This window comes from Diadema antillarum, unplaced genomic scaffold (genome assembly GCF_040938485.1).
Source record: "Diadema antillarum isolate AM-2024a unplaced genomic scaffold, OU_Dant_1.0 scf00000070, whole genome shotgun sequence".
Taxonomy (NCBI): domain Eukaryota; kingdom Metazoa; phylum Echinodermata; class Echinoidea; order Diadematoida; family Diadematidae; genus Diadema; species Diadema antillarum.
Window position 1 is genome coordinate 163,110 of NW_027270959.1, and position 144,179 is coordinate 307,288.

A 144,179-nucleotide genomic window follows, 5' to 3' on the forward strand; every position below is an offset into this window, starting at 1 on the left:
TCTTCATTTCTTTCTTTCTCGCTTCACTGCTTTCTTCTTCTCATTAATCGTTGTCTTTCGTCTTTCCTTTAACCATTTACTTCTTCCTCTACTACTTGTACTTTTGTTCTTGTTTTTCATTCTTTCTTCAGCTACTGCTTCAGTCTTCTTTGTCGTTCTTTTCGTTCTAGCAAACAACATATTTCGTCATCCTCTCTGCCTTTTTCACTTCTTCTTCTTTTTCTTTTTCTTCTTCCTCTTCTTCTTCTTCTTTTTCTTTTTCAGTTTCATCATCTTCTTCCTTTTCTTTTGCATCTTCTTCTTCTTCCCCTTGTCACGGGGCCCAAGGAAAAGATGGTGGTAATCGACGGTAAAGGACATCACACGCATCATCATCATTAGTGACATCAAACAGAAAACTGTATCGCCACCAGACTTTGATAAACAGCAATTGACAACATCATTTCTAGCCCTCGAGTGCCATGTCTGTCTAAAAAAAAAAAAAAATCCCCAATTTTTTTTTTTTTTTAACCCTACGTGGGCTTAAGCATGCTACATTCATTTGCATAAGTTCATAACACCCTTCTCGTTATTCTGCTCTTGTTCTTTTTGGCTTCAGCGTCTTTCCCCGTCTAAGTCGTCGTTTTCTTCGTATTCGTCATGGTCTCCTTCGTTGCCGTCGTTGATGTCCCAGACTCGGTCTTCTGTGTCTTCTCTTTCTCCTCCTTGTGCTTCAATTGTGTTTTTTCTTTGCTTTACTTCTTCTTCTTTATTACCATTGATGTCCTTGTCTCAGTCGTTCGCATCTTCTTTTGCTTCATCTTCGTCGACTTCTCTGCTCCTACTACTTCTTATCTAACTTCATCTTCTTCTTTTCCCCCCTCTTCCTTTCTTTCTTACATTTATACTTTTTTTCTCCCTCCTTTTGTCCATGACTACTGGTTCTCGGTAAATGTCATTTTCTATAAGAAAAAGAAAAGGAGAAAGAAAAAGAGCTCACCCATTCTTGGAGCTTGTGGAAAATCGTGTCTAGAAAGTGATTGTGGAAAGCGCCTTGGGAAGGTATTTCATAATGGGTTAGCAAGTTCAAGTGGAAAGTCAACACCGCCCATACACATTGACACCTGTTTGATACGTTGCTCCGCCACGGCTTTTTGTATGGGTGTGCCTTAGATTTAACCCTTTGCATACTATCGTCGTAGTGTGATATGCATGAAGACTCCACTGGAATAGCAAAATCTCCTCTGGGGATCGAGCAATGGGTTAAATGCTCACTTAAGGCGCTTTTATCCATGCCAATCAAACGTGCAGGCTATCCTCAGGGCGTCATCATTTCTATTTTGGAAAACAAATCGAACCAGGAGAAGTCTTAGCGCTAGGGTGCAGACACACCCCCTCCCCCTCCCCATCCCACCCCACCCCTCCCTTCCCTGGGGTGGCCTGGTGCTTTGTAAGTCAATATTGCCGTACTCTGTCTTAGCGCAACATCATCATCTGACAAGTATTCAGGGGGTTGAATGATTAGCAAACTTGACTTGAGTGTGTTGACCTTTTGTGCAATGAGGAAGAAGAAGAGAAAGGGGGAAACCGTTCTGGACCACAGGAGCCACGCCCTTGCCACCTACCAACTGTTTCTTTACCATGCAGACAGGTTTAGTGAGGAGCCTTACAAATTGCTCGCTGTTCTTTTGAGAAAGCGTCTCAAAGAGACGTCCATGTGTTAAAAATATTGCTTTGCAGAACAAACACATTTCAGTGATCACAAAGTGATATCACTTGATAGCATTAGAAAACAAAAGTGTGTTTATCTGTTGTGGGTAACAATTTTGTCTTCAAAAGTTTCGAACGCAGCCTCTAGTTCTCTATTCTTACTCTGGGTATGCCACCGGTGGACGTTAATGTGCACCGTCATACATTCCCTACTCTTGTGGATCAGAATAAGATAGCGTCTTACGCTAATTCTGAACATTTTTAGCGACTACATTTGGGCTTTTATTTTCTGGAATCTGTAGTTTCATCCTCTCCTACTGTAAATGTCGACTCGAATTTTGTGTGTGATACTTGATGTGAAAATAAAGTGAAATCATTTTGAAGTGAATATCCAATGCATAATAACAATATTGAATGCGGAAGTATATCTTGTTTTACATATAAGTATCTACAAAACAACAACAACAACAACAACAACAACAACAACAACAACAACAACAACAACAACAACAACAATAGCACCTAAATAATATCATAACCTTTACAACAAATCGTGTGTTAGAAAGCTTCCAAGTCCAAGAAGAAACAGAACATCATTCCTTCCGAGAATATTATACAAATGGACGAACGACCTTATTTGTTGTTTATCATTTTTACAAGGGTCCCCATACAACCTATGTATAGTCCATCATTTTAGTTGGTGTTGTGGTCTCCCTCTATTTCTCTCTTTCTTTCTTTCTCCCTCCCCCCCCCCTCTCTCTCTCTCTCTCTCTCTTTTGGTTTACAAACATATACTCTCTCCCATAGCCTTCGTCACTCCTCTCTTTCCGTGGTTGTCTTCCCTGTGTCTGGTCGTAATTCCGTAATTGGATTAAAAAACAAAGGGGTATATCGCTGCAAAACAATATCCATTTCACCGTGAATGCCTGGACACAAAACGCAGGTTTTTATGTCAAGTCCACTGCGGTCAAATAACCGGTATTCATGTGATTATTAAATTATGATTGTGGTTTAAAAGCAAACCAGGGAAAAGGAGTAAAGGGTGGGGTTGAGGGGGGGGGGGGTAGGAAGAAGTTAAAAGGTTGGAAGCGCGCATAGTGGTGAGCAGCAACAGGGCGTTGTTAACTGCAGCGGTCCAAGGAGGTATACTACAATGTACTAGACTCGCCCACAGTACCTCCTTGAGTGAATTGATGCAGTCTCTGCTGCCGGCGTGCATGCTTGAAACGACTTCTTTTTCTTCTTTTTTTCTTCTCTATGTTTAGGTCATTTGTTGTATCCGTGCTCCTTATCTTAATCTTTACGCTCGATTTTAAGTGGGACCTACGCTCGACACTTGCTTCTAAGTAGGTTCCATCATATTTCTTTAGCATTCATTCTCAGATTCCAACTTTCATAGATAGACCACTCTGCTCCATAATGTTTGCAATACTCTTTTATGCCTCCCAGCTGGATATCATGTATTATTTCATTCTGGAATATTATGTCTCCTAGCTGGATATCATGTATTATTTAGTTTTGTTATATTTGATGTATTTTTTCATATGATATGAAAATAAATTGAAATTGAATTGAATTAAATTTATTTGATAACAGCCAAGCCACTCTCGACCCGCTGAGCGTATAGTATATAAAAAATCGTTCATAATGTGGCGTCACCATCATCATCATTATCATCACGAGCATATCATTTAACAGAAAAAACCTCAAATCTGTCACACACACAAAAAAAAGCAAAACAAAATTAATGATGATACCTAATAATCGTTCTTATGATATAATGACAAATAGCAAAAGCAGCAAAAACATGAATGTCGAAACCGATACGTTGTATAAGTTCGTACAATTCAACAATGATGTTTATCATAATTGAAATACGGTTCTCTTTGTTCAGGATGGTTTTCACCGTGTAAGCACAACCCTTAACAGAGGGACCTGCCCCGATTTACTTCCCATCATTGCCAGGCAACCAGTTTCGCATTTGGATCACGAGAGGAACGTTGTTATTTAAGGTAAAACACTCTGTTCAAGGAAGAGTGCACCCACCAGGATTCGAACCCTGACCTTCTCTTGACACATTCAGCGTCTTGACTGTTTTACCGCTGTGTTCCCGAAAAAAAAAAAAGATCGATTTTGTTTTATGAATAAAAACGGTTCAATCGGAGAAAATAAGGAAGAAGAAGATGAAGTAAAAAAGAAAATGCGTGATTGCGCAGAGGATACATCAAAAGAATTGAATTTGTCATATTCAGAATGGCGAACTTTAAAGGCTATCATTCCCCTAATGCACACGAATTGTGTGAGGCAGGACAAACACGCAGTGATAGCTCAGCAGCCTAAAAAACCTCATCACTTTAATGCCATCCCAAGACGTTGAGGATAAGAAAATGTGCGTGATCACGGTTTGACAATCACATTCGCAAACGCTGCAGAGGTCTGCGAATGCTTGATTTGATGGCTGTTGGTTTAAAGATAAATGAAAGACTCTCGTATATCCGAAAATCATTTCATGACACTGAATCCATAGTTTTGATGATGGGAGGGGGCGGATGACGCAAAGGAAAGGAGACTTGGGAATACATATCTAGATCATTTCATTCAATAGGACGAGCTTGGGAGGAAAAAAAAATACCATAATCCCCAACACAGAGCAGTCTCTCATTCGGTAAAAAGCCGAAGTTCCACTGAAGTGGAAGAACAATTATTTCTCGAGTGCAATGATACGGAAATATCGGGATCTTTAGCCGAAATTACACCCGAAGAGAATGGGGGTACAAACTCGTCCATGATGGACAACTCTGAAAGCTTCTCGCAAAGAGAGGACGGATGACATTTACCCCCGTCTTCTCCAATCCGTAGGGGAAATAAGAAAACCCCCTTCTTGATTATCATGCGATCGGTTTACATCATTTACAAGTTGATGCATTCTCCTGCCTTTATCATGTGAGGATAAATAACGTTCTATAGCTCTATTGTCAATATTACGGTGAGGCGCTCTCGCACTGTACTAATAAAGAGAAAACACGATTCCTAGATGCCATGTCGATGCACCATTTAATTGTGTGGTCCTTATAGCTGGTGGTAGAAGCGGTGGGCAGAAATGATTGTTAATTTCCGATAGGAAATACGCCTCATCTTACCCTGTTAACTATGTCGTCTTCATTATAAGCGTTTTACTACCATTTCTTTTTAAATCATTGTATCATAATGACATTGATGTTCAAATTCTTCTACTCTTCTTTGCCTATATATTTCATACACACAGTTTCGTGTCGACTGATGTTATCTAACAGGGATTATAATCCATGGTTCTTTTTAGATCTTAAGCACTGATGGCCATCGTCATTTTTTACATTTTCGCATAGCGAGACTCATGCAACATCCAACGCACCCGTAGCTGAGAGACAATGTGATAAATTAGGATTTTATAGTACCCGGATTCAGTCAGAACTTGTCTACTACGGTGCGTCACTCTTAGAACATTAACATGGTTTAGGGTTACTTCCAGTGATTTTTTTTGGGGCTATGATATTCAAGTGACACACCGTAAGGGTACAACAGCAACAACAACAATGATATAATGATAATGATAATATGAAACAATTAGCATAATTATAATGTTATCATTGTGATTGTAATAATACAACATACATCTATTCCTAAGAAATACATACCCATATCTATGCATTTGCGGGAAAATGTATAATGCTCAAAGTCGTTTGACGATCCTATTCCACGTGATTGGACATGAATGCACATGACTTGCCCTCAAGTCGCTAAGTCTACTAAAAGACCGATGGAACAGCATCCATATGGGGGGGGGGGGGAGAGAAAAAAAAATAAGTGAAAACTGTGAGAGAAAAAAAGTCATTTGATGTAAGATTTCTGAAACGATAGCTGAAAGGAAAAGTGAATCTGAGCAGCCATTATCGGCATACATCTTCTGTTACATTGCCGCTTTTATCTTCGCCAACAAAGGCTGAAGAAAAATGTTAGCGCGCTTTTGACCTCAAAGAAATCCCACCGCACTGCCACCAGTCGTTCTTTTTTTCTCTGTCTCTCTCAATCTCTATCTCTTTCTTCTTTCTTTCTCTCTTTTTTTTTTCTACCGGGATGGTGGCTCACAAATCCCTGGTCCTCCCTCTTATCTTTTTTTCAACTGTTAATGTTCGGAACTCCAGGTATTTCTTTGTGTCTTTTGGATGAATACAGAAACTCACGCAGCGCACCAGCAGAGGATCGCGATGATGATTCTTTTCTGGCGAAATATACGCCACTTGCAAGAGACACAATGTCCAAAGAATATAATGGAAAAGGAGAGGGAAAAGGGTCTCGATACCGCTCCGCTTTCTTTCTTCCCTTTCACTGGGCTCGCCCAGTGTTTTTAGGATTGATGCGGATCTGCGGGGAGAAGGCTAGGCATCTCGGAAGGGCTGCCACGGCAACGCTGGCATGGGCGCCAGCCGTGTGGAGTCCATTCATTCTTGCGAGCAACAAAGACGCGCTCCTGAGTTTATACAGCGTAACACGCTGCGATTTGAGCTCTATCAAGGCTGGATTACGCAAAAGAAAGAAATCATTCGCTTCTTCCTTTCTCTTTGGGCAAAATAGGATGGGGAAGAAGGGGGCCTAGCTACACCGGCTGAATGTAAATAGAGGTGAACATTAGATTTGCGCCGAAACGTATATTTTTCATCTTTCTTTCTTTCTTTCTTTTTTCCTCCCTTCTCGCCATTAATACGAAGGTCGCCTGGAATCGTCCAAATTGCGTTACTCGGCGTTATGGATACCGTAATTCAATAGGCGATTCAAAAAGCGGAATGAATTATGTTTTCTTATACTGGTTCCCAGCATTCAATGTCAGATTTAATGTACGAATCGAAATTCAGCTGGAGCATGTACTAATTTCATCAACACACTACTGAGAAACGAATCAGATTCCACCATGCTACGCCCGAGTTGATTCCGTATTTTGTTTTCCACTCGAAGTTCCTAATGGAACTCTCGTTTGATAATATATCGCCAAACTTTATTTCAAGAAAGGTCACTATGGTCTTTTCTCTTGACATCTAAATTCAATGGCACAGTTCGTAGATGATTGTTGGCCATAGTGCTCTCATCATCTTTCCACTGCATTAATTTGTGTTGAGCAGACGACGCGTTTCCAGTCTTGGTTACAATGAGTAAAGATAAGGAGTTTCAGCATCGCTGTATCATGTCGCTGATTGGTATACATGCCTGAAAAACAATCATTTTCTCTTAAAAAACTGAGAACAAGTTGAAGTTCAAGTTTGTTTTTCTTCATCTCCAGATAATCCGTCAATGAGACATTGTACTAAATGCTCATGGAGCATGATTTTGATTTTTAGTAGGTTCCTCATATTGATGTCCTTATACCATGTATAGGCCTATATTTTGTTTAATTTTATCTCAAATTGACTGTTATGTCCAACTTATTTTTCGAAATCAAATGGCATGTACAATTTTTATGAATATGGAACAAGAATTTTAAAAAAATCCATTGCACTCACAATGTAAATGAAAAGAAAGAGATGTCAACATAAGTAACTGAAAAAGTAGGATATACATTACACATTTGATAAGAGTTGAAGAAAACATTTGACTGACAAATGATTTGGGGGATGGAGACGGGAGACACAATGAAAAGCGAAGCTTGTAGATTGTTGGTCCCACCACATACAAGATAAAAATAGGTGGCTATCAAGTCCAGTACATGATTATATTATTATTATCTTAATCAATAAAGTCTTATTCACCAAATCAAACATTTTCATAAAAATATCATATTGTTTATATTGGTTTAGGGGTTGATAAAACTAAACAAAGTGTATAGATCCAGCAGAGACCAGAAAATCGAAGAGGGATCTATAACATCTAAATGTTAACACGAAATAAACAAAAATCATGATGAGAAAGAATTAAAGAAAAAGAAAAAAACGATTAGAGCCACAGGTTTGGTCCAATAAGGTATGAAAGCAATCATTTCGGTACAGCTTTGGTCTGTTTTCATGTGTCAAAATGTATGACGAAGTTCTTATGTGCATAAGTGCTCATTTCTCACTTCACTCACATCAATACCATACATCCATACTTCCGCCTCAATTCATAACTTCCACCTTTTCTATGCCAACATTACCAGTTTGGTCTTTTATAGACCACTCAGCACTCAGTGCATTGGTATTTCTACTGCTACTACTACTACTACTACTACTACTACTACTACTACTAGTAGTAGTAGTAGTAGTAGTAGTAGTAGTAGTAGTAGTAGTACCACTGCTACTATTACTACTGCTACTACTACTACTTCTCCACTACCACCGCTACAAATGAATATAATAATGGTAATAGTAATGATAATCACGGTGATTAATATGTCATATTAATATATAGAATAACAATGATAACAATGATATCGTTGGAAGACAATGAAGAATAATGATGAATTTGAATGATTTGACATCAAATGCTTATGAGACTTGATAAACCTCATCTCTTTATAGTTTCTGTAATAACTGTCAATGCCATTCTTTTTTTTATTTCTCTCAATATCAGCCTAATCATGGCAGGAGGCATTTCTAGGTTACAGATAGTTCATTTCACAGTTGTAATCATATTCTCCTTCGGGCTGCAAGATCTGACAGACATCCATTGTGGTGTATAATATCTTGAAAAATTCAAAACTCCATCATTTTCTGGTGATTTATAATTTTTCCAGTGATGTTTTATTCCGTCAAATAGATGTGAAAGGCATTATTATTTCAAGCCATTTGAAGCGATCTAGCAAATCGTTCTGACGCCATAACACTATTGATCTCCGTTATCGAGGTTACATAAATCATACTGCAGCTGAGCAGACACTCGATCTGCAACCAAATATAGGTCCTCGAATCAAGTGAACAAACAAACAAACAACAACAAAAAACATCAAATTAGATGTGTATATATGTGTGTGTGTGTTTGTGTGTGACATACGTCCTTCATATGCCATCTTCCACAATGGTGCGAAATTAAAATCAGCATATATCGCCCATCATTGGGGGAGAGCAGCTTTTTCCTATATGCATTACGAAGGGGAAAGCTACTGACGAGTCTTGCGTCCCTGCGTCGGCCACGCGGAGCCCGTGAGCCTGAGTGGTTCATTCAGCAGTAGTGCAGCAGCAACAGCCCGGCTAGCCCCCACTTTTATTTCGCTCTGTCTTCCTTTCTTTCTTTTATTTTGCGTAAACCCAACGTTTTGATGAATGACTTGACTGCCGCAGTTATCTCGGATTATTTTTTGACTCTTTCAACCACTGCCTTCTATATGCGAACGAGCTGTTTTCTGGCTGCATCAGACAGGTAGCTTTGTCTGGTTACAATGCTGGTTTCTCAGTGGTCATTCATTGAAGTGACCCAAGTTGTAAACGATATATCAAACGCCAGGAAATGCCACGCAAGTCACCATCAATGAATAGAGTTCGAGAGAGAAAGAAAGAGGGTTTTTTTTAATGATAAAAATAAACGTGCATTCCTGGAACTGCTTTATTACGTCTTCATTCATTTTGTTTTTCTTTCTCATTATGTCGTATATTGACCTGATATGACGTATCTATGCTTCTGTGTCATCGTAACAATGGCAGCGAAAACATGGGTGTCGTTATTAGTTTATGAACAAAAGAAAAATAGGCCAGAAAACGTGTGACGGAAAGAGAGAAAAGGAAACCCCAGATAAACCAGAAAGTAATTATTTAAATCATGCTCGTCTATCAACCCAAAACAGGACAATAGTTTGGCCGTCTAGGGGTGAGGGTGATGTGTACAAAATAAGAATATTTTCACTCGGATACAACCCTACAAAAACATTGCATTTTCGCGAGTGAAGCACGTTTGGCGGCTTTTCTTTACCTCAGATGTTTACGTAGGCATAGATATAGGCGTTTATCCTTTTGTGCGCATTCGTATGTGTGGTCTGTGTGTGTCCGTGTGCCTGTTTGTCTGTGAGTGTAATTGTGTATGTGTGTGTGTGTGTGTGCAAGTTTTTCTAAAGGCACAATGACCGTTCATATTTGCAGAATCTTTTCTATTTATGAGATTCCTCTCCATAGTTTGCTATGGACACCAACATTAAGACCAATTCAGTTTTCAGCTCAAGCACTTTAACGTACAATGTTTGCGTATATACGTGTATGTGAATTGAAATAATGTGTGTTTGATATCAAAAATTATTAAAAGAAAATAAAAAGATAAAAAATGGAAACAAATCCCTAAATCATACTGGAGCAGGGATCTCTTCGCTCCTTGGACAAGATAGCCAATACAATTGTCATAACATTCAAATATTGTATCATGGTTTTGTTTGCAACGTGTCTAAAAGACCTGTTGTTTTTCGTTTCCATCATCAATTCACTTTCCTACTATAGATAGACATTAATTTGCTATTTTGTTTACAATGGCATATGCATCACAGACATCATAAAAAGAAAGTATCTTTGTCATTTAAGCAGAACATAATTAGTTTTAAACTAATCTCCGATATATAATTGGATGGGGGAGGGGTCAATCAAGCTATTCTAGTTATGCTTGTATTATAACAACACACTTTTACAGTAGTTTTTTTTTATGTAAAGATTGCGTGTGTCTTTTTTTTCTTGCCTTTTTAAATCGGATTAGAGTGTGGCTATATTCACCTGCTGTCCCTGTATAACTTTGTGTCGGCAATAGAAAATCAATGTGTTTGATGATTGTATTGCATTTTCTTTCACAGTTGATAGCATATTATCCAGTCATGTTATTTAGTTCCCCGGAAAACCACCCCAAAACATCATGAACAACAATAACAGAACAACAAACAAACAAGCAAGCAAGCAAACAAACAAACAGATACAAATACAAACTGGTCTGCTTTAATAGTACAAGTGAGTGAAGTGCTCTTATGTCGCCAATTTTACGGTTTTCTTTAAAAAAAATGCTGTGTACAGTTATTAATTAAACCTTTGAATGGGGAACGAACATGTTCTTGTGCTCTGCCGATTGCTACATGTAATTGAAGAAACAAAATTTCTACAAAATACAATGCAGAGGAGAAGGTGGAGACAACGTGAGGAAAACACAACATAAAAGAGACCGTGCAAAAACAGCAGAAAAAATATGTTATATAATATTATATATTCATGATATATATAATATATATTCGTATATTCCTATTATATGATGTAAGTGGCGTATTTCATAAAGACACACACATAAACACACGCGGAACTATGCTTACATAGAGAAAGATAAAGAGAGAAGAAGAGTGAAGAGAGGAATAGAAGGGGAAGGAGATAAAGCACGTTTTGTGTGAGAGGAAACCAGACAGAGAGAGTGTAAACCAAACTGCAAACTGCAGAAAGTGGTCTATTAGGCAGCCCGTTTTTTTTTTCTCTCTCTATTTCTGTGTTGTTTTGTTTTGTTTTGTCTTTAATCGTTTGCTTATATTTCAGTGTGTGTGTGTGTGTGTGTGTGTGTGTGTGTGTGTGTGTGTGTGTGTGTTTGCATCTAACCCCGTTCAGGACATACAGGATCTCCCAGCCTATATGACAAACGAATGCACCTCTGCCTCAGCATCCCTCCCCGCCCCCCCCCCCATTTTTTTCTTCTGTTCTTTAAAAGTGAACATTGGGGTCAAGTTGGTTTTGGTTGGGCATCCATCAACCGAATTATTGGGCTTCCAGACAATTACTGGTCTGAAATGGCACAATTATGAAGTCATGGCCCTTCATACAAGCGGCGTGACCGTATGCCAGCTATTATGCTTTAGAGAAAAGTGCAACGCGCATTCAGAGCGCTCAACGTGCGTGAGGTGGAATCTAACAACGCCCTGGTATACGAGCAGCCTACAATGATTACGCATGCATGACTAAGCTGAACGACATTATCTGTATTAAAATGTCATGAATTGATTATAACCATACTATGTAGTCCATGCGTGATTCCGAATAATAACCGTTGCATTATACATACCATGCCTCTAACACCTTCTGTGAAATGAAATAAATACTAAGACTCTTTACAAGCAGAAGAGGAGATAGGTTTAAATAAATATACTAAGTAAGTTATTATGAATTATATATAGTAAGTGATCCACGTTTTACAAGCCCTGCTTTTCAGTGTACCACTATATTCCTTACTTATTTCTCTGTTAACCTTTCAAAGCATGCATTGCTGTTCTTGGTTGTTCTACTTAATTGTATTTTATCATTTACGATCCACACTGCACCATGTATTGCTTATAAAATGATAAAACAATACAATTTGTGTAATGCATGCTTTGAACAACTTTGTTTTACTCTTTTGTTGGATGGAAAAAATTTGATTGAATCTAATTTAATTTAGTTGAATTGAGTAAATGTATATGTTTGTCTACATAGTAATATATCTAGCTCCTTACCCTCTCTCTCTCTCTATTTCTCTCTCTCTTTCTGATTCATAATATATGTTTATATATTACTTATTATATATTATATATCATTTTATATCATTCATATATTTTACACATGATTTTATAACATAATATACATCATATAATATTGTGTTATATGATATACCATATGACAGTTTATAAACACCAATACTACAATAAATTAAAAAAAGACACCGACCTTATAATGTGAATGACATAGCACAGATATTTCAGATTTCAGATATCAGAGAATACACTCTATACAATTTTTGTTGTTTTTTATTTTGTTCTTTTGTTTACGTGGTGAAGCTATGGGCTACAATGTAAAGCATGATCTGATCTTGAACTAGATCTTTGGTATTACATTTTTGTCTTTGTTTCTTTCTTTGTTTTTCTTCACTTTTAACTGATGTTCCGTTTTATCTATTCGTCTGATTTACACGAAGGCCTCACAGAGAGCGTTTTTACTTCGCTTGTGCTGCCCAGATCGAACGTCGGCTTGATGAATGTAAAAATTGTCCCAAATATTATACTTCAACTGATCGCAGTCATGGGAATAGATGGCCTTGCAGTCCCTTCCCCCCTGCCCCTTCCCCCACAGATGGTAACTGGTAGCTCTGGTAAAAAAAGGGGGGCTTTCCTAGTCCATGTCCATTTGAGTCTGCGCAGTCCCCGCCAATAATTCCCCTCTACTTAGCGCGTCAATATTTTCTCTCCGTGACAGCCGATGCCGTAACCCAGATAATAACTCGTGAACTAGAACAGAGCGCGAAAATCGGCACATTTCTCTACGCAAGCAGGGCCCAGACAGCAAAGAAAATGACAGTGACGACGGGCAAAGGGAGGGAGAGAGAGCGCACTGTCGCTGACCCTTCAGAATTGAAAAACAATGCATTTCATAATATTCGGCGGCGGCGATATTTGCAGGAATGTAAACTGCGTCGCGACAACTCTCTAAACCAAAAAAGTATGTCTCTTTCTCTATCATGAACAAAGTATCAGTATCCTTAAAAAGAATGTTTTCTCTCTTTCTGTGAGGAGATGTTTTGTCAGGGGGATAACCATGAATCATTATAACTCCAGTTTTATTCATTTTCCTTGGAGTTATATGATTTAGTGGTGAGGCATAGATGTCATAATTTTGTTGTTGTTTGTGCTGAGGACGCGCATGAATAAACTCGTATCCTCTACGCATATTACTGGATTCCTTTACTATGCTCTTAATGTCAGGTTATTCAGAAGCTAGCGATTTAGAGACATTATCTGGTCAAAGAGAGAAGAACTTAGACTTATGACAGATTAATCAGATAAAAGAGTACGACCCCCCCCCCCAGAAAAAAAAGATAAATAAACAATAAAAACGCACACAAACACATAAAAGATGTTACACGACAGACGTTATATGCCGGACAGAAAGGCATCCTTTTTGGAGAATGCGGATCATAATACACAATGCTCCCGAGCTGGTCTGTGAATAAAAAATATTTCCATTCAATATTTCTATTTACTTCAAGAGACATTGTCTCCGCCGTCTGATTTATGATGTCCGGAACAGTCAGAGCATCATAATACCACGTTCGGGATGAACAATTGATAAATCGTCCAGAAAGGCAGGAGTAAAGCTTATCAATTCAATGCATTTTGTTGGTAAAGGATATTTCCTCCTTGTTTAAAGAAGCCCTGTTCTGTGATTGGTCTACGAAACGTCATGTGACCAAAAATTGCGTCGCAATGTTGAAGACGGAATGGCGATTGAGAAACATGCACCACCCCGTGACGTACTATTCATGGTATAGTCCACTATGGCATTGATATGACGTCATATTTGGGGTATATTCATGTATCGATTTTTTCTTTATCGATAGCGTTTATTAAGGTATCATTATCGGTATCGGCCTCATAGACCAGTGTGTATAATCACGTCCACTGACAGCAATACTCTCATCGTCTGGCCCGTTATGTGAAAGAGACAACCAAACTAGACTGACATTTATTGCAAGTGAAAAACATTTTGTTTTGTTTTGTAAGTTTTGTTCAAGGATGTAACACAGATGATACATACATGCCTCGGTTACAGGAATTACACTATTTTCTGTCACCTCAGACTCCATGATTTTAACTAGAGGCTATCAGTGCATGGTACATGTATATCTGTTTACTATGTGGGACCAACATCTGTATCTTCTGAGGTGTCATTCACCTTATGTAACACCGATGAGGTTGTGGTAATTTTACCATAGTACGATTTCTTCTCTATCTTCGAACGAATCGTGATAATGTATACATTTAGTTCTGTCAAGTTGTAGGATGAGGTTGCATCTTCTAGGCATGCTGTACATGTATTTGATTGTCTGTGTGTCTGTCTGTTTGTCTGTGCGTTCAAAATATCCATAATCACTCAATTCTTTGCACGTGGATCAAGCTTGACAAGGTTCATGTCACGTCGCCTCTACCTCTGACTATTTCGATTTTTAGTGGAACAATGAGCAAAGAAAATGGGATGCCATCGGGATTCGAACCCGAGACCAACAGATGCTAGCCCGGTGCTCTACCGACTGAGCTATAGAAGGCCCTTGTTCAGTGTCCGTCCGAGAAACCCTAATTCTCAATACTCGGATAATCAGAAGATATAGCAGTGTGTTTGTGTGTGACACACACGCACACACTTAAACCTGACATAAACCCGAAGCATAATTCAACTTGGGGATAAATGGGAGGGATCACCGAAGTGATGCAGCTTTTTGAGTATGTAACAAACAAACGAAAACAGAAGAAAACGGATCAAAAATGAATATAATTTATTAGTGGAAAAATGAGCAAAGAAAATGCGATTCCATCGGGGTTCGAATCTCGACGGAATCCCATTTTCTTTGCTCTTTTTTCCATTAATAAATTACATCCATTTCTGATCAGTTTTCTTCTGTTTTCGCTCATTTCGATTTTTGTTATATGCACGAGAGATACAGCAATAATAATGTATCCATAGAAAAAATGCTCGTATTTTGGGGCCAGTCATCAAAAGTCTGGTGTCCTACAGTGAAACCTTGACGGATCGGATATTAAGAAACTACATCTAAACAAACGGTGCCGTCTCGTCGCTCAAAGAACATCAATTCCAGCGACAGGCGAACAATGAAATACCGGTCTCTAATTGCCTGTCACTCTTTCTGATGTCAATGTTCATAGCACAGCATAACCATAATGAAGCAATAGAGAGAATTGTAATGATTGCTTTTCCCTCTTGTTTCTCGTTCTCCTTATAAAAATCTCCCTACAGGGGATCGTCTTTGTGTATTCACCGAATGAAAACGTTTATTGTAAAGGTTACATCAAAAAAGGGGAAAAGCGTCGGTACTTAGCCTCCATTGTTTCAATGCCCATTATCCTTTCACCGTTTGCATATTTTCAATTCTTTTTTTTTCATATCCCCGTATGGGAGTCGATGGTTGAAAGGGACTCTAATGAAAAGTATTCAATCCACAAAATGTCATCTTTTTTGTTCTTTTTTCATTTCTGTATTTTAATTTTCCGTTTAGTTTTAACACGCGGAGATGATGCCTTATACAAGATAACACAAAAATGCTTTAAAAACTTAAAGGGGGATGTAAGCGAAACAAAAAAAAAGAGAGGCATAGAAAAAAGGGTCAGAGTGAAGAGAGAAAGAAAGAAAGAAAGTGAATAAAAGAGAGATTGGTAGAGAAGTCAAGACCGAGGAGAGATAGAGAGAATGGAGGGGGGGGGGTGACGAGAGAGATCAACACAACGTGACACGAATTCAGTTGATGAAGACATTAGTAGGCCAACGATGAATGGAGCTGAGGCGACCAGTTGCACTAGTCTCCGAGAGCAATGAATGAGTACAAGGCCGCCGCGGCGACTACATTTTTCCTCCCTCAATAACGCGTCGATATACATTTTTCTTACCCCTCTTTTATCGCACAATCTGATGGATGTCATTACGTCAACTTGGCATCATTGTTCCATATTTCTCGACTTCCTCGTTCAATCACATTTTTGTCTGTCTGTCTTTCTCTCTCACTCTCTCTCATTCTCCCTTTCTCTTTTTCTTCTCGTTGTTCGGCGACGGTGCGAAATGCAGGATTACAAACTGCTCGAGAGAGAGAGGCTATGAAAAAGCGCCGGTTGTCTCTTGGTGTTTAATAGATTAAGTTTTTGAATTTAGGCTGGTGTGCCCCGCGTAGCGATCGACACGAAATCATTTCATTGCCTTATGTCTTCCTTTAATCGTCACCGCTATAAAGCGACCACCAGTTCGGTTTGACAGATACGCAAAAGAAAAATAATAATGATAATCACAACCTTCGTAGCAGGGTTTTACATTTGGCGTCTTTTGTCGGTGCCCAGCCCGACAGAATCACGCCGAGCACATCACGAGCGCCGAAACTCGTCTCATTGAACAATAGGAGGCGAGGCGCGGTATAAGACTTCAATTGAATGTAGGTTTAAGGAACCCCTCGGTTTGATATATCCTCTTTTTTTTTCGTTTTGGTGAAATTTCGGATGCTTGGGAGGGGTGGAAAAGAAGAAGCGTGGAGTCATTATTGATAATCAGAATGGTAAATAGACCCATATGTCGAGATTCTGCTCTTGTTCTCCCAAGACTTTTGCCTTAAACAACGTTCTCACCACCATGCACGCTACATTGCATACGTTCAATGCTGGATTCTGACTGATACATACTGTAAACGCACCCTGTCTTGTTCAAGAGCTTCCTGTTTCGATATCCAAAAAAGCAGGGTTCTGGACTGTGAAACCGTTGTCATATAAAACCCAGTATGTGTGTTTTCTGCGTTTTTTTTTTTTTTTTTTTTTGGTTTTGTTTCTGTTGGTGAAGAAATGGATGATAGAGTGCTCTGTTGTCGATTGTCTTAGCATGCCATTGTGGAAAATCATGGTATGACAGGTATGGAACGTTCCATAGTAAATCGAATGAGTGATTTCCTACACATCTCAATTATGTGCATATTATTCATGCATGCACACACACTAACACACTGACACACCCTCACGCACACACACACAGACACACTCTCAACTAAACACTAACAAAAGTAAAAACGCGGAAAAAATCTAATTTTGAATTTGATAGTCAGTTGAAGGGAAGACTGCTCCTGAAAAATTGTCATACTGAAAAAAAAAGAAATAGTTCACACGTTATGACGCAGAGGGGAAAATTAATCAGGTGTTTTTCACGAGATATATTAACCAAAGTACTGATAAACTGCGTTGCGAGTTGTGACGATGTAAGATTGGTGTAAGGAGAAACTAGTTTATTAAGGAGTCAAAGAAAAATGATATATGAAAAAAGAACAAAGACGGAGAAAGGTGAGTGCGAAGATAGGAAGGTTGAAGAAACCATCAAACAGCGCCTGTTAGAATTTGAGCACGTTCACAGGCATCCCGGAGGTAGTATAGGACGTACACCTTGGGATTCTAAAGTACGTCACTCTTCTCTCCCGCCCTCCCAGAAAACTCCTAAGCCACCCCAAATAAAGTGACACAAAGACGAATCTAGCAATATCTTTACTTGCGTGAGAAACACGGCAAACACTTCGTGTATGTGTGTTGTCAGGAGGGGAATTGAGAACGAAAGAGAAACAGACAAAGGAGGAGAGAGTTGGGAAAAATTCTGAGCGAGAGAGAAAAGAGGAACGACATGAAAGTGGGTATGAAGGACTAAGGGAAAAAGAAAGATAAAAAAGAAACTAAGACAGCAAAAAGACGCATAAGTGATCGCAGCCTCTTAAGCCGGATTTCCGAAACCATCTGCCAATTGTGCTCATTTGTCCTTTTTTTTTCTTGTTTTTCTTGTTTATTTTTTTTCCATGGTACAGACTTTGTTTTCTCTCTACTTTCTACCTTATTTTCGACACCTGCCAATTACAATGGGTCTAGCCCAGGGGCTGATCACGCCAGCGCATGTCGGTACGCCATGAGCCGGGGAACCGTTTGGTTGGGCTCTTATCGTCAGAGCGCGCGTTCTTCTGAGTATGGATATGGCAGTAGGAGTGACGAGCTCGTGTGCGCTCTGCGTGTGTGCGTGCGCGTGAAATCGCGAGTATGCGGAATCTGAAGAGAAGATTGGGAGAAGAAGGCGGTGTATATGAGCTTCATAGACGGACGGGGAGATGAAGAGAAGGAGGGGAGGGGGTTGAACCGAGAGACAGAGAGAAAGTCACTTTATTTTTGTTCCTCCGATGTCAAATTTCCTCTCCAACCTCTAAACGCAAACGCCTAAACGCGAAACCATCGTAGAGGTTTCCGCCCTCTTTTAGCAGCGACCATTAACCGGGTAGACTTTCTTATTTGCCTGACACTCTGTGGAGATTGTTGGTATAGAGCGAGGCGAATGAGTGATACAATGAAGAGAGAAACGAAAGGGAAGGTGGAAGTCTTGCTTAAAAAGAAAAAGAAAAAAATAGGGAAAATCGACTGGAAATGAGGTTAAGTCAAGACAATGTCACTTGTTTCTTTTGCGCTTTGTTTCCTCTTGACCCTATTCTACGGAGAGGAAAAGTACAGTGATCTGTCAAAGAACGTAACGTAATTGGGGTTATGAGGCTGCCTTGCTCTCCTTTTCCCGTCTTTGATAGGCCTCGACGTGTGGAATGATGGATTACGCAGGAGCAGTCGTATGATGGCGATCACTTTAAACCTTTCTTTGGATGAGCGCTGAGGAGGAATGCATTTCGTCATCACGTGGTTCCTCCATCACTTTTGTACCTTGCAGCCCAACAGCCACTTCCCATGACGTGGAGGAAATAAAATTGAGTAGACCAGACAAGGGATGCATGTCGTGAGACATAAACAACTAACACATCTTACTTCATTTCAATCTCATCTTTGTTTCATTTGAAAACAGGTCCATTTTGATCAAGTTAACAAGTTATGAACCCATGGAATTTTAACCCATCAAATGATCATATTCCTGTCTGTACAAGTAGGCCGATGTATATTTCCTCCTACCTATGTATCTATGTATACATGTCTATATAAAGCTATCTGTACATATACACATGTATGTATATATACATGTATATATATATATGTATATATATATATATGTATATATATATATATATATATATATATATATATATATATAAATATATATGTATATATATATATATATATATATATGTATATATACACATAAATACATATCAAATGGTCATATCTCTGTCTGTATAAGAATTTATATTTCCTCCTACATATCCATACATAAAGAAATGATTATTACAACATCTATTTCAGTTTCACATGTTTAGAAGTTGTAGTTATAATAACTGTCACTCCACGGGCTTGTTTTCTAGCTTGCGATCCAGAGAGAAGTGCTCGGTTAGAGACGGGGGGAATCGCTCTCTCTTCGGCGCTTAGGTCACTGTTCTTTTCCACCCTCCATTTTTTCCTCTCTTTCCACCACCCATCAATGAAAGCAAATTTACTCAACAAAGTCAACTATTGGCTGAGCAAACTATCGCTTGGGAAATAGGTTCAGTGGTGGCGTGTGAAACCTTCATAAATGTTTTTCTTGTCCCTTTGCAAGATAATCAAAACAGAATGAAAATTTCTGCATCAGTCATGTAGCTGTACCACCGTACGGTACAGTCCGCCCCCTTTTTTTCCGGTGCGAGCGATCAGGGCATATTGTATAAATTTTGAGTCGATACCAATTTATGAAACTGTGTTTACACTGCGGCAGGTTTAACGTAAACGGAGACACAATGAGCGCAATTATGACCATAAGGAGTCAAATATGGCACTCCAAACAATTAGCTGTTCGATTGGCTTTTCCCCGACAACTATGAGGTTGTTGGATAAACTTACCCACTTTATTAGTGAGAGAGGGGGAAAAGACACGAGTCTTAAGACGGGTTTTCAATTTATGGGTTTGCATACCAAATATGAGGAGAAAAAAAGGGGGGGGGGGCTTGTAATAGAGGGATGCCTCTTTCGTTCTCTTCCAAACACCGTCCGAGTGTATTCAACTTGGCAAATTCAATTTTCGCAGAGACATGGCATAGCATGCATATCCGTGACAAATACGCGATTGTACATCACAATATCAAGTTACCTTATGCCATACAGTAGTACAAATAGTTTGATTGAGTATTGATCTGATCCTGGAGCAAAAACATAATAATGAAACGTAATTGCTCATTGTTTAGTTGCTTAACCAACTGCAAGCATATCATCCAGCGAGGAAAAGGTCCGCACGCCCGGCTTCCCAAACTGTCAAACTCCAGAACGTTGACTCTCACAGCTCTTTCATTGATTCCTCCTAGATCCAGTACAGTGTGTGACACCTTGGAAGAAGGTGATCACCATAAGCGTTGTTACCAACATTCTATGGGGAGGAAATTCTATTAAGAGACATTAAACTGTCAATTTACAGTTGATTATTTAATATTACTTGTTGATTTGCTCGGCTATTAAGCAATTGAACAATGATAAGCAAAGAAAGCGACACTCTGATAGTACATTTCAAAAACAAGTAACGGAATGCATGTACGGGCAATACAGTTATACCATGTTTACAGTGCGCACGCGCGTGTGTGTGTGCATGTGTTTGCGTGCGTTGTGTGTGTGCGTGAATGTGTTGTGTGATGTGCTCTATTCTTCTGCTTTTCATTTGTGTGTGTGTGTGTGTGTGTGTGTTTGAAATGATTCACTTGAAAGTAACGCATTTTCCTCCAAAAGTCTGTAGAGATTAGCGCAGCACTAACAATATGTTACTCTTCACACAGTCTAAAGTTTACAGGAAAGCAAACAATCGCAATATTATGCTTACAGGCAGTATGATTTGACGCATTATGCAAACATTCATGATTAATTTATATAAAGTGTCCTCATTAATATAACCTGAAATATAATAGACACCATGTATAGGCCTACCCACCACCCTGTGACACATATAAATTCTCCAGACTTGCAACTAGAAAGATCACACACAATCTGTGTCTGCGGCATCACTGTATCAGTCGGACCGATCTATGGTAGATGCAGACATACTCTTATACCAAAGATAGACTAGACCCATAGACCCAGTTACAGAATTGCGTCATTGTACATGCTCACACCAAATGTTTGTTTTTTTTTTTTTTTTTTTTTGCACAGAGAGAGCGAGAGCCTGTTAGGTCTTTACATATTTGACTCGTAAAAGACAAGATAATGATATCAATACACAATACACGCATTCACACATAAACAGGTATTAGAATATGATTATGTACATGCATACAGATACACATAAAATTGTGTTATTGTGAGTGCATTATTCTACGTATATATACGAATACATGCATAAATAACACAAACGCAATCATGTACACGTATATATGTATGTAAAGTCAGGAGGCGCCACGAAAATTTGCTCCAGCGCTTGTTAGTTGGCGCGAGCCGCTGCCCAATATTAGATTCTTGGACGCCTGCTTTGTTTTATCTCAACTTTAGATCTGTTCCAGGGGTTAGTTTCTGCCCCCAGGCTACCGATTCCAGGGAGCGTGACAGCCATCCCCGTCCAGACATATCCAGTCTTGAAACATGATGTCTTTCTGTGGTGTGTGTGTGTGTGTGTGTGTGTGTGTGTGTGTGTGTGTGTGTGTGTGTGTGTGTGTGTGAGGATGTGTGAGGGTGTGTTTGTGCTCGTACAGCACTGCTTTATTGCTCCTTGCTATCTACTTCCTTTGACAAGCTTGCATTTTGGAAAAAAAAAGTAATAACTTGTGAGACACAGAGAATTGGAGACATAACCTGCAGATGTAAGAATTGTGTGTGTGTGTGTGTGTGTGTGTGTGTGTGTGTGTGTGTGTGTGTGTGTGTGTGTGTATGTGTGTGTGTTTGTGCGCTCCCTCTCTTCAGTTATGATAGGGGGTCAACAACTACGAAAATCTTTTTGTCGTCATAACGTTACTGGAAATGCTTTTTTTTTTTTGGTCTTTGATGAGCTAACAGCATCCCACATAAAACTTCCATGACTAGGTTGCTGTGAAGTGTTTCGGTCCTTGATGAGCTAACAGCATCCTACATGAAACTTCCATGACTAGTTTGATGTGAAGTTCTATTCTACATGTACGTGTAACTTCACAGCCATGATAATCTGTTGCATACGCGGCAAAAGCCTTAAATCATAAGAATTTGTTAAGTTTAAACAGTAGTAAATGGTGTGATATCCCACATGTTGACATTGGTGTTGGGCTATTGCCATCACCACCATCAGACCAATGTGCATGATGGGTGGATTTGTGTGATTTCGTTTACTAAATCAAGGGCCTAATAAATCCCAACTTTGTTGGCCAGGACTTTGAGAAATAGGCAGCATCAACCACTTCTCTATCTCTGAGTAGAGCTAGGATGACTTCGGTCTTAGGATCTACTTAAGTTTTGTTCTCCAGTTTTTGTTTTCGTCATTCTTTTTTTAATGCAACAAAAGGTTGAGAAAAAGCAATTAAAGTAAGTCAGTTGGTCTTGAGGCTTACCAATGTGCACCGGTGTTCCAGCTAGAGATGTTCCAACTGATAAACGATTTGATTCCCTTTGGACAAACGTGGTCCACTCTGAAGGATCTGGTCCCGTCACAAAACAGTGCAATGACTGGATCTGTCTTCTGATTCTTCCCATCACAGGCCCCGCTCCCAGCGGCAATACGATTTCTTCCAGAGGAACTGTTGCTACGTTCTGTCATAACCTTGTCTAATCATGAAATATAATATTCATAAGTTTCTTTCTTCTCTCTCTCCCTCTCTCTCCCTCTTTCCCTCTCTCTCTCTCTCTTTCTGTTTAGATCTTAATGTATTTATGCCAAGACCTCCCACTCTTTTAATACTTTATCCTCATTATAAGGGAAAAAAGTAACACCATGTACCACCAACAGAAGGATTTGTACACGGACCCCACCCCATTAGACCTCATCACACCCGACCCCCTAACATCCCACTCCGACGGTCTCGCGCTGTATGTTCTCCAGCTAACTTCAACAGAGTGTCCAAGCAATTCCAACAATTAAGGTTCAACACCGTTATCACTTAGAGACTATTTTGTATGTCTGTGTGTTTGTTTGTGTACTCACAAACACACAGAAACACCGACACACAAACACACACACAGACGTTCTGTATTATTTGTTCAATCAAGAGGAAAGATACTGGTTGGTATTCTATTATTGCTTCCAAGATGACCATTATTATTAAGCATGATCATTACAACACCATTGCTTTCAATCTGTTCACCCTCGATGAACTAATGATAGACATTCATAATTTCATTGGCTTGAAACCCTCCAAACAGAGCAATATACCCTGGACATTTGCTCATACACTTTGAATCTGTTTCCTGGGAGAGTTTCTTTTTGTTTATTTGTGTTTATTTTTGTCCATCTGACAAGATGGCTGAATATAGCCGATATTCAGCTGCACCAGCTGGTCTTCTATGGAATCAATTGGTTTTCGAAAAAAACAAACAAACAGATCCGTTGTATGTTAAACGGCTAGTTTTTGTGCAGGGGTATGTATATATGTGTGTGTGTGTGTGTGTGTGTGTGTGTGTGTGTGTGTGTGTGTGTGTGTGTGTGTGTGTGTGTGCGTGTGTGTGTATATGTGCGTGTGTGTGCATTTAGTGTGAAGCTTTCAAAGTTGTTGCTGTTGTTGTTGTTGTTGTTTGTGCTTTTTTAAGGTTAAAAACTGCTTTAAACTGACACGAAAATGCAAATCCACCACAACAAGAATACCACGTGTCATTCGTCTCTACCGAACGAACATGCAGACAGCCAATCTGTACGTAATGTTTATTATGTAACGTGAAAATGTCGACAGTTTTGCCCATACTCTTTTAGAGAAAATTATATCTGTCGATTTCTTTTTTCTAACCACCTTGTGCAGGGGGGCTTGCACTCTACGGGCGGCTCGCGGGAGAGGTTGGTGTACGGCCGCAATGGCCGAAGACAGTAATCCAAAATGCGAGGGGACCCGCTGCAAATTTGACTTTTAATTCCTTTAAGTTGTTTCAAGATCACGCTCGCACACGACTGAACAAGATGGTAGGTCCTTTTTTGTGTGTTTTCATTCATCTCCCCTCCCTCCTCTCTCTCTCTCTCTCTCTCTCTCCCTCCCTTTCTTACTTCGACTCTATCTGGGAACCCATTGCCCGTCATTGGAGGAAATGGTATGGAGGGCTAGGTTTTTAATTTTGCCCCTAGGGACCCAGAAAACAAACTTAAATCCATTTTGAAAATCGGGCTAGACAAAAGACGACCTCCAATGTGAGAGAAAAGAAGGGACAGAGAGGAAGAGAGAGAGAGAGAGAGAGAGAAGGTGATAATAGTAAAAAGGAAAAGATTGTAGGGGAGGGGGGAATAATGACAGAAAGGAAGGATAATAGCGAAGGGAGGATGAAATGGAGGGGAGGGGGCGATTTTTAGCCCGTCATGTGGAGGAGAATCAGATCTACCCTCTCTGTCCAGCACAACTATCCGACTGCCTCCCTCCCCACTAATCCAAATTCTTCTTTGGCAGACATACAACCTTGTATACCATCTTACAATTTCTTCTCCACCCAGTCGATTCGCTGAGGGGACCACCCCCCCCCCCAAAAAAAAATGATGGAAATGAACATTATGAAGAAAAGAAAGGGTTGCGTTTGCTCTTTTGATCTTCCATTCCGTTCTCCTATTTCAGATATTTTGCCCTTCTCCTTCAATACGTCTCCGTACTTAACTTCCTTTTGACGTTAAAAAAAAAAAAATCTTGCACACCCCTTCCCTCCTTCCCCTCCCCCACCCCCACCTCCGTCCTTTCCATATCGCTTTTTGCTTTAGTAAGTTTGTCTTTAGGATGAAGTCAAAATTACTGTGCGCCCTGACGGCTTACAACAAGAGAAGAAAAGAGATAGCAAAAAAAGAAAGTGACAGAAATTGAGGAGGCAAGAGAAATACCTGTCTCTTACTTGGTAGCACAGAAAAGGCCCCCAATGTTCTTGTCGCCAATCATTTCTTGGTGATTATTCGAAACAAGGAGGTGTGGATATTTCATTCCCGAGTGTCAGAAAACACAGAGCGGTAAGTTTGGATATCTTTTGCAAGTTGTCAAGAAGATTTCAAATTATATGTTTTCTTCTACTTTGAGTACTTTGATTCATGGACAAGACATCTTGGTTCGATTTGATTCAAGTCAATTTCAATAAGTGCAAAGCAATCTTAAGCAGTTTTAACAATATTTTTCTTGTCATACGTCTAGCTTAAAACATATGACCACACCCACTGCCCCCCGGTCGACACAACTTTTTTGGAAGGTAATCATCAAAAGTTCGGCAGAAGTGTAGAGTCTCCCCTACCTACAGATACATGAAGTCAGAATAGGCAATATTACCTGCTGAAGCAAACAAAATTGTCAAAGAGGGATGCTATCCTAACTTTCTCTAGATGATTAGTTCTCTGGATGCACCCCACTCCGCTTTCTCGTGTCCCCATTCCTCGGCCGGTTCTTTTGTCAACTATTCGGTGGCGACGCACTTCAATAAATATGTACACGTTTCGAGTTAAGAGGCATCCAGCAACGGACTATGAGGCATTATTTAGCGAGCGCAAATAATTAATGTAAGGTGTATTGGACGCACGGGGTTGTGTGCAAATAATCGCCCTCACTGCTTTTTTTCCCCTTAGACGAGGAAAAGGCAAATGTTGTACCGTATTTGCGCACGTTAGATTGTTTCGTACTGCTCCGTGTGCGCTCAAATATGTTTTAACTTTTCGGCTTCGCTGAAATAACTGCTATTGCTGGAAACTCAAATAGAAAGTAGCGCGAACTGTAAATATGGCTGAGCAAGAGTCGGGGGTATTCTATTATTTGGTATACTGCTAATATAATTGATTGACTTTTTTCGACTAAGCTATGACGTAGTTGCCGAAGAATGCAGTCAATTTCCCCCTCTCTCTCTTTCTCTCTCTCTCTCTGGCTCTCTTTATGTGTATTTTGTTTTCCTTCATGCTGTCTCCTACCTCGTCTAATCTATTGCTTCATACTATCAGATACATTTTAAAAGGAGCTTGTAACAGTTTCATATTGTTCGAAACCAAACACATTAAGAAATGAAGTAACACACTAACTTGACACGACCAGTTCACCTAAAGTTGTTGTCTTTTTCTTTTCTTCATGTCACCGTGTCGAGATACGATGAAAAAAAAAGTACAATCAGCGATATGTTTGACTGACGTGGTCATTATGTATGAGTGATGCCTGATATAGAGACTCGATAAACAACACTACACAATGATTTTTGGGAGCAGAAGGGAAAAGCTTTGTTGTGTGGTGAACAGAAATTTTCTGGAGTTTTACGTTTAAACTTACCTTGGAAAAAATGTATCCTGAAACTCCAATTTTCGAAAATGCAAATATTTTTCGGAAGCCTAATAGTGCAATGTTTTCCTATTGACCTATTATTTTTAAATGTCTACCCTGCCTCAAGTTAGACTGCACCAGCTATTTATAAACTGTATTGTGGTGACCAGTTTTCTTACTGCTTCTGTGAAAGAAAATTTAAAAGATAAAGGTTAATAAAAATTTTGAAAACCCGGAGCATGGAAAATAACAACATCGGAAATTGATGTCCTGCGACTTTATCATTGACAATGACATTAACATTATTTCCACTTTCACTTATAAATGTCACACAAAATTAACACATTGAAGTTTGGAAGGTATAACTGGTAATGATTTGCACCACACAATACTTTTCCTTTTTAAAACAAGACACTTAGAAGTAGAGATTACTAATAAGTGCAATCTTAAGGTATTATGGCTTTGAGTAGTTATACATGACATTGAATCTAGTATGGCATGATAATTCAAGGGAATGAATGTATATGTAATTGACTAAATCTTACTAAACTTAGTGGGAGGACGCTTTCTGGAAAGCTATAGTAAGCTTGTGTAAAATAGGTCCTTCGGAAGACTATTTTGAAGAGAGAGAAAGTAAATGTAAACTATGGAAATATCTTTCTGTTTTCAGGCATTCGTGGTGACCTTTCACTCGTTCAAAATGAAATCTAATCATTAAATGTTTTATTAATTCTTCAAATGTTACATATATATATATATATATATATATATATATGCAGATTTTTAAGTTTGAAACAGTTGCTCATTTTATGGAGAGTAAGATGTAGTTTTTCAGGATCGTATCTACTTTGGTTACATCTCGATGTGGTGGTTTTCTAACTTTTTCTCCATATAGCTTTCTTTCGTTCGTTCTTTCTACACGAATTCGTATCGATGTATTTCCGTTGGGGAAGAAAAAAAAAATGGAGAGGGATACCCAATATATGATTCTGGCCTGCATGCCTCAATGAGCAAATTAATGCGATTACACATTGCCCCTACGAACCCGTCTTTTGTTGCCCGCTAACCGTACTGAAGACGCGAAAAGAGGGAATTTGTTACTTTTTCGAGGGCCCTCCGTGTCTCTCGCTGGCGCGGACAAGCGTGAAGGATGGGGGGCGAGCTGCACTGGGCCCGTTCAAGCCCCCAAGTCTCGGCGGGCGTTCTCGGGCCTCGCGTTCCATCGAAAGACTAGTCAACCGTCACCCTCTCTTGCTTTACCGCTTTAGCTTGACTTCCTCCAGTATTTCTTTCATATTCTCTCTCTTGTTGCCTACTCCTCTTATATTTTTCCCCATCTCCCTATCTCTATCTCTCTTTCTTTTATCCCTAAAGAGTGAAAATGCATATGTTTGTGTGACTCTGACAGCTTCCAGCCGAGGTATTAACTCTCTATTCGAGAGAAGAAATTTATTCATGAGGTATATGCAAAAGTCCACTCTTTTGGACTTTCTTTGCTTTTTTTCTACTTTTTCTTTTCTTGATGGACAGATCTGTACATGCACCTGACCACTCTAGACTGTATTACTAGTGACCGCATAATAGTACGGGCCATACACGCTCCACTTTGCGGTTACCCTATTTACATTAGCATCTGAACGCTCTCAAACAGACTTTTCAACGTTAACTCCAGTTTTGTTTTGTTTTCTTTTTGTTTTGTTTTGCTGATAACAGTCTTGTGAATGCTTTTCTGAAAAGAAAAATGTATTAAACCCTACATGGGACCCTTACCCTTCTCCTGTTTAGTATTCACCGGGCAATGCGACATGGCGATCGATCTCAACTAACTGCGATCAATCGCAACCCCTTCGCGATCTTCAGTTCAGATTAGTCAACGTGGAATGGCGACCGATTGCTGTGGGTTTGCGATCGATCGCTTGGTTTTATGTTACGGGAACCTTGGCAATGATGTAGGTGCATGTAGGCAGCTGATGATTAGGAGGCCGCGTTTAACATTTTTAGGTTCAGTTCTTAATTTCATGTCTTCTCATCAAGAATAGACACCATTCCTAAGTTAGAGTTCGACAGCTTGGACTTTACTTCAGATGTAGTTCTTTCTCGTCTCTTGTATGGGAGCAATCAAATAGGTCCTCGTGAAGAATGACGCATCGATTCACCCTATCCTTTTCCAGGAACTGCTGATATAAATAATTATGTAAGCTACCAAAATATTCTCTTTGACAAAACAGAATTATGACTATTGGCACTTCCGCTGTGGGAAGCTTGTCCGTGCAAGTAGGGACAAAATGAGTTATTTTAATTCTGAAGTTGGCGATAATAAACAGCGTCTACTTTTGTCAACAGTCTGACTTGCTGTCGCAGAAGATCTTTAAAAAAAGGACCCTCTGACAATGGTAGGGACATGACAAGATTATACATGTCATGATTGTAGCATATTTATAACAAAAAATGACAGGATTACAGATCTATATAAGATCACTGTTGTGAAGGAAATCAGTATAAACGACGCGGATTCTTTTGTTGTTCTTCTCTTTCCATTTGTTCCTGTTGCTGTGTGTTATGCGCGTGCATATTCCGACTATACAAGCAGTATCTTATTTTCTTATATACGCACGAGGACGCCAGTATGAGGGTAGTTCTTTAGAAAAACAAAACAAAACAAAAACATCGTATGCTGTTGACTCAAATGGTCATCTGCTCCGATCACGCTCTGAAAATTTTGTTAGAAAGGACATCAATTACGATTACAATCGCTGACCGTCTTCCTGGTCAGAGCGCTTGACCGTTCAACGAAAAAACCAAAAATAAGAAAAAAAAAACGAAACGGGGAAACAAAACAAAGACAACAGCAACAGCTAGAAAGACGGATCGGCGAAAACAATGCATATGCGGCATCGTGTGCGAGGATGCGTACGAAGAGATATGATAGAGTTGAGTTCATTGCTCGAGCTAATTGCGGGCAATTAATCACCGTCAAATTCATCTGGCTTGCAGTCAGCGATGAATGGCACCTATTTGTTTGTTAACCGTCGCATAGGGAAAAGTAAAAAGAGACAATTGATAAACCAAGCTTTGCCACTTTGGAAAGTAATTATCGTTAGAATACACATCAGACATTTTGTGAAAACAGTAGTTGTGAATGAATAATCGTTCCCGGCAGTTTATGAAATCTGACGCCACAAGAAGACCTACTAAACATTTTTTTTTTTTTTTTTTTTTTTGGGGGGGGGAGGGGGAGGCAGCGGGGGAATATATGAGACAAGTAAGTCTTGCTATAAAGGTGGTGGCCAACTTATAAAGCTAGATATTGTGTACGTGTACATTTACATTATTTATGGCAGGTCACATTTTTGTCGTCATTCAGTTAGAACTAGACGACACGTTCTTGTAGAATACCGGAACACGTGTAAAAGAAACATTGATAACTTGAATTTCCATACATAAAATATTAACTGTTGTATCAAAAAAAGGACGAAAAACATAACAAACAAACAAACAAACCCTTAATGGGGCATTCCAGTGCTAGTTAAAGGTTAGTCTGAAAATAAGGAACAATTCTTTTCTTAGCACAACTATGTAACTTTAATCCGAAAGGGATGGAAAGTGATAAAGTTGTGAAATGTTAATGTTTTGATTATCAGTCCCGTACAGTTCTTAAACAGTCACATTATGAATAATTATGCAAAAAGTGAAATGGTGATATCATCCCCTCATAATTTGCTATATAGTTTGGACATTAAATGTTGAAATCTACCAGTTGTTTTGTTTTTATATTTTTATTCAGAAGGCAAGTATGCCCTTGTCTTAATTCCTGACCTCTGGCTGATCATTATTTGAAGTTATTAAACCAGAGATAACATGACGTTTTACACTTTATTAGCAGAAAATTTGAATTATCTTTTTTTTTTTTTGCACACGATCAATGGAAAATTTGAGGTGATGACATCATCTGTTCCCTCATTTGCATATTCATATCGACTGTACGAGACCTTGCAACTGATTGACACATTGCCCTACATCGATGTAAATAAGCACTGAATTGATCAGTGTTTTAGTAGTAGCCATGATTAAAACAAAAATCATGGGCGTACTCGAGTAGGATTCGAACCTACGACCTCATGATCTCCGGACGGGCGTCATCTCCACTAGACCATCGAGCTTTCGCCCGACAGCAAGAGTTGGTTCAAATCCAACGAGACCTGTTCTGCAGAAATCGGTGAATCCTTATAAATTCATAACTTCCCTAGTTTTCACTCGATTTTGATCAAATTTTCACTGTTGTACTTATAAGATTCTACTCTCTCTTGTCGGACTATTATTATTGACATGGAACTCCACTTTAGTATATAGCTTAGTGTCGATATGATAACGAACTAGTATGAGAAATTGACACAGCGTTGAGGCTCTTGCCGTTGTTCTTGTTGTTGTCTATCATACCGCGGCGAAAATCAAGAATTTAGAGACACGTCACCAACGTGCGAGCACTTTTGTTGGTGTTGATGTTGACGAGGTGGGAGGGTGGGGGGAGGTGGAAGGGGGAGGGAAGGGTGTTGAGAGTATTGAAAAAACGCAAACAAAAGATGCTGGATGCAAATTCTCAATATTTCGCCGTCAGAGTTTTCCCATGTATTGAGTATGCGCAACGTCACGATACGATCGACATTGGGGCGAAACTAAATCGTTGTTTTATCTCCGCGGCACTTCACTCGGACGAATTTAAGCGCTGAGATAATTGAGTGGAGAACATGTAAATAACGGGAAGAGAGAGGAAAAAAGAAAGAATTCAAGCATAGGCCTCCCCCCCCCCCCATAAAAAAATGGAAAAAGGGGGAAATATAAATCAAATTGGCTATGGGGCTTACGTAGCAATAGGACGCCAAGAACGCGTGTCAACACGATGTACTGACTGAGGGAAGTAACGCAATATCTACTCAAACATTATTGGGGGGATAGCCGAACCTGTGGGCGCTACGGCGACCAGCAACTTGACTTGCCGTGTAGATACAGGTGTTATCGTGGCGGTCGACATGAAAGAATCGGCCTTGCTTGAGAGGGAGACAGAGAGAAAAGGGAGAGATAGAGAGAAAGAATAAAAGATAGAGGGGAGAGAGAATGGGGAAGGGGGAAAGGCAAGTTGTAAAGTCCAGTAAGGAAACAGAAAATTAGAAAGTAAGAGTGGAAGAGATGATGTGAGAGTAGAGATGCGAAGAAGGGCGAGATGGGGGGGGGGGGGTTCTGCGAATCCAAGAAGAAAAACTAATTCAAAAACAGGAGGTGAAGATGAGAAGAAAGCAAAGGCTGAAGAGTGCATCGACTCCGACAGGAATAGTTCCCTATTTTTCCTCCATCCACATTTATTTCCCTCTACCCTTTCCTGTCATTTTTTCGTCATTCCCTCCTCACTCCAGTCTCATCCTTTTTTTCCTCTCTCTTTTTCTCAAGAAGTGCCAGTCAATTCACGGACGATAGGTTAGGTGGAGAGACACAGATTCGAGGTGATATGGACTTTTCTCTCCTGATTTTTGTTGTGAAGAGAAATATTGATGTTCGGAGACGTTTCCTTACGGTTGTCATGGTAATAATACCTTGCACTTCTTGATGATTTCTGTGTCTTTTTTTTTAGTATTTGAAGCCTGTAAATGACGAGCTGTTTATAACTTTTCAAATCAGCCCAGCCTACCATCCAATGCCTAGATCCGATACCCACTCGCCCACCCCCCGCTCCTCGCCCCTAAATTCACAATACATTATTACCCCTCTGCAGTGTTGTTTACTCTGAGTGAAATATTACAGTGGCTACATCCACAGCTGTTGCGAACAAACAGCAATTGCAAAACACGCAACCGCAAAAAGGCATATTCCAGGCTAAATTTACAAAACAAACCAACATGAATGCTTTACCCGAAACGATTCGGTAAACATATGTTGAATTAGAGCTTCTTCAACAGTATTCATGTCATTCATTTTGGTATGCCTTTTTCTTTGTATACAAGAACAAACATTGTGGGCCTGACTAATTTTGTTTTCACTTTGATGGCAATTTACAACATTAATTGAACTTAATCTGTCAGTCAGAGGCCAACATAAAATGGCTTCCAAGCGTAACTATTGGCACTGCTGAATCGAAGGGATATTAGTCATGTCTGAAAGATACGTTATCTTAGAAATAACCATTGTTTTTGTCCCGTTGTCGTTGGAGGTCCAACGTTTGAATGTGGACTCTATAACTGCTCCAAATATACCTTACAACCCTTTGTCCATTCAGGGAGGTGCACCTCCCTGGTCCATTTGAAGGCGCCATGTTATTATTAAGAAAAGCAAACACACCTAGAATCATAGAAACAAAATGAAATGAATTAAACGACTTAATATCCAATAATGGCAACGACTGCAATACTAACAACACTTCAGTGCGGAAGGTTCAAACTTGCCCGTGTCTTCGACGATTTCACGAAACAGAGGAAAAGGCATCTTCCAGTAAGCGCTGTGCAACGCTTTTAACTTAAAAATAGCAATATATATGCCTGTTGTGGTAGCGGCATGGCAACAATCAATAAACTGTAATCCAATTAAGTGGTTGCCACGGTAACTTCAATCACTGTAACGTACCATGAACATGAACATTTTTGTTTCTTCTGAAAAACTATAATCCTTTCCTGTATGAAAAATTAATTATCTTTGACTACCCTATTGGTCTGGTAGAAGTTAGTACTACAGACTAATACATAATACCCTATGTACAAGTTATGATAATGTTACACGATGTATTTTAAATCTTACAGACACAGATGCACATGAGGCAAAACAAATGCATTTATTTTGCCTCACAAGTTATTATAGCTGTTTCATGTTCTCTTTAGAGATGCTTAAAGATGTCCTAGAAACAAGCAAACCGACAAACATTGGTAATGTATCCCTCGTCCTTATCAACTGTAACCATCACTGTCAATCATCTTAGTATCTATCTATCTATCTATCTATCTATCTATCTATCTATCTATCTATCCATCTATCTATCTATCTATCTATCTATCTATCTATCTATCCATCTATCTATCTATCCATCTATCTATCTATCTATCTATCTATCTATCTATCAATCTATCTATCTGTCCATGTACCTATTTACCTGCCTAGTATTGTTTAAATCTTGCGTCAGGGCTGCAATCATATTTTAGGTACCGAGTTTAAGACTTGTTAGCTCATTCCTGTCAGTCGTGCGAACTGAAATTACCGAATAAACTGGTTACAAAATTATGTTGCAATCCTCTCCCTCCTCCTAGCTTCTGATAATTTTGTGTAATCATTTTAAACAAGTGATTATGAATAAGTTATTGATAAATTAATGTTACAACACTGAAACACATAGTCTTGTATTTTCCATACTATAGTATGTGGCTTTCTTTTGCATGAATGTTGAAAATTATGAAAACCATGTAGAATTATGACGAAACACATTTTCACGTGCAGTACAGGAAATGATTTATCAACTATTACCTATAACATACCTCCCTTTTCAGCAAGCTATATCACATTATTGTATATCTAAAAGGGTATATTCATGCCCAAAACAGAAAGAGGAAAATAATGATAAGCATGCGTACATTAGAATATGAAACATTATTTCTTCCACTCTTCACTAGGCTTGTAACATTGCGGGCAATATGCACGAAGCTTTTCTTGGAAAAGATTATAAGAATATTAAGAAACTTATAATATTGCCATCAGCAAGCAATGGAATACCTGAAAATAAAAACGACCCAAGTCCAAATGCGGCTGTCATCTTTGGAGACCCTTTACGAAGTCATGGAAAGATACAAGATAGATAATCAGTCAAATGAATGTTTTACATTCAAATTTAGATAAATAACATTCCACTAACTGAAAAAAACCCTAAAAACATTAAGAGTTCTTTTTAATGATTTCTTTTTTTTTCAAAATTTTCTGTAATGGATTTGGGTTGTTTTTGTATTCAGGTATTCAATGGTTACGTTCATTTAATTATAACTCAAGTTAGAATGATATTTTAGTACAAAAGCCTATACATGTATACCAGTCGGAAAATGGTCGACACCCCGTGCACAGCCAGGTGGTACCCAGACAATGCAGCTATGAAGGCCAAGTAAAAAAGGAATGAATAGATGAATAAAAAGTGAGGTCATCTCTTTGCAATGAGTCAATATCAATACACAGGAATGACGAATTGATATCCTTGATTATAGACAAATAAAAATAAGCACAATGGATTATCATACATATCGAATGAGACAAACACTTATGATTGTCTAAGTCTTTTTGTCACAGATTGTTGATGTAACAGCATCAGTTGTAGATTTAGAATTGGAGGCAGCAGAAATACCATGACAAACATGAGGAAAGGAAGGACAGAAAAAATCACAATAATAATGCTGTATCACGGTCATAGGTCTACTAAGAAACTCCACGGTGGTGAGGTATTATTATTATTATTATTATTATAATTATTATTATTATTATTATTAGTAGTAGTAGTAGTAGTAGTAGTAGTAGTAGTAGCAGCAGCAGTAGTAGTAGTAGTAGTAGTGATAGTAGTAGTAGTAGTAGTGGTAGTAGTAGTAATAGTAGTAGAAGTAGTAGTAGTAGTAGTAGTAGTAGTAGTAGTAGTAATAGTAGTAGTAGTAATAGTAGTAGTAGTAGTAGTAGTAGTAGTAGTAGTAGTAGTAGTAGTAGTAGTAGTAGTAATAGTAGTAGTAGTAGTAGTAGTAGTAGTAGTAGTAGTAGTAGTAGTAATAGTAGTAGTAGTAGTAGTAGTAGTACTCTCTAAATTCCTTAGATTTAGATGAGGGACAAATCCAAAATTAGAATGAAAATCTCAATCTGATAGATTTAGAAGTCAATCTAATTTTTTAGTCTAACTTTGGATTTGTTCCTAACCACAATTTCATAGATTGATTTCCAATCTAAGAAATTTAGAGAGTAGTAGTACTATTACTACTAGTAGCTGCAGCAACAGCAGTAGTAGTAGCAGTAGAAGTAGTTGTTGTAGTAGCAGTAGAAGTAGTTGTTGTAGTCATGGTATTAGTAGGAGTAATTATTTTTGTTTTAACAGCTATTGTTGTGAAGTAGTGAAATAATTATTGTATGATAGTAGAGGTAGTTGATGTTTTTAAGATTAAATTTCTTTGTAACAGGTGGCATATCACCAGAAACACCGCCTTGAATATACGAAAATATGAGATGATGACAGAAGGTATGTAAACAATGTGAATGTTCATTTTGCTTCAATATATATTTTTTACGAAGTGATAAAAAGAAAAGAAGCCCTCGTAATTAGCGTTAAGATTAAAAAAAACAGCTGGCGATCACCACGTGATTGTTTTCCACGATTATCAGCTGTTCTCCTCGGGTTTTCGTCGACGAACTCTGTTTGACTCCGTTTTCGGTTTCATCGACGTTGATGAGTTTTTCTTCTGTTTGTTGTTTCTTTCATTTTTCATGTTTTACCAACACACGGATGTATATTATACTTACGTGAGACGGATGGAACATTTATTTAGCGATCATAACCGCGGAGATTGTTTTACACCAAACTATTGCTTGAATTTGTGATGGCTTTGCAATTCGAGCCGAATTCCGTCGAGCGCGCCCGGTCGCAGTTCTAATATTTGTTGAACAGGGCAGCCTAGCTTCTTCCATTGCACCATTGGCTTCTGCAGGAGTTACAATTACGTTTACACAACAAAGCTAACAGATCATTCTAGACGAACGAGGTGTGGTGCCGTATTATTGTCCTTTAAAAAAGTGCGTGCAGCCGTTCCCTACAAATACAAAACAAAACAAAGAGTTTAAGGACATGACCGCGTTAGGTACATAATGACGTTTCGTTAATATCCACTATCGCACCCCTCTTGTTTTAACAGTACACTAAAATCACAAGCTCTTCACGTTCTGGTATGATATTTCAATATGCCTTCATTTCAACAACCAAATTTGAATGAAGGTCCCATAAGCACGACATGATCGATTAAGGGATAATGTTGAAATCTAGTGCGTGCACGCACTGACTGAAACATTTTTGTCATTATCGGGCATTTGAAATTAAATTTTGTGTCTGCATAATCAACGGTAAGGACTTACTACGGAATCATTCGAGGAAAAATCCACGAATCTGTCATTCAGCTGCAGAGCTTATTACCGTTTTTGTTTCCCAAACGCACCCTATAGCACAGCCAGCCAGCAGTGTACTGTATGGCGATATGTACTCATAAAACAAAAATCGCTTTTGATAAATTGTGATACACTTTACGAACGGCCTGTTTTGTTTATTTGTTAGTTTTTTTGTTGTTTGTAAAAGAAAAATAACCATTAAAAAGAAAGATGACGATGAAAATGAAACAAAACGAGCACTAAACATTGATGGCAGTTTACGGCACAGACTCGATGGTTATTGCACTCTTTTTATTTGATTTGACTTCACTCCTGATATCATCAACTTCATGTATCTAATCAGATGATACACGGACTCCGTGCGTGACTGACCTTCTTTTTAGGGTGCATTCTCCAAGTCCGTTCCTAGATGTATTCATAATACAAACATTATTTGCATATTATCCAGCGTCTATTGCACCTACTTGTCTAAATACGCCAGAGTACGAAACAGTCAGTTTGGACACTTTATCAAAGCCAGCATGTGATCGTTAGAAGATGATTCAACATCTCCATATATTTTTGTTAAGCTTTCAGTATACCCTGCATGAATAATATGAAAGCGTCCTCGTGTGAATTCCATCGAATGATATTAAGTGTAATATCACGCCATGCTCACGTTGGTGTTGATAAGTTTGAATATAACATCAGACAGAATGATGCAAGTTTCGTCAAAATCAGATCAATGATATTTTGGATATTACATTTTTATAAAGTGCCATATTAGTAGAAACCACATTGCTCAAGTTGGAAATAGTGAAGAGGTTCCCGCTTGACATGACAGAGCTCCTATTTTCCTATTTTCCTGCACATGAATTCTGACAAATTTCTCCTCTTTAGAATCTGAAGTCAGTGGGAAATCATGCGATGTGTCATTCGCATCAAAATGATTGCAGGCTTGAAATAACCGAGCAAAGATGACTTTTGAGGGGTAAAGCTGTTGCGGTTGCTAAACCATCAACCAGAAGCATGCATTCAATGACATTCATGCGTACAAACCAATAACAGAGTTACGAAGTGATGACATCATCGTCTTTGCCAATTTGAGTGTGCGGTTTTGACCATAATGATACCTATTTCGTGGACACGTGTTAAACTTTAGAATTCCGTAACATAATTGTTCCTCTTTCTTTTTATTTAATCCTATGTGGGATGTTAATGAAACCTCTACCACTGTGTTCACGTATTTCTACTTTATCGATAACATCAACATAGTGTGAATTTGTATTTTAGATAATTAGGTAGATCTTCATGCTTCGTGTGTTTGTTTTGTGCATAGTATCTGAAAATGCAGCCCATTTTACAGAGCTTTGCACGCCACCAGTTTTTGCTATATGTACGTCGTTATTACGCCCTCGATTGTATTTCCGTTACTACTGGTCACATTCAGTAGCTTCATCCACATGGCCTGCATGGTCAATGAAAACCAAAAGAACCAAAGAGAAATTATATGAGAGTTATTGTTGACAGGATGCTGGTATTATTGCACGATCGTTGGTTGACATGAATAGTAAAATCCAATGTGTTAAAACACAAGCAAAAAAAAAAAGAGATATTGATTGAATATACGCATTCTTAACCATCAATGTTTATCGTAATCATGCTTGATAAATCAAATGCGTTCTGTGGGTTATTCGATTCTTTTGTGAATATGAATATAACAAGCAAACTACATTCTAATTTTACCTTATACTAACTACCTGCTAATTGAAAAGCAATTTAGAAACAAATAATGCCAGAGTGTTTTACAATTCCACAGGAATATGTTCTTCGTCAGCTGCTATTAGACATTACCTCGCCTCATGATTAAATTTTCGTTATTCTCTTCTCAGTTAAAAAGAAAAAATACAAAATAGGTTGATTTGCATTACTGGAGCAAGTGCTCAAATTCATATTTTACACGCTTTAATTTTTAGTCTCAGAGACACGTACATAATGATAGTAATAATAATGATGATGATAATAATAATAATAATAATAATAATAGTAATGATAATGATAATGATAATAATAATAATAATAATAACAATAATAATAATAATAATAGCAATAAAAATAATAATAATGATAATGTTTATATTTTTAATATATATATTTTTTTATTATATATATATATACATATATTCTGAAGTCGTATGAAATCACTTATCAAATTGGCATTGAAAGTTGTTGTAGCTGTTGTTTGCACCTCATGACACATCGTCATGTTTTGTCACTGATCACGTATAGAAACAACAAAAAAAAAGCTTACAATGCAGACCGCCATGCGCCAGATGTGAACTGATCATAATAATATGTTCCTATCTTGATGGCTTTGTCTGGGTGTGTGTTTGTTTGTTTTTCTCTCCGTTTCATTCATTCTCTCTCTCTTCATCCCCCTCTCTCTCTCTCTCTCTCTCTCTCTCTCTCTCTGTGCATTGTCTTATTCTTACATACAGTTATCTACAAACTAATCGATGTCTTTATAAACATACAGTATTACTGTTGGGTACTGTGTTTAATTCATCGCATAATGTTCACTTCTACAATGTCAATATTAGTTCATCTGACGATCATCACATTCGGCTATATTTGTTTATCATTAATCAAAGTATGACTTTGTTGTTTTTGTTTGATTTTCGTATCGACTTCTGTGTCACCATTTACAGTGTCCTGAAATTGATTACTGCGTCCATGTGTTGGCAATGTGATAATATTCCATGAGCAATTCGGACTATGTGAGAATAGTTCTAAAGTATTACGATTATCTGATATCTTTCGCATGTGGTTGTGATGAAGTTCAATTGTCAAATTTACTAAGTCCATATGCCTTTAAACTCACAGCTGACATTGTGTATTTTTCGTTTGTTCGTATAGTGTCGCTCTCCACAACCTACAAAAAAGGGAAAATAAAAAGAATATTCAAGAATGCCTAATGCGCATACATTTACAAGCCCTGATCCCACTAAGTGAAGTTGTTGTTGTGCTTCCGCTTTGCTTTACTTTAGCTTTCGTTTCTTAACTTTCGCTCTTGTGTTTGTCATTCCTAATAGAGTACATTTAAACTATTGGCATGAAGAGTGAAGCCATTTTTTTTCTTTCTTTTTTTTTTTTTGAGCCCATAGGCAGTAGAGCGGGTTGGATGAGTGGACGGAGGTCTCAGTGTCTAAAACGCTAAAAGCCACCTTACACTTGGCTGTCGTGTGCCACTTGACTTCCAATGAAGTCGGCCAGAAGCCGGCATAAAATGGTCCATAGACGCTGGGAGAGTTATAACGAGAAGACTTCTATGTCATTTGCAAGTTTCATCGTGTGCTTATGGCCCGTACTGTATCCCTGAATACTATCAAAAGACCTGAATTAAGGGGGAAAAATGATTCAAGCAACTGTGGAAGGGGGGTTGGGGGTGTAAAAGAACTTAATCCAGTGTCTCTATTTTATGGAAATAGTTTTCCCCACACTTTTCTTCGCTGAGGTGTTGTATTACTCATCGCGTCGACACATCAAAATCGGCGCTATTGAGCGCCGGTGCCGCGTTGAGACGGCCCCCGTGTGCGCGGCGACGGCTCGGGTGGGCCGCACGGCGACTCTTCGGCCGAACTCGCGCCGCGCCCCACAAAGATTCTCGCGAGTCCCATTCCAAATCCCTACCCAACTCGAATTGCTCGTTTTCTCTCGCCGCTAATATTTGACTCCTTCACTCTTATTCTATTCCTCTCCCTCTTTTTCCCCCTCTCGTTTTCCTGTCTTTTGACATTTTATTCATATATGATAGCATCTTGTTGGATGGGAAATGGAGCCGAATATCTGGTCATGCGCCGGAGTATTTTCATTTCGATGAGAAATACGGGGAACGGGGAATATCGTATGCAAATTCGCCACTTGACAAAACGTGATTCATTTATCGCATTTCCCTGGGAAAAAAGAAAGAAAGAAAGAGACGAAAAACATCTATGAAAAATTTTCGAATCCATCCATGTAGCGGCTGCACCTGTCAAGGCGTTTGATCGGTTAAGCAAGCAAGTCGCGATGGAAACCAAAGTGTCTCCCGCGTTGATACCCTTTCGTAGAAAACGAATAAAGGATAACCGAGCTTTATTCATGGAGAAATAAGACGCCTGCGAGAATCTATCAAGACTCCAGTCACAAAATTTTGAGCCTGAAGTAGATTTCAGTGGAGACATTTTGATCGCATATGTTGAAACTATAACCTTAATACAAAAGTTGGCAACATCATGCACACTTATTTAGCGGTGAATGTAACTGCATTGCATTTTTGCTGTTGCTTAAAAACAGGAAAAAACAAGACTATTATGTGATTTGACAACACACACTGAAACCCCACACATTCACACAACGACAACATTTAAGATGACTTTGTAAATGGCTTTAAAAGTGTCCATACAGTAGTGGTGTCATGTGCAAGTGTTTGATTCTCGGGACGAAACTGCGCCAATGGCCACGGGGAAGGAGAATTGAGAACCCGCACCGCGCAGGCTCCAATCCGACGGAATGTATTCGCGGAGGCGAGCCCGGGGAGTCGGCTTCGCTGTCCGAGCCGGATCCGAGCATCGGGGGAAGATGCGGAGGTGCTGGGATGCATATAGGAGCATTATACATAGTACGATGTAGGGCTTGATAACGCCGCTCGTAGCCCGCTAGACTGCCGGGACGTCTTCGGCTCAACACAGACTTCCACGAAGCCTCTTACTCTCAAAACATTTCTTGCTCTATTCGCCCTCTTAAAGATATATAAAAGAACTCAGAAAAGTGAAAAAGAACGAAAGCGGGAAAAAGTCTTTATTATTGTGCTTGTCTTTCTTTCTTCTCTCGTCTTTTGACCGTATACAAGGAGAGTGACTGCACTTTTCTGAGAGCAGACTATTGTATATGTATTTAGGTCAACCTACTTGGGGAAAAAAGCGAGAGGGAGAGAGTAAGAGCAGGGAAAAAAAAAGGAGCGATATACGGTGTGGAATTGACGTACACATGGGAGCAGATTCCGTGGACGACTATTGGGACCCATATCTATATACTTGAACGTCGATCGTAGCAAATGACGGGTTTACTTCAACCATGTCACTATAAGATAGATATTAGAACACTGTACAGAGTGTTCCTATCCAGCCCCTTTCCGCAACTCTATCGCGATATCTATGACCTCTGTGCGCCCTGCTTGCTGATCGAATTGTAAGAAGGATTTCGGATGGTGTGAAGAAAGGTAGTCAGCAGGGATTCGCCCATTGACAGACAGCTAACCCATTCGCCCCCTCTCCCTTCATCCCCCCCCCCCCCGCCTCCTTGTAGAGACATACACACTCAACATGCCTATTTTGCAGGCCATATCATTTTTATTTTTTAACAAATTCTCATTTTCTATTTGTCCATTTTTTTCTTTGTGATGGTATATCCTCCTACGAGTGGGCCCCAAATTCTCGACTGTCTTGAAGACGAGAGGGGGGAAAAAAGTGTTCGGACATTTCGGACGAAGCAGGGACCTCGCGATTTTAGTTGAGTTTGAATGAACTTCAAACACTTTCCACAAACGAAAATAACATTGTTAAGTGTTCAAATGTAAGGTTATTTGATAAATTCATGCAACTATGGATACAGGCGTGTATGATACATATAGATTATGTATTTGACGTTTATCATCATCTCATTTTAAATATCCTTTCACAACCTGAAAAAGTCAACAGGATCCGTTCAAATGAATACTTTCAATTCAGATGACTGTAATACTTAAAATCTCAAGATTTTTCAGGTTTTCTTTCCTTCGTTCTTCTCTCCCTGTTTGTCTTCCTTTCAGTCCTTCTTTCATTCATTCAATCATTCACTCTTTCCATTTTTTTCTTATATCATAATTTCTTTTTTCTCTTCCTTCACATAAGAAAAGTATTTTTGTTTTCGTTAGGAGGAAAACTCATCAGTAAGAATTCTTGGACTTGCTAGCATAGTTTCTGTTACTACGAGGTGTTTACCAGATTATTGTGTGAGGTGATAATGTCTATTTCGCATAAAGACCTCGGATGAAAAAAAAAGAAATGATGAAAATGATGCATGAAGGAAAAAAAAAGAGAAGAAGAAAACATATTTCGGACAGCTCTTTAAATGTTCATCACATTTGTTGCAGTGCTGTTTTGCATGACATACGATATCAGCACACATGCTTTCATCGCAAACAGTGGTAAAACGTTAGGTCCATTGATTGATGTTCGCTGGTATCTAAAGCACGACGGGGCTCTGCTAAAACAATCACGATATTATTGTACATCATGAAAGTACAAAAAGAAAAAAAAAACAGACTCTATTGTAAAAGACTTGACCCCATTTTTTCAAAGTAATACTGCTACAACATGCAGTTACCACGTAACTTGGTTGTTTAAGGGTAATTCAGATATTTGCATCCATTGGTTCAAGTCATTATGGTCTCTACCGAAGGCAAAATGGCAGCAATGGGATAATTGTGTCTTTCCTAAGATAAGGGTCAACTATATGTTTGCTCATTGTGTAACTTTCTCCACATTTTATCGCTTTTACGTACAAATCGTTTTTGAAAGACGCAAAAAAAGATCAATTTATTATGTAAATCACGTAATTCACTTCCGCCCGGTTTATACTGCGCATTTCAGAAACAATATGTACTTGTTTTGCAGAAAAACAATGTCATTCAACGTGGCGTTTTGTTTCCCATAGCACGATTGTATTACTTTGAAGCATTCAATTGGAAAGGTTCGATTTTCATTTATCAATTGCGACAGAAAAAACACTTCCGAGATCAATCAGAAATAGTACTCTTTCGCAAAGGATTATCGGACTCATAACTTATGCAGTCCCATAAGGATTTCAAGTGGCAATGTTTGGTATGTTGTTCTGGCAGGTAGTCAAGTAGAAGAAGAAGAAGAAGTTTACTATAGTAGTAGTAGTAGTAGTAGTAGTAGTAGTAGTAGTAGTAGTAGTAGTAGAAGTAGTAGTAGAAGTAGTAGTAGTAGTATTTATAGTGGTAGTTGTGGTGGTGATGGTGATGTTGGTTATGTCTGTGGTACACAATGAACAAAAATGTTGACTTTTAGGCTTGGAAATTTCGTGTATTCCGACAGGACAAGAAACTGCGACAACCTTTGTTTTTTTTCACTCTCTCTCTCTCGAAGTTGTTCTGAAAGTTTCCACAACAATGGGGCATGTATGCTTTCTGAAGTTGGGGGAGAGTGAAAAGGTTTTGCGGGAAAATTTGATTTTTGATTCTTAGCAAAATAGAGGGTCCAAAAGGGAGGGTTAAAATTTGAAATTCTAGCACATACAAACACTGGCACGAACAAAAACCTCAGTGCTCGCCGATTCAAAACGTTTCCTTCATGTCAATACTGGCGTTCACAAAGACTCTGAATGGGGGAGGAAGTGTCTGCCTTCGATGTCATAATGGGGCACACTGAACAGGTTGTATGAAGAGAAAGAATTCTCGAATGCTCCCTCTCTCTCATCTTTTCTTTTTCTTTCTGCCTTCCTTTCATGAAAAGAATATTATTGTGTGGGAGAGTGAGTGTGAGTGTGAGTGTGTGTTAAGTCCAGGCGGATGGCGGACATCCAGAGTTTGACGAGCTGCCATTGATCGGACATGGCGGAACATTTCTGACATTTTGCGCTCGAGACGGCCTCGACGATTCTTGGGGCTCACGACGCTACTGGCACTGGGTCGTGTTTCAGATGTGAGGAGTTAACACGCAGTGCTCGGCAGTAACGTGAGGAGCGGCTCGCACGGTGTCCATAAAACGCTATCCTTTTCTTATTCTTTTTTTTTTCCATCTTTTCTCCATTATTCCCACTCTCTCTCTCTCTCCTTCTCCGATATTTTCTACCTGACATGGCGGGTTAACACAGCCTGGGCGAGAGCGGCCGGGTGCACAGTGTCATCGAGACCGCCCCTGTTTTATACCTGATACAAAAGTGTTTCCGTTTCTTTATTGAAGGAAAACTTCGCACCCCCCGAAAGTGTTCTCGAATTCGCCCAGCTACCAGACGGCAGTCTGCGGTCTTGGATGATAGCTAGCATCAGTAACAATTGTTAACTCGTTCACTTATGGACGCATCCACTTGTCGCATTGGTCTCAATAACGGAGATCGAAGATACAGTGCAAGGTTTTCTTGTTTAGTTCGTTTTACTGTTTTACCATCATTTTTTTTTCTTCCTGTCTCTATGGCTAGCATTTTGTTGAGATTGCTTAAGAGGAGAGGAGATGTTAAGTTAGGAAGATCATCTTATGTTGAGAGTTAGCGTTACTCGTTTAAGAGGGGCCCCCGAACAGATGATGGGGGGAAAGGGAAGGCGTGGTATTTGGTTCGCATGGTAGGCGAGGGGCCGTCGGGTGTACACAGCGGTGCGCGTTGGACCCGGTCGATCGCAGGACAGGCACCCGAGAGGGATGGCGAAAACCGATCCCTGTCGTTTCGATTCGAAGCCCGCGCACTCCTTGAGTTTCGCGCGTGCACAAGAAGGAGAAAAAAAAAAGACACAAAATAAGGGAAATAGAAAGGAGTAAAACCAATCTTACAGAAAAAGGGAAGGGATGTTACGCTTCGGTTGGACCTTCTCTCGACGTCGGGCTACGGCTCACACCTGCCTTCTTCGGGTTACCTTAGACTCCTCGCTTCGGTTCTTGGGGAGGAGAAAGGAGCCCCTGATATAGGCTCGCGAGCATGTATAATGGCCGCATGACATACACGGGATAGAAGAAAAAAAGAATATCGAGTTTTATTTGGCAATTGACACATTGATATGAGGCTAGAAATGTGCATGGAACAGAGGAGGTTTGAACTCCCCTTTAATTGAGTCACGTTCAACCGATGAATTTGCCGGTGTGTATTTGAAAGTTCCCAGATTAGTATTCGCAATAGCAACAGTGTAGAGTGATGATCGCAGCAATCATTCCAGAATACACAAAATTATTCATGTACAAATGAACGTTTCGCTGATTTGAGGAAGAAGAAGATGAGCAAGAAGAAATATATAAAACAAGGAATACATTTATTGTCACATACGCATATTCATATTCGCATCTTACTGAATCTCTTACCTAGAAATGTATCAACTAAATAAACATGACAATCCAATATGTGAGCATGTAAAATGCATGAATATAATAGATTAATCTATATAACCTTTAACTTATCAACGCATCTGTTCATCCGTTTATAATTTCATTTATCTATTTCCTTATAGCTAACGCTTTATCAACCTATCTCTGCATTCAATCATCCAATTAAACATACATGTTGGTGATAGAATTATATAAAGCAAAACAGTGATATGAAAGGAAAAAGTGACCTAAGTAGTATTACACATACTGATCAAGACTACAGAGAGCCTATGAGATATTGTGTCATGACGGGGTGTGATCGTAACGTGCGATTATGGCGACAGTAACAGAACAGAATGAGACTGGGAATATAAACAGGGGGAAATGGATGTGGTTGGATTCTTTTAAAGCAATCCAGTCCAAGAAAACAAACGAGGAAAAAAAATGCAATGATTCATAGGAAGACGTGTGAAAAAAAACACACATACACACACCATGAAATATGTGTGTTCCTCATCGCGCTTTCTGATTGGCCAGAAGGTTTCACCTGTTTTGTCGTGGCAACATGATTCTATGCAGTCGCAGGTGTAACGTTCAATCTCGATCAGCCGAGTAGACGGTGGCCTTTCGTTACCAATTTTGGTTGTTGGTCTGTTTGTCGTTTTTTTCTTTTTTCGTTTTTTTTTTGTCTTATTTGTTTTCTTGCTTTCGGTGTGTTCCATTTCCGACATCACGAAACAGACAGCATGTACATTATCATATTACACATTTTCATCTTCGCACCGATATTGAATAAGTGTTTAGTAAAGTTTTGGTTAAGATTGCTGTCATCATAATTACTATACGCATCACTATCATCATCATTATCACTAGAATAATCCTAATTTTGAAGTATCATTATTAACGTTATTGTTATTCAAATTACAATGAATATCATCAACATTACAAGTAATATTATTTCTGATAAAGTATTATTGCTCCCCTGTGGTGTCATATTTTCTGTAATTTGTTTGGTTTCTCAGAGGGAGTTCAATTACATTAAAAATGGTATACAAAGTAAAAGAAAATGAAAATGAAAATGAAAACTGTCCCTGTTCCTAACCTGAGGTAAGGCTTGGGGAAATGTTCTACCTTCATCTTTTCACATCATGTATGTACTCATCAGTACAAGGCAAGAGTCATTTAAGTACCTGATGAAAACTTATTTGTTTCATGTTGTTGCGTCATCGATCATGTTCCTATTAAAGCTACACTTATGAATGATGGCCCCCTGTATTCCATTTTCATCTGTACTTTTTTTCCTTCTGTAAACGCTGAAGGGTTCAAATTTCTTGGCGTACATTTAACATGAAATTGCTTTATATCTTTACTTTCAACGCCTTCTTCATATGCGTTCAACAAAACGAAAGTGTATGTTAATTTCATGTACAATTGTGTTACAAGTTCTTTACAAGATGCTATTGACAATGGAATGCAGAAATAAAACTGAAGTTAACCTAACAAAGCGCAAAACGAGCATCACGTTTTATACCTTTAATGATCTGAGAATGTTTTTTTTACGATATTTTCATACATATACAGGTTTTTTATGTTTTATATTTTTAATCGGATTAAAGACTTAAATGCCCTCAACTAACGCCACTTACTCATCGTTCAAAAACTACGTGCTGTATGATTTCGGTCTTCGCGTCTATCTGTTTTCACCATTATTTTTCTCAGTGAGAGCAAAAACCTGCAGACGTAATACCTCTACCTCTGCATAAAAATAGAAAAAAGAAATATGTGTCGGAATTGATACCATTAGACACCAGCACTTAGATGTGTGAAAAAAAATACCTCAAGACCGAGTTATTTAAAAATGCATGTATCTTTTAGAGCGTTTAACTGGAGCCTGCACTTTCAGTTGGGGGTATTAAGAACGTAACGTGCACGCGTAAGAGGTTAAGATAAAAAGAATAAGAAAAAATAGGTGGGGGTGGGGGGGGGGGTAAAGTTTTAGCTGAAGGAATCTCCGCATCGCCGTGGGACCCGGATGTGTCATGGAATTCTAGGCTGATGGATGGCCGAATCAAATGGATACTCAATTTCGTGCGATTCGGATCTAAATCAATTTGTTTAACACCGGTTTCATCAGGGTCCCCACTACGACTGTCAGAACGGGTTTATGGGGGGAACGTTCGCGAAATCTGAGCTAATATGTCGTCCGCTTCGCGATAACCACGCAGACTCGCTTTGCGCAGCTCTTGATGAATTTATTCAACACAACTACGGCCAAAGGTGACCCCCCCCCCTTTCTCCCATCCACCCTTTCCCTACGTTCCCTCCCGATTTCGACCAGTCAGATGTATTTTGCGTGTCACGGGCCCGAAAAATGGTGTCAATTGCTTGTACCGTCCGAGATATCTAGATCAAGAAGGGCCTACATATATTTCCGAAGCCTCAATAAACGAGGAGAATATTGGGATTTAATAGCACCGGTTTTACAGCGCTCCGGATTCCCGAAGTACGCATGCGCAGATATCTCTCCATTTATTGTTGATGTTGTTGTCGACTACTGTCTTGTAGGGCACTGCTCGACAACACTTTATTATGTATTTCGAATAATGATATTAGCATTTGCACGATCTTTATCATCTTCTCCGTTTTTAAACATTGTGCATTGGTCTGCACGACTGCCTTACTTCACTAGTGCAATGTCTTGTAATAGCCATTCATTAATCCACTGTAACATGTATCTATTTGTGTAAATCCATTAATTCACTCCTCTCTTTGTTTCGTCAGTTCTTGCAGTGTGTTTGAATACCTTTTAAAAGGACATAACTCTCACGATAAGTGTAGAACTTTTCCCATCATTAAAACTCATCAAGAGCACCAACCTTTGACCTTTCACCTTATACTTTACCCGTTTCCTCTGAGGGAGAAATAGGAGGACAGGTAGATGGATGGATGGATAGATTGATAGATAGATAGATAGATAGATAGATAGATAGATAGATAGATAGATGGATGGATAGATACATACATACATACATACATACATACATACATACATACATACATACATACATACATGTATACATACATACATACATACATACATATATACATAGGTAGATAGATAAATAGATAAAAATGCATACGTACATACATAATACACGCACACATACATATTCACATAGGATTAAATCTGCAAACACACATACAAACATGCGGTATATGTTATGTTAAGGGAGAGAGTCAGTTTGGTATATGTGTGCGTTTGTTTGTGTGTATGTGTGTATGTGTGTGAGCAAGAAGGAGGGGGAGTCTCTTATTTTATTTCTTCATGATCAATCAAAATTCCATTTCTGCTTCGCTACCATGATGTCACTGCGGGTTTTTTTTCTCTCCAAATACAATCCATATCCCACTCTTTCTTATCCCTCCTTCTTCTCCTTCCTCCTCTCTCACTCTCTGCCTCTCACTATTTCCTTCTCTCTCACCCTGTGTCTATTTCTCCCTCGCCTACCTCATCTCAGAGTGCTCGATTCCTCCTCAAATCTGATTCATAAAGGACGGGGAAGCGCCTTGATTACACCTCCAAAAAAATGGAAACAATTGCAAACACTCAGATTTTCATGCCTCTCCGGTTTCTACACACAATTTGCCAACCTTTTTCAAATAGTTTTATTTGTCTTTCAGTCCCTCTCTCAACTTTTCTCATTCCGCCACACACTTTTCACCCCCTCTCCTCGTTTATCGAATTTCGCATTAGACTTCATTTGCCTTAATAGAAACGTCCGCACTGGAATTGGTTAGTGTGAATACCAAGAGAACCCGATACGCTGGACCGGTCCTCTTGGAGCGGACTTGCCGCGAAAAATAATTCTATCGTGGATTTGAGCAAGAAGTTATTCTTAATGGATTTCCAGATGACCTCACGTTTTTTCTTCCTTTTCTATTTTTTCTTTTTCCTGGAGAGAGCTGGGACTGAATGAGAATGAAGATGAGAATGAGGATGTTGAGCCCTGTTTGGTGATAATTTGATTTTTTGAAACTATATTATATGTGCTCTGCCTGTCTCTACACTTTCACTCTACTAACTCTTTCTGCCAAAACGCTGCCCCCCCCCCCCCACCCCACCCCGTCATCATCTGCCGATATGTCATCTTCTGCATCCATTCTTCCTGGTTTATGTTTTCAGCAAACACCTTGAACGTATAAAAGAGAAGGAAGAGACCGGGAATAGAGAATATAAATTGCAATCGAGAAAGCTGCACTTATTTCTTATTGACCGCAAAAGCAACGGGAATCGGAGCTGCTTGCCAGTCGCGGCCGTAGCCTTACACACCCTCGCAGGACGCATTTACGTGACAAGCGAACTAACTGGAAGAATTTTTGCCCTATTTAAATTTCAGCGTCATCGTCTTCTTCTTCAGTTGCACTAAAAAAGTGAAACATTTTCTAAAGATTTCCCCCCTTTTCTCCGATGCATTTCAATTCAAAGTGGAGTTTCGCCCCTTGTCTAAGATTTTATATACGGGGTCATAAACATTTCCCTGAGAAGGTGTAGTTGATATTTTCTCTCTTGCCTCTTCGCCAGCCCTTTATCTTGTTTTCCTCTCTCTTTTTTTTTCACTCAAACGCACCAGCTCAGTGAGAGGGATGGATGTCGTTTTGCAGGCAGGTACACGAGTGCAGCCATCAATATAGGACTGTGTCTCTTGGAGGGTCCTTGTTGCTCGTCTAACATGGCGATGGATTCTCGGCTGCCTAGTTCCTCGTGCCCTCTCGAAAAGGACCTCCGCCCAGGGCCCATTTGGGGAGGGTGAAACGAAGGCTCCGTTTCCACCTGTGAAGGAACGAGGTGTGTGACGGAGTCTTTAAAAAATAAAGCGGCCATCTTCCTTGTTTAGGACTCGGAGAGATGTCGTGACGACGTCCTGTAACCCAATTCTCACAGTCTAGAAGTTTTTAAACTCGATTTTTTTTTTTTGGAGGGCGCCTCCTTGAGGGGCTATTATTGTCGAAGCCCTAATTGGCATTCATCGTCTTCTAATCACGTGATGTGTCCCCTTATGAAAAAAAAAGAAAGAAAATGAAAAAGAAAACGAATTTTTGCGGCTCTCCATCGTCATCAGTAACGTTATAACTTAACAAACACAAACAGAGATTTCGGCCTACATACCGAGTGACTACGCTGATTGAATGGATGTGTGATCTAGGACACGGCCTAAATAGCTGCTAGAATGGTGGGGTCCACCGGACAGTTCCCTTTTCCGGATAACATAGCACAAGTGCGAGAGGAGAGACGCACTTCACGCCTGCGTAAGAGTCCTGCAACGATACAGCAGTACTAGTTGGGTAGGAGGAGGACGGCCGCCGGAGCTGACAGCGCCGGCGACGGCTCTGAGACATCACCGCGCAGCACCATCTCCCTCGTGTGCCGATACTCAGTGCCTTATAGAAGACGATCATAAGCGCCATTAGCTACGTGCGACGCTACAGTAATTCTTTTACCCACATTCCAAATATCGATGAGACTCTTCCAATCACATCTAATGTTGATTTTGTTTCCTTTCTCATATAAAGCCCCTGTGGCTGCCTATTTTCCCCCCTCTTTCGTTTTTATGAAATAACTCATGTGCTCTAAGCTGATGGTATTTTCTCTCTAATCCAGCCATGCCTCATGATTTGGCACCTCGTTCTTCTTCACCTGCTATTTCATAAAACATAAATACGCCCACGCAATCCCAAAACAGTGCATTGAGCTAATTAAAACTATTATATTAGCGGTGCTGGCGAAACCTTCCGCCTGTTAGGCCCTGGCTCAATCAAATGGTAAGGAAATAATTAGGTCAGGCGGACTCAAAACCGGGTCATGATCGATATGGAACTAAGGCGCCGTCGTCGACACTCCAAACAATTTTCGCGCTCGACCAAGTTTCGCCCATAATCTCCGTAATACAACTGTTTGAGTTTTCTAAATAAACCATGTATGCTGGGCCGATTCACTCACTCAGAACTTTCAATGTATGGTGGAACTCAAATAAAAGCAAAAAAAAAAAAAACAGAAAAAAGAAAGAAAAAGAGACCGAACGAAAGGAAAGCGACGTAGAAATCTAGGAAACGTTCTGAAAGGAAAGTAGTCAGAATCGGGCATCTGATTTATAGTTTGCTCTCCCCCCCCCCCTCATTTTAGTTTCTTTTCAAGCAAAATAATACTAAGAGCTTTATTGATTCCATAGTTGAGAATAGGTTTAATTTACGTGACAATCATTGGAATTACATGGACGGTATTTCATATCGAACCAAGATAAACATCGTACAAATAGAGCAGATGGGAAAGCGGATGAATATACCAAAAATGATAGATCGTAATGCATTACGTTTGTATGTACTATCAATTCATGTCACTATTCAATACTTGTACCTATCTACGTATCCATTTGTCTATTTACTCATTCTTATTGTATGCACATCCTTGTTTAACAACTCATTAAGCTACCTATGTAATCAATGATCCAACAGACACATTTCATTCAAATTCTACAAAGATTTTTATTAGTCCATTGGTAATTGTTTGATGGCGCAGACGAATAGTATTGGTTATTAGCGATTGAATAGATTCATATTTGCATAGGTGGTCTCTATACGCTGAGAAAGACGGTCATGTTTAGCGCCAACTTAGAATTCACGACAGGTTCAAATTCAAACATTCACCGTGACAGCACGTCGCCTTATACTGCCACGTTCTCATTTTCACTGCCTTACAAGTAGGAAAGGCACAGAACGACAAGAAAACGTCTTTGCCGCTTTTCATAATGCTCTCATCGGTACAATGAGTACGACTTTTTTTTTTGCCCTGCTCCGTTCTTTATACTTTTAATAGCATGGATAATATATTCAAATCGACACTCAAAATTAGACGATTCGATCCGGAGATCACGAGTTTCCACAAAGGACTGGCGGGTAAATTGACCTCGGCTACCGGTCTGTCTCCCGCGTTATCCTAAACTGCAACTCGGATCATCTGCGTTTGGATACTGTACTCTCTCCCTCTCTCTCTCTCTCTCTGTCTCGGTTAAACCAAGTGGTCATCAAATTGATCAGTCACTTCTCTGGCAGATATAGAGGAGGAGGTGGGTCGGGGAACAGTCCAGGGAGTGGGGAAATGGTGAGAGTTGGAGACGAGGAGAGATGGGGGAGAGAGCGAGTGAGATGGAGAGGAGAAGAGGAAAGGGAAGTGAGTTGCACATATCGGGGAGGCGCATGTCGCAAGAAAAAAAAAAAGAAATAGGACAGCATTACAAAGGTTTACAAACGAACAGACGGCGAAACTAGGTAATGTCAACATAGAAAAAGTCGGAGAGGGGGGAAAAAGTTCTCACGCGCCTTGCAAAAATGCGAGCGATGCGTTCGATGGGGTTGTGTTTATTCACAAATTTCACAATTGTCATAATGTTTAGAAGAAAGACTGAGTCCTCGGAAAAAATTTGTGTTTTGCATACATTGGCCTCGATTTTCGTTCTCTCGATTTTAAAGGCTGTGGCCCTTTTCGTGCCCGCTTTTCTTCAAATCTATATTACTATATTTTGCCTGTCATATTGTATCTTATCACTATTGCTTATTTTTTCGTTACAAACAATGCTGGGAGTAACCCGACCGAAGGACGCATGTGTTCATCCGCTCGCTTCATGAGGCAAACGTATGGCGATCCGGTTGAGCGAAGACCCGGAAGCATTCACTCGTAGTGTCACTTAAAAAAATACTGCCTCTTTCAGAGAGAACCACAAAAAGAGGAATACCGTTACAAAGTGAAATTCACTTTGAATTATCTCCGGTTATAAAGCTTCTCCTGCTAAGACAGTCAAAGACAAATCTAGAAAGTGGGAATCTTCATAGTCGCAATCTTACACCTACCCGGTCCCCTAAGGCGATTGGTTGAGTTTCGTTTAAATTTTAATCGGCTAGTTTGGTTTAACTTTGCTTTGAGGTTGTTTGTTTGTTTGTTTGTTTCTTTCTTTCTTTCTTTTTGTTTGTTTGTTTGTTTGTTTGTTAGTTTGTTTGTTTTTAATAATAAACAAACGCTGCCGCATCTCCGAAAGAGAATATATATTGCTTTTCGTACAAATGTAGCTCCTTGCGTCACCTGCAGAGATTCCTTCATTCCCTGAACATGACAGACTGGGTGCCATAAGAGATTGGTTTATAAGGCAGATCGGCAACTTTGATCGAGCAACGAAGAGTTATAATGTAGAAGACTGAACAGAGGGATGGATTGGGAAAGTGACACGTGTTTTTTAAAGAATTCTAAGCATGAGACATTGCGCAATAATGTAGCCTTCTGTAGTCATGAAATAGCAACCGATAATGGAGTCCGCCAGTGTCTGGAGCAAACGAGAGTTCGATCGTTGGCAAAATGGAGTTCGTACAGGAAACATCATTCTTCTTTCTTATTGTCTTGTTTTATTCGTGTATGCTGTTTTATCATTACGTGTTCTTATCATTCACACACACACACACACACACACACACACACACACACACACACACACACACACACACACACACACACACACACACACACACACACACAATCTCTCTCTCTCTCGTCTAGTCCATCCGACATCCACTGTCTTTGTGAAGTTATTGACCATGGTATCAAATTGGACATTTCTTCTTCATCTTTAATTTCTTCTTCTCCATTTTTCTCTTATTTTCTCGTTAATACCACACGAATTCGTATGAGGATTACGGTTTTCAATTAGAGCTCAGAGTGGAATGATGAAAAGTTTCTAGCGAGACGAAAATCGGCTGTAATTAGCCCAGGAATCTCTGTTAGGTATCGCACGGAACTGCGTCCTTCTATTGATCTCATGCGACACTAGTGCAGATCAAAGCCCTAATGAACCCGAACCGGCGCGGTATGTTATTGAGGATATGCCGCGAGGATAAAGAAAATGATGGCAGGAGACTTTCGGTGCCCTTAAATTCCATAAATATGCATGTCTAATCGGATGGCCTAATTAAAAATTTACCGCTGACGTTTGACAGTAGAATATATGATATATCAATTCAAATGACTCACCTCGTGGCGTTTAATAGTATGGAAGAAATCTCCTGGAAATCTTAAAAACCAAGTAGATTTGGAGAGAATTTTCATGCACAATTCAGGAACCCAAAACACCATCCATTTCGGACTATATACGTCTTGCATATTATAACATCTTCTCAAATTTTCCCTCATATCAACATATTTCGTTCAGTCCGTTAATGGCGAATCACCAAGATAGATTTTCGGGTAGGAGGGAAGGGGTTAAGTGTCCTTACTATACTTTCATAATAATTAGGCTATCCAAATACCCTTGCCCCGTATTGTCGTAAACCGCTGCATTCTGCCTAACGCGGGACACTGGAGCGCGCTCCAGTCACCATTCTAGTGGACATAGGCATAGGGATGAGGATGGGGGGGGGGGGGGGTAATGGGAAGGGGCGGGGATGGAGAAGGGGGAGGATCATCGAAGTGCCCGGATGTGTATTCTTTGTAACCCAGTTCCGTGGCCTATTTATCGTGACTGCATAAACACCGACCCGTGAGGCTGTTACGAGCTGTCGAGTAGCCTTATTCTTATTTTATTAATTCTCTACAGTTCTTCCTTTATCTTCAGATAAAAGGGAAGGAAAAGGTCACCAATACTTTTTGACTCTCCCCCCCCCCCCATCTCTCTTCCTCCTCCTCCGCTAGGCTTGTCTATTCAACTTACATCACGGTGTTTATTGGTAAGCTTAATGGATGACCAGCCGACTCTGGACACGCTTTGTCCAAGTTGGATCAACGGGAACCCCGCGAATACTCTGTAAGGTGTTATGATACGCATTTTCATATTCACACACATACACACATACTCATATAGATGTATTTTCACCTAGAGAGAAGTATGGATAGATATACAGCAAATAGATAGACAGATAGATAGATAGATAGATAGATAGATAGATAGATAGATAGATAGATAGATAGATAGATTAGATGTGTAAAAGTACAATTATCAATATGATAATTTCAGTTTAAGAATTTAAATCAAATACAGGTTGCAAACAACACGATACCCTTATTGTACTTATGGTACCTAAAAGTAACAAATACAAAAAAATAATAATAATGTCTGACTGTGGCGCGCCTCAAATCTTGATAGTGTGGAAACCACTTGTCATTTAAAAAAAAAAGAAAGGCAAATATTTATCATTTAATCCGACTTCAAACACATACATAAGCTTTGAAATCCAAGAGCGAAAATCGGCGTTTAGGTTTCCAACCTTAAATTAACAAGTTGTTTTTTAACATTTCTATAGAAAATCAATACATCGGATTATAGCAAAGGGAGATCCTCCATGACATTGGGGGAATTCAACACGGAAAAACACGAAACAGAAAGAGACAAAAAACGTTACGGTTTCAAGCAGAGAAGATGCTCGTTTGTTTGGTTTATCTTCGGCCGTGAACGGTTTAACTGTGCATCAACTAGCACTTAACATGCCCTTTTAGGGCAAATGATGACAGCCTTGTGTTTCAGTTAGATGAGGAAGAATCAGGAGGAGGAGGAGGGGGAGGAAGGAGGAGGCAAAGGGGGGTAAAGACTGGTAGAGGGGAGAGAGGGAGAGCACAGTGGGTGAATGTGGAGTGGTATAATAAGCCAATGTACTTAAACCAATGGATTCCTCCCCCAAAGGATGTGTTGTAGTGGGTCAAATGGGATAAATAAAGATGATCAACGGGAGTGGGATTAACGACACTAGAATCGCATCATACCAGAGGGGAAAGAATGGTCAGGAGACATGGGGTTAGAATGACAAAGACAGGGAAGGAATGGGGGGGGGGGGGAGGGGGCAGAGAGAAAGAGAGAAAGAGAGAGAGAGAAGGGAAACATAGGACGAGAGTAGTAGAGAGCCGATTGGGGGTGGGGGAGAAGGGAGGGTGGAAGGAGAAAGAAGGAATGGAAAGTTTAGATTCCCTAGCCGGTATCACCTTACATTGTCCCTGCATCGGATACCAAAAAGTGCACCCAGGGATGGTGGGACTATTTTGCAAAAAATCTGACAGACATTCTGTACTCGATTATGCCCTAACAAGGTACAAGCACTGGACAAGAAAAAAAAAATGGAGAGGAGTATGATGTAGGGAAAGCGGTTCGCTCACCAAGCTTTCGTTGGTTGAGGCATCCCAGTTCTTCCGTCCTCACTGAGTGTGGTTTAGGCTTACGGAACGCGCCATATCATTCGATTGTATTCATATCGGCTGGGTGATCATTGCTGATACAAATCTACCGCTTGAAAATATTCATAGATTTTTTTTTCCCTTTCTGTCCTTTCAATCGTTTTGATGTTCACCTTTCTAACCAGCTATTCGAGATGTTTCCCTACCCCCCCCCCCCCATCCCCCACCACCTCCTCTTCCCCCGCCATTCCAAGTCAGTCTCCTTTTACCATCAGTCGTGTCATTTTACAGCGAGTGCCTGGTGAGGATTAGCGGGCTAGGCTCGGGTCGCCTGGGTGGGCGTGCACTGCTGGACCGGCTGGAAAACCCAACGAATGAATCAGGACGACGGGAGAGAGAAAGAAGGAGAGAGTGAGAAAGTGAACAGGAGAGCGATGGAGGAGAGAGAGAGAGAAAAAAAAAGCGAAGACAAAAAAATGGGGAAAAGAAGCAAACAAAAGTGCTAAGAACTCTAAGACTTCAGGTGGATGACCTACGAATCAAAGCTTTCGCCTTGTTTCGCGCCGACTTGGAGAAGGTAGCGACAAAGTGCAGCCGCCCTCCCTGCCTGAATGTACACATGCACGCAAGGCGATGACTGGAGCTCGTATTTGGTTTGCTATATCGGGCAAACAGGCCGATGCGGCCCGCTATGTACACGACTCGACCCTCCGAATCAAAACTTTCAACGTTACTATCTTACCGTAGACAGGTGTGTACACGTAACATCAAGCAAGAAGGAAAGAAAAAAAGAGAGGCAGGGATGGAAGAGAGGGGGTAATCAAAAGAGGGGATTCTCTCGTGTAGATTTCTTTCTCTTCATCCTCCTACTAAAGCAACACAATGAGCCTTTCTGAGCAAAGTGACTGCCTCCAACCTTCCTCGGAAAACACGTTATGATTTATATATATTTCTATCGATTCTTAACCTACCGAACCCTGAGTGGCGTTGATGATGAGGTCTGGTAGTAGCAAGTGATAACTGGGGAGCAGAGAAGCGAGAGTGTGTGTGTGGGAGGGGGGGTGGAGGAGGGAGAGAGCGAGTCAGAAAGGAAGTAAAGCCACACCGGCATGAGAAATATAATCATTCAATATCAGTGAACAAAGTGCAATTATTTGATTTCATCGCAGTTGCAGTTAAAAGGGAGGGATATTCCCCTGTTGGTACATATGGCGAGGTTCTCCGCGGGCTGTATCATTCCGTTTTGATTTTAATATGCGCGGGCAGTGTTCTTCGCCGCATCAAAATGATTGTGTCGTTGTTTCCAACAATAAGTAAGTACAGTAAGCTCACTACGAAAAAAGAAAAAAAAAAAACGTTTCGCCTCAAAAGATTCTCTACATTAGGTGCAAGTTTTATAAGCCAGTTTAGCTTTGTTGGATCATCAAAAGGGCTCCCTTAGCTATAGACTCTTTCACACAACCCTGAGAAGAAGAATCGAGAAAGTAAATAAATTTGAATTGATGAATCCAAGGTAGTGATGGGTTGATTAATCAATCGTCATGATGTTTACGAGAGAAATAAGGACCAGTTTATCAACATGACTGTTTTCACTTTAATACGTACCCCTTACACAACGTTTATTCCTACCAACAAGATAAAAAAATGCCCAAGCCTTGCTCGATTATAGTATCAATTATACAACACGCTGGATTCCAGGGAATTGCTTTGCGTTTTGTTGTGCGCAGATAGATCGAATAATTTTACCACTAATTTATCAGAGGGAGATCATACACTTTTTGAGAAAAATTGCAGTAAACTTTCACATTTACCAATATACCAATTTACCAATTTCTATAAACATAGAACACACCAAGCCGTCATTTCCCGAATGACGTATCACGGCATTGAATATTTCAGGGACAGGAATTGGATGCAACAAATGGAAAAATTATCTTGAGTAATGCAACATTTAGAGTTTTAACAGATAATGAATACAAATAGTAGGGCTTTGTTGAGAAGATGTGACCGTGATATTAAAGACAATCTTTAAACAAACATTTATGCATGATACTTGAGAAAAAAATCGGGTCTAGTACGTAAAATTATTCATCAACATCAAAGAGACCGATGTGCTTGTGTAAGTCAAGTTACTTAACTTTATCATCCGCTTCTAGGTGATTTTCGCAGTATAATTACACAATACTCTGCTGCAACTGATTTAAAAGAAATTATCCTCCATCGACCTAAATCAACACTGAATATGCATTGTCTAAGTAATAGCCATAAGACAATCATGGGTCTTATATAATCAATTCAGTTCAATTCAATTCAATTTAATTCAATTTAATTCAACTTTTATTTTCATTTCCATTAAATAAACAGGGAAAATCATATACAATGAATTAACAGAACATATTTGTAATAATTTCAAAAACGTAAATTAACAAAATACATGTGATCATGACTAACAACATAATTGAATTTTTAAGGCATATACATATGCATAGTACAAGGATGGGAACGGAAATGGAGGGTCCCACTAAAAAGCCAAGCCAAGCTTGAGTTCGAGTTGGTCTTGAACCCATGACCTCCTGATTACTAGATAGGCGTCATATAATTATCTATACCGAGCTTCAGGCCGATAGCCAGTGATGGTTCTTATCAATATATCAATTAATGATTCCTGTGTCGAAATTCTTTCGTTGAAACTGATTAACAAATTGGCCTCCACCGACGTATATAAACACTTATCATTCTGTGCTGAGGGTTCGAATCCAATCCGACTATGTATCAGTTGCAGTAAAAACATCTCCACGCAAGAATCATTTTATTTGCATACTATACTTTCGTCTTTAATAATGTCAGTGTCTGCTTGTGTGTATCTGCCTGTAAAAGTGTAAGATGGTTTGTGTGTTTTTTGTCTGTACTTCTCAGCTTAAACAGAGAAATGTGTCGTCACAACATTTTCATTAAATGAGAAAGGGAATTCCTGTTCCACCTATTAATTCGAAGGATAAACCGTCAGTCACTTTGAACGACGAGTGCCAAAGTTGGCAACCGTTGAATGCATTGTTACGTGACTGCAATAATCGCGGAGACCAAAGGAATAAAAACAAAAAAGTAACATCTTCTCGTGATCTATGCAGAAACACATTTACACACAAATTAAATATATACACACACGAGCGCACACACACGCACACACACACGGAATTGAATGTATATTGTTGTGTGCATCAGGTGTCGCCAATTTTCGACTTCGGGCTCGGTCAATATGGGGCTATTTGGGGGAGAAGGGTCCCCACAACCAGTCCTATCGGCTGTATATAAGTCACTTGGAAAATTTGTTTAATCGACCGTGAGAACTAGTAGTAGAAGTGACTGGAATTGTTCAAAAGATAATAGCATTTAGGACCCTACATACATACATACATACATACAGTTGTACATACATACATACATGCATACATGTACATACTTGCATGTGTGCGTCTATAAATAATTATACATAATACACGCATGTGCATGTGGTGATGGTGATGGTGGTTGCTGCCTCTTTCGTAACTGGCTCAACTTGGAAAATCCAGGGACTCAAATTATCGAAAAATGGCGTCCACAGCACTTCTCCGGACATACATAAGGCCTACCTGAGTTTTATTTTCTTCTTTCTTACTTACTTACTTACTTTCTTTCTTTCTTTTTTGCTGACGATGAAAAGTATTCCATCATCCTCTTACTCTTGCAATTGAATTGATTACCACCAAAATGAAAAAGAAAAAGAAAACGACGGACTAAGTGGAAACGCAGATCCTGGTGATAAAACTTAAAGTCTAGGTGCTCGGCAGATGACTTTGCAAATGTCTTTGGCGATTAACTTCACCACGACTCCACTATCAAGTGCTTCATGCTGACTTGTCGTGAGAGCACCGCGTTGGGGCAGGTGGGTTTGTACCATTAACTCTTGTCTCGAAAGGTTTGATTATGGGGCATCGAACGTTCACAATGCAAATCCATTTAACTGAGAACTTTTAGAATTATTCATTACACGTAGTTAGCTCTTATAAAACCTTCTTCAAAGTGATAAAAGGGATGGGGCTCTTTTGGTAAGAGGACTCTTTAAAGGGATGGTATAGTTTTGGTTGAGATTGGGCTTCAGGTTTTCAACTTTTTTGTGAGATAATGAGGAACCTCTGATAGAATATGAAAAAGCACACAGTTGTAAGAGGAGTTCAAAGTTTATTTGATGAAAATTGGTTTTGAAAGGGCTGAGATATCCAAAAACAACTTTGTTTCACTTTGTTTTTCGTATATCTCAGCCATTTTAAAACAGATTCCTCTTAGCATTGCATGCTCTTTGATATTTCCTAAGTGGTTTCTAATTATCTCGTAAAAGGTTAAATCTGAATCTCCCATCTCAACGAAAACTATGCGATCCCTTTAAAGTTGGAAAGGGGAATCTACTTAATATGTTAATCTTTTGCCCTTTCTGTGATGCAGGGAAAGAGTCAATAATCATTTCTTAGCTACTCACCTGCTTGACTGACTGTTATTTTCACACATCACTCATACTGTATATCTTTTGTATATTCCACCCAATCATCAAGTTTGAAGATTTCAATTTGATATTGACAACTGAATGATATTCACCGGTGTAATTGAAAATGCCATCAGTGCTTTTATCACGTCTTTATAGATACAACTTATTCAAAATGTTTCACCAAATCAAGTGAAATTAGGCGCAAGTGTTACACCTGTTTTTATCACATTTAGACTGCTGGGGAAAAAAAATAGCATGAAGATGGGGTTCAGAGTGACCAAAAATGTTGGTATTATGGTTGGCTGCAAGCGCCTCTCCCTAAAGCCAATCTATGTCACAGTATTGTACATAAGTTCATGAAGCGATTTAATATATTTAACCTCAACTTGAATCCAGGCAGGACCCAAGCACATCTTTGCCGTTCATTACATGGAATAGGATGTTCGTGTTTGACACGTGGAACTAATTTCGGGCCGAAGGATACCTACACTACAGAAAACAGTGCTCGGGTATGTAGTAATGCATCCCCCTTGCGATTTGGTGATTAGATGCATTAGCAGCGCCAGTGATGAGCAGTAATTATGGTTAACCGCCAAGTTAAGGGTTCGATACCCCACCCCATTTCATCCCCGCCCTTTCCGCGTCGTGCGCCCCAGTCACATTGCGATATCCGGTGAGCCAAGTTGCAGCATTAACCGCACTGCTAAACGTGACATCGATAATTTATCTCAAAAAACATTTACTCGGATAATTATCAGGTGGAAAACATACCCAGATTCGGTCGAACAACAACAGCAAAAGTACAAGTGGTACACGGCATGTGATAGGCTTGCTTCCAGACTGAGTCTAGCTGGGACAGCGAAACTCATGTTAGCATGCCACGATGCGTGATTTCAGGCACAACTTCATCGTCAAAATGTTGATGGGCTCAGGTACAAGATCAGAGAAACTACATTTTGTGGTTTGGCTCTGTAGCTTTTTATCATGATTTGTACCATTCATGTTTGCCTTTTATGTTAAAGGTAGAGTGAAGAATTCTCATCCATATGGGCCTTTTATTGTATTGTTTTATAGTTTTTTGTTGTTTCTGTTGCGGAAGTTTCAAAAGCTTCATGACGCTAAATTCATATGTGATATCTAAATTGGCAACATTTTTCAGAAGCTGAAATTTTCTGATGCTCTCTCAAATTGGCATTCTTTTTGCGTGTGTGCTTGTGTGCGTGCGTATATGAATGTGTGTGTGTGTGCCTATGACTGCCTGCTTACTGGTAGTATTATGCAAATTCAAGAAATCTTGTTAGTTCCACTTAATCTTTTTCAAATAGCCGAATGATACCCAATGAAAGTTAGAGGCGCCAATCTTATAATAACAAAATGATGATTTATCTGCAGCAGAAAAATTCCCTGAAGCTTGATGGAATAAAGGGCAAACTTTTGGGGTTTAATCTGATTTTCGAAAGAGCAAATAAGAAAAAAAAAACAGCTGCAAATACACGATTTGTGACCAGTAATATATAACGAATATCATGTGGAATCGGTTTGAAAATCATTCATTGATGAGATATGGGCTTCATGTATACAATTTTACACTACATATAGTATTCGATTGACATGTTCCGCTACTGCCTTTTTAATGACTTTTTTGTTTTTCCTTGATCTTTATTGATTTCATTCTCAAATCGTACATAAATGAACAATCCTTCATGGGTACAAAATAAAACAAACAAATACAGTTGAAGACAATTATCAACATCATTTTGTAGTATTTACTGCCATAATCTCTTTCTCTCTCTCTCTTCCTTTAACATTGATAACGATAATAAATCAAAGTCAAAGCAACTAAATAATAATACAATACTTTTATAATATGCCTTCTATGCCATTTGAATATATGCATTATATCCTACTAGCTTAATCATGTCTACATATGAAACTATTTTTTCCACTTGAATGCGTAAGCATTTAACTCATATGCCAATTTTTGAGAATAATATGCAAGTATTATATGCATTGAATATACGAAAAACACACACAAACATAATACAAAAATGCAAACGTAATTAATTACACAAAGAAAGGCTCTGGGCTGTTGACCCATACAATGTATTTTGAAAAGTTTATTTATTGATGAATAGCATTGTATCAATTTCTGAGCTAATACGTTTATATATAAAGTAGTAAGCTTCTATTTGAGTTAACACATTATATGATGTATAAAGTACACATTGTAGTAAGCTTCTACACGATTTAACACATACATCTTTTTAAGAATTGAAAATCAACTCATATGAACATTTTGTTGGATATGAAAAAGACAGTTTATTGTGATTCTTAGTCATTCTTTGCCGTTACTGTCGACACCATGTCATTGATGATTCAAGTACTGCTCTCTCCTGTAAGGGCCAGGTTACAATGCTAAATTAGTCAAATTAAAATTACTTATGTTACTGCGCATTCGAAATGACTAAGACCAGTAATTCTGGCAACATCTAGGGAATGCCGTGTAGGATTATTCAATGACATCAAATGACTCTGAAACAGATTGTCAGTTTCAGCTCAGCTCAGAATTATGTTGACTTTTATTTTTACACTATTCTTCTATACGTTACTTTTTCTTGATTTCATGTTTTCCTTTCTAGCATTATTATTTTTTTTTTTGCGTTTCATATCAATCAAGTATGCATTACATTTTGTCATTCTCATGATTCTCTTAACCGTATACTTCGGATTAAAGAGTACTTCAGAGATGTCCGACAAAATGGTACGACACCCAGAGCTTTTGGGATTCTGTAGTAATATCTACCGTTCTAACTTGTAACATGTAAGGTGAAAACTTTCTTCTACAGGGAACATCGAATCCCTCGTTGCAATTGTTGCATTTCTTTTGTTTCCACATTAAAAAAGTGAGTACGTGTAATTGTAACTAAAAACGGAAGTTGCTCTCGTATGACAAATGGGCAGTCTGAAACTTGGCGAAAAAATCGAGTGAAAGTAGTTTTGAGTGTGGCGTGGTAGGCATCCGGGCTTGTAAACATCCATTTTATTTCATCTGTCATATCTTGTAGCCCTGCGGCACCAGAACTGGTTGGCCTCTATTTCCTCATTTCCATTTCAATCGACGAGAAAATAACCGTTCGGAAGGCGAGAAAAATGATTCGAAATTGATGACACTCCTCCGCTGTACAGGCACGTCACTCTAAAGGCGAAAACTTGAAAGAAAAACGAGAGTTAAACTGGAGAAATATGTCCCTTTTGGCAAAAAAAGAATAGTTCCACTGTTAACAGGTAGTTTAATGGCATCGCAGAACAGCATCACCTAAAGATATTGCGTTTACAACATTTCATAATTGACCACTTGTATTAGCTGACCCTTTTTGAGGGGGGAATTTCTATTTTCTTAAGCGCCTATTGATTTCTCTCGGTTTCAATTGAAGGACCACCTTTCATCATTCGCATCATCCATAATTTCTTAAACGTTGATGTGACAGAGGACGACCCCGGATCGCTTTGGTAGCCGAGAGGAAGGGGTTCTCCCTCTGAGCGAAGGTGACGGAGACCAAAAAAAGTTGGATTTGACATGATTGACATTTGTAGACCGGGGGCAGGTACCTAGATAGAAATGATGACATTCGGCCACATATGCGGTTCGCATCATTGCCCTATTTTGTTGTAGTGTATTGATATGAAAACTTGGGCGAGATGCGGTGAGCAGATGCCCTCGGTAGATATAGTGGAAAAAAAAAACGGCGACGGGAGGGCAGCAAACTCCAGCTTGAGGATCTGGTAACAATGTGCCAAGCGAAGCCAAATGTCGCGGGCCGGAGACTCACGGTGGTGTTGGAAAAGTTATATCCAACTGTCACGATACCCTCACCAACCTCTCATCACACCGCTTGTGTCCCCGCGAGCAACCAAAACACCCCAGTGTTTCCCAGATTGAGAAGGCCAGGACATACGACCTTTGTGATTTTTTTTTTCCTAACACAAGAACACCGTAAATTTATCCTCCGCACATCAACGGATGAAAATCTTAAAGCTCTTTTTTGTCATATCATTTTTTTCTCTCTCCTTTCAAACTCGAACCCCAAAATGTTCAAACCGCGACATCAGTTTTCATTTTGATATCATGATTCTAAACGCAGGATCCACCCACAAAAGTAATTACAAATCATTACTTGAATGACATATCCATAGTGCATATAAGTTTAATAAATCAATATTTGTATATAATGTCCTCCTATATCAAAAGTACTATTAAATAGTTGTTTTATGTAAACATTGACAAATGCAAATAAGAAAGCATAAATTGACACACTTACACAAAATCCAACCAAAAAAAAAAATGTAGGCTGTTGCTTAAAGATCCATGCACCCTTGTGTCTATTGTATAGTAATTCTATACCGCCAGAAAATACAACGATGAAAATGTTGAAATTTAAATGATGTTCCCATCTTCACTAGATGAAAAACTTCATTTTCTGTTTCAACTCCAACGAAGTCAGTGAACTCGCAAACAGTTATTTGGCACTCAGTTGCAGGATTCAAAACTGCTTCGATAATTTATCTGGTAACTTTAGTCGGTTAAACGCATTTGCGATAAACATCAGCGTAGATTGGCATCTGTAATACATGGAAGGAACTTTGTGACCGAAAAACATGTGAAGGAAATTGCGACATGTTATTATATCCTTCTTTAACATCGATAGTTCTTTGCTAGACATTAAAAGAGGGGCAAATGTCGAAGACCTCTGTCTCTGTTTGTCTGTTTGTCTGTTTCCCCCCCCCCCACCTCTCTCTCTCTCTCTCTCTCTGTCTCTCTCTCTAGCAGAAACGTTTATTCATTGCATGTGATTAGAAATGGACATTTGCCAATAAAATGTGTAATTACAATGAGGCTTCAAACTAGCAATAGGAAAGCATTTACACTTTCCATCCAAGCTCTCGACTGGTACAATTCTCAGCAACTTTCACGTTCACGATGATAACAAGAATAACTCGGATTAAGAGAAAGATGGATATGTCTCATCACAGTCAGAACTGAAATAGGACAAGTCTGGAGTGTTAAAGTTTTACATGTTTCCATCAAATTTTGACATTAATGGTTGTGAACAAAAAATATAATCATCACCACATAAGAATATGTTTTTTTGTGTGTGTGAATTGACGATTGAGCGTCCTTAACCCTCTCCTCTCTACAAGTAATAATATTGCTAGCTTAATGCAAAAGAAAATGAATCCTACAGTGGATGTACCGTTGCTCAGTCTTTTCACGTCTAAAAGAGGAAATTTTGTGAAGGTTGATGAGTATGGGTCACTTGCAAACTCTCGAGTTCGCGATGTGCTCACCTCACTTACTTTGACTATGTGGATATTCGTTATAATCATATCTTCTTCCAAAAAAAACAACAACAACCGTGAAACACTGAAATTCTTTGGCTTATTTTTTCATCATGGAATCTTGAATCTTTGAATATTTTTGGGTCCAATTTGGATGAGATTAATTCTGTATGTTTAGCTTTAATCTATCTATCAAAGCCGACTTAAGCAGAGAGTTGAACTTAACCAAAAGCTCTACAAGCGCCTGGTATAAGCTAGCATTCGAATATTGTATAATGAAAATTGTTAGTTGCTTTTAAACGTACGTTTATTTGAAGGGATGATATAGTATTGGTGGAGATTAGGATTGGGCTTTTAACTTTTTGTGAGATACCATGAAACCATTCATGAAATGATATAGAGCATACCTTTCTTAGAGAAATTCAATGTTTATCAGATGAAAATCGGTATTGGAATGGCTGAGACATCCAAAAACAAAGTAAAACAAAGTGATCATAATAAAAATGAGTCCCATCTTTTATTAGGATTGCTCTGGCTCAGAATAATATAAAATGTCTCAGCCATTTCAATACCAATTTTCATCAAATAAACGTTGAATCCCTCTTGAAATTACATGTTCATTCATAATTATTATTTCATGAGAAGTTTCTTATCATCTCACAAAAAAAAAATAGAAACCTGAAGTCAGGTCTCAACCAAAACTATACGATCCCTTGAGGATAAATGAGGGGGGAAAAAACCGCTTGGATATCATAAGCTCATATGTTACTTGAGATGATTGACGACAAATCATGTATTCTTGAATACATACATTTTCTGATTGAATAAAGCTCTGTTAAAGATTGTGCCGGGTTATAGAAATTACATTTTACGATCTATGGGAACTTACGTACCAATATCCTTCCACAAGTTTTACGATTAACGAATCTAAACTTCGTCGATCGGTTCTGCCGATACTTGGCATAGGTCATCGGATCAATATTTTGGGATTAGGTTTCGTCCAATGAGGTTAGTCGAATGTTGAAGGACACCTTCTCTTTCCCGACGACCTTTTGATATGAGTTTGATCATGAAGCCTCCCTTGTTTGACTGACATAAACGAGATGGGCTTGGTGTGGCTGAGTGTGTGAGATATGTGTGCGTTTCGCTCCCGTGTGGCACTCTAGCGGATGTGTAAGTGCGTGTTTGCCGAGCGCGTGGGTTATCCCAATTGTTTTGCTTTGTTTTGAAATTTGAGTGGTTTTTTAGGTTAATTTTGCGTTGCTTGATATTTTGTCGTTTTCAGCACTGTGTCATCAGTTGTGCGTGAACAAATGAAAACGTTTGAATCTCATTTGTATTTTGGCAGTTCAGAGTATCGTGTAAGCAGTTCAATTTGATTTGAATTTTACTGAATACGAAATCCTGATAGTATCTGATGCAAGAATATCGATAATAATAATAATAATAATAATAATAATAATAACAATAATGATAATGAAAATAATGATAATAATAATAATGATAATAATGATAATAACAATAATGATAATAACAATAATAACAATAATAACAATAACAATAACTAACAGTGCTTACATATTGCAAAACACATAGTGCATATGTCCCTATGGGCTAAAAAAAAAGTGGAAAGATCGTACAAAAACATACAATTCCAATTACAATGATTATTAGCAAAGATTCCGTCGGAATCCACCGTATAAACAATTGATAGATTAAACAAGTAGTAAGCACTTGCCAGCATCTGATATCACTGCCGTAACTTTTATTACAAGTAAGCATGAATTCCACCACGAAATTAATCATTTGAAGAAGGATGATTGTCGTCATAAATGTAATTATGAAGCGGTATATCTAAAGGAATGTGCAGGCTACCACGGAAACGTGCCAAAAAATCTCTCCGTATACATACACTTACACAATGTACGTACAAATATGCATATATATATATATATATATATATATATATTTTATATACGTTTATATGTCTGTTCAATTACCACAATTTTGCGTTGCTGCACAGTATCCAATAGAAAAACTTTATTGAACGGGGAGATAACGTATACGATCAAACGTTTTTAATTTCAGAAATGCACTTTCATATTGCAAATTGAACATGCTCTGCTATGCACTGTCCGTAACTATTTCCTCTATTCCAAAAGCCTTGATTACATTGCAGCTCTCATTTTATTATTTAGAGCAAGTACTTTGGTTAATGATGTATTTTTAGTGATTACTATCTGGCTCACCATTTATATGATGCACAAATATTTCTGGATCTAGAATAATGCACGCATTCTAAAAAGTCTAGACACATACACACACACACACTCACAGATAGAATTATATTGTTGAATAATTTTGTTATTCGTTAAATAAGCACTGTCGTCTTTTGTGTACGGACGTGCATAATGTTGTGTGTCCTTTGTCATGTGAAATCCTGTGTAATTGTTAAATAAGGTAGTGATTGATTTCGTAAATATACTTTCTTCATCACATTATCTATGTTTTATACATGATGTATATGTATATATATATATATATATATATAATATAACATTGTATGGGTTTATATTTATGTATATATATATATATATACACATATATAATATATGATAAATAATATATAACATTGTATGGGTTTATGTATATATATATATATATATATATATATATATTTATATATACAGTGTGTCTCTGAAAAAAATAATGTGCAAAATATTTTATAGTTTTCTGAAAATTTGCTGTTGAAGTTGGGTTTACTTTTTTTTAGAGACACACTGTATATCATACAACATAACTATGATTACAGATTCTTACTTCTTTGTCGTCAAGGGTTGTCTGTCTATCGAAACTCGTCTGTCATCTCTACGTATTTTGCTTCGGGTCTGACACATCTGAAAAAGTAATTCTAATGTAGATATGAGTTCACAGTGAGAGCGTTAGAAATGGGGGCAAAATTATTCTTTCTTTCGAGCTGTTAAGAGCTACGTGGGATGACGCATTTTGAAGTTGTTAAACTCGGGGAGAAAACGTTGGGAAGCGAGGATAATATTATAGTCACGTAGCCCTTTTGAACCTACAAAAGATGCAGATCATTTAAAGGATTGCCTTCCCTATTTTTTTTTTTGTTCTGCTTTTGTTTGGTTGTGCATTTTGGTCGACCTTTTCCCCTTTACCCTTGCTGATTCACACTTAAACGGAAAGAGCTTAAATGAAGAAGGGTTCGAATTAAGAAATTTGCTTTTCTTAACCCATTAATGCAATTTATTCAGAATGGCAGTCAGGAAGAAATACCATTACGTCTGGCATACTTCAACATTTTAATGACATTGTAAAACATGATAGCATTCACATCAAAGTTAGATAACAATGCATAGAGCACAAGAAATAATACTGTTGTACTGAATAGGAGTAATGATATGAATAAAGAGGGATGAATTGTTTTAAGAGTTAATTGAAACAATCATTCTACTTATACACTCAATCCAAAACTTCAGCACGGTATAACAATAATCAAAACAATGAATATTGTAATGATATCACTATTTTCTATCATTGATTTTTTTTTTGTCCTCAATTTGAGGGACTTTATTTAAATCAATTATTCAGAATCATGCATAAGTCAATACAAGCATAAGACAATTGTAGTCATAGTTCAATTTACATCAAATGAAAATTCTGTATATAACGGATTTTATCATCGATTTCTCGAATACTTCTTTTTTAAGAGATGTCATTTCAATATAACAGAAACTCATATTTGAATTCTTTTACAATAAAGGATGCACTAAATTGCTGGTTTCTGTATTCTTCCATGAGATATACCTTATAAATTACACATTCCATGAAATTAATTATTGCTTTGATAAAGAAATAATCCTTCTCACAAATTTCATACCCGATTACTATGATTTTCTCATCTATGATAATGTTTTTTTCTTGAGCATTCAAAAATAAGGTCAGTGGTCCTTGCCTAGATGTTTCTTATTCTCGGACAATATTATTTTTTATCATTGATAGTTTATACAATAAATTAAAAAGCATGTAACATGTATATAATGTAGGTTATTATCTCACTTCTTACCGTCTGCATTTTCCAGTCTGTTGTTGTTTGAAATTTGAAATGTGAAATTCTGCTGTTTCTCTAAATCAGGTATTAAGAATAATCATGTGTAATTATTCGACTTGATGCAAGTATGGAATTTCTCATACTTTCTTAAGCTAGTCTAAACGTGTTTTCTGAAATCTTTTATGTGACTCCCTGTGTTCTTGCTGTATCGCTATAAACTATTTGCTTTTTCAAATAAAGCATAAAAATTAGCACACAATTTGAAGACATCATCAATACATGTACATACATAAGTAACATAAATGTGTGTTTGTGATATATATGTATATATATATATATATATATATATATATATATATATATAATGTTTGTGTTGTGTGTGTTGGTGTGTGTTTGGATCTGTATCTCTCTCTTTGTATACATACTGTGAACTTTCATTCCATACATTCAGCTTTACATTGAAAAACGTAAACCAGCAAGGTTCCACAAGATACGTACATTTCCTTTCAAATAATAATTCCTCAACAGGTAAATCTAGTCTGAAAAGAAAAAAAAGTCTCACTACCACAGCGATGGAAAGTTTAACAAAATTTGCTGATATTGAGGGACGTTATCAAATTGTGAACTCTCGCTAATTTTGATTTAACAATCTTTAAATCATTTCAATTTTCCATTAAAAATATTTTTTCGTATTCAATTTCGGATTGAAAAATGCATGACATGTAACAAAGTAAGATGATACCAGATATCCATCTTGTGTGTTCAATGAAATATTATCAACTTAGAATAGGCGGTTGATATATGAAATAATTAATGAAAATGGAAATGAGTAAGTTCATGATGCTATCTCCTCACGACTTGATATTTGTAAGTGTTGGGGTTTTTGTTTTTTGTTTTTCGTTCAAATGCCATTATGACTTTCCCTCAAGTCCTTCTATAGCAGAATATTGAGTTGTCATTATTTCTGTGTACACGGTCAAAAGAAAATTGCGAGTTGATGACATAATGAGATAACTCATTTGCGTATTCAAATCAACTGTTCGAGTGCTTTTAAAGCAAAAAGTAGCTACGTGTAATATTCAATATTTATAAGTGGAGTTCATTCTTTTATTCGATTTTAGATTATCTCGTTGTTGCGCTTAAAACTTGCTTGCCTTCTTTTTTTTTTAAATCAAGTCGTATCTCTATGGTTCAGAATTGTCATTATAATAACCTAAAGTTTTGATACAGTCAAGTATGCGGTAGAATTAAGAACATTGTTTAAGTTTGAAAATTGAACTTGGGGCAATCACGATATTGACCTTTACCCTATTTTCCCCCAACAAATTACGATGGCAAATTAAAATCCCTAATTCTAGCCGCACCAACCGAATATCGTCTCATTTGTAGTATTGTCGCTTGTGACAGGTATGCTCTACTTGTAAAGTTATTATCACGCAGACCGGGACCTGTCCATTTCGGAGAGCCCATCAAATTAGAGATACTTTTCGAATTGCAAGCATGGATACATAATTCCAAAAAAAAAAATGATTAAAAATAGGAAGGGGGAGTGATCTAATGCTCTATGAGGTCCATGCAACAGGGAATTCTTGTCGTATATTATTTTGATATTCCTACATTTGTGTATAATGTAGACATAGGCCTATATACAGATATATTTCATAAATTATCATGTATTATCTACGGCACTTGTTTTCCTCTTTCTACGACTGCCTGCTATAAGATTAAAATAGCTATATTCCAATTGAAAACTTACTTGCATCATTTGATAGTAGTGATGCGTCCCTCAACTAGTAGGTTTTTTTTTTCCAAATGTCGTCCGGGCTACTGACCCAGGTAAAAACGGTTACACGAGTCATGAAGCACAATGCTGGCGATGGTGATAATGACAGGGCAAGGTGGAACTGCCATATTTTTTTCATAAAAGAAGCTAAAAACGATTCTTATCACAGTATGGCCATTAAAGTTATCGGGTAGCCATCATTATCACTTCGTCTTTATATCTCTAATCGTGTGATATAAAGCGTAATGCCCGTCAGCATTCGATTCGCTTCTATTCAGTTGTAATCTGCTGAGTTTTTCTACTGTCGCTTTTAAAGATGACTTACACTGAACAGACTGAAGTTTGAAATATACCGGGTAATGAATAAAACAATTACTGTAAACAAGACAATTACAATGAGAAATCATCAGCAAGTATGTAAAAATATACAGCCTTTTCGATAAATTTGAAGCTATAAGAAGTTGAATATGACATGATAATGCTGGGAAAGAAACAGAAATCAAAATGTCTACTAATAAGCTAAATCTTACTATTGTTAGAAGAAGGAGAAACCGGATGAAATGCTAATGAGTTTCCGTAGAATACGTCGAAAATAGAGGTTGACAGAAAACACAATTCACACACTAATGCAAGCCAACATAACCATAACTGCTGACATATTGGGATTTGGTAAAATTGTGTTTTTTCTTTGTGTTTATATGATTCGACGTTTTATGTCAAGAGACCTGACATAATGATAAGTTATCGCGTGACTATCCTGTTAAGGTTATCACACGTGGGACTTCCCCCTTTACTTCAAATATGCAATATTTACATAGATTGATGGATATGTCCGCCGGGTATCCCATTTGCCATCACCAGCGTCGTCAGCTCTTCCAGTGCGGAGAAGTTATCCCCACAACAGAGGCAGAACAAACCGTTTGGCATCATATCACCCATTGGTAGAGTATGGAATATCTGAGAAGCTAGTGATTGATTTGCCGCCGCGTTAAAGAGTTTATGATGACAAGGGGAAGGAATACTCATTGTGGTTTCACAGAAGAGAAAATGGAAGAGAATAAAAGAGGGAGAGAGAAAAGATAGAGATGTAGGCCTAGATAGACAGAGAGAAAATGTTCTTCTCCTTTATGACAAGTGATTTGGCAGAAGATAGGGAGATTTTAAAAAAATCTATGAACAGTTTTGAACTTTATAGACATATAGTTCAAACTTTGGACTCCCCTGACCGATTCCAACATGAGGTGGAACAGTCAATTTGTATATATTTCTGAGATAAACATTTCGTTCTGTTTTTCTGATTCCTTTTTCAGTGAGATTCACATGGGTCGATCCGTGCTATGACGACAGTAGCACATTTGTGACGTCTGACATGTACATTCTTTGATGTGTTTTCTCCCTCTCTCTGCCTCGATCACCCACTCTGTCTTTCGTTCTTTCGTTCTTCTTTCTTTCCTAATATATTCGTTCTGTATCTTTCTCCCCAATCCCCTCTATCTTGTAGTCCATCTCGATTCCATAGTTACGATTGCTCTCACAGATTGGAAAATGCGAGCTGCCGAACATCGGAGACGAAAAACGAGCATAAACTCAATGTGGGGGACAAAATGCAGCAGTGGAAATTGAGCTGGAGTGTGTGATGATGAGAAGAGCCAGCGAAACATACAGATACCAACGATCAAACTGAAAAGGAAGGAAGGCAGAGAGGAAGAGAGATAGATGATGGTTCGATATTGGGAGAGAGGATGATAAAAACAATAGGGAGAATAAGAGCACGGTTGAGGGAGCCCTAGTTAGCTATTCACAGGAGAGTGAGAGGAAGAAGGGGGGGGGGGGATCGAGAGCAGGAGGGAGCTCTGCCCGCGAATCGGGGTTCGAAAATAGCGCTCGAAAGTGCAGTAGTCCTTGCACGACCCAGAAACGAAGAGTTGGCGATAAACATTTGACTGGTAGCGATCAGGGTCGTGTGCGCTCGGGTCAGACGGTAGACGGTTATAATATGATCAAAATAGACCGAGATTGGGTTACACCCGTCTCTTCTGCGACTCGGCCGTGGTGAGTGATAACGGGTGAGAGAGCCTATGTTTGCAACCAAGTTTGTTTCAAGAGGGAGTGGGTGGGGTAGACAGACAAAACAACAGCAAATAAAGCAAAAACAAAGCAAAAACAAGAACAAGACAACTTTTTAAACTTTTTATCAATATATTTGTTTTTACTCTTTGTCAATATGAAATTCTATTTCATTTCAAATCTATGCTGTTTAGACTATTTGCATCTATGCAGTGAACTTTCTAGTCAATACAAAAAGGGAAAACACTCCCACCTTCCATGACCAAACGCCGAAACAAACATTTACAATTACAACACTTGTGTGGTGTTTTAATCGTGCTGACGGGAACCCCCTCTTCTTTTTTTGTCCTTCTCCCTTTTCGTGTCAGATGTGATCTTGCAGTTCTTACTTTCACTTCCGGTTCCCTCTGTCGTGTTCAGCTTTTATTTGTCGCATTAGGTGACGGTTGATTAGGACTTAAATTTACTCTGTGATTATATTTCTTTTCTAACTCTTTGGCACGAATCAACTCTATCGTCTGCCGCAGCCTCGGAGAATTGTGTTGATGTTTGCGAGAGCGCGTGCAATCGTGCTAACATGCATATGTTTACGTACGTGTTTACCTGTGTTCTTGTGTGCGTGCGTACGTGCGTGTATGCGTGCGTACATGCGTGCGAACGTGCGTGCGTGTGTGGATATACAAGAGAGCATGTGTGGCTTTCGCTTTGTTTGATTATTAGTTGGTGCGTGCGCGTGCTTACGCATGCTAACAGCGCAAGAATGTTTTAGGCGAGGTTTCTTTGGCGAAAAGGACGTAATCAACGTAAGAGGAAAGAAAAAAATTCGAAGACCCCATTCCTATTTTATGTGTACAGCGTATCTAGCATTTAATTTTGATATGCAAACATATCCATGCACATATAATAAAGATGTCAATTTGAGTGTAGTATGTATGACCACGCCGCAGTTCAATAAATACTTGTGTAAATCTCGGCTACGAGCCATCGAAACATTTTGAAGTTTTGTTTATTACTCTGGAAAGTGCTGTTGTAATCAAGAAATATTGATTCTTTGCGTTGGGAGTGATGTATTGTCATCAGTGAAAACAGTAATAACAGTAAACCAAGTTTTGACATAAAAATAATAATGATAACAAAAAACGACATACCCTAACTCTGCTGATCGTAAAATTCGGACAGGTCGAGATTTCTGTACGAGGTATTGTGAATTTCTAGTCGAAACTGCCTGGCTTGGACTACAAAATTGCTCTGTTGTTGTCGTTGCTTTTTCAACTTTCCAGCATTAAAAGGTGCTTAAGAATTACTCACAATGTTTTGGAGTAGATTATTTCACAGTGTCAGTTGGGAGTTTATCAATTCATATTTTTCTGATTTGAAAGAAAGAAAAAATCCGATGAAAATTACTGAAGTGAATGATCATTAAAGTAACATGGTTTATTCATATCAGTTGAAGATTGATGCATGCCTCGAGATGTGATATGTTCTTTGTAGTTTAGCTCAAAATTCTACGTGGCAAGTACATCACTATACCTCTGATGTGTGAGCTGCAATCTCCTGACTGGTATACACCGACAATGTGTTCTTACACCAATGTAAACGCATATATCGGACTGAGGTTACTGGGCATACCATCCCGCCAATCGAATTCGAAGGAGCGCCAGAAAACCATAAGATGAAATATGAAAACGTATGAGATATATCGGATGGATAGATAACATAAACACACTTAAATAAACGTTTCCAGTTTTGTCTAATCCAACCGGCTGTTGTCAGAAATAAACTAAGTGGGTATAGCTTCGGTAGAAAATGAACTTATGTTGTATATTTCCTTCTCTGACGAACTGTCTAAGGCCAATGTGTCCAAAGAGTCAGAGGTGAATCTATCGTTTCTATGATGTTGCAATTATTATGCAAATAACTTAGAAAGTCATAAATTGATCCATTATACCTGTAGGTGTGACATGCGGGCTTGTTTGTTTGTTTTGTTTTGTTTTTCTAATGTTTACAATAAGTACATTTAAAAAAAAATGGGAGTTCTAACGTATAATTTCAGCCGGCCTTTTCTAGTTGTGCTTCCAACACGAAACAGCAGCAAAATCTGTAACGTAGGACATGCTCTGCTGTCGGAATGAGTATACTTGAAAGATTGGAAATGGGATACATCCTTATCTATGAACGATTCTATGAAATTGTTCTTCTTTTCAATAACGTCTCTTCAGAATGTTGACATAACAAGTAGATGAAAGTAATAGATTGCAACATGGTTTCCCTCGTGTTACAAGCTTCGTATTGTGTTGTTCCACTTGATATAACCGTCCCGAGCGTGTTGGGATATGGGCAGCTCTTTAAACGCAGTGTTCTCACTCGTAAAGGACTTTTGGTGAATATATACGATGGAAAATTATATTTTTTTTTTCATTTTGGTATTTAGGGGGACGCATAGCAATTGTACCAATCACGCAGATCCCACGGAAATCATTGAAATATGCTATTCTTATTTACTTATTGTTTCGGGACACATAGGCACGAAATAATTACACAAACGATATACTAGGATGTGATTCGTGTGCAATCCATTATCATTGATTAGTATCTATTTGTTTGTTTGTTTGTTTTTTCCTTGTTTGTCTGTTTGTTTGCCCGTTTGATTTTGTTTGTTTGCCTATGTATGTGTCCACGTTTGTTGATCTGTGCTTTAGATGACTAAATAATGCAATACCACCATATCACTCTCCACATATTGATTGTAATTTATCACTGCAGAGTGACTTTCTAACTTCTAAATCATGTCACAAAATCATCCTTGAATTGAATGCGACTAGAAAAATCCTTCATAACTGGTGAACAAAAGCATAAAACGTTCCACTCAGAAATTGTTCTTTCAGCAAAGACATTCTTAGTCAGCTGTAGTATGGGTCCAACGTTTGTTTCCTAGCACATCATTTACACAATACTGATCGTATATCAAAATTTGTTTGCAATGACTAAAATATTGTGATAATTCGATGATATCAAAGGCAAAACAATGCTAACTTCGCCATCATAAATTTCGACATTGCGTATCAGATTCATGGATTGATGGTATTGCTTGTCCATAATTTTGCATTTATCATGACCTGCTATAAACAACCATCATTAGCCATGTTCATAGCGAGAACACTATTTTGTATAGAATTCTCCTTTGAAGTGTTTCGAAATGGTCACCAGAAAATGTCAGACGAAAAGTTTTCAAACAAAACTCTGCTATCGCCGTCTGCAAATAACGATGTAGAATACTCGCGCACGCGTTCTGATTGATATCAAAGTTATGGCACCAGCATCGTTTGACTTTGTTGACATTGTTCTTTTACCACGGTCAAACAACGGAAGAATAGTCGGGTGCGCTCATTTGCTTACCATACCAAAAAAGTTCCGACATTTCGTCCAAGGTCAGTTTCTTTCTTTGTGCACAAGAAAACAGCGTCTGGCTATAAGGAGGAGAAAGACATTCACAATGGCGAGAATTTTGGACACTCTGGTAGGCAAGTTTATAGGAAGGTGATTAAATGGCCGGCGGGCATACTTTACCTACGATGCCCCATATGTATGTGCAACACGCTCTGTAGAGATCGGGTCTCAACAGTTTGATAGGGCAAATATCTCGGGGCTGTGGAGGCCCAGTGGCAGTCACTGCCCCGGCGAGAAAAGGTCCGGCGCTTACCGCAGACCAAGCCCATCCAGTTTAGGGGAGGCTGCCCCCCACCCTCCCATGGAGACGAGAGAACCACACGTCGACCAAACAGAGGAGGAAAAAAGAAAGGGTTGGTCCATCAAAGTCGCTGGACACACTCACGTCGCAATACCCTGAGTAAATACTATGAAAAGGGAGACTCCACATTCTCCTATTTCCACTCCCGCAAATTAATTGAGAATTTACCCACAGCTCCATGGGCGATTTAAGAACTGCAAATAGAAAGATTCTAATAGCGAGGGGGGAAATGCGTAACGCAAAGTCTCTGTATTATGTCGATGTTTGCCCCTGAATGTTGTCTTCGTCTGTATCATTACTGGTTTCATTTTTCAAAAAGGTTCCGAAAAAATCGAATGCTCGCTGAAAGAGGCCGACGGGTTTAGGCTTATGTCTTAAATCACTATCCTGTTCTACAAGGGCGACAGAAGTGTGCAAGAGAAGGTTCGCAACCCTCCTCGGGGCAGAATTACCCGACAGTAAATACATCGTCTTCAACAATGAACCTGCAGACCAGTGTTAATGGACGAATTCAAGCACTCCAACGCGGGTCCCCGCTACCCGTTTCGCGGCGGGACGGTCACGGCAAGTGAGGCAGACAGGGTCCCGTTGGGGGTGTGATGTTAGTCGCTGTGCACCTCGGAGAGTGGGTGCGTGGAATAGACGGATGACCCCGTCGTCAACCGGCCGTCTTGTCAATCCGCTCGCCTCTCCCGTCCGGCTGGGCATCTGCGTTGGTTCGTGGTCGACAGTCTCCACTAGCTAGCACAAATACACTGCGACTACTGTGAGTTCTTGCTCGGTCAAAGCGATGCTGGGTCCCGTTTACGACCAACGTACACATGTAGTTGAGTTTGATAGAAAAGACATTGTAGAAGCAAAATAATTATCAAAGTCCGAGAACTCCTCGTCCGCGCTCAACACCACACCAACACTGTACCTCTAAAACAGTGTAATTACCGACTGACATATCTTCAGAATGTTGCTTATTAATGCTAGCAATCCATTCTAAGCTGTTCCATCATCCCAAGAACCCACACTAACCCCATTCATTCTTCAATAAAAAACACTAAAAATATTTATGTATCTGTACTAGATATTCTGAACAGAATGAATGGGTCTTGCTTTTGTAGGTGTTAGAATAACGCGGTTATCTCTTTATTTTTTTTAACATAATTTACATGATCTATATACATTTTAAGTTTCTGCTGTCTCAATGTTGTTCATTCATAGTCAACACGCTCTCTCCACATAGAATTACATGCATTTCCCCCCTGGTGTCACATAGTCGGTTTGAATAATCCCGTGGAAAGTTGAAATATGAAAGTAAGAAATAAAACATTTCAATATCGAGCAGCGAGATCATGATTTTAAGGGATTGAATTAAAGACAATGACAATTGTACATTTTAAATGCATAACATGACTAAGCGGGTCATTGGCTTGGTCAACGGAAGAATAATGCCCTTTGCCAATATCTGTGATTAGTATGACCATGAATATGCAAATACATCGATGTGTTATACTCTTCACGCATAAATCATTAAAGTATTAAGTCAGGTGGCGAGTGAGTCAGTGAAGTGCGTGAAATGCAGGTTGCTTGTTAATTCCACATGTCACCCCATCTCGCGGTTCCATTATGATTGACATACGCACACACACCTTCTCATCTCTTCTTCTTCTTCTTTTTTTAATCTAGTTGCCATTAGCTTGATGTTCAGTGCTCTTTCTCTACGTAGCGAACACTAAAGTGGTGATTAGATGTGATGAAAGTAATAATCGGTTTGTTATGATGATTAGTTGAAAGTACATGCTGTCTTTAAAAAAACACATACAAAACACAAGCAAACAAAATGATAGATATTAATGACACAAGCACATCATATATTATGCACAAATTCTAATGGGTATCATGATTGTCTACAGAGCATTTCGAGAAGCCTAAAAATCATATTACCATGACGACTATACTACACACATATACAAGTAAAAATAATGACTTTGTTGTGACAGACTTGGTTTTCCGTTGATGTTCGTGAAAAAGCGGAAATCGGCAAAGGTGATTATAACCACATGTAAAGACTGGTTTCATTTCAGATGAAAACACATTCAAATTATATGCAATAACTACACCGAATAAATGAATTCAAACTGCTGTGTAGTAGCGATAATTATTTTGCAAGCACTTCTTCTTCTCTTTTTTTTTTACCCAGAGGTGTCTGTGACTTGCTGATGCCTTTTTGTTTTGTTTTGGTTTTTTTTTTTTCACGTCTTTATTCAAAGGTAGTGTCGTGTTCTCGAATGGGATTGGCTTCTGACAGTGTCTGAGGCGATGGAAGCCGGCTCGCTGGACATGAATGGGAGATATGTTGTAGGTTCAGTTCTAGCCGCTGAGAAAGTGACAGCCATATGAAGTTGGCGGTAAATAGATAACAGAAAAGAGAGTGTACAACGGCAAGAGCACACCAATATAAGCGTCTACAAGACATTCAGACGAATTTGAAAGTAAGCGTCCTATTCACACCTGAAGTTTACAGATTCGTTCACATACTCGAACACACAAACAAAATACACTCAATTGCAGAAATGTATGATCATCTTCTGCTTAATGGGGCACCGCTCTTGCCTGCTGAAATTCAGATGAAGATACATGAATATCATGAAACATAGAGTATACTCATAGAAAAAAAAAACAATTTCTAAGTTTATGGCCATTAAATCAGCAAACGTTAACGTATACAAAGGGGCAAATTTCCTTGTTTCGTGCACGTTCGCCGCGTAAAGTTTATTGTGGCAGTTCAATGCCATACCATTGATGGGCACAACAGGAGATAGCCTATATCAGTACATGCAGTGCGATAATATGGTCACTCCGATGACTCATATTTTGGTTACGATTATGCCCTCTCCCTACACCTCTTACCGCTATTTTTTCCTCGCAGAATATCGTGGCAAAAAATCAGAATAACTAAAAAAGGAATATTGGAAACTATGATGATTATTACACATCTCAATAGCAACACCGCTGTATTTTTCCCCTTCTTTCATATCATTTCCTCTTGCTGTACACACAGACCAAACGCTTGCAGTGGATCATATAACGTTCTAGGTTGCTCCTCAGTCCGAGTGGCATGCAGTAAGGTACAATGTGCAACAATCTAGGCCCCATGCTTTCTCCGCTGTCGATATTACACCCTGTATTCATGCGGCAGAGAACCACATTTGGACCACTCTTTCCCCGTATTCCAATATTCTTCATGCTCTATTTTCAGCATGCTTTATACAGAACCTCCAAACATGGGTATAATCTTTGGAAATTGGACATGTTCCATATACTGCCCATGAACCCTATCCCTATACGTTCGGTCGCTTTCTGTGTTGTATCAGCGCCATGATGGATTTGACCTAGCTATTATACTACCGAACCACATCCGGGCAAAACACCTTCTGCCATTAAACCATTGCTGACGAAGTTTGTAGTTGACATAACTTGCCAACACTACATACGTAATGTCTTTGTAATCTATATTTCATCACTGTTTAACTTTATTTGCTGCAACTCAAATTCTTTGAAATACTATGTTTATTATTATTATCATTATATATTTCCACTCATTTGTATAAGCAACAGTAGAATTGTAGAAACTGGTTATTGTAGGAAGACTATGCGGTATAACTAAACCTTGCAAATAAACTATGATGTTTAGCGAAAACATCATATGATTTCTAAATTCATAGCATTGAACACATTTATAGTATGCCGTAATTCTACGAAAGTAGTATAAAGTAGTCATTGTACTCATCTTTCCCTTTGTACTTGCGGAATAAACATTGACTTAAAACAGTATTGCTTTCTATGACATGAAATTTTATCGTCAGCCATAACATTGCAAGAATTTATGTTATGACAAATCATATCATATTACATCACATCGATGCGAGTCGACGATTGTCGTATAAAATAGAGCTTGATTATCGTAATATTCTGCCAAGATTTCGTCTCTCCAGATTCAAACACTTGTGCAATGACTTGGTATGTGTTGAAATATTTTAGTTATATAAAACTTAGTGTCACTGTGTAAGTAAATGCCATTTTATGAATGTACACATTATACAATGATATTTCCATTAAGTTACTTAATACTATCATTTTAAGTTTTGCTCTCTGCATTATTATACTGCCACGTTCTTTTGCGATACGGACATAACAATGGAAATGTCCTCGTGCACACAAGAGTCAATTTCTACAGCTGACTCGAGGTAATTTCATCAGCCAATATTTAATCAGCGTCCTGAATTGAGTTTACCATCAGTGGGTATAATCCATACTTTACATCAACATTTACAAATGGCAAGGGTTTATCAATTCACCGGAGACGTCATTATTCTATTACATTTTTTCTTTCTTTAAAAAAGCAGAGAAATAATAACAAAAATGAGAAAATGGGGCCATATGTGTTCAACGCAGTGTCATTATTGAACGGGAGGCGAAACGGGCAAACAGGCCTAACCACACAAAAATTTGGAGCGAGTATGATAAAATAGGATATTCCCACACTCTCAGAATGTATACAAAATGGAATGACAGCGCAAGGCAGCGATTACGAATAATCTAGCCGGCTTGCGTATTGACTTTGCGTGCACTATTCATCATAGGCACGCCTTACCACATGATGTATCAACGGCGCCTAGCTTGTCGCCGTGCCCAGCCGAGTGGCTCCATCGTAAGACATGATGACATGTTCTTAGTCTTTTACGTGGTTGCTTCTCTTTTCTTCCTTTCATTTTGGGGGGTTTATTTTTTTGACATGAAGCTCGTTTTGACATAAACCTCAACAAAAAATATGTTACGGTATTGTTCTAAAGCAATTAACGCAATTAACAACGATCAAACTTAGCTGACGCAAAGTGGTGTGATAGTGCGGCCAACAACCCCTTCTTCCGCTCTGTGACAATAATAGTATGATACTGTACATGACGATAACGACTCTCTATCCATCGCATATATCTCTAATCTGTCCTTCTCTCTATCTTCTCTCTATCTCTCTTTATTATTCCCCTTTTTTTCTCTTTTTCTCTCGCCCGCTTTTACGGGATGATACGAAACAGGCGTATGGGGAGGTCAAAGGTTGAGTTCAGGCATGACACGTTGTAAGAACAACAGGTATGTATCCTCGTGCTTCGTGATCGATAACTAGTTACAGTATGCAAATATTTAATAACCGGAGGGGTAGGGATGCAGGAGGAATCGTCTGATAACGATTGGGCGCCACAGACAGCTGCTGACAACACACGGGCACACGAAGATGAAGATGATCCGCCACGCGCTCGCCGGGCGAGGGTTTCGTTCGGTGGCGGCCTGCGCATGGAGCTGACGCACGTTTGGCTAGCCGTCACATAGATTCCTTGGACGGTGATACAGGCTTGTTTTTAAACCAATAGACCCCCACCCTTCTAATCCCCCTCCCCCTCCTCCACCCCCCCCCCCATCCCTCACCCCTATCTGTAAACACATGCATACATACAAATTGATAGTATGCATGTGTAGTGAAGATAGCAATACGAAAACCTTATTTATTACACAATGATTCAAACTTATCAACTGCCTGTACAGGGAATCATCTTACAAAATCAAATTAAATGAGAAGAGCTACGCACAAACAACAGATACATCAGATCTCATTTTACATTTCCTCTTTTAATTTAAAGGAAAGTACGTACGATAACCAATAACATTTATAACAATTAACCAACACGAAAATCCTGTTTTGTTCTATCGTCTCCTTCATCTAGTGTTGCACCAGGGGGGGGGGGGGGGGGTGGGAGAGACCACTTTCCTGATCGCACTAATTACTCTATGAATGTATAACAGATCGAGGCCCCTGCCATAAATTTTAACCCAGCGTTGCCAGGTACACACTTATACAACGGGATCGAGGGGGACATGGCGGGTAAAAAACATTTTGTCCATCAAGGATGGCAGCACTGGACGGGATTCGAACTCGTGACCTCCGATTGACAGTCATCATGCAGTCAACACCCAATGTGTCCCCCTATTATTCTATAAGCAGCTTTCTGCCCTGTTTAAGACATTCGGACAAATCTCGAAATCTCAGAAGAAAAACAGATGACAGAAAGATAGATAGATAGACAGATAGATAGACAGATAGATGGATAGATAGATAGATTGATTGATTGATTGATTGATTGATTGATTGATTGATTGATTGATTGATTGATTGATTGATTGCAACATAAGATTATTTTGACAGATAGCAAGATAAGGAAGTGACTTCTATTTCCAATCAAGCTCCTGTACAATCCTGGTAAGTATAGATATAAAATCATATTTCCTAGATATGAAAATAAACAATGATTGAAAGAGCAAACTCCCAGCTGAAAACCACGATGCCTTTTACCACCAGTTGTGAAATTGACCAAGGAAGAAAATGTTGATTAAAACAGTTGTACCTAAATATACATATTGATATACATATACATATATATAAATTGTACATAGATATAAAATATGAAATACATTTATTAAGTCAATAATTTTTCTGCTTTTGTATGATTTTTAATCAAATTATGTATAAGGATTAACATTATGCTCACTTGCCTTGTTGTTTTGTCTTTTGTAGGTTTTGTACTTTGTAATGTCTTCTGTTTAAGTTTTTATGATGTGTGTTTTGTCTTGTTGATGTAATGTATATTTCTGGGGGATTGACCTTGAAAGGCTGGTTTAAGCCTATGTTGATTCCTCCACTTCTCTTGATATAACGCCTATGTTTTGTATATTTTTTATTTTGCCTTTATGATGTCCTTTGTATGCTGTCATGTACGATGTAATTACCCCTTTTATCAGATTTGTGGAAATAAATTGAATTGAATTGAATTGAATTGAATTGAATTGAATTGAATTAAAACGGCTATCGAAACATTATGTATGCCATCACCGTCAGTGCAATAAATATGCCCCCCCAAAAAATTTTTTAAAGAGTATTAGTAGTAGTAGTAGTAGTAGTGGTAGTCGTAGAAAAGTTGGAGTAGTAGTAGTAGTAGTAGCAGCAATTATCATACACTCTAAGAAAAATAGGTTCAATTTTGCACCTTATGCCACACTTGGCGCACCTTTACGGGTGTAACTTTGCACCTTTCAGACCAGTTAGCATCCTTCAAGTTGCAACTTCGCACCTTTCTCATCTGTAAGGTGCAAAGTTGCACCCGTAAAGGTGCTCCCAGTATGACAAAATGAACCTATATTTCTCAGAGTGTATAGTAGCAGCAGCAGCAGCAGACGCGACAGGGGCTTCCATGTATAGTAGTAGCCCTACATAATAATTATGGTATTAGTATTGTGATAGTAACAATAGCAAAAAATTGTTAGGAACAGAATTTGCCATCGCTGCGCACTGTGGATATTGTTGCTATCGACTGGAAGGGTATACCAGTGTGATACTGAATCTAACTACAATGTATCACCATTTCTCGAATAAACCGCTGCATTTCTTGAAGTCAGAGATGCGCTCCTTCATCTCAAACTTTCACAATGCATTTCTTTAAAGAAAAAGAAAATCCATTTTATGATTCTTGCTCACATGTTTTAGGCACACATTAGTTGATAAAAAATTAGAAATCAATTGTCGTAACTTAACATAACTTCAATTAAAATAAATTTAGGAAAATATGAAATGAATTATTATCGATGTTTATACCCATGGTTGTTCCTCTCATTAAAACATTATATAGTTGTAAAATACCAGGCAATATCGACCATGAATTAATCATAGACCACGTATAGACTAAACGTATTATATACCTTACTTATTTTTTTTTCTTACCTCGATCCTTTACAGCGGATGATTTCCTGTATTACCGGCTGTATTATTTCCTGTTTTCACCTGAAAGCTATTTGGCTGTCTTGGCACAAATACTTGGCGATGAAAAAAAAAAAGTCGTGTTTTGTTTGCGCTGTGTGCAATCCGCTCACAAAAAGGGACTCCAAACAAGAAATATTATGATGTTGAGTAAGTGCCTCCTCCTAATGAATGTGTTTAGTGTTCAGTTGCAACAATTTATTGTATGCATTCTTCATTTCAAACACGGCATCATTAAAATGTGTGTATTTACTGGACGTAGCCACTGACTGTGAAGGAATCCAAAACTTCTTCCGAATATTCTGTTTCTCATGCACCAGAAACATAATGAATGAAACTCCTGACATTTTGAAAACATCTGATACTCTGTTTTGAGCATTGTTTGTATATACTATATACTTGAAGAGTCTCGTTTTGAGCATTGTTTGTATATACTACACTGTAAAAACATCGGTGTTAGATTTAACACCACGGGTGTTAAATCTAACACCGATCAAACTTCAAAAAAGGACCACACCCACAGGTGTTAAAAATGCACTGTGATGGTGTTGAAAAGTGTTCACCTGACACTTCTTGGTGTTAATTTGACACTGTACTGGTGTTAATTCAAAAATGACACCACACGGTGTTGATTTGATATTTGCTGGTGTTAATATCAATGGTTTAACACCCGTCCAGCTTCAATAAGGGACCACACCAGCTGGTGTTACTTTGGTGTAAATTTATTTTCACATTTTTTTCAAAAATCTAGTATTTTAATGTAAAATTCTTGATCGTCTTGTTTAAATTAAAAATCAACAAGAAGCGCAGTTACTAAGAAACTCTTCAAAAAACAGTTTAAAATTTGAAAATGACACCCGTAGGTGTTAATTTAACACCATAAATAAGCACCGAAAATTTAACACCAGCTCGGTGTTCACTATTTAACACCGGACTTTTTGCAGTGTATATACTTGAAGAGTCTCGTTTTAAAAATGAGTAACCTTCATTCGTGGTAGTTTTGGAGACTACAAAGATGATAGGAGACACAGAACTTGGTATAGGGAATTGGCAATGTGGGATATTTTTTATCATAACTTCAAGAATATTTCTTGAAATGAAACAAGTAAGATGTCACTGGAGAAGATTTATTTTGATCCAACTGATGATGGACTTTACCTTGAAATATGTTAAAAAGACACTGAACCCGTTTTACATTTAAACTCTTCATAATTCATATTACATACACATCACAAGATGTCCATATTTAGGTCATGATTTCAACAACATTAAGCTCTTTGATAGGGCTGCAGTTCTTCATTTGATGTTTCTAATATGTGGGGGGAAAAGTTTTGAGATTTGTAGCCCCAGAGGACCCCATAAGTATACTAATCTGTATCAAATTGTTTTCTTTGCACAGTGATATCAGGATTCCGCTGAACTTATTAAGGAATTGTGATTCTTCGGTAACTCCATTCCAATTCTGTGTTTTTCCATGGATTCGTTCCAACTCATATTAAGTGCGTATATAGAGCGTTGAGAAATGAGTTCAAAACAGATCATAATCAATAATGTACGTGTGTTATGGTAATGGATCTCTGAAATCAAGCCGATATGGTATATCTTCATTCAAGACTAAAAAATCGTTTAGGTAAATACTGTCTTTCGCCCGTGCCTGTGTCTCGAACTCTCTCTTCACCCCCGCAAGATACACGAGCATGAAAAATATTTATATTGTGCCACTACGCAATACAAGTTTCAATCGCCATACGTTTTATATGAAGCAGAAGCTATATATCTGCGTTAGATTAGGTAACATTGATTTTTGTGAGTGTGTGTGTGTGTGCGTGTGTGTGCATATGATGTTGCCTGACCGACTTTTTCTCTAATATTTAGCTATATGGTCCAAACATTGATTCACTCCAGTGGACCTATAATGAAACAGATGATATTAATACAAACAGTAATCTTAGATTCGCATGATTGGATGGCATAGTATTGGTTGAGATGAGGATTCAGCCTTCAATTTTTTGCCAGATACTTAGAAACCACTTCATGAAATGCTAAAGAGAGCATAAAAGTCTAAGAGGAATTCAAAGTTTATTGATGAAAATCACGTTTTGAAATGGCTGAGATACCCGAAATCAAAGTAAAGGAAAGCGATCCTAATAAAAAGGTGGATCGCATGCCCCTTGTGTTAGGATTGCTTTGTTTTGGATATCTCAGGCATTTTAGAACATATTTTCATCAATAATTTTGAATTCCTCTTAAAATCACATGCTCTTTCATATTCCATAAGAGGTTTCTCATTTTCTCACATCCCTTTAAGACGCTATTCCTTCTTTCAGTTACCGTAAGTATAACCTTTTATAAGTCGAAGAATGTGAATAGATATTTCCTTCCTACTTTCTCTGTAACCTTCCAGTAAATACAGTCCCCCTCCTGCAGCCCTACTGTCCTGGTTCTGTTTCACTGTTGCTGACAGTATCGAAGCCGATATAAATATAACAATTAATTGATCGATTGATTTTAGTGATTTATTGTTTCGAACAAAATGAGCAACAAAAATTAGTTGATAATGTGACTAACTATGTTGCAAGGTTAAGCTGAATATTTCCTTTTCGAGCGGATTAACAGTATATATTTTATAAAACAGTTCTATTATGATAGTTTATCATTGATATTTGGCAGGGCACATTTCACTAAACCATGACTATGTTATAAAGAATACGGATCAAAAGGTGGACAAAGAATTCCTTTTCAAGACATTCGCTACACTCAAGAAAGGTCAATAACATTTACGATAACCCGAAAGCTATCGATAATGTTATTGGAATGTCATTCCAAGAACATGTTATTACACACCATTATGGCAATTTATCAACGGCTTCATTGTATAACCATCTGCTATGGCTATTTAAAGACAGAAAGATTAATGCATGTATCTCGTTGCGTCTGTGCGTCCGTCCGCCGATAAAAGCGCAATCACAATCCGCCATCATGTACATAGTGCGTTGTGTGTGCGCGCGCTCCCGTGTGGGTATGAGCAATATTTCAAGTGTGTATGCATAGATGTGGGCACTGTACTACTATACATGTGATACATGTACAGTGTATAGCAAAGTGCGCGTATTTAATGCATTCACTTTGTATTACACACACAAGAACCCGAGTATTCAACTGCAGCCTTTCCACAAAAGACTGACTGCAAAGGGGAAATAATCACTCTGGATCTCAAACACGAATCTGCACCCAACCCCATGCACCACCATTCTTCGGAAAATGTGTTAAAATGTTGTGTCATCGGCATTGTCTACAACAGCTGTATTATGCTTTTACTACTTGCGTAGCAACATAAGCGAGAATAGAAAAGGTGAAAGATGCTATTATATAAGTTTACAAAATGAATTCTTATGAGTGCAATGGACAGAATATTTAATGAGATGAAAGAGGAAATGATCCATTCAACTCGGCTGCGGATTGTTGAATGGATCAATAATTCTATCTTTCACGGAATGAAATATTAAATCCATTGCAAGAATAAAACATTCATTATTTGTTTTATATAACATTTAAAAACAGATCCTTGTCATTTGATGTTTTATGAATTTAGAAATAAGAGACAAGGTTGATCACATGCTCAATTCAAACGCAAGCGTTTTACGTACGTAGTGTGCAGTTGGCTCTCTGCGTGCGAGCAATGGAGCAAATTGCATGGATCCACAATTGCACGTTAAATGGAGCCAAAATTGCATGAATTATGACGTAATAGTAAAATGGGACAACTGATCAATATCAAGCAACCAATCAAACGACAATGATCTATTCAGGTGTTGTATAGCACCCGGTTGTATGTGTGACACCAAGACACTATAATCTGTCGTCAGTAATACATTATGACAGTGGCGTGGTCATGAAACTGGCCGACTGGTGAAAGCTTTAACGTACAAACAACCAACTTCAATCTTGCAGTGCCTAGATTAATTTGGAATTTTTAAAGCACGTGAAATCTCTTTAGTCTTATACCTCTGCACATTGTATTACAGTCCATAATACTACTCGCGTGACACTTCTTAACATGTGTGTACTTGAGGTCACAACTTATATCTGCAACACGAGATCTTTCGACTTCCAGATTAGGAAATGGTATGAAATAGTTATCATGGTAGACAATATCGAATGGATGTTTTTTTAGATGAGATAAAAGTCGCATGTTAGGATCAAGTGAATTTCTGTGACTTACGAGAAATAATGCACTACACATCCATAATTCCTAGCAACAAGCTTTCACAGGATGGCATCGATGTTCCTCAGGAGTGTTGTTCGATCAGGACAAGCGCCCCCACACGACGACGCGACTTTGCTCCGATACCGAAGTGGGACGGGAATGATAAGAATGTAAGTTTACGGTAAAGATGGCACGTTACTTCAATCGCTGAAAGAGGGTAGGGAACATTGATATTTGAGCGTATGATCGAGTATATTGTCATTCTAAAAATTCCAGGAAAAAAAAAGATACCACCGGAACAATTTCACTGTTTGCAGACAAATTTTGATAGTATCAAATTGATAATAATTCATCATCACAACAATCTACAACGCTATGCTTACAGAAATTGTAGAGCAATATTTTTTTTTCCTTTGTTGTCGTTAAATTTAAGTACCTTATAGAATGAGCTGGTACTAACGAATCGAGCGGCGTACCGTTAAATGTTAAAGAGCGCATGTGCTTACAATTGCTTCTAGTCCAAGCCATAGTTACTTGATCAACAATTATCAGGCTCGTTGCACTCGAGAACAGGTATGAAAATGACAGATTTCGTTGTGAACATCGATGTACTATATATATCTGGATATGTCTTTGATGTTATATTTGGATCAACAAAACGTACGAGGTCTGTCACGTGTTTGAACCTGATGTCTGAAACTTATATTTACTGGACTGAAAGTAGAGTATATTGCTCACTAGAGCCTTGTTGGGTTGTGTTCAGAAGTATATGAACATCTTATAATTTTTCACTGAAGCGTACTATTCTTCAATATGTATTAGTTGAGACACGACATTTGCTCTCGCGACAGTTTATTGCTCCGGTCTTATTCTCTCCAAGGACTTAGGGTTAGGGTTGTGATAGGGTTTTAGGTGACAGATATTTTATGGGAACAGTTGTCGCAGGAGCAAATGTCATGGAACCGTATTAGTATATCCATCAACCACTGATTTGTCCCGTTTATTTAGGTTATGATGGGAAAGTATCTAGACGTCTAGCACCTCGAAAGTATAGATAAGTCCAAACTTCTCTCCATAATACCAACTAAAAGAGATCCGACTAAAGAAACACATCAATCGTCTGATGACGAAGGAATGGTATCAACGATTGCTACTAGACGATATTATCGTCTGCTCTGCTAACGCGCGGGAGCTCTAACCAATAAAAATAACGAGTATTCTTCGTAATATGTTGCTTACGTTCTCCCCACACACGTGCACAATGGAAAGCTTCCATTCCCTGACATATTTGGTCTCCCTTGCAAAACGAACAAGGTGACCCCCCTCGTGTGTAAACCAAAGTAAACTGACAAGTGTGAATAGAAAACCAATGTTATCCATGAGTAGAATCCAAGCATTGATTGTATTTCTGAAGCCACCCAAAATACTTGTGACCTACACTGTATTGGCTTATCAGTGAAGCGAAGTCGTGTCCTTAGCCTCCTGCTAAGCGAGTTCTGTATTTAACGTGCCATGGTCAGGCGCGGGCTTGAAATTAAAAAGGTAGAACGAGTGTGATTGTGTGACGCAATTCAAAACCTTGAGCCCAAATAGTGTAAACACAAGTCGACCGGTGTATGACGGATAAGTGTGACGAGGGAAGTATAATACATTGATGTCCATTCCGGCGTGAAAAGGGGATTAGCTAAAAAAACGTGGTACGTGTATACACTGCAATTAAAAATATTATTTCGAATACTAATGTTGACCTTCTACCTAGATTTGGACAGTACACAACCCTCACAAAGTGCACAGTCCCACTTGTTGTCCTTTAATGAGGGTAAGATTAACAATAAGTGTTGACTGGATAACCAGAGCGAGACATTCAGGGGAGATATGATTATCAGTCTGTGGTGCACCCTCAGCCCTGCATGCGCACTAGAAAAGAGTTTGGATGGAGCTAATGTTGATGGCACACTTAGATTACATTAATTTTTGCCACGATGCACTTGTGAACTATGTAATGTACATTCATCGTCACAGATTCGCTTTCCGATACTGAAAGGAAAGCGATTTAGTATCCGATTTTATACACTTTGATCTTTATTTTTCTGTCAACAAAGATTTTTTTTTCTGGAATTGATGCCCGCATATTGCAGGGAAAATGAAAAGTACCCCCTCCCCCGTCTCCTTCCTTCGTGTTCCTTGAAAGCACGTTGTTAGAAATCTCGAAAGAAAGACATCATGCTCTAGCTATTAGCTATTATTCGTCTTACGTTATTATTCTTCTCTGATATTGAAATTACTGCATCAGTGGACTTGGTTGAAATACCATCGATTCAATTCAATTCGATTCAATTCAATTCAATTCAATTCAATTCAAGTGATTTTATTTCCACATAAAGTAATAAACAACAATATACATGACGCTTACATCAGTACATAATATTTTACGGAACTTTGAATCACATAAGTTTTAATAAAAGACTTATGGATACAATTGTAATAACATCAACTTTGTTTTTAGATAAATGAACAAGTAAGCAGCACACAATTGTGTAACTCTGTATGGAAAAGAGGAATTCACAAGAGAAGCATAGCTTGCAAATTTTGTGAATTACCCTAGAAGATGAGGGCATCTCAAGATCCGTCAAGGACTCCATGTATGAAAACTTTAATATTATGATATGACGTCAAGGAAAACAGACAAAAAGAAAGGACTATAACAAGGACAAGAACGAAAGCACGGACCGAACAGGCAGGAAAACAAACTAAGCAAAATTCCATGTTCATCTTAGATTAAATCCGTAGAATAGACTTTTGGACAGTTTCAATTTTGATTTCAAAATGCCATTAATTGATTAATGCATTTATCTCGACAGAACTACTGGTAATACCTATTTGTAGCTCAGTTGAAACTCTACTATGCGTTCAGTGCAACATAAGAACTGTTCACCCAAAGTACATTCATTCAGATAATATGAATTACAACATGTTCTAGTTAAATGGAACAAAGTGAAAAGATCACAACAATACAAGAGACGACAACTCTAGAATGAAGAGTTTCACATTGCGTTCCACGACAGTGGATTTCTCGCACGGTCACTTTCATGCGCATTGGAGACGTCATGACATTACAATGTTCCCATTCGCTTTCACGTCACGGTTTTAATCAATTACCTTATTTTGACACGAATAAAAAGGTAGTAATCATCACGAAAGTAATAAAGTAATAAAGATAATACGATATCAATGAGAATATAATAAGACCTCGGCAGGAAGAGGGATTTTAAAGAAAATACCATATTTCAAAAATTATATCTATGAAAATCTGTCACAGTCCGTCTTCAATCTTCCTTTCGATGACGTCTTCACGTGATAGTGAGCATTATCAATCTGTCAAAAGTGTGTTAAAGAAATGCATATAGTGCATACATTCTGTTTAGTCTTTTTGGCCTTGTGTTCAAAGCATCGATCCACAGACCTGATACCTGAAACAAGCCCTACAACAATTACTTTCCTTTCTCACAAGGTGGTGCACTGAAAATAACAGCTTACTATCTGCCATTGTGTCACGCTAGGTTTTTTTGTTTTTTTGTTTGTTTGTTTGTTGTTGTTGTTGTTTGTTTGTTTGTTTTGTTTTTGTTTTTGTTTTTGTTTTTGTTTTTGTTTTTGTTTTGTTTTTTTTTTTTGGGGGGGTCACTTACTGTTGTTTTATGTTTTATTTCTTCCTCAGTGAGAGTAACCAGTCAATTATTTGATATGACCCTTTTCTTACATCTAACTGTTCAAAACAACTACAAGTACAAGCAAACAAAAGAAAAATTAAACAAACAAACAACAAACAAACAAAAGACAGTTTGCACTTTTTGTGTTTGAGAGGAGAGTTCAGTGTCCTTTTTCTTTTCCATTTTGGAAAGGAAATGAAATCATTTTCCCCGTGTTCATATCGATGTATATACATGACATTGTATTTTAGGCGCTCGATTAGTGGTAAGAAGAGCGTGAGCTTGCAAATTCACATATATAACTCATGACTCTCCCTCTGCCCAGCAACACCTCCCAAAACGCACCCCAAACCCCAAAAGCGCGCTCTGGCATGCTTTCAATGGGCGACAAGGTAAGGACCACTGGCGCCCGGCTCCTTAGCAGAAATAAGATGTCAGTCGCGCTCGCAAAATATTGGTGGTTTCTAGGGTGGATATGAACTTCTCAAGTGTGCAATAACACGACAACAATTAGCATCAGAGCTTTGGGAACGCTGGCTGGGGGGGGGGGGGGGGGGGGGGGGAATATCGGTTGCAGGGGCACATGGATGGCCTCTCGTGGTCGCTGGCGAGGGTGCACGCCCCTGGCCAGTCGATCTGGGGGTACCACGCGCACGAGGTCTAGACCTCGCCTAATTGGGTGTGGTTTGTATCGACGCTACGTCATGAATATGCAAATGGGCCATGTGGTAGCCGCGAGGGGTGAATGACATCTGTACAATGGATAGTCACATTGCACCCGATATTCCCCCCCCCCCCAAGAAAAAGAAGAAGAAATAATGAATAAAGAGGCTCGCTTAAATGTATGAAGCCTGGTTAAGCAGCGAGTAAACTGCATTGATTAATGATTCATCTCATCTTGAAGCTTTGTCTTCAAAAAGAGTTAAGGAAGATACTGCAAACTAAAGATATGATAATCATCCTTTTGTAATCCAAAGAGAAACACCCATAAACAGATAAACACCGAGAAGAAATAAGTGTCAATGGAATCTTTTCAATATCATGTAAAACCAGATGACACCACATTCTGGTGCAAGTGTATATCGTGGTCATAATATCGCTCGAGTCATTGGCGAAGAAGCGTATAAGAACAACATTAACGTGTTATTGGTATATGACATGGATACAGTTGCTGATACTTTTACTCTGTGTAGACGCATATCCTAATGGCTGATCTTTTGAGTTTTTTCACCATTTTACCAGGTCAGAAATCATAAAAACTGAGTCTCGCTAGCCATTTACCATTTGCCTCTCCCGTATGGGTCCAGAGACTTACCTGCCCTCCCACAAGTTAGTCATCAATCGTGTCAATAGCAGTCAGCCATCTTGCCGCAGATAGACTCTCTATAGCCTTTCTCAATGGGGCCGTTGCATTTTGCGATATGTTCTGCGGGAATGAACGGAACGAGACGAAACGAAACGTGGCTTTCTGCGCAGTAACCTATCTCCCTCCTCCACAAAAGAAAAGAAAAAAAAGTAACAAAGCTGAAGAAAGGCCTGCTGTAAAGGTGACGGGAAAGCTTTCCGAGCTTCCTAAACTCCCATCAAAGCTTTCGCTTGAATCTTTCTTGTCCTATCAGAATTCCATGTTAAATCAGATATCGTCAAGATGTTCGTCAACTTTCCGCCTGTTTTTTTTAAGATGTTCCAAAGTCGTCCTTAAAGCATAATTCGACGTCATGTGTCATGTTATATTGACCGTAAGAATCTAACAAACAGATTCGTAAATGTCTTACAAAAATGTGATATAAGACAACAAGTTGTGAAATTTTACATGTACTCACAGAGCAACTATAATTGCCTGAATCGCATAACCCTGCAAAGTTAAATGAGATCTTGACGTCAAAATCTCACGGCACCCCCCGTGTTTGCATACAAGATTATCATAATACATAATTATACTTCCGTTTTTGGACGTGTTTAGTAATATCATAACATTTGACGTTCCCGCGGGAGTTATATTTTCACGAAGATTTTATACTTTCCCGAAGAGCACGGCGTTGAAGAAACTATTTTCTCGAGCAGGTCGAGGGGAAACTGTACCTCATTAATAGATACTGATACTTGTTGCCGTAGTCACGTGATTGCACTTTGGCCAATTACATGTCAGTATCATATAGACCCTCTCATATAAAAAAGAAAAAAAAAACATTGTTATTTTAGTCAATACTTCATGTACTGCAATATTATTGCTAGGTTGTCACAAGATGGGCACGTAGTTAAGGGGACACATGTGTAGCAATGGCATCTTCTTATTAGCTTATATTACGATGTAGCTTATCTAATTTGCATAATGTGATTGAGACCATTGCCGTTGTTTTGCCAAAACAAGCGGTTGAACAGATTATTGTATGATCACTATAGCTTCTTAATTTACCTCCGAATGAAATTACAATTATTGTTATTATTTTTTTTTGTTTTCGAAGAGATGTGATTTATTGAAGTCAACCCTAAACAAACATTGAGTGGTATGAACCTGATACACGCCAGTGAATAAAGTGAGGCTTCTACACTGACACCAGGAGCTGACAGTTGGCATCACTATTACCCCATGTGACTTTCTCACAACTTTAGCCTGCTGTCAATAAAAAAAAAGATATATAGAAAGTTTTATTCTTTCATAATCACAAGTTGCTGTCACCGACAATTTACATAAATATCAGTTGCTTGAGATGGTTTAACTTCGACGTTTCTGTCTTAAACTTGACGTCAAGACATTTACATGCTGAATCAGAGCTCTCTTCCACCCAGAAATGTTATTTTCACTTTTATAGGCTTTTTGATAATTTCAAGGAGGTTGCACTCCTGAAGGGAAAAGAGGTACTTCCAAAGTTCATTTGGGTATATTGCCAGACGTTCGGTGGATGAAGGTCGAAAGATGTTAGCGTTTTAAGGCAGTGGTCCTCCGCTAGCACATCGACTCAAACCCGTTCGTTACGATATTCTGGCATCTTCGCAAAATCTTTGCACAAATCCTCTTAGACTTTGGTAGACAAAGGGTTAAGCCTGTATGTTGAAGCAGCTAGCATGTGAGGCATTGCGTCACGGTATTAGAGTCATTAATCTAGTACATTGTACCTCTGATCGCTCTTTCTCTCTTTTTTGTTTTCCTTATGAAGCTAAAAGATCAATATAATCATCCAGTGAAATGTTTTGGTGCGGTGAGTTCTGTGGCAAAGTGCGATGATACTGTAGATTCAAAATTGAACTTTTTTTGGTGTGAATTAGCGAGTACATTACTGGAAAACATAGTTCGAACCAACTTTATCTCTCTCAATTAAATTGTGTGACTGGGAGTCCGCCGATAATGTGAGAAGAAAACAGCGACCTTCTGTGTGCCAAAACAAGACCACACACATTTTTCTGTGTTTGTATATGATACTACCTTTTAAGAAGGGGGTGTGCGACTTTAAGCATCCGAAGAAAGACGTACTTACGCGTCTCATCCGCCTACTCACCGCAGAGTTGTCTTCGCATTGTCAACGTTTAGCATCGCTCAATTACCGCCAGTTTCACCGGCGTCAAAACTTTGCTTAAATTTCGATACATTTCTGTGGCACCGACCTCAAACTCGGCCCGCCTTGCCTTAAAGCTGGAAAATGATGCACGCAAGAGATAAGACGTCATCTTCTTCGAAAATCCACCCATAGATGAAGACAAAAAAGAACTAAAAAAAAAGATAAGGAAAGCCCTTGTCAATGATCTGAAATGGCCTACAGTGTAGACTCATGCATTCGTACTTAACAAAACACAATAGAATCAATAAGTCTATAGACATCATTCATTCCTTATGACACACTTATCCTCAGTAACTCACAAGTCTAATTCAGATTTTATTCTTCAGGGCGCTTCATGTATGCGACGGGAGGTTTGCACATCTTTATCTGTGGATATACCCCCTAAAAGGCAAATCCAAATCTTCAGACAGTCTTTGAGATAAATAGATGAATCAGTTCTTTGATCATTCTATAGTATCCAAGATCTTCACGTTTTGCTGAAATCAGGAAAGAGTTATAACAAATAGAAGAAGGTGAATACAAAATAATGGAATAACATACGTACAGAGGTCTTTGCAAGATGCTCAACGGTCGCGACATGTCGCAAAGGAGATTGACCGGTCTTTTCGCTGATTCGTGATACCCGTCAAGGTAGCTAACACGAAGGGAGGAAAACCAACGTGTGAAACAGGAGCAGCTAAACCACACCCATGATGCCATGCGTGTAACAGGGCGTGACCGGCCACGCAATTCGTCCCATGCCTGCCAATGAGGCGGTGCGGGGTAAAAAGGTACAGGGTGAGCAGACGAAAAAAAAATCAAATGTCGAAGTGCATACTCGATTGCTTTACAATTCATATACTGTAATGCCTCCCCCTCTCTCCCTCCCTCCCCTCCCCTCCTCTTTTTCTTCCTCTCTCTCTCTCTCTCTCTCTCTCTCTTCGTCCCCCTCTCTCTTTACTCTTGCTTCTTCTCTCTGTCTTTCTCTTTCTCCGTCTATATCTATTCATTTATCTATCTTTATCTCTAATCAACCTCTTTTCCTTTCTTGCTCTGTTGTATCGAGTGGAGAGTGTCCAGATTTTTACCATTTTATGCCTTCATTCTTTTTTTCGAGTTTCTCCTTCTCTATACTGTATGCGTGTACGTCCATCTTCCAATCAATACTCTCGTACAAGTCATGTTTTCTCTCTTTCTGTACTTCGTGCTTCTATTCAATCCTGCCTTAACCCATTGATATTGCTATAACACGCATTTCCCATAGACACCTGTCCGAGTATTCTCGGGACTCGTCTTCCGTTGATTAACGTATACTCTGTATATTATAATTATGTTTATCTCTATCATTTCCAGCCGTGATATGGTATTGTGCAACTGTAGCATCACCTGTATATCATAGCAACCATACTGTCTTAAAAGGGGAAATCCTGTCCAAATATAAGTTAGTCCGATAAAAAGAGTAAAATGTTACGAATTCAACGGTATAAATTTGATCGAAATCGGACGAAAAATAAGGAAGTTATGACATTTTGAAGGTTTGCTATTTTTGGAGGAAACAGTTCTTGATCAGTCAATATGAATATGCAAACGACAAAGTGAGCATGTCATTCCCTCACAACTTACCATTGTTAGTTTGTAAATAAATTTGGGAAATTTCAGTTTTTCATTCAAACGCAATTATGCTCGAGGCTCAAATCCTCATATATCTTAACTGATCACTATTCTGAAGTTATTCAACCGGGAATAACGTCATGTTTCAGACTTCAAGGACAGAAACATTGAATTTTCGCCATCTTTTTTTTTTTGTATACGATCAATGGAAAATTGTGAGGGTATGACCTGGTTAGCTCATTCATTTGCATATTCATACCCACTGTACAAGAACTGTTTTGGAGAAATTATCAGAACTTCAAAATATCATAACTTCCTTATTTTTCATCCAATTTCAGTCAACTTTTTACCGTTGAATTCGTAAAATTTTACTCTTTTTTATCAGACTAACTTATATTTGGACTGGATTTCCTCTTTAAGACAACACATACATTTTCAGGTAGCTATAGTATCAATTACATTATGTCTCTTAACTTGGATATTCGCTATTTTGAACGATTCTCTTCAAATTTTTTTTTTTTTTTTTGGTCACCGTTCAGAAATCAAAATCCCATTGAATAGATTCAGGTGTGTGCATCCTTCAGTACGTAAGTATCATGCTTTAACGAAAACTGGTTTTCTGATCATTATAATTTTCAGTGCTGCTTGTAAAGCAATTTCTTATTGGCATATAAAGAGCGGCTTCAAAGAACAAGAAAAAAAAAGTCGTGCTGGTTTCTAGATACTATTTGCAGACGAGATGTGTGCTAAAACAGCTGTTGCTTCCTATAACATGAAGCGTGTAAGCTCTGAATGTGCCGTGGGATGCGAACATTACCATCATTCCAATTACCCTACATTGTTTAAGAAACAAGACCAGCCATCAACTAAAAGACCGCTGGAGCACGTATCCCAAACTACCTGCAAAAACGATCCGTCTTTTCATATACAACTCTTATTGTGGTGAATGTCAATCACTTTTCTAAACTTTTTTCTTTTTTTTTGTTGTTATGAGGGAGCTTATTTGCCATTCATCATAAGAAAATAAATAAATGTGCCGGAATAACATTTTGCTTTGTTTCGCTGTTTTCTCCTTTCGCCGCATAATATCATTCAGTCGGGCATGTTGCATGCCCGGAGGGCGTTCAGACGTGGCGCTCGCGATCGCGCATGTGCTGACCCGCGCACGTGGGGGTCACAGAAATGTGGTATGGCCATCAGACGCGTGCACTGTAACTATACCGTCTTATGATCAAAATGCCCAAAATAATATCTCTGGCATTGTGAATGGTATAACATTCAGTAGAAATTATAGACCTTTTATGTAAGGCTGTAGCTGTTTCTTTTTGTTAACTTGTTTGTTTTTTACTGGCCACTCTAATTGGTAGGGATAAAAGTGACGGTGTCAGCTGTTTGTTTATTCATTAAGCTTTTTTTTAGGGGGGGGGGGTGGAAGGGGGATTTTCATAAAGCTGGAAGTGCCGTTTGTATTAATGGCTCAACCATTCTTGAGGCTTCCCTTGTCCCCCGTCTGTCGATATTCCCCTGTCCCAAACACCCTTTAGGATTAACTAATCGCTACACAAAATCAGGGGCATAAATTCGAAAGAAAAAAAAAAGGAACAGAGACTAACAAACAAACTAGCATTTGACCACGTAGAATTAGCGGATGGATCCAACCTCCATTGGTCCTAGAACAAACTCGACGAATGGGATACACCACACGACCTTTTTTTCCCCTAATTTTCCTTCTTCACTTTTTCTTCTTTTGCGACACCCTGTACACGTACTTGACGAAAGTTACTTCCAGCGAGGGGAAAATTGAGCGGGAAACTGGCCGTGGCCGCTGCAGAGGACAGATAGGGGGCAGAGATCCAGGCGTGAGCCTCAGTGTTGACTGTACCACTGGATCCAACCATGATTTGTTGCTTCACATCTTCGTAGAATCGTCTCAACTTGCTCCTTGTCATCAGCGCTACAGATAAGATGTACTTGCATTTGATTTGACAATTAAGAGCCTGATGTATCATTGATTGCTGTCTATCCATGTTGTCGTCTGCTGACGTGTATATAGTGGAATCGCACACGATATTGGAGTAGGAGAGACAACATGCCTTTTCATTTGCTGTGAAATGATAATCCACAGCGTTCAATGGTCGATCCTATGGATGAATGATCAGAGTTTGACATGTCACACCTTGTAGGATTTTGTAGCATGAGGATTTGCGATGTATTTGTCAACAGTGTTTGATTTTAATGTCTATTGCATTCAATTCGATCAGAGATATTTCTCCCATCATAATATATTAAAATGCAGGGACACTTAGTACACGACAGTTATAAGTACCGTTTGCCATAGGGAGCAGTGGCTTAAAAAAAAATGTTCGAGTTATCACCTTTGATGCATATGTGTAAGTCAGTTGTATCACAAAACATCCTACCGTTTTAAAATTTTCGCAATAAAGCCTAAGATATAAGGAGATATCACAGTTATTCTCAATAAACCATAACTGAAGACGGTTTATTCTAGAAACAATTTTATCATTACTATTGTTCACATTTTGTATATTCAACAATAATGTTACACTGATTGTTCTGATTAACATTTTTCTTTGGTTGTTTCTTTCCCTAACTCGCATCTTAGAATTATTTTGAAGTATCAAAGCTGGGTTTTTTGTTTCATCTGCAAATGGTAAATAATGCCTTTAACAAACAGTGTTCTGAAGAACAAGTCACATGTTCTCAAACTTCCTAGAAATAATTGACATGTTTGTGTGTTTATATCCTGGATCAACAGTTCCGGCATGTCTTACTGTTTCAAAACGTCTCCCTTTTTATAGTGCATAGATAACACGTAATTTTCAAACCCGTAAAAAAAAATCACAGGTGGGCACTTTGTATAAAAGGTAGAGAATTCTTTAGATTTGGTCAAGTAGTTATGAAAACTCTTGTTCAGGAAGGAAAAGATTCTCTAAAATAGGATAGTATAATTTTGTTTAACGTTTTGTGCACAAAAACATTTTGAAACAAGCATTGTAACATTGTCTTCAAATAAAGGTCTATCCACAATTCTAATACAGATGTCAACTATAGTGTCATTATTTTTAAATACTTATCACAAAATCCAAGCCTGATTTTTATTCAAAGTATTAATTCTTATCCATAATTTGTATTAGCTCGCTTATAATCTTTTCAAGTATCTTCGAAAAACATGAAAGAAACGAAATAGGGCAGTAATTAAATAATGTTACTCCTAATTTCTCAATATTCTTGATTTATCAGGAAAGATACCTTCATTCATTGACAAAATATTAAGGCAGCTGTATGATTTACTGATTGCACTTATGATGCATTTATGGAACTTGGGCTAAAGTCATCTATTATGATGGTTTATTACTCTTGAACAGGTTCATTGAATACTCATTTGTGGGACAGAATTATAAAAAGTTTGATCCCAAAATGGGCTTAGCGTTATATTTTTCTTCTAAATAAAGTAAATGCATCATTAGATAGAGTTAATTAAAACCTTTCTAATGATATCTCACTTGAAACATAACAAGGTACATTCTTAAATTTATGATTGAAAATATCCTGTATCTTGTAAATCTCATCAAATCATCTCCAAAAATAGTACTATAGGCAGAATTCATCCCTCCACAACGTAAAAAAAAAAAAATCCAAAAACAATCCTTAGTAAGGAAAGTTTTGGGTTTTTTTTTAAGGCATCAATACTTTGCTTAGAAAATATACTATGCTCAGAGCTTACGCCTCCCACATTCATACTCTTGTATCAAAAGATGCTCTTTGACAAATAGGTCAATGATTTGAAATACATGTATCAGTATGCAATATCCCACTGGCAGGAGGCATCTGAAGTCACTTTGTAAAATCATTGGCCAGCTGTGTGGCAGTAGAGTTAATTATACTGCTTGGTCTTACAATTAAACCTGCACATACTAATGACTGAAGTGCAAGTAACGAATCTTCAAGATTTTGTGCATCTCTCCTTTTTTTTTTCTCGCTTTAAACATCACCAAACACACAAACACCCACAAATATATTCTGCTGTTGTTGATGACGTGCATTTTCAATTTGAATCACAAACTCTAGTTAGGTTACTGACGGCTTAGAAATTCAAGTTTGACTTGAATCCACTGATATTCATTCGACAGAGTTTAATCAAGGGACTTGTAGTCTGGTTAGGTAAAATGTATTGAATGTACATACTCAAAGCTACAGTTGTTAATTATTTGTATAACAATATACTTTGCATATGAAATATACAGATATATTCTGCGAAATAATTCAATAGACAACAATGCTATTATTTTTCGAAACACCATATGAAGAGATACATCAAAGAGCCAGGTTCAAGGTGTATTCCTTGTGACACTGCCACATTCACCCCCCCCCCCTTCACCAAGGTTTTAAATACAAGTATTCTATAAATATTCTCTTTTGGTTCTGTTTTTGAATATTATTTCTGTCTAATAATAGGATAGAACTTGTATTTCGTACTTTGTAGAAAATGTATTTACAATCACAGTTTTTCCTTCGTTGCAGTGTGGTAGTGATTATATATACCTATATTTGTATACAAAGATGTAAATGTTTTTTTTTCTGTAAAGGCATTTAGTTGAAAATAAAACAAATGTACTGAATGAAATAAAATGAATAAAAAAGTATTATAATATTATGTTTGAGCCACCATAACAGTAGCAAAGAATTAATTCTTTGTTTTCCTGTTTTGTGAGGGGGGGGGTGTTGCTTGGCCATTTTTGGGTGGTTTTTGTTGTTGTTGTTGTTGTTGTTGTTATTTTGTTTTTGATCATCTTTGTCTGGCCTAGTTTTCAATTTACGTCTGTTTACAAGAGCATGGGGATTTGGTGACAGCCCATTTTACACGCCTGTCGAACGCCTTATCGTAACACGAGACGGATTTGTTTAAGCAATACAAAACCACGAATCTTGGTTCCGGTATGCGCATATGGAAGGGGGAAAAACGGCCCATCATACAAATCAACATATATTGTGTTTCCACCTAAGAATGCCCACAAATTAATTTCAAGATGTATACTATTCCCGACCTTCTCTCTCCCCCCCCCCCCCTCCTCATTTTGGTTAAGTCCTAATCACAATTTCAACCGTCGATGCTCCAGAGATCGAACGCGACAAGGAGGCAATAGAAACCCCCCTCCTTCCCTCTTTGCGCACGGACGGGGGCGAATAAAGGGGTGGTAGTGATTTCGATGTGCCTCTGAAGAATGCATTTGGGCCACTCCAGAATGCTAATATTTGTATGACTACATAAATGAATGCATTGGTGGCGTAAGAGGGGTTTTGTTTTTCAGGTGGGGAAAGCATCTCATCGCGTGTTTAACTGTTGCGGCTATTTCCGCAACGTCGAGGACGTGCATGATGTCTGCATATGGAGAATACCGCCCCGTCAACGAGACCGCTACTAAAGTAATTTTTCAATCTGCGTCCAAGTTTGATTTTTTTTTCCTTTGCATTCTCAATTTCACTCATTTATGGAAGTCCAAGCTTCTCAAGTTAACTCACTCGATGTAGGGTACAACTTCACCAAAATCACTAAAGATTTGATTTTCTCTGTGAAGAGTCACGATCTGTTTACTGGTGTACCTTCAACAGAAATGAATGTTTGCTTCTTCTTGATAGGATTATTTCTAACCATAACGATTATTTATTTTTTTGTAGGATTTTTCGTATGTTGTCCAAGCTTAGATTTCGTAATTTTAGAATTTCTTGGAAATTTTGCACTCTTAAGCAATTTGCTGGGTTGGCTTTTACGTTTAAAGCTCGATCATCGCCACGGAAGTGCGGAAAATAGCCCCTAAGAAGTTTAAAAAAAAAAATAAGTAGCGTTTTAGCACATTCTACAGTTTTGTTGCTTTGTTCTATTCGTCAATGTCCCTACCCCCCACAAAAAATATTTAAAAAATCACCTTGCAAAATAAAATAACCAAAACAAAGCAAAACAAAGCATGAGGAGGGAGGAAAAACATTATGTCAATTCTTTCGAAACTCTATCGCGACCGATCAATAATTTGTTGGAAACTCGATTTTGTTGGTGGAAATGAACAGTCCTTTCATCTTTTATATAAAAAAAAAAGATGTGAATAAAAAACTGGCTAGAAGTAAAACATAACTGCTTCTTTGCTCATAAAAACAACCTATGTAATACGTTATAATGCACTCTTGAGTACAAGGACTTTAGAAAGTCAAGGTTGATTGATACGCGCATACTTTCCTTTGGTTCAAAAACCCGTTACAATTGTGAGCTTTTTAGTGGCAGGTATGTAGTAATTATGACGTAATAAAACGTGTATGGATCAAAATACCTTCCAATTGTGACAGGTGAGAAATAACGAATGCTGATGGTTGCTGTATAGTTGTGGCATAGTGGATACAGCTGTGTTTCCCGACTACCGACTCCCAACTCCCAATCGGAGGACCCGACATGCCCGAGTTCGATTCCCGCTCGGTGCTTACGTCCTTTGACAAGATGTTTTTAACCACAATGTCCCTCTCGACTCAGGTGTATAGATGGGTACCTGACAAAGGTGGGGGTAATAACATGGCAGGGCTTTCTGGTAGGGCATAGACAGCACTGCAGAGGCTATACCCTGGATAAAGAACGCCTTACTATTGCTAGAATTATTGTGAATTTCAATCTCAGACTGTATGTCATTATACTCCAAACTGTTGAAACGAGTAAAGGGTTTGATACCTTTTGTGGTGAAGCATTCTAGTCTTGAGTATAAATGCCAAGAGAGAATGTATAATGGCCGGCCCACAATGATTTTTATTAAACAAAACTAGTGCCTATGTAGCCTCCAAGAACGTTAGTTCACGCAGATGATACATTGTATTCACAACCATATCTGGGTTTTGTTTTGAGGGGTCACACAAACACACACCTACACACGATATTAAGCGTAAAGATACACATACTGGCAGGTGTATGGCAGTAAGTTGGTACAAATGACTTTATTTGTATAAACATATACAATATAAATATTTATAGGTAATAAACAAACATATAATCATGATATTACACTACAAATAACACAAGAACCAAACATCCTCTTAATAATCAGTATGAACATGAGACGTACATTGGCCTAAAATAGCCTATTATGTAAGGCAGTTTTATCCTGTGCCGAAAGTTTACGAATACGTTCCGAAGGTTACTACCACATGAACAAGGACCAATGTCATCAATTCAGTTCAATCCAACTGAACTTCTTGTTTACTTCTGTCGAACAGAAAATACAAATACAAAAATACATTGATAAATCTTATTTTGTTAACAATTCGTAAGCAGTGCCGATCATGACGTTTTTTATAGAATATCAATGAACAAACAATAGTAACGACGGGAAAAGTGTTCTACTAAAATTCGGAGCTTGTAAAACGTAAATCATTGGAAAAACAAAATACCAAAATGACGTTACAATATCCAAATTTATCAATTTAAAGTTAGAGCATTTTACGATGAATACATGATTATGTATGTTGCAGATTGTTTAAGAACACATGATATACATAACACTTCATCTCAAGTATTTTCAAGTATCTACAAGTGTACAAAAATAGTGTAATGAGAAAAAAATAACAGTACAAATAAACACACACAGTTGATCGCACAAAGAAAAAAGAAAGGAAGAAATATTAAGGAAGAAAGAAAGAACAAACATATCACAGCACAATGAAGGATAAAGATCCATAGGTCGTCATGCTCTCCCTCTCTTTCTCTCTCCCTCTCTCTCTCTCTCTCTCTCTCTCTTTCTTTCTCTCTCTGAATCCATGTGTTTGTGACTAAATTTTTTAATGTGGTAGACAATGGCTTCTCTCTTCGTCCCAATTTTGTTTTTTATATTACGAGACTTAAAAGCATTGCTTTAAGATATTTTGAAGATTTTCGGTGTCTGCATTCCACGACCTTGACCTTCTCCTGAAAAATATTCTTATGCACACAAAAATAAAGTAAATAAAAGGGGGAGGAAGAATGTATCAAAAAAATAAAGTATGTGTAAACAATAAAAATAGTCTTTGCTTGTATAGTCAATGCTTAATTCTGTTTTGTTTGCCCAGGCAAGGTTGCAAACCAAGCTAACTTTACTTCAGTACTCATCTCTATAGAACATGAATCAACAACTACAACAACAACAACAAACTTCAAATTTTGGATGTCGGAGGTTAAAATCCTGCTCGAGTATGTATGCCCATGACTTCTTTTTTTTTCTTGGCTACTTCTAAAACATTGATCAATTCAGTGCTTATTTACGTCGATGTAGGGTAATTTGTTGATCAGTTGCAACAAACTTGTTAACAACTTTTCCGCGTTTGAAAAACTTCCATCAGACTAAAGTGATAGACAGTGGTGTCTCAGTTTGATTTTGTAATACGTGACCTAGGTATTGTCTTAAGAATTTTCGAAGATCTTTAATATTTGTATTTCATGACCTTTATTGACCTTCGCCGTGTGTGAACATTGATGTGGGAAGCATTTTTGTGCACAGAACAAAAAGAAAGGAAAGAATGCATGAAAAGAATTAAGTTTGCGTAAATCATAAAAATAGCTTCTTTTAGAGTTGTATCGATTACTTACGTGTAAGCCTTTTTTTTCCTCATAGTGCGTCATTGTCACACAACTCGAATTTTCATATCAATAGACCAAACGGGCACAGAAGAGCGCGAACAGGCAGAGCCTTAATACCCAAACGGCGTGAAAATATGCATTTGAAAAGAAAACGTACAAATGCACCCACTCGTTTGGGCCCTAATTTCCGTCACCCCTTTGTTGTCTTGATCACCTGATTGTTATCATCGTTATTGTACAGAAAATGCCTGTGTCAGTAGTTGCACCATGATCAAGGTCATGTGTTTTTCCATCTTTTCTGTGTGTGTGTGTGTTGTTTTTTTTTTTCTTTCCAATATCGATGCGTTCTATTTCCCCGCCACAATAGGCGAGTGAGGCCTGCCCGCTACAGAAGCTTACAATCACATTCGATCAGTCACTGGAACTTGCCAATGGTTCCGGAACCTTCTCTTGCGTAGAACTGATGGAACATTTCTATAATTAGTGTAGTGCTTGCGTTCGATATAAATGGGGGGGGGGGGGGGATGGGGTGGTGTATATAGGGGAATGGTGGATAGTCACATCAACCGCCAAATACAACATGTGGATACACACGATGGATATTTTTTTGCTTATATCGGATACAATATGCAACTGTTACTGTGGATATCCAATCCTCCTTTGAGCCTTCGAGCATAATCGACTATTCAATTTCTCATTTTCGGCTACAAGACATAATGTTTATAATCATAACATTATTGTTTACAAAAATCCGAAGGAAATTGGAGCGTTTGGTTCAAAGATATGCAGGTATAGTATGGAATCTTAGATTAGTAAGCTCCTTGATAATATGGAGCGTACTTTACTTGCAGGCATTAATCATAATCTTCACCGTAAGTGGACATTAACACTCTGCTTGCCGTATTAATAAAGGAATGAAATCAAATGAATTCAAGCGAATGAGATATATACTTTTTGTGTGGAATCTGTGCACACTTGACTCATGAATGTTTATAAGTAATTAAGCCACCACAAGATAGATGACGTCCAGTCCCATCCGAAGGGCTTCGTGCTGTGGATAGTGTGCTCTGCCTACGGGTACAACAGCTGCTGTTTGGAGACTCGAACCACATCAGGGACCCAAAGATTGAGACTCCGAAGCCTTATCCACTATGACTCCACGGCTTTCTCTTATTCTTTCTCTCCCCTCTATCACTCTCTGTTATGCTTTCTCCCCCACCCCATCTCTTTCTCTATTCCATTGTCAAACTCCACACTCAAAGAACAACAACAAAGAAAGTTCGTCTATACAAGCACCATAAAAGGGTTCTCAGCACTGTCACAATAGCTACACCTTTGCTTGGAGCTCGTGAGAATCTTTTCAAATGGTGCCTGTTTAAGCACCTTTTGTCTGATAGGTGCCCATTACAACCTTTTCCAATTAAATGGTGCTCATGAGTACACGGTGTACCTTTCGAATGGTGCCGATAAGCACCAGTTTACTGCAAAAGGTGGTCATGGGCACCCTTAGAAATAGAGGATCGAGCACCTTTTAATTATGTTTGTCAAAAAGATGCCTATATAGGCACCTTTAAAATGGTACTCATGAGCGAGCACCATTTTAATTGGAAAAGGTCCCAATGGGCACCTTTTGCAGAAGGTGCTGATAGGCGCCGTTTGAAAATCTTCTCATGAGCTCCAAATAATGGTGTCTCGCTATTGTGACAGTCCTGAGAACCATTGAATGGTGCTCAAACGAACCTTTTTCTTTCTTAGAGTGGATATATTTCCCCGAATTAAATGAAGCTTATGGTATGTCTATTCAAGAATAGACATACAAAACACAATATTGCAAGATATTCTTCTACTTTCAAAATCACTATTAACAGATGTTCTCTATCTCTATGTCTTTTCTCCATCTCTCTATTTTAAACAAAAATTATTTCTTGAAGCCACATATTCCTGTCTTACCTTCGGATTATTTAGTATTCTGTCTCATGGACAGAACGAATCTGCTTATGTTGAACCTCCATGGTTCAAGGAATTGATCATGCAAATCAGTATTTACTAATGAAATCTCCCCCTCACTTTGTTTCTTCATTAGCATATCTATTTTCATGCTGAAGTCATATAACTTATGTACAGAAAGGATTATGCTCCCACTGTTGGATGTGTATTTTGTTGATTAAAAGCATCTAATTTTCTACTCCCCTGTAACCATGGTTACAAGTAACTTTTTCATAAACTATACGTAGCCACCAAGCTCGAGTAGATGAGTAATTATGTTTCAGTTGAAAAACGACAATGAGTATGTTTAATAATGAGATGGCCTGTACTGCGTGTTTAGTATAATAAGAAAAAAGAATCGCATTTTAATGACTGTGTTTCATTGTCTCGTTTGATTATGGCCTCAATGAATACAGGTTCGAATATACATAGTGTGTGCAATGCTGTTTCCGGTTTGCTAGGGGCAAACATTACATCGCTGACAGACTGTAACAACCAAGTGAGGAAGAGGGAGAAGGGCCCAAAACAAACGACAGTTTTGTATAATTTACCTTTTATATGACGAACATCATCTTTTGCCCCAGTGACGCACCACAATGTGACACCATTGTTCAAGCAGTATCAGTGTAAATTAGATTTGAATTGCAGCCGAAGATTATGCTATCATTACCTTCGGTGTTGTCATCTCCTTAACGATGATTAATTGGATTGAATTACCCCGTCGGAGCTCAGGGCAGGTTGATATTCTCAATAGATTTTCAACTGTGATTTGGCTCTCGAGTTTGAAGGAATATATCAAATTGAGCACACACACACACCCTCACACACACAATGAAGAAAAAAAGGATCAGATTAATGAATAAAACATGATTGTTATGATCAGTCATAATATACGCTTTACGCCCATAGGCTCCTTTCAAAATGATTATATGAATTAAGGTTGAAATGTTTCATAATAAAACATTTGCTAGAAGGTTAAATGAGTGGTAATGATACTAATTACAGTTGAGATGCTGATGCTGACGGGGAAGGAGGGGAAAAAACACACTTCATCGAGAAATCAAAGGTTAAAATGCATATCTCATTTTCATTCCATTTATATTCCATATCCAAATAATTAAAAAAATCATAATGAAGTAACAATAATCATTTGCATGAGCGGGTGAAAAGGCATATTGGGATAGTACAATAAAGTAAAAAACAAATTATAAGCTCATGAAAATTTCATTTTCATTCATACATGGTTGTTTGATATTAATTTAATTGATATCAAACAACCATATCATGAATAAATGTACATGATTATACACTCCAATGCATACACATTATCATTATGCAAATACTGGTATATTAATATTCGTGAAAGCAATGCAAATCAAAATGGAATAATTACAAAGAATATGGAGGGAACTTAAAAAAAACCAACTCACATATGATATTTATGATATATAAACTACAGCGGAATATAAAAATCGCAGGTTCATTCAGAGAATTGTAATGCATATTGTAAGGGTTAATTGTAAATTCTTTGGTATGTAAGTGAGTCATATACAAACAATAATAAGAGGCGTATGTTTGGTTATACAAAGCGGAAGTGATTTTATTATTCACCACTTTTAAAGGGATGGTATAGTATTGGTGGAGATGAAGATTTGGCTCTTCACTTTTTGCTAGATATCAAAAAATCACTCATAAAATAGTACAGAGCATATCATTCTAAGAGGAATTCAAAGTTTATTTGATGAAAATCAATTGTGGAATGGCTGGGACATCCAAAAACAAAATAAAACAAAGAGACCGTAATAAAAGATGGGTCTCACCTTTTATCAGGATCACTCTGTTTTGGATATCTCAGCCATTTCCAAACCAATTTTCATCAAATGAATGGTGAATTCCTTTTGGAATCACATACTCTGTCATATTTTCATAAGAGGCTTCTCGTCATCTCACCAAAGAATGTTAGAAACCTGAAGTTAGGTCTCAACCAAAAACTATGCGATCCCTTTAATGACATTGTAATCGTGACCTAGCTAGCTATTGTTGCAAACTTGTTCCACTTTGATATTCCTTATCACTGTAATGCCTTCTTGTAAGGAGACTTAACCTTACTAAAATTCTTTCTGTCATCCTTAACGTAGACTGGCCTTTTCGCTTCAGGTGAAATTTACATCAAGTGTATTTCCGCGGCATTATCAGCCAACATATTACTCTGTTGAAGCCACCGCCACACAGGCCTTATATTCACATGTCCTGTTGCACACTCACACACAGACACGCATGTGCTGGCCCTTACCCCATGCTGTTAAGTCCAAATATGACGCAAAATCATTTCAAACACTTCATTATTGCACACAGACAATGTTCAGCCAACACTGATAGATCAAACGATAATGAAGGCCTTACTTGCAATGGTGGGTGCTGCTCTGGCAACCATAAGGGATATCTTTTTTATTCCATTTTATTTTTTTACTCAGAATAATAGCGTGAAATATTAAAGCATGCTTCGAGGTAATTACCCTAATTCAAATTGGGTTTTCCTGCGGAGACGCAACACACGGATAGAAAAAGACATCGACCAAGCTCTGCTGTTGATTTAAAAAAAAAGACAACAACAGCAACAACCTTGCATTGAATACCAGTTCGAGCAACGTCCCTTTCAAATCACTTTCACTTATTACAGCGCGATTGAAAACTTGTCCTGATTCTCTCGCTCTATGCGCTTTTCACACTGTGTGTGTGCTCGTGGCATTGAACGTTCCGTTATTTCGAGAAGCGATTATGTTTATTCTGGCGCGCTAGCGACCACGGATTTAATAATAATGATAATAATGATTATACTACTGATAATTTCAAAAACAGTTTGAATAATGGACACAATACCTGGTGTCCTCGCTGTTGTACCGAACAAAAATAGAAGTCTTTCTCTCTCTCTCTCTGTCTTTCTGTCTTTCCCTCCCTTCCTCTCTCTCTCTCTCTCTCTCTCTCTCTCTCTCTCTCTATGTTCGGGGCTCACTGGTTTTATGTCTATTGACTTTCCCCTGGAAAATGAGACACACACAAACACACACACACATACTACAAAAGAAGCATACAGAAGAAAAGATTTACATGGGTGTTATGAAGGTGCAGTGACCACTATCAATGATTAACATTATAGCATATCAAAAATTTGAATCGAAAAAAAAAACTAAAAATGGGGAAACAAAAGAGCAGCCCATCATCATGAACAGAGGATAGAGGCACAAACGAAATTGTGACCAAATTATGATGTTTGCACATCAATTTATTGACTACACCTTACGCACTCTGAAGGGAGAAAGAAAAAGAAAAGTAATTTACTGGCGATGAAATGTATTCTTTCATTCTCTCTTTTCTTAGGTGAAGGTACATGTAAGAGTGGTTTCGATGGAATAGGTGAATCACTGGTTTTGAGTGAGGATGCTTGTGCGTGTATGAGTGACAGAGTAAAATACAATGATTAGAAGCATTGCATGTGCAGGTGTAAGGTGTAGCTGAGGTTTGCACCTGTACATGGATGTGATGGTTTCAATTCCGTTCCATAATCGCCATTCAATGCCTAAAGCTAACCAGAATGTATAATTATACTAGTATGTCATATGAAGTGACAGAAATATGAGAAAATACTATGCGAACATTATTATCTTGCACTGTTAAATTTGCACACAAATTAATGTCCTCTTATAGGAAGGCAATAATACAGATGTTCCATCTCACTCACACAAAACCTATCTGCACACACACACACACACACACACACACACACGTCAAGTCCTAGAACATTTTGATCATCCCTCAGTTTGACGTCTTCCCCCTAAATGTGAATTATTAGGACGGTATAATCGTGCAAGTGCATAAGTGTAACGGTATAGTAATAGATGATACTCCACTCAATCTAATAAGAGTGTACATGTACGTATTGTCAATACCGTAACATCACTGGCCCCTATAACATTATATAGATGATGACTGGCGGGAGAGGGAACATACCGAATGTTCCATCCAAAGGGTTTGAAATGCTATTGAGGGAGGTTTGTGGAGCCGGGAAATGTGCAAACGCCGATTTCCCGGCTCCACAAGGTTATAAGTCCCGAGACGAAGTCGAGGGACTTATAGCCTCCCGAAATAGCATTTCAGACCCTGAGGGTGGAATGTTTGGTACATGTTCCCGACAACAAAAGTCATCATCTGTTATATTATATGGGTTAGTCAAATTAGTGAAAAATATGATCGTTCAATAGTTTGGTATCGTTTGTCATTTGTTACGTGAAAATGTTTTCCCATGGGAGAACATTACAAAAATGTTTTGCCCATGGGCGAACATAACCAATGTTTCTCCATCACGTGACTGTGTTTACCCAATCACTAACCGGTATTTGACTAACCCATTTGATATAACATAATAGGGAAATAGAGACATTGAATATACTATAATCATGTTTAAACGACGTAGAACAGGAGTCCGCCATCATAGGGACAGCCTGATGTGGATGGCCCTATCTTGTACATCCACTCTATCATAGTGTGGACATATTCGTAAGGGAAATGTGATAAATTTTGGTGTTGTAATAGTAGTCTAGAATTAGGTGAGGTTGTTGTATATTTGACTTCATGTGAAGGTTTTATGAGTTTATGAATGTGAAAGCGCAACACAAAAGACACTGATGTTTTTGTACCAAGTTTGAAAATCGACTGTTGGTATCAAACGTTGAATTGGTTCTTCGATATAATAGTCATTAACCCTGTCTGTGGCAAGTTTTGTTCCATGTTTGAAAATCGACTGTTGGTATCAAAAGTTGAATTGGTTCTTCGATATAGTAGTCATTAACCCTATCTGTGGCAAATTTTGTTCCATGTTTGAATATCGACTGTTGGTATCAAAAGTTGAATTGGTTCTTCGATATAATAGTCATTAACCCTATCTGTGGCAAGAGTCAAATGTGCACAAATTTCACACACACAAGAAGAGGAAGTGAATGTGACCTGCACAGGATTAAGAAGGAGATCATCGTCATGCTTCAGGTTGTTTCTTGCGAAGTAGTTTTTTTTTTTTGTTTCTGATATGAATAAAGTTTGTCTTATTTACAATTAATGCTATTGTACTAGATTTGAAAAATGACATATCTAAAATGATTCACAATTCAGATATGAAATGAAGATTCTTATACCAGTACGTGAGGAACTTGCATCTGAAGCTAGCATACAGCACTGTGAAGTGAAGAGGGATTTATTATGTTATTTTTGGTCGAAATGATATTTGATAAAAAGAACCTTGAGGTATGTCTCATAATATTTAACGCTATACGCATTTAATGTTCATGCTTGTATTTTAATGCCGCAAATGTTGTTTACAGTGATATCAGTGATTGGTGCACAAGAGCAGAGCTTGTCCTTGCACACACCGAACGAATTGGGTTTATGGATTCTTTCTCCATGGCCAATAGTATCGAATGTTTTATTTGAATTCCATGCATTATCTCAAGAATGTTGTTCTCTTTCCTAAACAAACAAACAAACAATGGTATCATATTTCATGAGAACTTCCCGTTTTATGGCTTCTTGCATGGGGTATGTGTGTGTGTATGTCTGTCTGTCTGTGTTGTTGTTGTTGTTGTTTTCGTTTATTTTGTTTGTCTGTTTGTGTGGCTGGTTGGTTGGTTAGCTGGTTTTCAAAGTTGCAAGAAGCCAAATGCGGATTTTGACTCGCCTATTAGTTGCTTGGACAAGTATGTGATGATGTTTTTCATAAATGAGTCTCGATTATAATGACACGTATGGACTCTTGCAGGTATTTATCGCCCTAAAATTTTGAATCGAGCATGTCTTCCAAATCCAGAAAAGACTACACGTGGAAGACAAACAGATTGTAATTTTGTATAATGGGGTTAAAATGTACATCAGAATTTTGAAGAAAAATGCGTAAACCAAGGTGACTTTGAAAACCAAAGTATTCTGTTAATTTCAGTTCAGTTCAGTTTAGTTCAGTTTGATCAATTTTGCATTCCATTTTGAGTACAACATAACAAAATTTTTACAAACCATCGTAATGATTATACTAAGTTATATCCAGCGAAATACGTTATGTAATACAACTCTAGGAAAACGTATAAAGAAAAACATGAATCAATATCAGATTGAAGGTACACTAGTAGAGGGATTATTTCGAATAAACCCTTGAAAAAAATAATTGGAAATGCAGGGACCATCTTCATAAGCAGAGGTTGACTGCAAAGATAGAACAAGGTAAAGTTGACATTCACCCTTCCATTTTTATCCCGTCCCCGTCCCCACCCCACCCCCTTTCCTCCAGCTTTAAACCCCATGAACTCACTTGCATTATGAATCAAAAATCATCAAAAGAGTATGAACTAGTTTAGAATGCGGTGAAATTTCATCACAAAATGTGGATACGATATGCCAGGACTCACAAAGACGACGTACCTCAAGCAACTAGGGGTTAACCTCTAACTACTTGTTAATATCATTAGCGGTTCGTAACCAATTCCGCAATGCCGCTTTTCGTGCAATACCATTTGCAGATGGCAACGAGAGGTAAAGCAATTAGTGATACCAAACTCATTCTGTCATTTCAATTCCGTTACCGTAAGTCTTGGAGAACACTTACTGTCACACGAATGACACGAAAGACCATAAATGTATTGGGCGATATTACGTAAAGTATGACGTTTAACGCGGCTTCTATTATGGATACCTTGATGACCCAACGGGTCGCTGTCTTGTCTGACCGCCTTTTGCAAATTGTGATGAGTTTGTAAGGGTGCTGCAGTACAGTGCACCATAAAGAGGGATACGGTCTCTTCTTACAAACACAGCACATTACTGCTTTTCTATTGAATTCTAGATTCTGCAGATAAACATCTCATTAAATGAGAGTAGCTTTGCCAAGAGACGAAAATAGATATCACTTTTGTTGTTATGTTTGTTTTATGTGAGCAATAAGAAGTGTTGTAATTCAATTCTCTTGATATCATGAATCGGGGTCTGCAGTGAGGGTGATGACCAAATAATGGGAATGACACGAGTGAGAGAATGTAATGAAAGTCATGTTAAAAGGGGAGAGACGGAGTGAGTGACGAAGGAGAGAAAGAACCAACTTTCTAAAACACGTACAGAAACAAATTTGGGTTGATGCATCTATCTCCTGGTGGCGCGGGGTGCAACAGGTCGCGGGGATTCGTGCGCGCACGGCTCCTCACCCCTTCACACCAACACACTGGGTGACAATAGGCGGTTGTTCGAATCCCCCCGCCGCCACAAAGTGAAGCGATTGTCAAAGCCGAGCCCGCTAAACTACTGCGAACTCGGGGTGAGATGATCACTTTTCACTGTCATGCCCTCTCTTTCCGACTCTGTTAATCATTATCATTTCCCATCAGACCCAGAGCCTGTTCTCTCTCTCTCTCTATCTCTCTTTTCACCCCTTCCTCATCCTTTCTATCCCTGTTCTTCTGGTTCCCTGTCTGTAGCTCCTGTAGACAATATTGCATCTACTGCGATGTCGCAATCGTATGAAAAAGTGGGCGTTTCGCCCAATATAGAAATCTCGTACATACAGTGTACGTATTCTTGATTGATATCGAGGATGTTTTACTGTGTATTTGATTTTTTCCCTTCTTTGTTTTACCGCTACTTGTCGGGCCCGCAGAATGGGTTGCACCAATCCGTAGAAGTGAACTGACATAGTTTTATCGCCCTCCGTTTTCCCCCGGTTCTTTAATCTTCCTTTGTGTCGGTGAGGCGAAAAAGGAATACCGGCATAATGCTTTTGAAACATGTTTCCCTGCTACTCGAACAAACGATACATGATATGTACGGTGAATGTATCGCGGTAAAGTACTGTAGTTAAAGGGACTGCGCATCATACTAGTTTGCTTTTTCACAATGCCCCCCCCCCCTATTTTCATTTCCAGTTTTCTATACAAGATTTATTTCTAGAATAATGAAATAAAATGAAATGAAAGTGAAATATAGATAATAGTACTATACATAATTATTACGTCATCATGTTGCATGGAATGTACTGTTATTTCCTCGTTTGTTTGTCATACAGGTATTTTGTCTGAAAAATATTGAAAATGGATATGAATGAATAAATGAATGAAGGAAGGAAGGAATGAACGAATAAATGAATGAATGAATAGATGAATGAATGAATGAATGAATAGATGAATAAATGAATAAATAAATGCATTAATGATACCTATGTGCATCATGCCTAACGCCGCAAATAGCCGGGGGGGGGGGGGAGATAGGGCAGGTGCGAGGAATGTTGACCACTGTTGGAATGCAGAAAAGAGAAGATTCCACTAAGTCCATCTACAAGTTTTTATTCACCAAAAGTACCCTCATAAAGCTCGATACATAGAATATAATACGTTATTTTATGAAATGTTTGTTACAGCTAGCTTCATTGGATTGATACCAAAAACTTCATCTTTCTGGTTTGGTCACACTGGTGAAAGACAGTAAAATGATCCCCAACTCGGAGTATATATACTTATATAATTTTAGTACTAATGGTCTAGTACATAGTGACCATTATTATCAAATGCTATGTCAGGATGAGCACTGCCCCTCCGATAAAGTTTTGTCTCCGTCGAAATCACCAACATACTACCTAGCCTTTTGCCAAGGCCCTCTCGCGGATGAAGTAAGCTCAGGTGAGTTGGATAGCGCTTAAAAATTCGCTCGCCCGTTATAGCCATCATTATAGCGAGAGAGCTTCACATCCAACTGCACCCCATGGAAGACCAGCTTAACGTAGCCGAATATGGGTATCCATCCATCTTCTCAGATGGAAATGAACAAACAAACAAACAAACGAAAGGCAACATACTACCTTGCTTTATCAATGAAGGCATGAGATAAGGAGCCGTTCTGATTTAGTGGATATGACCGCGGGCTCTCGGTATTGAGGTCACTGGTTCGAGTCTGTTGGCCGACAGTAGTGCCTGTGCTCCCTCTCGAGAGGACAGCTTCATATCCGCATTGCATGATCCTTTGGAGGTACTGGAAGTTGTTCCTCAAGTGGTGGCTAGCTCATTAGCATTTGATTATTCCTTAGTGGACTTTCGGATAAATCAAATCACGGACAGATACAGATCGTGAAATCCTTTTTAAAGTCACCGAACATCGATTTTCCGATTATGCACTCGAACGTGTGTATTCTTAATTGATATTAAGGATGCTTTACAGAGCATTGCATTTTTCAACCTCTCTACTTCACCTTTTGGCGCCCTCACAACCGGTTGTAACAATCTGTAGAAGTAAACTGGCACAATTCATCATCCTTCATTTCTCACCCGGTTCTTTCGTCTTCCCTTTTGTCGGTGAGGGAAAAGGACTATGCCGGCATAATGCTTTTAAAATGTGTCTCCCCTGCTGACTGATGCCATTTTATAATTTCATTGGGTATCCTGCTAAAAGAGCTGGTATAGTTTTGGCGTAGATGGGGATTCGGGTTTTAACTTGTTGTGAGATAATTAGAATCCTCTTATGTAATATTAAAGAGCTTACGATTTTAAGAGGAAATAAAGGTTTATTTGATGAAAATTTGTTTAGAGATGGTTGAGATATCCAACAACAAAGAGGTCCTAATGAAAGGTTGGATTCATCTTTTATTAGGACCATTTTGTTTTGCTTTGTTTTTGGATATCTCAGCCATTTCAAACAAGATTTTCATCAAATAAACTTTAACTTCCTCGTAGACTATGATTATGCTCTTTAAAATTTCACATGAAAAGAGGTTTCTAATTATCTTACAAAAGTTAAAGCTTGAATCCCCATCTCAACAAAAACCATATCATCGCTTTTAGAATAATAGCGCAAATATCTGCTGTTAAAGGGGGCGTGGGATGATCATTGTAGAGGGAGAACTCTATGACTTCTTTTTGGTTTGGTTACGAATTATCATGGTTTTTGTGCTTTCCAGAGTAATGCATATCGTGCCATTTGACTACAAAAAACAAACAAACAAACAAACAAACAAACACAAACACGAAAACAAAAACATCATACACTGTTATATGCTGCCACAGAAATAAAATATTTGCCAAACAGCAAAAACAGTTAAGAGAAAAAAGGCAACCGGCTTCGACGTTTAAAGGACAAGTCCTCCTTCATATAGAATGCAGCAATATTAGTAGAACACATCAGTGAAAGTTTGAGGAAAATTGAACAATCCGTTCAAAAGTTATAAATATTTTAAGTATCTGCGCAGTCACTGCTGGAAGAGAAGACTACTACAGTGTATGATGTCACACAACTATATAAGGAAAATAAAAAGAGAATTTCACAAAACTTTACTTTTTGAATAAAGTGAACAGTTCTTCGACTTGCCACTACCCTGACGTATGTTAAGGGTAATATTGTTCCCCCTGCCTTCTCAAAAGGGAGAAGTCGAGTGTTCTTTTGTTATGAGAGAAAAGTGAAAATATGTTGAATTTTCTTTATTCTTTCTTTATATCGTTGTACTCATGTGACATCACAAGCTATAGTAGTCTTTTCATCGAGCCATGACTGAGCAGGAACCTCAAAAATTCATAACTTTTCAACGGATTGCCCGATTTTGCTCAAACTCTCACTGATGTGTTCTACTAATATTACTGCATTCACTCAACCCACATGTCTATGAAGGTGAACTTGTCCTTTAACATACAGTGATGGTGTGCAGGAGACACTGTCAAATATTTTTTTTTTCTGAACAAAGGAAATTATGTTATTGCTATCTAAACCTTCATGTTATAGACGCCAGATTCTATTTTTTCTATTCTTTTTTTAAAATAATTTCTGGCCTTCATTGTCTGTAACTTCCACGGAGTACATCACCGTGACGGGTAAGATTAAAATGAAAATGGATTTTCAAAAATGTAGGAGAAGCGAAACTTGTTTAACCTCCCGCGTGCCACATTATTTTTTGGCCATAATGAATTATGATAGGTGAATGTGTGTGATATGTGTGCACAGTTGACTCATTGGTATAGAAAGGGTTAAGGGTTAATAATACATGTGGAAGAAAATCAAATGGAGGGGGGGGGGGGGGCGGGGGGATTGTCGAGGCTTGAGAGAGGGAACAGGAAGTCTTTAACTTCCTTTTCCTTCTTAATTCTTCTGTTCTGCGTCCAACCACTTCGATTTTGTGACTCGGATTATTCCACTGCTCATTCACCGCGAATGTTCTATTTTTCGTCTCCGTCGACAGTTTACTTCTGTAGAAGAGCCAGAGAGTGAATGGAAACTGTGTCGAAACAAAACAGCACAAAACAAAACTAAATGTGGCTGAGAGGGAATGCATTTGTGGACCAGGAAATCGCTGAAGGTCACGGTTTATGCAGCGTACGGCAATCAATCAAGAATAAAATTAAACCAGTTCACGACGCACCCCGGATTATAATCACCTAATTCGTTTCTGTTCTTACCCCGGGCCCCTTACTCCATCATGAGGCTGCTTAAAAACGGGCATTATCCACTCCTGTTTGCGCCACGTTCGCAAAATTACCACAGGAATCAATCACGCGCATCTTCCATTCCCTTCAACAACAACATCAACATCGCCAAGAATCAACCAAAAGTATAAGACGAAATCTTCCACATCGCCTCAGAACCTACTACCAGGGAGTGACTTGATCCAAGCGTCCCACCCATCTCGTTTCTCTCTTCCTCATCGGACTCGGCTGAACATCTGCTTTGTATTTCACCGTTATCACCCCTGCCAGTGTACCCTTAAGATGAGCTTTGCGATATCAGTTTCATGTAGGTTGATGGAATATTATCAGCTTAGGAAATACCTAATGCGATCTGTCCAACTTTCTGAGCGCGCTTTACGGCGAATCAAGGAGGAAAAGACGAAGATTACAAAGAAAAGTGATCTTGTTCCCAACAAACACAGTGTGGCACAAGTCAAAGTCAATCCCCTTATTAACCCATCTTCGCCTGGATATTACGTATGGGCCATGGGCAGCGGAACTCGAGGGGTGAAGGGGAGGGGCTGCAGCCCCCCCCCCCCCTTCAAACTCAAGCGACATATAACACAGTAACATTGTTTCGCTAAAACACGGAATATTCCACGAGGTACGTCCGCCACAGACCCCATCCACTCCATCCGGTCAGGAGCAGTAAAGGCGGGCTCCAGCCCGCCTACACACACCCATGTCATAAGCACCGTCCCGAGGTCCTTCTGAACAGTGTCAGGGAAACAAGTCTAGAAAAACAAACAAACAAACAAACAAACAAACAAACAAACAAGCAAACAAGCAAGCAAACAAAAAGAGTCTCGCAAGGTTGCATGCCCAGAAAAGATGGTGGCAACCGCAACAACACGAAAATACCATGACACTGTGTCTTTACCTCAGTCACAATCTTGTCGTCAATGTGCACTCTAACCTGCTATTGCCTGCGGTGGAGGCCCCAAAGGCTAACTGGTAGCATAGCGATCGAACAGTCGAATGTAGTTGTTCGATTCTCGTAGGCCAAAATGCCAGGGGTGGAGTAATGAGCATATCTTCCCTAACTAGAGGAGTTCAAGGTAGCAAAGTGTTGAGTCAGGGAAACTGCATTGTATGATTTAATCATGGCGCTTGAATATCATAGTCGGCGTAAGTTTCGGAGGGGCTGTAAAAGGAGGTTGCATAACTCACAATAGGATTTGTAGTAGCGAAGACTTTAACAAAGAAACCCTTTGACTTGTTTGTATTTTGCAAATAAGCCATAATTCCCGTATCATGTCCACTGATTGCTGTGGGAAAAGGTCTTCACTGGTCACATGTAATCAGACATGTGGAAAGCCAGGTTCCTGATGTACATGCAATGTTCAGTGTGTCTTGTGGGAGGCCCCCGTGTCAGTCCCTGGGTAGAGGCCACCGAAGAGAGATGCGTAGCTGCTTCAACAGGAAGGCCACTATAAGCATGATAAGGGCAGGGTTGCACAACCATGGACGTTTTACGGTATGTTAGGAGAGGAAGAAGAAGCAAAAGAAGAAGAAAAGGCAAAAAGAAGAAAATGATTAAGAGGAAGAGCAGGGTGAAAAAACAAAACAATAACGACAAAACCGGAAAATGATATTAAAGGAAAGCATTGATCGCACCTCATCGATCAAGGCATGTCGCTCGCACATACAGCGGTGGATCTTTTCTCTACCGCGTTACTGCAAGCGGACAGGGTGTCGGTGCGAACCCATGTCGCGCAACACAACATGATATGCAACCAAAATCCGCGTCTTGATAAGATAAGTCAATATTTACTTTCCATGTGGCAATTTGGTAAACTCATCACGGGGGTGCGGACCTCTATCCCTTTCTAGAGATCCCCCCCCCCCCCTCCCTTTCCCCATCAGGATGTGCAGTCTCGGGAGAGAGAGGAGGGCCTGAACGCCAGGGCACTGTAGATGCATTATGCCACTGCTGATGTGTTTTTCTTCGTTGAATGACCCAATTTCTTGAGTACACCAAACATTTTCAGACATGCGACGCACTTTTGCGAAGTTAAAGGTCGTCCTGGTTTTCCGATATCATTCGAACCCAATGAGGAATCTATGACCGGAGGTAGTGTTGCTTGGTTGGTTGGGAGCGGTGTGGGGTAGGGGTTGGGGTTAAAGGTGTCATCCGTTATTAACTATAGTCCTCCAACTTCCCACTAAAGGCCCACTGGTGTCTGGCATTTCAGTGTTCAGAACATTCGCTTGTATAATTGTGAGAGTGACAACTGAGAAACAGCTCCGCTTCATCTCATTCCATACACCTCGACTGAACTCACTTTCCCATCCCATCACAACTCAGGAGAGACTGCAGACTGGCGTCATTTTTTCAGAGACACCCGAAATACCTTCTGAGGCATCTACATTTTGGAAACATGGCAAAAATCTGCTCACAACGTGCGAAATCAGGATGTTGCCTTTAACTCTGCAGGTGGTACCATCAACCATAAAGCAATAACACACATGTCGTGTCAGCCCTCTTTAAGCGAAATGGCATTTTCTTTCACTAAACTGCTGATTGCAGCGATCTCTCAGATCAGATTATTTCGGGGGTTTTCTGAATGTCTCCCATCTCAAAGCCACTTCCTATGACTTCGTAATCATTATTTCACTTGTTGGCGTATCTGTGTCCGTGTGTGTGTGTATATTTGTGTGCGTGTCTTTGTGTGCATGTTTTATGTGTGCGTAAAAAAGTAAAAATTGTCTGATAGATAAACGTTGTCTTGATCTTTTCAATAAAATCTAACTTTTTTTCCATTCAATCATTATTCAAGCCAACATATAACAGATTGAATCTGGGGTAGGAGCAATGTAAACAAAGGAGAGACGTTAAAATGAAATTATTATTATAATTTTTACACATAGTTCTTGATAAGAAGAACAAAGCCATACACCCACCCCCAACCGTGTCAATGGAACCGTTAATCCGTAACTGCACGACGTTGGGGACATAAAGACATAAAGTCTTATCAGGGAGGGCCTACCTCCCTGATCTTATAGTGCCCGGCTTTGAGGTGCATGGACATGATGGGACCTCCATAGTCGAAGTCCCGCACAACGCGCTGTGATACAACATTACACATCCCTGGATAATTTCTGCACATCGACACTCACTCTGCTCCAAGCTAGTCAATCGGGATTGCCTGAGCGTTGGAGGTGACAAGCGTATCAAATCTATCCATCCACCATGCCCTTCCGCTGGTCTTTCGTGATAGAAAGTCTAAATACGTTGATCAAAATGAACAACACGTGAATTTCGCGGAGTGCGGAGATTATGTTGAAATAGTAAATTCATTATAAGGATTACGGAATGGTACTCTGTTGTTTGATGTGTTCTTTGTGTCAAACTTTTTGGGTCATCAGAGTGTAGATTCTGGACTACTTTGGTAGGTACAACTGTAGTTCTCTCTGTCGTTTCTAGCGCGATTTTCAGGCCTGACGACTCGATCCCGAGAACCTGTCCGACAGCAACGTCACTTCATGGAGCAATCACACCTCTCGAGGCATGAAGTGTGTCATGTGCTGTTATACGACAACATTATGCTGGTGATCATGATCAATTCGATTATCGTCATCATCGTCGACGTCACCATCATCATCGGCGTCGCCGTCATCATCGCCATAGTCGCCGTCTTCATCGTCACCATCGTCGTTATCGTCGTCATCGTCGTCGTCGTCTTCATAGTCGTCGCCACCTGTCGACCATCATCGTTGTCATCGTCGTCATCGTCGTCATCATTGTGATCGTCATCATCACTCCAATTAATAATGAATAAGAACAGTTCAGAATCCAAGCTGGATTCATCATAACGAAACCGAGTTATCGTGTGTTTTCACTTTTTTTTTCTTTTTCCTATCCGTTGATTTATGACACGCTATGTTTCATAAGAATGTTAAAGAATAAAGAAATGACAACAACACTTGAGATTCATTTTTTAGATAATAAGATTGCCATCTCCCCGTCTAACAGTATAGGCCCTACATGCTTTTCTTACGCGTTTGTTTTTTTTTTTGTGTGTTTGTTTGTTTGTTTGTTTGTTTTTTCGATATCTCTCGTGGCTGGTGAAACCTTCGGAGAGCTGTAGGCAGATGACGGAGCCACCTCACGTGGTGTAGTGACGACTAACAGTGTTTGACAGGTTTGGTGCCGAAATGCTTTTCGGTTACATCGTACCTTGCGCTCTCACGAAGGGCAAAAGTTAGAGGGCCTACAACAACGATGAGACGAAGGATTTTCAGGTGTCAGCCGACTGCCTCCATGAGAGATAAGCGCACTATTTTTTCTTTGGTTATTTTTATTTGCTTTCGTTGTTGTTGTTATTGTTGTTGTTGTTGTCTTGGAGAGTTGGCGGTGTGAGTGAGAAACATACCGTGACACGAATGATTCAACTGACATGGTATGACTGAACATCAGCTAATGTACCCGTCACCAAACCACATTACCTTGAGAAGGAAGCTGTATGTGTGCAACAACAGGTATACTACTAAAAAAAAGGAAAAAAGTTGGGGGGAGGGGGAAAGGGTTCAAGGGGATTTCGTCAACAAACAAAAAAAAAAAATACAGATTAAACGAGTCTACAGTATATGACAGTTATTATTGGCCAATTGAAGAAAAGACATTTTATGGGACTGATTTTATGATGTTTCAAGCAAATCATACTACAACTGTGTTTAGATGAGCTTGGGCAAACGGTCCCCCAGTGTCCCCTGAAAAAGATAGCAACTTTTGTGGAATCCGCTTTCGTTCTCTTTATCATAATTATTATTGTTTGATATCACAACTTGCTGTAAAATCCCTCTGGGAGGACCGGCCCTTAAGTCTTCATGTTAAAAGTACTTGTTAAACTTAAAGAGTTTACAGCTCATAAAGAAGCTAATAAAAGGGCTCGATAACACTATGAAGACATTATGAGTTGGTTTTCGTTTGTTTGGTTGTTTGGTTGTTTGTTTGTTGTGTGTGTTTTTAACATTTCTTCACTTTACAAACAAAATGACTATCGGGTGGGAGTGCTCGTTGAAGAATACCATTATTACACACGCATGATAATACATCTGAAATCTACTCAAGATGGTGTGTTTGTTTCCTGGTGTTTGTTTGTGTTCCTTTTTGTATTCACATGTTTCCATCTTTGAAGATTTGAATCACTCCTCTCTTTTTTTTTTCTTTTTTTTTTTTGTTCGTTTTGTGCTTCTTCTCCCTCTCTTTCTCTCGCTAGGTGACAAGTTTAGCCTCCTCGTTTGATCCATGTAACGGGAAACAGTGCCTGCTTCCCCGGGCGCAGCCGGCAACGGCAGGCGGAGTTATCCGTCTTCCACCGCTACACATTGTGATCACCATCGTCTCCCACATTAGCCTCCAAGCAGAAGAAATAGACTGCATTAGTTCCCACTAATCATTCCTCGATGGAGCATTTATTTTCTCCTTCGATGCTCGTTAGTAATGCCGATTCGCGGCATTTTTTTTTTCCGAAAGGGGAGAGGGTAGTTTTTCTTTCTTTTCTTTTTTAATTCTCTCTAAAGTCATTTCTCCGTATAACGTTTTGGAGGTAGTAGCCATGTTTTCCTTCTGGAGACGGGATGGTTTACGGATGATTTACGGACAATGTTGCCGTTTTGATGAAGAGAATGGCAATGATCACATTTATTGATATGGACACGATAAAAAAAGCCCAAATATTGCAATGGCATTGAAATTGAGATAAAATGGAGAATTAATGTAATTATCCACGTTGATAAAGTTTGCTCTTATGTGTCGGGAAACTTTAATACGTGCTATCGGCTTAAAGAAAACTAGTGCAAGTTGTCTTAATTCTCCCTGCATGCATGAAAAATCAGGGAACAGACCGTGTATAATAATATTATGGTTGAAATGTCATTCGATGGCGCTTTTAGGAGCTGTCTCATTATTTTTTTAAGGCTTTCACTTGCACAAAACACATGACAAGACGTATTCCCAAAAGGCCGACTATCAGACCTCATATACCCTAATCCATCACTTATAACATTAATGTAGTACGAACATGACACGATAAGATCACGTTCAAAGCCTGAGGCAGATTCAGATTCTGACTCTAAACCTGAGTGTCACGTACACACAATGTTGTCCCTCGCTGTCATAGCAGTATGCGTAATCTACGTCCACGGTGTATACGCGTATACACCGAATGGTTTTAATCAGTGTATCTGCATAAGACAGCGAACAAATCAGTCGAGCTGACTGGATTGTTCGGGAAATGGTTAGAACGTTCGATTCTTTCGTTTCTGTCTTTTTTCTCTCTCTCTTTTTCTCTAATGATTAAACTTTTAATCATCTTGTTTGCAAGTATCTCCCAACCAAACTCCACCCCTCCGATTCAGGTCTGGCTTGACGAAGATCATGCCACATTTTTGCATGGTGCGTAAATCATACTCATACTCATCACATGACAGAATGTTAAGACTTTCTGAACACATGTCGTCTGCTAGGAAGAGTTTTGGCAAGCGATGGCACAAAGACAAAAAAAAAAATCGCATCACATATCAATGTTTGAAGCCACGATATTCCCAGGTCCTGTCTGGCAGAGTCGACCTGGTCTGACTGTAGCTCATGACTTGTTGATACATGTCAAAACTATAATGCGAGGCTCCTTGAGTCGAGTTAGGGAGTTTACTGCTTGGAACACTCATTAAGTCCAAAGAGAGGATAGGCGATGTAGATCTGGATTTATTTGTTCTAAGTTGTCTTATAACCGATAGTTGTCCTTGCTGTTTTTCTTCAACAGAATGAGTAATTGAAAATAGACAGAACGATGGCTCTTTGACCGTCCGAGTTCCTTAACAGCAAAACCCAAATCGATAATCAGACCTTTCAAAGAACGACCATCTCAAAAGTTGAAAAATTCCTTTGTGAAGTTACTCTAATAATGACGAGTCCAAACTCAGGTTTGGTGTCTTATCAGCTGCTTTTAGGTCAAGCACACATAACTCACTTCAAACGGAAAATATGATTAACATTTGACATGATATTTCAAAATTGAACATGAGTTTGTGATTTGTAACATGATTCAATTGTCTCTTTTCATCTCTCATCCAGTTTGAGGATTCTACAAAAGGAACTTTTTTTAATACCACTGATGAAACTATTTCTTAAAAACACTATCTCCTAAAAAAACACAGAAAACAATATGAACTTTAATATTACACATCATTTGTTCCAATTATCATCTTTTGTATTTTCTTTCACTGAAAAAAGTGAATCATTGAATTACGAAAATATATTCCAAAAAAACGTCTTTTCCACTATGCTTGTGGCAAATATTTTTAATATTTAATGCGTTTTCTTCCTAATTTTTGTGGGCGTACAATTCGGTATGAAAATCTATTTGTTTCTTCTTCTTGTTCCAATAAGCAATGGTCCAGTCATGATTGTTAATGTTTATCTTGCATTCAACTTACATTCTTGCATTGGATGCTGTGCCGTCTAAAAAAAAAAAAAAAAAACACGCTACCGGGATCATTCTGGACCCCCTGGCAGAGCGAAACAACTGAACATCACCGGAGCCGTAAAACCATGGCGCTGTCTAGCTCCATGATAAAACCACATGTATGCAAAGTCGATGTTGCAGATTGTATAATTACTGCTGATTGTTGGATCAAATAAAACGAAAAAGAGTAAGGTTAAAGGGACTGTACAGTATTGATTGAGGTGAGGATTCACCTTGCAACGTTTTGCGAAGTATTTCGAAACCTCTCCATGAAATGTTAAAGATCATACAATTCTAAGGGGAATCAAAAGTTTATTTGATGAAAGTCGGTTTTGAAATGACTGAGATATCTAAAAACAAGGTAGAACAGAGAGATCCTAAGTCGTGGCCTGTCAATTTTATTAGGATCGGGGTTTTTTTTTTTTTTTGATATTTCTGCCATTTCAAGGCCAATTTTCATCAAATAAACATTGAATCCTTCTTGAAATTACATGCTCTCTCATATTTCATAAGAGGTTTCTATCTCACCAATGGATATTATAATCCTGAATCCTCACCTCAACCAGTACTGTACAGTCCCTTTAACTGTTTAAAGAGGTTAAAGATGTGTGTTAAATTGAAGGGAGATTGTATATCTTGTGATATTCCGTAAAAATGAGCATGCAAAACACGTGGAGCGATGGAGAATCTCCTCGGAAAAGGACGATGGTATAAAAAAAACAACAACAGCAAAACAGGTCCTTGTTTCCGCCCATCAGGTACATATACACATAGTTGTTTAGTAGCGCGCAATGCACTTGTGTATATGCGTGTGTGCGTGTGAAATTCAAATGAAATTTGAATTGAAATTCAAATGAAGAAAAGAAATGAAGTTCAAATAAAGAAAATCATAAAACAAAAAAGTGTATGTTGGGTTGTCATAAAGAACAGATAAAAGTAAATCAGCAGACTTCAGTGTAAAAATTACAATGACAACATTCGGATGCAAATATGCGGATACCCGTGTTTTTTGTGTGGTTGTTTTTTTTTTTCGTTTTGTCTTGATTATTGGTTAAATACAGCCAGATTTTCTCAGAAGGCGGATAGACGGGATGGTGATAATGATGATAACCGTCGACTACGTTCTACTTGACGACATGGCGAGATAATTCTGCTTCTCAAGTCGACTTATCTTATCGACTTGTCAAGATAATAAATGTTACTTACCATGTCGACTTATCAACTTTGATAAGTCGACATAGTGACATATTATCACCCAAAGTCGACTCCCCTAAAAGTGTATGTCGACATGGCGGCAAGTCACTTTTGGCAAGGTACGTAATATATGTCGCTATGTCCGCATACCCTTTTAGGGAAGTCATTTTGGCGAGAGAAGCTATGTCGTCATGTTGACACGATATGAATATCAAGTCGACTTGACAAGATGAAGTATCTCGCCATGTCGTCAGGTAGAATGGCGGTTAACAGCTTCCGTAGTCTAAGCAGATGCTAACTGCTATCTGTTGCTAGCTGTTATCTTTAGACCTTGCTGAGATGTGCTCGACGAGGGGTCACGTGAACAAGAATCTCCCAACCCAGCGTTGCAGTAGAGGGATGACGTTGCTACGCTCAGAGCCAGTTGCCATGGAAACAACTTTGGAGCTTTCAGAAATGGTCAGTGATGTTTTCACACCCGGAGGGGAGGGGGTGATGCTACCAGGAGCAAAACGTTTCTGCTAGTCACTCGGGACAAAACGGGCAAATAATACCATTACAAACTAGGAAAGGAAAGAGGAGATCAGGCAAAACAGCGAATCGGATTTCCGATGCCTCGTTTCTTACATTTATTACTTTTTTTCAGCTGCAAAGGGATCTATCTTTATCAGGTCAGTTTCCTCAATCGTGCCACTTGCGTCAGTTCTGAGGTGCTCCATCGATAAAGTTATCGATACATTAATCCTTGTTTTGTGTCATCACCTTCTATTCCTGCTACTTTCGTTCTTGTTTTTCTCTTTTATATTTGCTCGATTTCTAATTAAAAGCTCGTCTTTTCCTCTCGGTGTTCAACTCTTCATCTTCTTCTTCTCCTTCATTTTCTTATCTTTTTTTTTTCTTTTCTTTTTCGTTTCCTCTTTGTCGGTTTTGTTCTTTTTCGAAGTTTACTACAACTGCAGGCAAAGAGAGAGAGAGACAAAAAAAAGTGAGAGAAAAAGAAAAAAAAGTCACAATGAACTTGAGTCACTTACACGTCGCAGAATGCTTCAGGCAATGTTGGTTTTTCAGGGTAATCTAATGAGCTGGCTAGAGTTGATGCGCTGCTCGACAGATTACACGCGAAATGCTTTTCGCAGCCTTGGCAAGACGCGCGCATGAGAATACCCGGATCTGTCTACCGAAAGCTTGGAATGAAGTGGTCCACGACTACGGGACACATGGCTATCCGAACAGATGCTTTCTTTGTTTCTGAATATATATATACAGTATAAAATTATGTATATATATATATGTATATATATATATATATATATATATATATATATATATATATATATATATTATATATATGTGTGTGTGTGTGTGTGTGTGTGTGTGTGTGTTTGTGTGTGTGTGTGTGACCGTGCACCTCAAAACGAACATAAAGTCGCACACACTGATTTTGCGCGAGGACTGAAAATAAGAGAAGTGGGTCAACCTAGGCGAACTTGACTTTTTCATATTTTCAGAAAGAGAGGGTCTTCTTTTACATTATGCTAAAATTTGGCATCATAAAACGGGCAGGAAAGTGTGTTTTTTATCAGTTTATCTCGAACATTTTTGGTAGAATAGTGTGAGTAGGTGTGTCTTTAGAATCCCTTTTTCATTTCTGAAAAACCTTGTCCACACTCTTCACTTTCAACTCTAATAACTTTTGAAAGGATAGTGCTACTGCTTTGAAAATTGGCATTAATTATGGACAGAATGTGTTAATGAGGTATGCTTAATTTCAATTTAATCTGATAATCCCTTCATTGTTGTTACTCTGGTGGTTTACTTCCTGTTTTTTGTCCCATTCATCGCACAGCCAGCACGGTTTGGTAAAGATTAAGCGCTTGAATAGACACTGTACTTCAGAGCCTCTTTTCTCAGTTCACACTTTTCCTGAGTTTGTGCTTTCTTTCGAATATTATTTTAGATACGTTAGGAGAGTCCATTTGATTGAGTTATAACGTCATTTTAAAGCTTAAAGTCTGCTCTTTCAGAATATAGTCTTAACTAAAAATTCACGTCTGGCGACTTTTTGTTTGTTTTGAGGTGCAGGGTCACATATATATATATATATATATATATATATATATATATATATATATATATAATAGTTTATGTTTGTATGCATCAGTCATTCGTTGTCTTTGTCATGGTATGACCTTTTCTATCATCCCAAAACGAATTGTTAAAAAAGACATATTTATGTTTACTACTAGTTGTGAAGGTTAATACTATTTCCATGGTAGATATATCTTCACATGTACACTCCGTACAATCAGGGAGGTGACCGCCCTGGTACAATCATACCGATTCTTCCAAACTCGGATTGTGCGTTTAAAGATTAAAAAAAAGATTGAGTGCGAGTTGTTGCTGGGAAAAAAAGAAGGAGAAGGAAAGAAGTTTGCTCGTCCTAAATTTGATTTGCTGACTCACGTGATCCTGCGTTTGAAACCTGGAACCCCCTCCCCTCCCCCGCCAGAGTCGATGCACCCTGTAAGCTAAATTACTGTAATCTTTACTCACACATTAATGTTGTTTTTTCATTTCTCTATCCCTCTCCATCTCCCCTTCCCCCTTTTGTTTTAGGATTGTCGGCACAATACATAGCCAATCATGCTCAGACAGACATCTTAACGGGACAAACAGCCGTCTGACACTAAGCCCAGCCCATCGTTGTTACGGTAACAATTAGACTCCTTGTACAGTCTCTCTTGTGAAAAGCAAGGACTGGAAATCATAATGTCCACAGTAAAATAATAACGTGTAGACGACGCAAGGATGCTGAGAATACGACCGATAAATTGGCGCCAATCACCGGATATCTGCATGGCCTAATCGTCGTTCTTAAAAATATATATCATCCATTCGATTACATGATTTATTCCAAATCTTTTGGTGAGAGTCAGGAAAAAGGTCCCGTGGAAAACCAGACGATCATGCGAGGCTGTATGTCACATTTGAATTTTCTTTTTCAATCAGAGCATAAGTTGCAGTCTACAAGTCTTTATCTCATCTGCAATTAAGAGACAGTTATATTCTCCATATCATTATATTTTTTATGATAACAAGGATAGAATAATAAAAAAAATCAAAGTAGCGCATGCTCCGTAGGAATGATTTATGATAGTCTCATACTGTACACAAAACATGAAATCAGTATGTATGAGACGAATAGCCACGTCTGTTTCGTCAGTAATATTATTGATATTGTCTGTGGTTACTGACAATTCCGACAAGTTACTTTGTTTCTTGCCTTGTCTTAATCAAAATTAAATGCATTTTTTCTTCACATGAAGCAGTACTTTCGAATAGTATTCACTTTGATAGTGAATAAAAAATTAAGAAATCGAATAGAAAAGTAGCTATGCTTATTTTTTTAAACATTTTTTTTTTGTCCTTAAAAGGAAAAAAAAAGCTCTGACCTTCATGGGCCTTGTAATGCCATATTTAAGGCCTCAATGAACTAACTTATACGAACTTTTCTGATATCACGCCTCGTTTTATAGAAGGACCAAAAAAAAAAAAAATCATGAGAAAACATTGATCTTTTTTTTCCGGGGAGGGGAGGGGGGGGGGATGTCGGAAGGACACAATGGCTGGTCGTTCTGACCGGTTCGTTGGACTACAGTTAACTTTGAACTTTTCCGTCTGAAACCCATGTTTCCCCGCAACATTAAATTTCTGTCCTGTATGTGGAGAAGGGAAACTCGTTGATACTGTTTACGATCTTTTTCCGTCTATCACTCATGTTTGGCTGATTCCTTCTGATGCTTTGTTTGTGCACGGGTGACTAAAAACAAGATGCGGAAAGGAACATTCGTGGTATGGATTTGCGCTCAGACAGGATTGCCCGAGGCGTTTTGCAGCGCCGAGCTTCGCTTCAGTATGGGGGAAGAGAAGGAGAAACCTACATGTAGAGAGAGAGAGAGAGAGAGAGAGAGAGAGGGAGAGAGAGAGAGAAGGTGAGAGAGGGATATATAAAGAGAGACAAAAAGTCATAGAAGCGAGTGAAGACCAGCGTTAGAAGAATAAGGAGCAGTTTGGAGCTTAAAGGGATGGTATAGTTTGGTTGAGGTGGGGGATTCAGACTTTAACTTCTTGCATGATAATTAGAAACCACGTATGGAATATCAAAGATCATGCAGTTCTAAGAGGAACTCAAGTTTATGCAGATGATTGACAAATTGCCCTACATCGACGTAATTAAGCACTGAATTAATCAGTCTTTCAGCAGTAGCCATGATAAAAAAAAAATTAAAAAAGATCATGGGCGTACGTACTCGAGCAGGATTCGAACCTACGACTTCCTGATCTCCGGACAGGCATCATCTCCACTAGACCGTAGACATCAAAGTGTTGGTTCTAATCCTTATAGCATGCAGCGGGTACTGCGTAATTATTCAGACTCATGAAATTCTTCCGTCGAGAGGTTTTTATGCGACTGATTGACAAATTCATGAATTTGAATTATTACATACATACAGGTGTGCATGTATAAAATGAAAGGGAGTGTGATACATGGGCCAGGGCTCACAAAAGAAAAATTCTTTATTGTTATTAGATTGTTATGAAATTGGTAATCCTATAAATGATTATCACATAAATTATTACATAAATGATAAGACTCACGACTAGTAAAAACTAAAGCCCTCGCAAATTGCTTTCAAGAATGACAAAAAAAGAAAGAAGAAAGCAGGTTTGATTACAAAGAGTCACTTCAAGGTCAATGCCAATGCTGTTGGTGGAAAATTTGACAAGTAATACAGGATAACAAACAATTGCGGTACTGATAACATCAGGTGACAAGCTTTACATGTTTTATGTTAAGTTAGATTTCTTGGTTTTCAAACAAAATCAATGTGTGCACGCACGCGCATGTGTGTGTGTGTTGTTGTTAGGTGATCCGAGTATCCTCTCGGATCACCTTCTGTATCTGTACTGATTCTTTGTTGGTGGTTCTTCTTCTTCTTTATTTCTGGACAAAAGTTGTGTATCGATTAGCTCAGAAAGTACTCTTGCTATCAATTTTAGAATCATACCATATATGTATCATGTCCCAAAGACGACAGATCTAATGTATCATGGTGATCAGTCGACCGTGACGTCACTATGACGTCATTATATGAAAACACATTCTCAATCATATCTCATTAATGGAATGGAATTTTTCAATGAAATTTACGTCACTTATATTTCAAGTTAGGCGCATTTTACGCGCATTTCAGACCATTTGGAGCATTTTAGAAAAATTGAAAAAATTGGACGGACGTGTACGCGCGCGCACATATACGCACGCAGAGCTCATATGCAATAGAAATTTTCCGTTTTTTCACACTTATCGGATGCCTGAAATGTCAAGGAATATTTCTACCAAGTTTCAAGGTAATCCGACTCAATATGACGTCATACAGGCCCGTCAAAATTGAAATTCCGCGCGCGCGTCAATGGCGATATACAGTGCAACAATGCCAAAAAACCGCCAATTTTAAATCCGACTTTACTCGTCAGGATGGACGGTGACCCCCCCCCCCCCCCCCCCCATTTTCTTTACATATTCTGAAAGCTGATGAGTTGTACATGTCATTTCATGGAGTGACGATGCTGGAAAAATGATTAAAAGATATCAAATTTCTTAATAAAAAAAAAAATTCAAAATGACGTCATCAAATTTCAAGTTTACTCGAGCGTATCTCACTTATCCTTTGCCAATTTTCACCCAGATTTCAGTATGTTGTAGCTTATTAAATGTTCTTTCATCAATGTGCTCAAATTATTTTGATTGGATGACGGCATCACCTCGTAAAAATGGATTGAAAGTAAACTTGTCAAATTTGACCAGTTTACGTGTTATCTCTATGGGAGTGCAGTTTTTCTGGAAATGAAAATTGGCATGACTGTCTTTATCGAGCACTAGCTCACTTATGCTTCGGTGAATTTCTCCCAGATTTTGATATGTTGTAGCTGAGATTTTGGGCTATCGTGAATTTGCCCTTCATTTTTTTCATACGGTGTCGGAATTACGTCCAAAAACTTGGTTGAAATTAAAGCTTATCTTCGATGTATTTTCATATTCCTTTCTTTTTGCAACTTTCTTTGCAATAACTCAAGAAAAACAAGCCCTATCAGCCCAATATTTTGCACATGTTTAGTTCATGTCACGTACATTATTTCATGACAACTACTTGATCGGACACCATCTTGGGTATGTAAATTAGGGTCAAAGGTCATAAATGTTTTATCCTGTATCTTGGTGAATACATGTCCTATCTTTCCCATATTTTGCACACGCAACGACCATGTTACGAGAATCATTTCACAAAATAACCACTTTTTGCTCAGATGCCATCTTGTCTGTGCAAAGTGGGGTCAAAGGTCATAATAAAAAATGTACTTTTTTCTCTATCTTCGTTATGACGTGTTATCTCTATGGGAGGGAATTTTTCTAGATGTGAAAATTGACATGATTGTCTTTATCGAGCACTAGCTCACTTACCCTTCCGTGAATTTCTCCCTGATTTTAATATGTTGTAGCTGAGACTTTGTGCTATCGTATATTTGCCTTTGTTTATGTCAAACAATGTCGGGATCACGTTAAAAAACTTGGTTGAAATTAAAGCTTATCTTCGATGTATTGAGATATTTCTTTCTGCAACTTTCTTTGCAATAAATCAAGAAAAATAGCCCCTATCACCCCCATATATTCAACATGTTTAGTTCATGTCACGTACATTATTTCATAAAATAACAACTACTTGATCGAACACCATCTTGGTTATGTAAATTAGGGTCAAAGGTCATATATGTGACTGTGCACCTCAAAACGAACATAAAGTCGCACACACTGATTTTGCGTGAGGACTGAAAATAAGTGAAATGGGTCAACCTAGCCGAACTTTACTTTTCCATATTTTCTGAAAGAGCGGGTCTTCTTTTACATTATACTAAAATTTGGTATCATAAAATGGGCAGGAAAGTGCGTTTTTTAGCAGTTTATCTCGAACATATTTGGTAAAATAGTGTGATTAGGTGTGTCTTTAGAATCCCTTTTTCATTTCTGAAAAACCTTGTCCACACTCTTCACTTTCAACTCTAATAACTTTTGAAAGGATAGTGCTACTGCTTTAAAAGTTGGCATTGATTATGGACAGAATGTGTTAATGAGGCATGCTTAATTTCAGTTTAATCTAATAATCCCTTCATTGTTGTTACTCTGGTGGTTTACTTCCTGTTTTTTGTCCCATTCATCGCACAGCCAGCACGGTTTGGTAAAGATTAACCGCTTGAATAGACACTGTACTTCAGAGCCTCTTTTCTCAGTTCACACTTTTCCTGAGTTTGTGCTTTCTTTCCAATATTTAGATAGGATAGGAGAGTCCATTTGATTTGAGTTATACATCATTTTAAAGCTTAAAGTCTGCTCTTTCAGAATATGGTCTTAACTAAAAATTTATGTCTGGTGACTTTTTGTTTGTTTTGAGGTTCAGGGTCACATATGTTTCATCCTGTGTCTTGGTGAATACATGTATAATATTTTCCAATATTTTGCACACGCAAAGACCATGTTACAAGGATCATTTCACAAAACAACCACTTTTTGTTCAGATGCCATCTTGGCTGTGCAAAGTATGGTCAATGGTCAAATATACTTCATTCTGTATCTTCGTTACAGTGTATACGGAATTTGGTACCAAAAATGGCAGACCTGACTCCCTTTTTCTAAATGAGAATCCAAACATCACACGGCCAATGTCCCTAAACAAAGATGAAATCTGTATGGTCATGCCTATTGGGATCAGGACTCAAATCATTGATTTTCGAAAAAATCGGATCACCTAATTTGTCAGTGCTGTTGACAAATTCCATATCTAGTTGTTGTTGTTGTTGTTGCTGCTGCTGCTGCTGCTGCTTTTGCCCCCTTAAAGGCATCATTTACCATTTGCAGATGAAACAAGAGCCCAGCTTTGGTGCTTCAAGGGAGGCAGTCCTGAGAATTTTCACTGTGTGATAATTAAGAAAAGTAAAAAATGTATAACCTCTCACCAATGTATACACATGGAAAGCAAACACTGTCTCTGTACGGGATCCTTAAAAAATATTTCCTGCAAGCGATCGTGTGAGAGCCCGCAAAAAGGTGCAACGTCATTAATGCCCAACTCACTAAGTTAACAGCCGTGCCTGAGAAAAACAATTTAAGTGTTCAAAATGATCATATCTGCTTTTGTCATAAAATGTGACAATATGTGGTTTTATTATTTCAAACAAAATATTTCAAGCTTATTTATATAGTCTTATAATTGATATTGAAAAATAGATAGTAAACATGAATTTACAAATAACTAGGGAGCGTATGCATGACGAGCAGAACACGGCTGGGAAGAGTTGTGCCACGGTGACGTCTGACTCTCCGCCAAGACTTGCTCATTAGCATATTCACCATGCAGATTCACACTTTTTCAATCAAAATTTACGAGCTTATTTGATGATTTAAACGTTTATTTTTGGTGAAAGTAGTTCAGTGGAGGTACCAAGAACAACATTTCTTTTTTTAATTCGTGAGGACTGCCTCACTTTCAGAATAGTTCTGAAAAGTGAGTTAGGGATAGAAACAATCAATGTGAAAATGTTAGTCAGTATAATCAATGTTGAGTATTGTTAAATATACAAAAGATATAATAGTTATAATAGAATTGTTTTTGGAAGAAACCGTCTTTGGTTTATTGAGAAAAATAGTGATATCTCCTTATATCTTAAGTTTTATTGCGAAATTTATGGTAAGGTGTTTTGTGATACAACTGACCTACACATTATGTGCACATTTAAAAAAAAGTGTGAAAGCTCAAACATTTTCATCACTGCTCCTAATGGTAAACAATACCTTTAATTCCAATGCATTTGTGCACAGACTTTGGATTTCTCGAATCATTGTGAACAATTTTCCTTTTTGTCATATTTGAAATGATGTGAAAATGATGAAGCTTGTAGCAATAATTATCATCCCGAATCAAATCACCCCCCCCCCCCTAAAAAAAAAAAAAAAAAAAAAAATGTGTTATTGAAGAAACCACGACATTGACAATAAACTACGCATAAGTCATGGCCTTGTGGCCGTTTTGGTTCGCTAACGGCCTGAGTGGTACGCTGCGTTAGCAAATATTCCCCGACCTTAAATGTAAAACGCCATATCCTGCTTAGGCTATACGTTCACATTAATGTGCACCGTCACCTCAGAAGCCCGGTAAATGTACCAAACATTCATTTTCTGCTTTGGTTATTTTCTTGTTCATTCTTCAGACTTCAGACCGTTTTCTTATGTCAAACAGGTATACTTGCCCCAAAGCATCAAGGACAGCACACAAAACCACAAATTTACATTTTAATCATGTTATAGGAAGGCATAAACTTCAAGCTAAATGTCTTGTTCTCATCTTGCATAAGAGCTAGTGTACGTATAAGTGTGCTAACATAATCTGAAGGTTAGCGATCTCCTCTTAACAAGGCATCCCCCACAATAATAACTTACAAATTGATTATAAACCACAAGTTTTCCTCTGTTCTCATAGCCTCATTATTTCATTGTCAGCTCGTATATAGAGCATGCATGTACTGTGTAAAAAACAAACAAGGATGTACAAGACTTGCCTATTGCCTCCTTTGTAAAACATGACAAATTAGGCGTATCGCTTCAGAAATAAGTTTTATCGCACTATGAGTTATAACATTTATTTAAAGAACTGTACGATAATCTATAGCATACGGCAACAGGAGTATCGGTGATTTCATTATCTTCAGCTAGTTTTTACCATTTACATTGAAATTCAGTAAAGGTAATTTCAATATCAAATATCAATATCAAAATTATCATTACCACTTTTGCTCTAATCAGCATATACATTGTTGTTATGATCATTGTTACGTTCGATTATTTTTCAAGTATTTTACCCCTACTGGAAAGAACCGAGCAGCTTCGTGAAGATCCTTGAAAGAACACAGAGTCCCACATTGTGTTCACAGTAAGTCACAGTGTGTTCATAATTATAGTCGACTATGTGAAAACTCTCGAATTTAACAGTGTGAAGATGATTTCACACTGTGGTGTGGTTTTTCACAGAGTGTTCACATAGCAATGCCTTGTTTCACACTGTGGTTTGACGACTCACATTGTGTTCACACCGTTAAAACGCTCGAATTTAACAGTGTGAAGAGATTTCCCACTGTGTTCACAATGTGTTCACACTGTGGTTCTCACACAGTGGAACACTGTTATTTCCAGCAGTGACGGCAAATGTAGTTAGCACTTACTTTTATCACGATAGTCGCTGAGGGCCTAGTGTTTAACAGTCAGTAACAGATTTGAGGAAGAAGTAACATGGATTGAATTACAGATCAGGCACTATCGCTACCGCCATGGTTATAGCATCTTAAATATTGTTAAAGGAGACCTCCGGATGATTTTCAGATTTTTACATTTGAACAACTATAAATTAGTTATACTGAGGGCAGAGTTTCAGAATTTGTGATGATTGGGATGAAGAATAAGAATATTTTCAAAATTTAGAACAAATTGCAATGAACAAGGATGATGACATGGCAGAGTCACCATAAGAATGTACGAGTTGGGGCTCAAGGAAGCAGAACAAAAGAAGAAGGCATGCATACATTATACACAGGTGAACTCGTAAGCAAGCAGTATTGCAATGGAATTACACTGCTACATTTCTGAAATATGTGAACCTCCTATGTCATCATCCTTGTTCAGTGTAATTTGTTTAAGGTTTTTCAAAGTATTGTTTCTCTGCTCAAGAACCAGACTAAATTCCACAAATCTATACATGGAGTTTTCGATTTATGTACAACATGATGTGAAATTATGAAAATCGTCTGGAGTGTTCCTTTAACATACCAGCAACACGTTTGTTTGTTACCATAACATCGTCATCACACTCAGAGTGATTTATGCTCTCACCATTATGCTTTCAAATTATAAAAGAAATGATTGTTTAATTCAATGAAAAAGTATCAGTATTATTGCACGATAAATGAGAAAGTTTCAGCAGGCCGCGAGCTTCCGTGCATCGTTTTTCCGATGGAAGATATCTTCACATGCAGGACGATGTTCACTTCAGCTGACTGAGACAAAAGTTTTTGTTGGTTTGATTATTATCTCAGTCATGCAGATTACAAACGAGCCGGGAGTCTCTGCAGATGAAGGGAAACCTATAAATGATACAGCATTTTGGACAGAGTATAACTCAATCATCGTCCTCCTTTTCGTCTCTGGTCCGTTTCCAGTGGCAACGGTGTAAGTCCACTTCATCGTGCGTTCTGCAGAGCAGGTGTCGGAATGTACGCATGCGCCTTCATACATCAGATGACGCTGTAGGTGAACGCGGCAAATTTAGTTTACGATTATCTCTGTTGAAGTTCAGACTGTCTGTAAGTGGGTCCAAAGCCGTTGTTGACTACTCCGTGGCGAAATCCTTCGGAAATATAGACAACCTGATAAAAAACAAAATGGAAAAAACATGGGATTCACTGAGCTAGGAAGTCACAGGCAGTATTCTGGACATTATTCACGTAGTACATGTGTCTATACAAGTCTCCTCATGAGTAAGAGCTGTGGTGACTGAGGGGTTAAAGATCACGCGGGAATGAGATCGCTTCAAGCACGTATGAGGTTCGAATCCCATCCCTGTTGCAGTAGCGCCCTTTATATTTTCCTTGCCAAGTCTTTCAGAGGAGACTTAAAGTCATTGGTTCCCTTTGTAGGAGAGCAATACCCTTTGCAAGTAAAAGAACCCGCTTTATTTCTCTCGTAAGGAGCAAGGTCAAATACACGTTCCTTCGTTCGTTCGTATCCATTCTTATTCTCACAACAAATCAAAACAACTTACATACACGTGACAAATCTAAACAAAACATAACCAAATGGAAATACAGGAGCAATACAAAAGTGCAGTTTATACAACATGCATAACAAAATCATTGTAATGCATTATGGTTGCATATAAATACAGAAAAGACAGTACATTTGATTCACCAAGAAAGAGGGAGACCATCAGCATAAGCATGGCTTGACTGGGCTGATGGCCTCATTGGGAATGTAGCTCAGGTCTGCTTCTCACGATTTTTTTTTTTTTTGGCATCATTATAATTAATATATAGCAATTGATATGTCTTAATTTTCTATATAATTGATTACTATAGTATAATATATTGGGTTGAAATATATTTTTTCAAGCTATAGCTTCAAAGGAAAACAGTAATGTTCGTGTTCCCAGGGATTCGTGAAGTGGTAAAGTGCAAAAATCCGGCTGATAACGAATTTTCAGGATCGAAAGAGGCAGATTACTCCCAGAGGAAAATCAAAATCGAAGACGAATACGAGAAAGAAGGACAGGAAGAACAACAAGAAGAAGATGATGATGAGCAACAAGAAGAAGAACAGTCCTGTTAAACATTCAACGCGCATGACACACAGATAAGAAACAGAAATCTGAAGCGAGTCAATAAGACTATAGGATAGGAAAAGCCTTGGCGACAATCAGAGACAGAGATTAAAAGAAAACAAGATAAAGATAGGGGGAGAGAAGAGATTGAATCCGAACTACAGACAAGTCAAAATATAGGTTTTAATCATTTACGTCTCTTACGTGGCGCTGTGGTAAGGCGTCTTACGAAGTTGAGTCGGCACCAAGGCCAGGTTTCTGATTTCAATACATGATCATATCAGTCATTACTTTCATTGCATGATATTTATATTCTATAAGCTTTGCGTTAGAATGTATTTGGTAATAAACAAAATCATGATTCCATGTTCCCTTTTTCATTAAATCTTATTCGTCTTCTGGCACACGTCTAAGCAAGCACAATATTTTTTTTTTGTTGCTGGAAGTTTATGTTAACTGTGCTCTTTCTTTATGGTATGTTGAAAATACATTTGTGTTTTTACGACCTTGAACAAGAAAAAAAATGAACTCTTGGAGATTTGTGTATATGTGTGTGAGTGTGTGTGTATGAGCGTTTGTGTGTGTTAGAGGAGATAGATGTGTTTGTGTGTTTGATTGGTGTATCATGTCGATTTGAATTTCATTGCGGAATATCGGAATGTGAATCTCCAATGAGAAAAGGAACCAAGATACAGCGCATTTCACTAATTAAGTAATGTAACATACTGAAACACATTTTAAAGACAGTTTACAATATAAATATATATCGTGTAAACATATACGTACAATAGATATATATATATATTTGTGTGTGTGTGTGTACAGTATATGTATATATATACATGTATATATATACATATATATATATATACACGTATATATAGGCCTATATATAATAATGTGTGTGTATATATATATATATATATATATATATATATGTACATACATGTTATCATAGAAGGTATGGCTGCACTCGACTACGAGCAATTGATGAAACACATCATAGCGGAAACAGGGCAGCCTCAAAATTGATAGCAGTAAATCACAACAAAGCCTATACATCATCCTATATTTGTCCAGACCATGCTGGGCTTGTTCAATACAGATTCTCTACATCAATATATATCATCAATGTGTTCTTCTGATAATTTTGAATCTTTTTTCATTGGTCACCACTTTCTACTTTCATCAAGGTATCATTCAGATTTTTAAAATGAATCATGTAATATCATATACTCATATTTGACGCATTTCTGGGGTTTTTTTTTCAATCATTTCAATTGAAGGGTCTTTCTTCCTTAGCGATATAATACTGTTTCATAGTTACTAGTATACTTTCTTCACTATTTAAGATACTATGTACGTGCATAGTGGTTGAGTCAGTTCACTGCATTCGTATATGCACAAAAATATTTGTGTGTTTTTGTGTGTGTCTGTGTGTGTGTGTCTGTGTTTTTTAATGTTATTGTTTAATAAGGAGCGATTGATTGTGAGTTTATGCTGATTGAAATTCGGTAAACCACGTTGTGACGGTGTACAAAGGCAAGCCCTGACGAATATGTACCGCAACATTTTTTTTGTTTCTCA